The sequence below is a fragment of the Sabethes cyaneus genome, chromosome 3 (genome assembly GCF_943734655.1).
Source record: "Sabethes cyaneus chromosome 3, idSabCyanKW18_F2, whole genome shotgun sequence".
NCBI lineage: Eukaryota > Metazoa > Arthropoda > Insecta > Diptera > Culicidae > Sabethes > Sabethes cyaneus.
The window spans coordinates 19,811,671-19,955,849 of record NC_071355.1 but is presented as its reverse complement, the minus strand read 5'-3'; the positions used below and the strand labels follow the sequence as shown (position 1 = coordinate 19,955,849).

Here is a 144,179-nt window from a genome sequence, read left to right as displayed (position 1 = left end):
GTATTATGTGATATAGATTCACAAACTTTACTTTGCAGGAAAATATCATGGATCTTGTTTGTTTTATGGCGAAGTTATTCCCGATAGTCGAATTGACTATCGGGGTGACTAGTCTCCCCTATATCAAGAAATCGAATCGAATCCGTGAAAATGCCTGCAAGTCGTTGGCGAAATACGTATCTGTCAAGAATAAATATGCATAGTAGAATTAAGTTGGATTAGTTTTCTTTTTATTAATTCCAGGTTTCGTATCCTACTTAGACGCTCCAAAAACTTTAGTATCAACAAATTGCAAGAATTTACCTGAAACTGAAGTCTCGTATGAAAATGTTATGGATGGAGTAATGTAGGCCCGTTTAGACAGGAAAAAACGCAATATTTATGGAATCATAGTTTTATATTTATAAACTACCTAAGCCTAATACTAATATAATTCACTATTCACAGTTATATTGATCTTTAGAATCCTTTGCAAGAGATCCCAGCACGTGTCGCATGGAGTCGATCCGGTGTTGTGCCCTATATCTATATTGTTGATCTTAGATAACCAAGAATGCTGATGAATCTGAGCCAATGTTGCGTTTGGTAAACATCCGTCAATATACATCTTGAACCACTGAAGGTTTTCGGGTTCCACGATGGTGATCAGGCGAAACGCGAAATCCGACACGTGCATCATTTTCAGTTGAGGAGCTACCAACTGGACGGTGCCTGGTGCGCCCTCTATGCTTCTGAAAAAATTATCCGTGATCAAAATGCTCAGATTCTTCAGCTTCGGTAGGTGCAGCACACCCAACTGTACACTTGGTTCTCCATGGGGAAAGAAAAGTGCTTGTTCGATAATGAGCTCCTCGAGCTCCGGGAAGTTCAAAACTTCCTGCAGGTTTGTACTATTAATATAGTATTTTAGGTGTAATTTGGTAAGATTTCTGCAGCACTGCACCACCGAAAGAAGAGCTCTGTCATGACCGTGGTGCATGGTGAGACTGGTCAGGGCGGTGAATCTATTGAAGGCGTTGAACCAGGTATCGGAAAGGAAAGTACCTACATCGATGCTGATGTCTAAATGCCGTAGATGAGGCATGAAACGTTTGATCCAGCCGTCCGCACTGGTGAAGTATTCAATTTTGGCCGATTGGAAGCGACATCGTTGGCTGAGCCGCTTAACTGTGTCGACTAATCTCGGCCGGGGTACATCGTAGGAGGTTCGATTTGCCGAAAAGGCTATATTCACGTAAGGCCGTTTGCTGGTCCTGACTATATCGTCGTCTATGAGACGAATATTGTAGTGTTCGTCGGAAGTACATACACTGTGTTCGTCGGAAGTACATACTTTCAGAGATATGTCCCGAAGAAGCATTGGCGATTGGCGGATGGCCGCTTCCCAATTTTTGCACACCAAGGAAACATTCAACCGGTTCGGAATGTTCAGATATTGAAAAGTGTTCTCAAAAATATGTGGTGGCAGGTTGCCGAAGTTGAGTGATTGCATATTGATTTACAAAAGTCACAGATTTACGAGTTACACTGACACTGTTATTAGCAGCATTCGGTAGTGACGAACTGATGAGTAATGTGTGATTTCAGATTAAATACATACTGATTGAGGTAATGTATAACATAGGTAAAATTTATGCATATGCATACTTGCTACCTACGCACTATGGGCCAGAAATTAAAATTTCGGGACAAAAATATTTGCGGTTAAACAGCATGTCTCAGCACAATGTGGTCTTCGGCAACTTTTTGAATAAAAAATTGATGCATATTTTGAAGGGGTCGTCCAATATTTAAGCGTTACTTAAACAACAATTTAAGTAATAACTTTTTGAGTAAACTTTTTTTTACCTTTTTGGTTTCAAAATATTAAAGATAAACCAATTTGAAGTAATTTTTGTGAAGACATCAAACTTCTACCTTTTACCCATTTTCAGCAATAGACCTTTGTTTATAAACGACCCCTCAAATCACATTTCTTCTTATAACATGTTTATTTCAACAGATAGCTCAATGTGATGTTCTAGAAAATATTTTGCACATAAAAGAGGAATATTTTTGCTGAAGACTGTTTAGCTTTACATGCATCAATTAATAAGATATAACTGATTTTAGGTTAAAAACCGTCTGATGAAAAATCCGAATATCTTAGCCATCTGCAAGTATCTGCAATTAGTTTGCATACCAATTTATAGGGAATTATTAAAGCTATCTGCCCAAATGTGTATTTCAGAGAATACCTGGGAATACCATGGCTGGGAATACCTGGGAATAGTGCGGATTTTTTTTTCATACATTTTATAGCTTAATAAATATGCGTCCTAGCGTCAAACAGTCTTCACAGAAAATATGTATTTCAACATACTAAATAACTTTGTAGAACATTTGTAAGCAATAAAATGATCGTGTGCAAAGTTATTGAGTGTAATTGATTTTTAAATGCTCTTTTTTAACACATCATTATATTTCGTAACCGGTAAGAGATAGATAGTTACTTTATTCAGCAAAGTTGCTTATTTTAGTATTTTCTGCAACTTTTGGAGAAAAAAACTTTTTTTTTAATTAGTCTTATACAAATTAGGAAAAAAGTTTATGTCCTGGTCTCGAAATATTGTTCAAGGGGGGGGGGGCAAGAAAAAAATAATAACATTGAACCTTCAATAACTAAACAAACGAGAAGAAACCAGTGTTTATTTTTCCATATTAATACAAATTTAATTCAAAAATTTTGTACAGTACTTAAATTTGAGTTCAAACTGAACCAACCTTCAAATTTTTTAATTCAAGCACATATAGTAAGCATTACGGTAGAGATGAATCAGCTTGATAATAATGGAATGCTACAACATCACCTTAAAGAGCCGCACGCGTGTAACTTGACCTGCATTTGAACTTTGCTTTGAACTTGCTTGTCAATCGGTTAGTTACCTTGTATTTTAGAATAATACAAATCCGTGTCACTTACTAGTTCAGAACTCGGTAACCACGAAATAGTATCGAGATCTAATTACCTTGTAAAAATGACAAATTTAGTTCTCTACAACTTTTTTATTTGGGACCAATGTGCTGTGCTGGTAAGTCTGTCGATAAAAGAAAGGTCTAGTTCTTAAGTAGGTTTATACCCATAGCCTTGCTTTTTTTGCATGTGCTGTGCTACTGACATTTTTTGAGAAAAAAAAGCTCCTACACTATTCACGTTTGAAACCGCTTGTTTCTTGATCAAGCTCTTAGTCAAATGTTCATTTCTGCTGGTTTTCTTTGTATATTAAAGATGCAAACGCCACACTATCAGAAGCGATTGTCATTGCTGCACTTCGGATGCGGTGATGCACTTCGGATGAAGTTCACTACTGTGGTGGAAGTTGTTCTCCAAATATCAGGGGTTTTAACAGCCCTCTGTCGAAGAACCTTGATTTAACCCTCTAACGGGCGACCCCGTAAAAACGATGCGATCAAGCTAATGACTCTTTTATCATGAAAGTACACACAAAAAAACCTTAAGTTCTCATTTTCATGCAAAAATAATTATCTGGGGGAGCGCCAGGTAAGAAAAAGTCCAATTTCTCTTTTTCTTTTTTCATGTCTAACGCTCTGCCCAAATATTTTTTTAACTCAGATATATTACAAAATTAAAAAAATGCATGAAATTTACTCATAGAAAATTTTTTTAGGTCAATCATTTTGTTCTAGATGTACTTTTCCTTCAAAAGTAAAAAAGCGAATATTCGCGCATTAATTATTTTCGGAATTTTTCGGAACTTTTGTTTTTGAAAGATGATAACTTTTGAATGCATGGTCAGAATGTTATGATATTAGTATCAAAATGTCAATAAATCTGTTCTGAACGCATTTTGCGTATTGCCAATTAAAAGCAAATTTCGTGTGCGGCTCTGGAGCTCCGAAAGCGAAGGCCGTCTACAGACGGTCTTACCCGTTAGAGGGGTAATTAAAAATTGCCAGACATCGGCATAACAGGTGTCTCGAGTCTTTTTTTATGCTTCGGATGAAAGCGGTTCGGACAATGTCCTGTTATAAGCCCAGTATAAATGATTAGATCTTTCTTCGAAAGCTCCAGGATTTTGCGAATCATTGAAATGTTTGGAGAGATAAACCGTTACGACTGCCCAGCAATGAAAATATTATTCCAATTTAATTCCAGTTTCGCACATTTCCAAGATCCATACTAAAACTCCATTTTTAAAGCAGAAGAAGATAAAGCTCAGTAAAAAAGCAATATAACTTGATATGAGTTGATTTGATGTTATGGTCGGGGCCACCATTGATCCCAATGATAATGACAACATGACTATAGTCAGAAAAATTTCGAACAATTCAGTGACATCCTTTCTGCATGCATCCAATTCATGGTAAAATATTGTATTACAAGGTAAAAATGTAAGTTTTACGGCCCTAACATCCAAAATTAGGGCAAGTTCTTAGACACTACGGAATAAACCGACAAATTGGAGCCCCGAAAGCACTGAAAGGTGATATTCCGGAGTGTCTAATTTGTTGTAACCTATGACAGCAAAAAATAACCCAACTGCAATTCGAAATATCTCCGTCAAAAGCGGTATCAAATTTCACTAATATATTGTTTAGTTTGTTGATGCTTCAATCTAATTCGGTTCTTTTGAAAGAAGTTGAATTCAAATGGAATAAAATTTAAAGTAAATGAAGCCAAACGTCTGATTTCAAGCACCCCAATTTTCGGCGTCGGGATTTAAAGGTTAAGCACAATAGTCGCCTGTGACCTGTAAGGAATCAGAAAGCTTAGTTGGTGAAGGAAAGTTGATCGAGACTAACCGGATAATTACTTCAACTTTGTACATATTGGGTAATTTACAGATATAAACTCGTTGAACTGTAAAAAATCTGCTTATCACTAAAGAATGCAACATAATAATATTACACTTTATATTGTTTTCCCCTTCAAATTTCGAAAATTTTTGAAGGGGGGGAGGGCGACATAAACTTTTTTTCAAATTTGTATAAGCCTTATTTAAGAAAACAAAAGTTTGTATCACCCTAATAGGTGAATTCATGGTCACCCTAATAGTGCACGAAGATGCGCTATATTTTATTATTTTACTTCTCCGAAGACACCACCCTTGAAAAAATACACATTTTTCATCAGACGGTTTTTAACCTAAAATCAGTTATATCTTATTAATTAATGCAGAAAAAGCGAAACCGTCTCCAGCAAAAATATTGCTCTTTAATGTGCAAAATGTTGTCTAGAACATCACATTGAGCTGTCTGTTGAAATAAACATGTTATAAGAAGAAATGTGATTTGAGGGGTCGTTTATAAACAAAGGTCTATTGCTGAAAATGGCTAAAAGGTAGAAGTTTGATATCTTCAGAAAAAATACTTGAAATTGGTTTATCTTTTATATTCTGAAACCAAAACGGTGAAAAAAAAATTACTCAAAAAGTTATTACTTAAATTGTTGTTAAAGTAACACGTAAATATTAGAAGACCCCTTCAAAAGATGCATCATTTTTTTTTTTTCAAAAAGTTGCCGAAGACTACATTGAGCTGAGACACGCCGTTTAACCGCAAATATATTTGTCCCGAAATTTCAATTTCTGCCTTTCAACCTTTTAACCATATTCTTTACCTAACTACTTTTAGGTACTATTAGGTACTCAAAGCGTAGAATAAGTAGCGCTTTAAAAGGCGATCGAACTGTAGAGTCCGCATCAGTTACGAGTTCCGTTTATCTAGAGTAACATTACTAGTAATCAACATGCGATCCTGGAGCGAGCACTTCATTGCTTTTGAGAACATTCTTAAATATCTGAACAGTGAGGATCTTTTGAACGCTTCGTTAACGTGTAAAAGTTGGGAAACGGCCATCAGCCAGTCGCAAAAGCTTCTCCGTAGTTTAACTCTCAACGTTTGTCGTTTTGACGAGTACGGCAACGTGTGTCTCATAGACGATGACATTGTGAGGACCAGCAAACGGCGTTATTCGTCGATAACTTTACCATTAGAACGAATCTACAAGCCGGTTGCAGTAATCGACACAGTAGAGCAACTCAGCCGTCGGTGTCACTTCCGGACGGCCAACGTACCAGGATTCAGCTCTGCGGACAGTTGGATCAGCCGTTCCATGCCTCACCTGCGGCAGCTAAACATCAGTACCAACATGAGCACTTTTGATTGCGAATCTTGGGCTAATGCTTTCGAAAATTTCACCGAGCTGACCGGTTTTACTATGCGCAACGGTCATAGCAAAGCTCTTCGATCGGTCCAAAAGTACTGCAAGAAACTCACGAAATTGAGCCTAGACTGCTGTGCCATCGATGCAGATCTGCGGTGCGTGCTGAACTTCCCGGTACTGGAAAAGCTCTGCATCGAAGAAGCTTACTACTTCCCCTGTGGAGAGTCAATAATTCCGCAGAATGAGTCTAACCTGTTGCATCTACCTAAATTAAAGCATCTGAACATTCTCATCAACAAGCACACTTTCGAGGCCATGGGGGGCACACCATCCCTCGTTCATTTTGAACTTCATGCACCTCGACTTCAGCAGGTACAAGTGTCGAATTTTGTGTTTGAGATAATTACCATCGTGGAGCCCACTAAACTACGATTGCTATCGATGGTCTTTGGTGGATGTTTTCCAGACGACAACGCAGTGGACCAATTTTACAAACATTCCTGGGTAGCAAAGTTGGATCCAGCACATATAAATATGTGGTACAATGTAGCGTCGGTTCCGTGCGCCTGTTGCATCAATATCATCGTCAATATTTTGAAAACTTAACTGACCTTTCAATAACTAGGTAATAATTAATTAAGATTAATTAGAATAGAATTCATTAAGAATTAAGAAGTCACTAGTCAAGGTTAATTTTTCGTATATGATATAAATCATATAAATGATTAATGATATGATTAATAAATATAGAAGTATGATCACATGAATATTGGGAATTCTTTCCGTCCAAACAGGTGAACACTTCCTTGAACGAACTTTCTACTTGAATGAAGTTTATATTGCCTCGATTTTTGCTTTATTCAACAAAATTGACAGTCGTTCGGCTTACACCGTTCAGTTGTTATATCTAAAGCGAGTCGGGTAATTTGCCAATGATCGCACAGCTAAGCCTCTGAGTTTTGAGTTCTAACGATATTTGCTAAACAAATAATTACAAATAAACAGAAACATAAAAATCTGAATCAAATACAAAATATGTTCACATTACATGGCCATTTTTACGAAATAAATAAGCTTTTCGTGGAAAAATATGCGATTTTTGGCAACGCTTGAATGCCCAATCGTTGAACAGTTCTGAAACCGTATTGTCCTATAGTTGGACACTGATTGTCCAATGGTTGCTGTAGCAAGCAGGTTGATTAGATTGGCCCTTTGCTGTATCTTCGTTACAGCGAGATTTGAAATACCCTCAGATAGGAACGAGGTTTTTAAATTTGAAAGCGGAATTTTGTAACGAACTTCTGCGACCAATTCAAACGCGAACAAATCTCTCTTTTTCCCTTTGGTTTTTTGCATCTAACCATTTCATTTCCCAGAGTTTATTGAACTTTCTTCGGGCTAATTTGAAGAAGAACATGGCAAGGCCGTTTACGCTTCGTGCTTCGAAATTTGAGTTTTGCGAATAGCGAATGAGCGGCGCTAGGAAAGAGTAAACTCGGCTAACTTGTACGCAAGGGTAAGATGCATTGCGTATGCGTAGCCATAATTTCTAGTGGCACATGCTCTAATTGCTAAACTTATCGAAACTACAAGAACAAACCGATTTAATAACCCTGATTGCTACATAACACCCCGGTCTGTTTTACGAAAATTTGATTGTAGAATACAATCAAATTTCCGTAACTTCAAACCGTACAAACTAAAAACTAAACTACAACTACAAGCAAAAGTCAGATTGGCAATGATGAAAAGGGAAAACTGCTGGAAGACGTTAGAAAGAATCTAAAAGCCGCATACGAAAAGCATTCGTCATACTACAACCTGCGTTCCAATGCCAATTGTCCGACCTACTCTGTCGGGGAAAAAGTTTTGAAGAAAAATATGGAGCAATCGGACAAGGGGAAAGGGTTCTGTGCTAAGCTGGCTCCGAAGTACATACCAGCGATAGTAAGGAGGGTTGTAGGGGCGCACTGTTACGATCTTGATAATATGCAAGGTCAAAGGCTAGGAGTTTACAACTGTAAATTCCTGAAAAAGCTTTCTGGAACTTAGTCCAACGTCTTCTTCAAATAATAATTTGAATTCAACAGCTATGAAACTCTACGGAGTGCCAAGATTATAACAAACACAGTGAGGGACCAAATTTTCTAAGCTATGAGCGTTGTATGCAAGGAACCAATACATACGCGTAACCAACTAACCATAATTTCTAGTATATCATGCTTTATTTGCTAACTTAACGAAGATACAGCAAAGGGCCAATCTAATCAACCTGCTTGCTACATTGCACATACAATATATTGCACCGACCTCAAAGTTAATTTGATAGCTTACTATTAAGAATGAATACATTTTAAGATATATTCATTAAAAATAATCAGCAATTAGTTAACATGTTACTAATTATCAATATATTTCTTAAGGGATTTTATTTTCCCCTTCTAAACTTCGATGCTCTTCTCCTTCATTTCTGTTGCTTTCTGGCAAATTTTTCTCTCTTTACGGTTCCCTCGAAGCATACTTTTTCCTATTTTTCTATTTCCTGCGGCGTAATGGCTAGAACTGTTTTTTACAAGAGAAAAAAGTTATTGTAGTGAAATTATGTTTGTTTCTCTCCTCGTTACTCAAAACAAATTTGTTAGCAAGATATTGCGACATTAGCCCCTATTTAGACTACCCCGATTTACACGATTATCACAGTCGAATCTCGCTCACGATTTCGCTCAAAGAATATGAAGTGAAAAAGAAGAGGAAGAAGGAAAAAGAAGTCAAACTCATTAGAAGATCAAACTAAAAGCCACTTTAGTGTCAGATTAACAGTGCAAAATGCGGTACGTTGCATTAAATGATTATCACAGTAGTCTAAATAGTCATAAAAGGGGCAATAATAATCTGAAAAACTGCGAATGTCGTTTCCTTACAGTTGAAAAAATGAACCATTCATCTTCGTTTCATCATCGAACCTTTATTTATAAAAGAAATAAAATTGTAAAATTTATAATTTTTCAAAAGTAATGATAAAAAATTATTAGCTCTCAAAAAATATGAAAAACTGGCTCGCCATTGTTGGCGAAAATTTAGAAAACAACATATTTTCAACGTTATATAATTGTTCCAACACAATATTATTCTAGAATATTCATAGAAGTAGGTATCTTACGTTTCCTGTCAGTACCATTTAGACCGGAAGGATTTGGTGATTCAAACTTCTTAATTTTCTTCAAGTCTTTAGACTAAAATGATGATTTTTGTGAATATCCTAATTCAGGAGCAGGCACTTTTGCACCAAATCAAATACACGATAATAAAATTTCTCAGATAAGGTACAAGTACAAATAGCTTGAACAAATCTGGAGTAGCTTTAATTTGCAATAGGACTATTTTTCTCGAAATTGTTGTATTAAAACAAAAAATTAAAAGCATGTATGTATATAAAATAAAAAATTAATACCATTACATAAATTTTCATCGGAAAACTTTTGTGTACAAATGAAAACCATTGGTAAACAGTGCCATAAACATAAAAACTGTCAAATACACATGCATAATAAGAAGTAATGCGGTTTTTTCATGCTATTTCAGTTCTTGTACAAGCTTAGGACAATCGTTGCTTTATTGTCCAATGATTAAACAGTCAAATTTTAATACTTTAAAAACTATAAGTAATTTTTTATTTTGCCTGAAAATGTTGACAAATACTGCATAGATGAATATCATTAGCTGTGTACAGCATGAGATGGTAATAATATTATTTTAAACGTTAATTAGTGAGACATGTTTCTTATCTGAAATGCTAACAAAATTGAGGGTTATAGCCCATATCGTAGATGACAATGTTTAACTTGAATTTTTGTTATTCAATCTTGCCTTATGCAACGCTATTGTTACAAGAAATGATTCACAACTGATCAAACTGAGTAATTCGTGCACTTTGATAGCGTTTGAGCGTCTATGTGTTCTAGAATTAGCGTTTTATTGGACGCTGTCCAATCATTGGAATCGTTCAATGATAGGCAAAATACCCTAGGTCTCATCACGAAAATAGCAAAAGATTTTACCGATCTTCACTGCCTAAAGGCCCTATATTGTGCGCTTGTACGCCGTGCTATAGTTTGGTGCCCACATCAAACATTTGGGATATATTCGAATCGAGCACATCCAGAAACGTTTCATCAGGCTAGCTTTACGGCATTTACCATGGCGTAAACCATCCGACCTTCCTCCGTGTTCTGACTGATGTCGACTTCTGGGATTAGATACGTTACAACGACGACGAACGATTCAGCAAGCAATACTGATTGGAAAGCTTTTAAATAATGAAATCGACTCTCCTTGGCTGCTTTCCGCTTTAAATTTGCGGGCCCCGCAAAGGACACTGCGTAATGATACACTACATTACGTTGTACCTCGGTTTCATAGAACATCTTTCGGGTATAATGAACCAGTCGCGGCTTGCATTCGTGCCTTCTCGTTGGTGGAAGAATTGCATGCTTTCAATGAACCTAGCTGTAGTTTTAAAAATAAGATTTCTAGTTCTGCCATTAAGGTTTTACGTTTTACACTAGTACATTCATTAAGACATTAAATGTCAGATGATTTATATGGACAAATAAAAAAATTATCGGGGGTTTGGAATTCGTTTTTGTTTACTGTCGTTGAAGAAATTTGCGCTGAAATGATGGGTATGTCCAGGACAGTATTCAATTTAAAAAGTTTGCCATATGTCGAATACCGACGAGCACCCGTCTAGGTTTGGAGGTTTGTAGGTCGTGCTCAGGAATTATTTTTTCATTGTACTTAGACCAAGTTGACGTCCCGAAAGAATACCTTGATCGATTGTATTATTTTCCGGGTCTTTGTTGTATTCCGCACGAGATTTCTGAGCTGTAGTCGTCACTAGCGTGGCCTGACATTGACAAAAGATAGGGCACCGACCTTTCAAAAGCTTGTTGTTGCTTGAAACTTAGCAAGTAATAAACAGTGATCGCAAAAAATCGACCGATTAGGTTTAAAGCTCCGGACTACCGATTTGTAGCTAATTGATTGTGATTTTCTTAAAGTAGAAAGCTTAACGTTGCTTTGTTTCTCCGGCTGACTGCTATCTGCCGAACATATTTCCAGACATTTGGAAGGATTCGTTCATGTTCCCGGTATTCTAGAGTGTTTGCCGTCTGCCACCCCCAAATTGTTTGATATGATCATGAGTGACTAAATTCTTTTAAAACCAACACTAAAATTCTTCTGACCAGCACGGATTCATGGCAAGCCGCTCCGGCGACGAACCTACTTTACTTCACCCATAATTGCATTACCGAAATGAAACACAAGGTGCAAGTGGATGTGATACATACTGACTTTAAAACTGGGTTTGATTGCATCAATCTCCGCATAGGGCAGAAGCACCGGTTTTAGCCATACTTGTATTTAAGTGTTAATTGATGAAATATGTGGCTAATAACACAACTAGATGACACTAAATCAAATTTCTGATATTTTTCCATATAACTTATATGAAAACTAATACAAGAAAATTATTATTTTAGGAATATTTCAGAAATAAACGAGGCCTTCCTTAATTTCCCACATAACCTATTGCTCAAGGTTTTCTCTACCATGGAGACTTGGTCAAAGAGAACGAGGTTGGATGACCATATGAAAGTCATGTAAATACTAGAATAAATTAAATCTATACCTATAAAGAAGGATTTCTGTCTGTCTGTCTGTCTGTCTGTCTGTCTGTCTGTCTGTCTGTCTGTCTGTCTGTCTGTCTGTCTGTCTGTCTGTCTGTCTGTCTGTCTGTCTGTCTGTCTGTCTGTCTGTCTGTCTGTCTGTCTGTCTGTCTGTCTGTCTGTCTGTCTGTCTGTCTGTCTGTCTGTCTGTCTGTCTGTCTGTCTGTCTGTCTGTCTGTCTGTCTGTCTGTCTGTCTGTCTGTCTGTCTGTCTGTCTGTCTGTCTGTCTGTCTGTCTGTCTGTCTGTCTGTCTGTCTGTCTGTCTGTCTGTCTGTCTGTCTGTCTGTCTGTCTGTCTGTCTGTCTGTCTGTCTGTCTGTCTGTCTGTCTGTCTGTCTGTCTGTCTGTCTGTCTGTCTGTCTGTCTGTCTGTCTGTCTGTCTGTCTGTCTGTCTGTCTGTCTGTCTGTCTGTCTGTCTGTCTGTCTGTCTGTCTGTCTGTCTGTCTGTCTGTCTGTCTGTCTGTCTGTCTGTCTGTCTGTCTGTCTGTCTGTCTGTCTGTCTGTCTGTCTGTCTGTCTGTCTGTCTGTCTGTCTGTCTGTCTGTCTGTCTGTCTGTCTGTCTGTCTGTCTGTCTGTCTGTCTGTCTGTCTGTCTGTCTGTCTGTCTGTCTGTCTGTCTGTCTGTCTGTCTGTCTGTCTGTCTGTCTGTCTGTCTGTCTGTCTGTCTGTCTGTCTGTCTGTCTGTCTGTCTGTCTGTCTGTCTGTCTGTCTGTCTGTCTGTCTGTCTGTCTGTCTGTCTGTCTGTCTGTCTGTCTGTCTGTCTGTCTGTCTGTCTGTCTGTCTGTCTGTCTGTCTGTCTGTCTGTCTGTCTGTCTGTCTGTCTGTCTGTCTGTCTGTCTGTCTGTCTGTCTGTCTGTCTGTCTGTCTGTCTGTCTGTCTGTCTGTCTGTCTGTCTGTCTGTCTGTCTGTCTGTCTGTCTGTCTGTCTGTCTGTCTGTCTGTCTGTCTGTCTGTCTGTCTGTCTGTCTGTCTGTCTGTCTGTCTGTCTGTCTGTCTGTCTGTCTGTCTGTCTGTCTGTCTGTCTGTCTGTCTGTCTGTCTGTCTGTCTGTCTGTCTGTCTGTCTGTCTGTCTGTCTGTCTGTCTGTCTGTCTGTCTGTCTGTCTGTCTGTCTGTCTGTCTGTCTGTCTGTCTGTCTGTCTGTCTGTCTGTCTGTCTGTCTGTCTGTCTGTCTGTCTGTCTGTCTGTCTGTCTGTCTGTCTGTCTGTCTGTCTGTCTGTCTGTCTGTCTGTCTGTCTGTCTGTCTGTCTGTCTGTCTGTCTGTCTGTCTGTCTGTCTGTCTGTCTGTCTGTCTGTCTGTCTGTCTGTCTGTCTGTCTGTCTGTCTGTCTGTCTGTCTGTCTGTCTGTCTGTCTGTCTGTCTGTCTGTCTGTCTGTCTGTCTGTCTGTCTGTCTGTCTGTCTGTCTGTCTGTCTGTCTGTCTGTCTGTCTGTCTGTCTGTCTGTCTGTCTGTCTGTCTGTCTGTCTGTCTGTCTGTCTGTCTGTCTGTCTGTCTGTCTGTCTGTCTGTCTGTCTGTCTGTCTGTCTGTCTGTCTGTCTGTCTGTCTGTCTGTCTGTCTGTCTGTCTGTCTGTCTGTCTGTCTGTCTGTCTGTCTGTCTGTCTGTCTGTCTGTCTGTCTGTCTGTCTGTCTGTCTGTCTGTCTGTCTGTCTGTCTGTCTGTCTGTCTGTCTGTCTGTCTGTCTGTCTGTCTGTCTGTCTGTCTGTCTGTCTGTCTGTCTGTCTGTCTGTCTGTCTGTCTGTCTGTCTGTCTGTCTGTCTGTCTGTCTGTCTGTCTGTCTGTCTGTCTGTCTGTCTGTCTGTCTGTCTGTCTGTCTGTCTGTCTGTCTGTCTGTCTGTCTGTCTGTCTGTCTGTCTGTCTGTCTGTCTGTCTGTCTGTCTGTCTGTCTGTCTGTCTGTCTGTCTGTCTGTCTGTCTGTCTGTCTGTCTGTCTGTCTGTCTGTCTGTCTGTCTGTCTGTCTGTCTGTCTGTCTGTCTGTCTGTCTGTCTGTCTGTCTGTCTGTCTGTCTGTCTGTCTGTCTGTCTGTCTGTCTGTCTGTCTGTCTGTCTGTCTGTCTGTCTGTCTGTCTGTCTGTCTGTCTGTCTGTCTGTCTGTCTGTCTGTCTGTCTGTCTGTCTGTCTGTCTGTCTGTCTGTCTGTCTGTCTGTCTGTCTGTCTGTCTGTCTGTCTGTCTGTCTGTCTGTCTGTCTGTCTGTCTGTCTGTCTGTCTGTCTGTCTGTCTGTCTGTCTGTCTGTCTGTCTGTCTGTCTGTCTGTCTGTCTGTCTGTCTGTCTGTCTGTCTGTCTGTCTGTCTGTCTGTCTGTCTGTCTGTCTGTCTGTCTGTCTGTCTGTCTGTCTGTCTGTCTGTCTGTCTGTCTGTCTGTCTGTCTGTCTGTCTGTCTGTCTGTCTGTCTGTCTGTCTGTCTGTCTGTCTGTCTGTCTGTCTGTCTGTCTGTCTGTCTGTCTGTCTGTCTGTCTGTCTGTCTGTCTGTCTGTCTGTCTGTCTGTCTGTCTGTCTGTCTGTCTGTCTGTCTGTCTGTCTGTCTGTCTGTCTGTCTGTCTGTCTGTCTGTCTGTCTGTCTGTCTGTCTGTCTGTCTGTCTGTCTGTCTGTCTGTCTGTCTGTCTGTCTGTCTGTCTGTCTGTCTGTCTGTCTGTCTGTCTGTCTGTCTGTCTGTCTGTCTGTCTGTCTGTCTGTCTGTCTGTCTGTCTGTCTGTCTGTCTGTCTGTCTGTCTGTCTGTCTGTCTGTCTGTCTGTCTGTCTGTCTGTCTGTCTGTCTGTCTGTCTGTCTGTCTGTCTGTCTGTCTGTCTGTCTGTCTGTCTGTCTGTCTGTCTGTCTGTCTGTCTGTCTGTCTGTCTGTCTGTCTGTCTGTCTGTCTGTCTGTCTGTCTGTCTGTCTGTCTGTCTGTCTGTCTGTCTGTCTGTCTGTCTGTCTGTCTGTCTGTCTGTCTGTCTGTCTGTCTGTCTGTCTGTCTGTCTGTCTGTCTGTCTGTCTGTCTGTCTGTCTGTCTGTCTGTCTGTCTGTCTGTCTGTCTGTCTGTCTGTCTGTCTGTCTGTCTGTCTGTCTGTCTGTCTGTCTGTCTGTCTGTCTGTCTGTCTGTCTGTCTGTCTGTCTGTCTGTCTGTCTGTCTGTCTGTCTGTCTGTCTGTCTGTCTGTCTGTCTGTCTGTCTGTCTGTCTGTCTGTCTGTCTGTCTGTCTGTCTGTCTGTCTGTCTGTCTGTCTGTCTGTCTGTCTGTCTGTCTGTCTGTCTGTCTGTCTGTCTGTCTGTCTGTCTGTCTGTCTGTCTGTCTGTCTGTCTGTCTGTCTGTCTGTCTGTCTGTCTGTCTGTCTGTCTGTCTGTCTGTCTGTCTGTCTGTCTGTCTGTCTGTCTGTCTGTCTGTCTGTCTGTCTGTCTGTCTGTCTGTCTGTCTGTCTGTCTGTCTGTCTGTCTGTCTGTCTGTCTGTCTGTCTGTCTGTCTGTCTGTCTGTCTGTCTGTCTGTCTGTCTGTCTGTCTGTCTGTCTGTCTGTCTGTCTGTCTGTCTGTCTGTCTGTCTGTCTGTCTGTCTGTCTGTCTGTCTGTCTGTCTGTCTGTCTGTCTGTCTGTCTGTCTGTCTGTCTGTCTGTCTGTCTGTCTGTCTGTCTGTCTGTCTGTCTGTCTGTCTGTCTGTCTGTCTGTCTGTCTGTCTGTCTGTCTGTCTGTCTGTCTGTCTGTCTGTCTGTCTGTCTGTCTGTCTGTCTGTCTGTCTGTCTGTCTGTCTGTCTGTCTGTCTGTCTGTCTGTCTGTCTGTCTGTCTGTCTGTCTGTCTGTCTGTCTGTCTGTCTGTCTGTCTGTCTGTCTGTCTGTCTGTCTGTCTGTCTGTCTGTCTGTCTGTCTGTCTGTCTGTCTGTCTGTCTGTCTGTCTGTCTGTCTGTCTGTCTGTCTGTCTGTCTGTCTGTCTGTCTGTCTGTCTGTCTGTCTGTCTGTCTGTCTGTCTGTCTGTCTGTCTGTCTGTCTGTCTGTCTGTCTGTCTGTCTGTCTGTCTGTCTGTCTGTCTGTCTGTCTGTCTGTCTGTCTGTCTGTCTGTCTGTCTGTCTGTCTGTCTGTCTGTCTGTCTGTCTGTCTGTCTGTCTGTCTGTCTGTCTGTCTGTCTGTCTGTCTGTCTGTCTGTCTGTCTGTCTGTCTGTCTGTCTGTCTGTCTGTCTGTCTGTCTGTCTGTCTGTCTGTCTGTCTGTCTGTCTGTCTGTCTGTCTGTCTGTCTGTCTGTCTGTCTGTCTGTCTGTCTGTCTGTCTGTCTGTCTGTCTGTCTGTCTGTCTGTCTGTCTGTCTGTCTGTCTGTCTGTCTGTCTGTCTGTCTGTCTGTCTGTCTGTCTGTCTGTCTGTCTGTCTGTCTGTCTGTCTGTCTGTCTGTCTGTCTGTCTGTCTGTCTGTCTGTCTGTCTGTCTGTCTGTCTGTCTGTCTGTCTGTCTGTCTGTCTGTCTGTCTGTCTGTCTGTCTGTCTGTCTGTCTGTCTGTCTGTCTGTCTGTCTGTCTGTCTGTCTGTCTGTCTGTCTGTCTGTCTGTCTGTCTGTCTGTCTGTCTGTCTGTCTGTCTGTCTGTCTGTCTGTCTGTCTGTCTGTCTGTCTGTCTGTCTGTCTGTCTGTCTGTCTGTCTGTCTGTCTGTCTGTCTGTCTGTCTGTCTGTCTGTCTGTCTGTCTGTCTGTCTGTCTGTCTGTCTGTCTGTCTGTCTGTCTGTCTGTCTGTCTGTCTGTCTGTCTGTCTGTCTGTCTGTCTGTCTGTCTGTCTGTCTGTCTGTCTGTCTGTCTGTCTGTCTGTCTGTCTGTCTGTCTGTCTGTCTGTCTGTCTGTCTGTCTGTCTGTCTGTCTGTCTGTCTGTCTGTCTGTCTGTCTGTCTGTCTGTCTGTCTGTCTGTCTGTCTGTCTGTCTGTCTGTCTGTCTGTCTGTCTGTCTGTCTGTCTGTCTGTCTGTCTGTCTGTCTGTCTGTCTGTCTGTCTGTCTGTCTGTCTGTCTGTCTGTCTGTCTGTCTGTCTGTCTGTCTGTCTGTCTGTCTGTCTGTCTGTCTGTCTGTCTGTCTGTCTGTCTGTCTGTCTGTCTGTCTGTCTGTCTGTCTGTCTGTCTGTCTGTCTGTCTGTCTGTCTGTCTGTCTGTCTGTCTGTCTGTCTGTCTGTCTGTCTGTCTGTCTGTCTGTCTGTCTGTCTGTCTGTCTGTCTGTCTGTCTGTCTGTCTGTCTGTCTGTCTGTCTGTCTGTCTGTCTGTCTGTCTGTCTGTCTGTCTGTCTGTCTGTCTGTCTGTCTGTCTGTCTGTCTGTCTGTCTGTCTGTCTGTCTGTCTGTCTGTCTGTCTGTCTGTCTGTCTGTCTGTCTGTCTGTCTGTCTGTCTGTCTGTCTGTCTGTCTGTCTGTCTGTCTGTCTGTCTGTCTGTCTGTCTGTCTGTCTGTCTGTCTGTCTGTCTGTCTGTCTGTCTGTCTGTCTGTCTGTCTGTCTGTCTGTCTGTCTGTCTGTCTGTCTGTCTGTCTGTCTGTCTGTCTGTCTGTCTGTCTGTCTGTCTGTCTGTCTGTCTGTCTGTCTGTCTGTCTGTCTGTCTGTCTGTCTGTCTGTCTGTCTGTCTGTCTGTCTGTCTGTCTGTCTGTCTGTCTGTCTGTCTGTCTGTCTGTCTGTCTGTCTGTCTGTCTGTCTGTCTGTCTGTCTGTCTGTCTGTCTGTCTGTCTGTCTGTCTGTCTGTCTGTCTGTCTGTCTGTCTGTCTGTCTGTCTGTCTGTCTGTCTGTCTGTCTGTCTGTCTGTCTGTCTGTCTGTCTGTCTGTCTGTCTGTCTGTCTGTCTGTCTGTCTGTCTGTCTGTCTGTCTGTCTGTCTGTCTGTCTGTCTGTCTGTCTGTCTGTCTGTCTGTCTGTCTGTCTGTCTGTCTGTCTGTCTGTCTGTCTGTCTGTCTGTCTGTCTGTCTGTCTGTCTGTCTGTCTGTCTGTCTGTCTGTCTGTCTGTCTGTCTGTCTGTCTGTCTGTCTGTCTGTCTGTCTGTCTGTCTGTCTGTCTGTCTGTCTGTCTGTCTGTCTGTCTGTCTGTCTGTCTGTCTGTCTGTCTGTCTGTCTGTCTGTCTGTCTGTCTGTCTGTCTGTCTGTCTGTCTGTCTGTCTGTCTGTCTGTCTGTCTGTCTGTCTGTCTGTCTGTCTGTCTGTCTGTCTGTCTGTCTGTCTGTCTGTCTGTCTGTCTGTCTGTCTGTCTGTCTGTCTGTCTGTCTGTCTGTCTGTCTGTCTGTCTGTCTGTCTGTCTGTCTGTCTGTCTGTCTGTCTGTCTGTCTGTCTGTCTGTCTGTCTGTCTGTCTGTCTGTCTGTCTGTCTGTCTGTCTGTCTGTCTGTCTGTCTGTCTGTCTGTCTGTCTGTCTGTCTGTCTGTCTGTCTGTCTGTCTGTCTGTCTGTCTGTCTGTCTGTCTGTCTGTCTGTCTGTCTGTCTGTCTGTCTGTCTGTCTGTCTGTCTGTCTGTCTGTCTGTCTGTCTGTCTGTCTGTCTGTCTGTCTGTCTGTCTGTCTGTCTGTCTGTCTGTCTGTCTGTCTGTCTGTCTGTCTGTCTGTCTGTCTGTCTGTCTGTCTGTCTGTCTGTCTGTCTGTCTGTCTGTCTGTCTGTCTGTCTGTCTGTCTGTCTGTCTGTCTGTCTGTCTGTCTGTCTGTCTGTCTGTCTGTCTGTCTGTCTGTCTGTCTGTCTGTCTGTCTGTCTGTCTGTCTGTCTGTCTGTCTGTCTGTCTGTCTGTCTGTCTGTCTGTCTGTCTGTCTGTCTGTCTGTCTGTCTGTCTGTCTGTCTGTCTGTCTGTCTGTCTGTCTGTCTGTCTGTCTGTCTGTCTGTCTGTCTGTCTGTCTGTCTGTCTGTCTGTCTGTCTGTCTGTCTGTCTGTCTGTCTGTCTGTCTGTCTGTCTGTCTGTCTGTCTGTCTGTCTGTCTGTCTGTCTGTCTGTCTGTCTGTCTGTCTGTCTGTCTGTCTGTCTGTCTGTCTGTCTGTCTGTCTGTCTGTCTGTCTGTCTGTCTGTCTGTCTGTCTGTCTGTCTGTCTGTCTGTCTGTCTGTCTGTCTGTCTGTCTGTCTGTCTGTCTGTCTGTCTGTCTGTCTGTCTGTCTGTCTGTCTGTCTGTCTGTCTGTCTGTCTGTCTGTCTGTCTGTCTGTCTGTCTGTCTGTCTGTCTGTCTGTCTGTCTGTCTGTCTGTCTGTCTGTCTGTCTGTCTGTCTGTCTGTCTGTCTGTCTGTCTGTCTGTCTGTCTGTCTGTCTGTCTGTCTGTCTGTCTGTCTGTCTGTCTGTCTGTCTGTCTGTCTGTCTGTCTGTCTGTCTGTCTGTCTGTCTGTCTGTCTGTCTGTCTGTCTGTCTGTCTGTCTGTCTGTCTGTCTGTCTGTCTGTCTGTCTGTCTGTCTGTCTGTCTGTCTGTCTGTCTGTCTGTCTGTCTGTCTGTCTGTCTGTCTGTCTGTCTGTCTGTCTGTCTGTCTGTCTGTCTGTCTGTCTGTCTGTCTGTCTGTCTGTCTGTCTGTCTGTCTGTCTGTCTGTCTGTCTGTCTGTCTGTCTGTCTGTCTGTCTGTCTGTCTGTCTGTCTGTCTGTCTGTCTGTCTGTCTGTCTGTCTGTCTGTCTGTCTGTCTGTCTGTCTGTCTGTCTGTCTGTCTGTCTGTCTGTCTGTCTGTCTGTCTGTCTGTCTGTCTGTCTGTCTGTCTGTCTGTCTGTCTGTCTGTCTGTCTGTCTGTCTGTCTGTCTGTCTGTCTGTCTGTCTGTCTGTCTGTCTGTCTGTCTGTCTGTCTGTCTGTCTGTCTGTCTGTCTGTCTGTCTGTCTGTCTGTCTGTCTGTCTGTCTGTCTGTCTGTCTGTCTGTCTGTCTGTCTGTCTGTCTGTCTGTCTGTCTGTCTGTCTGTCTGTCTGTCTGTCTGTCTGTCTGTCTGTCTGTCTGTCTGTCTGTCTGTCTGTCTGTCTGTCTGTCTGTCTGTCTGTCTGTCTGTCTGTCTGTCTGTCTGTCTGTCTGTCTGTCTGTCTGTCTGTCTGTCTGTCTGTCTGTCTGTCTGTCTGTCTGTCTGTCTGTCTGTCTGTCTGTCTGTCTGTCTGTCTGTCTGTCTGTCTGTCTGTCTGTCTGTCTGTCTGTCTGTCTGTCTGTCTGTCTGTCTGTCTGTCTGTCTGTCTGTCTGTCTGTCTGTCTGTCTGTCTGTCTGTCTGTCTGTCTGTCTGTCTGTCTGTCTGTCTGTCTGTCTGTCTGTCTGTCTGTCTGTCTGTCTGTCTGTCTGTCTGTCTGTCTGTCTGTCTGTCTGTCTGTCTGTCTGTCTGTCTGTCTGTCTGTCTGTCTGTCTGTCTGTCTGTCTGTCTGTCTGTCTGTCTGTCTGTCTGTCTGTCTGTCTGTCTGTCTGTCTGTCTGTCTGTCTGTCTGTCTGTCTGTCTGTCTGTCTGTCTGTCTGTCTGTCTGTCTGTCTGTCTGTCTGTCTGTCTGTCTGTCTGTCTGTCTGTCTGTCTGTCTGTCTGTCTGTCTGTCTGTCTGTCTGTCTGTCTGTCTGTCTGTCTGTCTGTCTGTCTGTCTGTCTGTCTGTCTGTCTGTCTGTCTGTCTGTCTGTCTGTCTGTCTGTCTGTCTGTCTGTCTGTCTGTCTGTCTGTCTGTCTGTCTGTCTGTCTGTCTGTCTGTCTGTCTGTCTGTCTGTCTGTCTGTCTGTCTGTCTGTCTGTCTGTCTGTCTGTCTGTCTGTCTGTCTGTCTGTCTGTCTGTCTGTCTGTCTGTCTGTCTGTCTGTCTGTCTGTCTGTCTGTCTGTCTGTCTGTCTGTCTGTCTGTCTGTCTGTCTGTCTGTCTGTCTGTCTGTCTGTCTGTCTGTCTGTCTGTCTGTCTGTCTGTCTGTCTGTCTGTCTGTCTGTCTGTCTGTCTGTCTGTCTGTCTGTCTGTCTGTCTGTCTGTCTGTCTGTCTGTCTGTCTGTCTGTCTGTCTGTCTGTCTGTCTGTCTGTCTGTCTGTCTGTCTGTCTGTCTGTCTGTCTGTCTGTCTGTCTGTCTGTCTGTCTGTCTGTCTGTCTGTCTGTCTGTCTGTCTGTCTGTCTGTCTGTCTGTCTGTCTGTCTGTCTGTCTGTCTGTCTGTCTGTCTGTCTGTCTGTCTGTCTGTCTGTCTGTCTGTCTGTCTGTCTGTCTGTCTGTCTGTCTGTCTGTCTGTCTGTCTGTCTGTCTGTCTGTCTGTCTGTCTGTCTGTCTGTCTGTCTGTCTGTCTGTCTGTCTGTCTGTCTGTCTGTCTGTCTGTCTGTCTGTCTGTCTGTCTGTCTGTCTGTCTGTCTGTCTGTCTGTCTGTCTGTCTGTCTGTCTGTCTGTCTGTCTGTCTGTCTGTCTGTCTGTCTGTCTGTCTGTCTGTCTGTCTGTCTGTCTGTCTGTCTGTCTGTCTGTCTGTCTGTCTGTCTGTCTGTCTGTCTGTCTGTCTGTCTGTCTGTCTGTCTGTCTGTCTGTCTGTCTGTCTGTCTGTCTGTCTGTCTGTCTGTCTGTCTGTCTGTCTGTCTGTCTGTCTGTCTGTCTGTCTGTCTGTCTGTCTGTCTGTCTGTCTGTCTGTCTGTCTGTCTGTCTGTCTGTCTGTCTGTCTGTCTGTCTGTCTGTCTGTCTGTCTGTCTGTCTGTCTGTCTGTCTGTCTGTCTGTCTGTCTGTCTGTCTGTCTGTCTGTCTGTCTGTCTGTCTGTCTGTCTGTCTGTCTGTCTGTCTGTCTGTCTGTCTGTCTGTCTGTCTGTCTGTCTGTCTGTCTGTCTGTCTGTCTGTCTGTCTGTCTGTCTGTCTGTCTGTCTGTCTGTCTGTCTGTCTGTCTGTCTGTCTGTCTGTCTGTCTGTCTGTCTGTCTGTCTGTCTGTCTGTCTGTCTGTCTGTCTGTCTGTCTGTCTGTCTGTCTGTCTGTCTGTCTGTCTGTCTGTCTGTCTGTCTGTCTGTCTGTCTGTCTGTCTGTCTGTCTGTCTGTCTGTCTGTCTGTCTGTCTGTCTGTCTGTCTGTCTGTCTGTCTGTCTGTCTGTCTGTCTGTCTGTCTGTCTGTCTGTCTGTCTGTCTGTCTGTCTGTCTGTCTGTCTGTCTGTCTGTCTGTCTGTCTGTCTGTCTGTCTGTCTGTCTGTCTGTCTGTCCTGTGTTCCTTATAGAATCAAAAACTACTGAACCAATCGGCGTGAAAATTTGCATGTAGAGGTTTTTGGGGCCAGGAAAGGTTTTAGTGATGGTTAGAGACCCCTCCCCCCACTAAGAGGGGGGGCTCCCATACAAATGAAACACAAATTTCTGCATAACTCGAGAACTAATCAAGCAAATAGAACCAAATTTGGCATGTGGGTGTTTTCGGTGACAAGAATTTATTCTAGGGTAATTTGAGACCCCTCCCCTCTTTATAAGGGGAATTATAACTCCTCTCCCCTTTAAGAGGGGGAGGTTTCCATACAAATTTCCTCATAACTCGAGAACTAATCAAGCAAATGGAACCAAATTTGGCATGTGAAAGTTTTCGAGGGCAAGAAAATTTTCTATGTTGAATTAGGACCCCTCCTCACTTTAAGAGGGGGGGCTCCTGTACAAATGAAATACCAATTTCCTCATAACTCGAGAACTAATCAAGCAAATAAAACCAAATTTGGCATGTGTGTGTTTTTGGAGACAAAATTTTTTTCTATGATGAATTGGGACCCCTCCCCACTTTAAGTGGGGGGGGGGGGCTCCTATACACACGAAATACAAATTTCCTTATAACTCGAGAGCTAATCCAGCAAATGGAACCAAATTTGGCATGTAAATGTTTTTGGAGGCAAGAATTTTTTCTATGATGAATAAGAACCTCTCCCCACTTTAGGAGGGGGGGCTCCTATACAAATGAAATACAAATTTCCTCATAACTCGAGAACTAATCAAGCAAATAGAACCAAATTTGGCATGTGAAGGTTTTCGAGAGCAAGAAAATTTTCTATGGTGAATTAGGACCCCTCCCCACTTTAAGAGAAGGGGCTCCTGTACAAATGAAATACAAATTTCCTCATAACTCGAGAACTAATCAAGCGAATTGAACCAAATTTGGCATATGTGTGTTTTTGGAGACAATTTTTTTTTTCAATGATGAATTGGGACCCCTCCCCACTTTAGGAGGGGGGGTCCTATACAAACGAAATACAAATTTCCTCATAACTCGAGAACTAATCCAGCAAATGGAACCAAATTTGGCGTGTAGGTGTTTTTGGAGGCAAGAATTTTTTCTGTGATGAATTAGGACCTCTTCCCACATTAGGAGGGGGGCTCCAATACAAATGAAATACAAATTTCCCCATAACTCGAGAACTAATCAAGCAAATAGAACCAAATTCGGCATGTGGAGGTTTTTGGAGGCAAAAATATTTTGTACGGTGAATTAGGATCCTTCCACACTTCAAGAGGGGGGGCTTCTACACAAATGAAATACAAATTTCCTCATAATTCGAGAACTAATCAAGCAAATGGAACCATATTTGGCATGTGGGTGTTTTTGGAGGCAACCATTTTTCCCATTATGAATTAGGACTTCTTATCTTTTTAGGAGGGGGGGGGTCCCATTCAAACGAAATACAAATTTCCTCATAACTTTAGAACTAATCAAGCAAATGGAACCAAATTTGGCATGTGAGAGTTTTAGATGGCAGAATTTTTTTTCTGTGGTGTATTACGACCCCTTTCCCTTTTAAGAGGGTGGGCTCCCATACAAATGAAATACAAATTTCCTTATAATTTGAGTACTAATCAAGCAAATGGAACCAAATTTAGCATGTAGGAGATTTTTGAGTCTTGAATTTATTTTATGATAGTTAGAGACCTCTCACCCCTGTGGTAGGGGGATATGGACTCTCATACAAATAAAACAGAAATTTTTGCGAAACTCAAAAACTAATCCAACTCGAGAAATTCAAGACTCTTCCATAAAACATTAATCAATAACAAGACCACAAAAGCTATCTATAGTAACACTAGATCATTCAGGACGAGCCAGTCACGAGTGTTGCCGATGACCCGCCGTCGGAAGCGCCGCCCACTGGGGGGCTTGCAAAACTCGAGATAGTGACAAAGATCATCCGAGATTCATGATTTATGTACAACACAGGTTAATTTGTGGCAATACGAAGTTTGTCGGGTCAGCTAGTAATACATATAGCTTTCTCAAAAGGAAGTTCAAGTTTTGCTTTCCTATCTCGATAGGTTCTAATGTTCCTCGATTACATAAGAAAGTACTGTATCAGACTTTAAAATAATGTAAAATATAATCTATTTCTAGAACAGCATAACTTTTTTTGATTATTTTCGCTATAAGCGACGATTTCTCTAATCTCTGGGATTGAGTATCTCAAACAACAGCATCTTTAGAAAGGTTATTTTACTTTTTTGATACCTTATGATACCTAGTGATAATTACTCTTCACGATCACAATATTTAAAGAAAACTAAGCATGAAATCCAGATATCAAAAGTTTGTTACACACTTTTCAAATGTTTGAAGGTGATGCATCAGTATATTACGATATCTCAACAATCTGTCCTATGTAAAACTGAAAGTTAAATGCCAATTTTTTGCAGTTGTGGTTTATGATAAACGCTATCGTAAGTATCGTAAATCGGATTACTTTGTTCCACTGATTGCACCCGTACCAAGCAATAAAATAAAGCAGAAGTTGTTGAATCATCGGCCATGAAAATTATTCAAAAGATTTCCCATACTTGTTGGGTGGCCAAAATAGGAACACAGAGTGGCGAATAGAAGAACATTATGGCCAAAATTGGAACCCAGCAGTCGATCGTTTTTCAATCGACAAAAATTAAAACAAAAAAGCATATTTCCATCAAATAAACTCATACATTTTGTAGATTAAAACTAAAATTACCTGTTGATGATGTTAAACATATTTAGTTTATTCATCTTTTATAAAACATGATCGATATCCTTGCAAGTTTTACAAACTATGGCCAAAACTATGGCTAAAACTACTTGACAAAATATCAAGACTGAACATGTCAACAAGATTATAGTCTGAAGTATTTTTTTTAGGTTCCATAAATCCGAGTTGGTCAGTATAATTTTAGTGTTGGTTTAAAAAGAATTTAGTCACTCATGATCATATCAAACAATTTGGAGGTGGCAGACGGCAAACACTCTAGAATACCGGAAACATGAACGAATGCTTCCAAATGTCCAGAAATATGCTCGACAGATAGCAGTCGGCAGTAAAGAAACAAAGCAACTTTAAGCTTTCTACTTTAGGAAAATCACAATCAATTAGCTACAAAAAACTAGAAATTGGTAGACCTGAGTTTTAAATCTAATCGACCGATATTTTTGCGATAACTGTTTGTTGCTTAGTTTAAAAAAACAAGCTTTTGAAAGGTCGGTGCCTTATTTTTTGTCATTGTCTGGCCACGCTAGTGACGACTACGGAATACAACAAAGACCCGGAAAATAATACAATCGGTCAAGGTATTCTTTCGGGACATCAACTTGGTCTAAGTGCAATGAAAAACTAATCCCTGAGCACGACCTACAAACCTCCAAACCTAGACGGGCGCTCATCGATATTTGACATATGGCATATATGTTAGACTAGCTGACCCGACAAACTTCGTATTGCCACAAATTAACCTGTGTTGTACATAAATCATGAATCTCGGATGATCTTTGTCACAATCTCGAGTTTTGCAGCCCCCCAGTGGGCGGCGCTTCCGACGGCGGGTCACTGGCAACACTCGCGACTGTCTCGTCCTGAATGATCTAGTGTTACTATAGATAGTTTTTGTGGTCTTGTATTGACTAATGTTTTATGGAAGAGTCTCGAATTTCTCGAGTTCGATTAGTTTTTGAGTTTCGCAAAAATTTCTGTTTTATTTGTATGAGAGTCCATATCCCCCTACCACAGGGGTGAGAGGTCTCTAACTATCGTAAAATAAATTCAAGACTCCAAAATCTCCCACATGCCAAATTTGGTTCCATTTGCTTGATTAGTTCTCGAGATAAGAGGAAATTTGCATTTCATTTGTATGGAAACCCACCCTCTTAAAGGGGAGATGGGTCATAACTCACTTTCTAAAGAAGAGAGGGGTCTCAATTCACCATAGAAAAAAATCTTGCGTCAAAAACCACTTACATGTCAAATTTGGTTCCATTTGCTTGATTAGTTCTAGAGTTATGAGGAAATATGTATTTCGTTTGTATGAGAGCCCCCCCTCTTAAAAAGGTAAGGGGTCCTAATTCATCATAGAAAAAATGGTTGCCTCCAAAAACACCCACGTGCCAAATTTTGTTCCATTTGCTTGATTAGTTCTTCAGTTATGAGGAAATTTGTATTTCATGTGTATAGGATCCCCCCTCCTAAAACGGGGAGGGGTCTCAATTCATCATAGAAAAAAATTTTGTCTCCAAAAACACCCACATGCCAAATTTGGTTCCATTTGCTAAATTACTTCTCGAGTTATGAGGAAAATTGTGTTTCTTTGGTACAGGAGCCCCCCCCCCCCCTCTTAAAGTGGGGAGGGGTCCTAATTTACTATAGAAAATATTCTTGCCCTCGAAAACCTTCACATGCTAAATTTGGTTCCATTTGCTTGATTAGTTCTTGAGTTATGAGGAAATTTGTATGGAAGCCCCCCCTTTTAAAGAGGAGAGGAGTTATAATTCCCCTTATAAAGAGGGGAGGGGTCTCAATTTACCATAGAATAAATTCTTGTCACCGAAAACACCCACATGCCAAATTTTGTTCTATTTGCTTGATTAGTTGTCGAGTTATGCAGAAATTTGTGTTTCATTTGTATGGGATTTTTAGTATATACTGTCCTTACATACCTATCATTTCAGCGCAAATTTCTTCAACGACAGTAAACAAAAACGAATTCCACGGCAAACCTCCGATAATTTTGTTGAATGAATCAAAAATCGAGAATACCCAATATTTATGTAATCATACTTTATATTTATTAATCATAGTTATTTATATGATGTATATCATATACTTGTCTAGTGACTTCTTAATTCTTAATTAATTCTACTCTATCTAATCTAAATCATTTTAATTAATCTAAATTCATTATTACCTAGTTATTGAAAGGACAGTTGAGTTTTCAAAATACAGCCTATGATATTGACGCAGCTGGCGCACGGAACCGACGCTATATTGTACCACATATTTATATGTGCTGGATCTAACTTTGCTACCCAGGAATTTTTGTACAATTGGACCACTGCGTTGTCGTCTAGACATCCATCAAAGACCAACGATAGCAATTGTAGTTTAGTGGGCTCCACGATGGTAATTATTTCGAATACAAAATCCGACACTTGTACCTGCTGAAGTCGAGGTGCATGAAGTTCAAAATGAACGAGGGATGGTGTGCCCCCCAAGGCCTCGAACGTGTATTTGTTGATCAAAACGTTCAGATACTTTAATTTAGGTAGATGCAACAGTTTAGATCCATTCTGCGGAATTATTGACTCTCCATAGGGGAAGTAGTAAGCTTCTTCGATGAAGAGCTCTTCCAGTTCCGGGAAGTTCAGGACGCACCGCAGATCTGCATCGATGGCACAGCACTCTAGTCTCAATTTCGTGAGTTTCTTGCAGTACTGTTGGACCGAACGAAGAGCTTTGCTATGACCGTAGCGCATAGCAAGACCAGTCAGCTCGGTGAAATTTTCGAATGCCTTCGACCAAGAGTCGCAATCAAATGTGCTCATGTCGATACTGATGTTTAGCTGCCGCAGGTGAGGCATGGAACGGCTGATCCAACTGTCCGCAGAGCTGAATCCTGGTACGTTGGCCATCTGGAAGTGACACCGACGGCTGAATTGCTCCACTGAGTCGATTACTGCAACCGGCTTGTGGATTCGTTGTAATGATAAAGTTATCGACGAATAACGCCGTTTGCTGGTCCTCACAATATCATCGTCTATGAGACAAACGTTGCCGTGCTCGTCAAAACGACAAACGTTGAGAGTTAAACTACGGAGAAGCTTTTGCGACTGGCTGATGGCCGTTTCCCAACTTTTACACGTTAACGAAACGTTCAAAAGATCCTTACTGTTCAGATGTTCAAGAATATTCTCAAACATATGCAGCGGCATGAATCGCTCGGTCCAGGATAATGATTTCATGTTGATGATTTCTAGTAATGTTACTCTAGATAAACGGAACTCGTTACTGGTACAGACTCTGCAGTTCGATCTCCTTTTAAAGCGCTACTCATTCTACACTTTGAGTACCTAATAGTACCTAAAAGTAGTTAGGTAAAGAATAAGGTTGAATGATTGAACCAACAATGTTACTAATTTGTTACATTCGACGTATGTAGCATGTAAGTATGCATGTGCATAAATTTTACCTATGCTATAAATTACCTCTTAACTTATCTGATATCACACACACATATCACAGTTTACTTTGCTTTTCCCGTTTAAATCGTATGGAAGCATTTGCTCTAACTCTTCTATTCATACGGCCGTCCTTATTCATCAGTTCGTCCAGTGTAACTCGTAAATCTGTGACTTTTGAATCAATATGCAACTACTCAACGAGCAGTTCGGCAACTTGTCACTTCAAAGTCAAGGACTAAAAACTCGAGTTTGGTCAATTTCTAGTAACGGAGCCTTTCTCCGAAAACCCGCGCTGAGGATCACGGCTAACACGCTGAGACTCCTTGTCCTTGTGTCTTGTGGAAACTTGTGTCCAATACTAAGTTCAATTTCAAGTCTATTTTAATTCCAATTTAATGGTCAATTTTAAGTCAAATTTTAAAGGTAATTCCAAGTCTAATCTCAGGTCTGATTTAAATTCAATTTACGAACAATTTCAGTGGAAATTTTAAGTTCAATTCAGACCAACTGGTTAAATCCACATTAAAATAAAAAAAAGTTCCATTTCAACTTTAATTTCAAATCCAGTTCCAAGTTTAATTTCAAATAGAAACGTCAATTCCTCTTTTAAGTTTGATTTCATGTTTAGTTCCAAGTAAAACTTCCAGTCCAAATTACTCCAAATTTAAGTTCAATTTCAAATCCAATTTTAAGTCCAACTTCTAGTTCAATTTGAATTAAAGCTTCTAGCTCTAATTATTCAACATTCAAGTTTAACTGAATGCCTCGCGTCAAGTCCGATTTCAAGTTAAGTTTCAACTCCAATTTCCAAAATATGCACTGAAAAAAATATTTTACCATTTTTTCAAAAATTTGAAATTAAAAGTTAAAATTAAAATATTAAAAATATACCATTTCTGAAAATTTTTAATTTTTTTTTGGAAAAATAGAGGTAATGCAACCTTTTAAGTTATCCCGAGATGGAGCAACTTTCATGGACGAATTTCGTAGAACAACGACTTCCATGAAATCAATTTTCTACAACTTTGGTTAAGACATAATTTTTGTAAAATCGATAGTTTTCGAGATACAATCTTTCAAACATAATACACATGACAATAAATACGCCCTTTTTAAAAATGAGTCTTGAATCAAAATGGCGCCAAAACCTGTGGAAGGTGCATACTTCCTTCTATCAAACACGTTGGTAAAGTTTCATCTAAATCAGAAAGGTACAAATTTTGTCATTTACCTATTTCACGTGGAACTGCTCATTATTGACCACTGTTTTCTTTACTTTTCAGGTAAGTAGGGTATTGTCGTTATCGTCGGGCCATCACGATTTTACAGTTGTAGTAACTCATGATATCTATGATATAACGATTGTAAAACTCCTTAATGTGATAGCTAACTTTTCACAATATTGTGAGTTTCAATCGTGTATTCAAAACACCCGTTCTGAATTCAGTGACTAAATCTTACAAAAAAAGTTTTCCAGGCGCAATGAACTTTTCTTCAAGAAATGATTCAGGAAATACAATTATCGAGATAAATTTTGAAAATGTATGAAGTGTGTTGTGCTGCACACGAAGACTATAGAAAAATCCCCTCCAGTAAGGTGTTTGGGAAGACTAAGGTTAAATACTAGAAAAGTGCTATTTGTAAAGGTCGGGCCAATTGAGTAGTCATGGTTGGGCCACCATAATTTTGAGCGCAGAAACGCAATAATCGCTAGAGAATATCAGTCACGTAAAATGTGATGAAATAAAGCAAAATTAATACGATAAAAGCCTAGATTTTTGCTGTTTTTTTTATTGTAGTTGTACACTTCGGAAAAGGCGATTGCAGCAATATTGATTTTACAAGTTCGCCAAAATTTCGCAAAAATGCAATTAAAAATAGGGTATTTGTACTTATATGAGCCGTTGTTCACGGACTTCATTCTTTTCATGTCTCTATATAGAATTCCAATACGGATGGCTTAGATTTTCTGCGGTGGCCCAACCTGTACAACATGGCCCGACCATGACAACATTATTTGTCTTCGCGTAACGGCCTATAACTTTTTTATTTTTCAAGTAATCAGTTCAAAACTTTCCGAAAATATACCTTATTCTTAGACCTTTCCAACGATGTATTTAGATTTCTAAAATTTCTTTTGAAACGAAAGTTATGGGCGAATGTCAAAACGTGGCCCAACCACGACGACACTCCCCTACTGTTGGCTACCGAACGATTTAATTAAATTCACTTAAATTGTATGGATGCCTTCAACAATGGATGTTGATCGCGTGAAATATATACGTAAGTGAAAAAATTTAAAAAATGATTCCAACAAAGAGAACTATGTATTGATATTTAAGTACGCGTCATTGAAAAGTTGCCAAATATCACGTCATGTCTTACAATAATAATAGTTTTGATTGTTTGGGAAAAATGCAATATTATTTTTATACAATTTTTTCTCCTTTTTACTTTATATTGACTGTACAAGGGTCAAAGTCGTGATTTATGCGGCCGTGTAACACATAGGGTATGTTACTGATTCGTCGTAATTGCCTATTCCCGTCCTATCCAACACAAATTATTAAAAATATCAGCATTTTTATGACACACAATGCAAAACTCGTTATTCCCTAATATTTTAGTTTGTTGTCTATCATACGCGATCAATCAAAGTGAGCTGAGATCTATTTAAATGCTTTTCAAACATTAAAGAAGTCCTACCAACCAAATTTCGTACGTTTTTTCGTGCGACGAGGAAGAAAATGTCGACTAATCGTTTTAATTTCCGTCATTCATTAATGAAAATAACTCACGCAAGGTATTGTCCTTATTGTACAGCCAGGAAACCTTGCCTGACCTGCAGAAATTTTGCAGAATAACATTTGTCATGCCGTCCTACACAAATACATGCGCGTTAGTTTCGTAAGTTGTTGTTGTTAGCTTCGTTCAGTTGCGTAATTTCAATAATATGCTTTAATAAACGCTTTTCAGTGATTTCAAAGTTCACGGATCGGAAAGTAAGTGTGTTTTAGTCAAATCAGCCCAAGAACTTTTGGAGTATTCATTAAATCCATCCAACAAATGATGAAAATTAGAATGGTTTCACTTACTACGACGGGAATTAGAAATAAACCCTACTTTCAGATATTTTCAAACCAAATCAATGTTTTTGCCAACCAGGCTTGCCATGCTTTTATTGCTTCGTTTTTTCTCTTTCGACCATACCGCATCAGCCATTCAGAATTCAAAAAAGCGGTGTATAAAACAATCGTAGAGTTAGTTATTATCAACAATACTGCTGAGAAAGTATACTTTTATCTTTTGTATTTATGGTGCTATAGGGCTGCAATATCGTTGGTAGCAAAGAGAGCCCTATAAATGCAAACGATAAAATTATGCTACAATTGCCTTAAAAAATAATTCTTCAAATTCTGCACGGGCATGCCAAGCCTTTTGCCAATGATCATCCGTTTATTGATCGAATTGATCCGGTACTCTTCTTTAGCTGCGTTTATGTTCAAATTAATATTTTGACTAAAATAAAAGGCATAAGCAAATAAAATTACGGATTATCGAACCGTGGATAATTGAATCCTACGGAACAATGAAATTACGACGAAGGGTAAAGCAACCTCTTACGTAACTAATTACCAAAGTCCGATGCGATGTCGATTCACGCGCACTCAATTTGTTCGGACAAAACACAAACCTTAGCGATAGATAATAGGTAGCCAGCGTTATCGACAACTATCCGTTAATTTATTTTGTGGGTCGAAAGGAAACAATATTTTGTTTCATTTCATTTTCATCACCTCTGGCGTCGCTGCTGTTGGTCGTGTTGTGGAGAGATTATGTTCATTAGAGCACTCCTTCTTCCTCTGGCTTCAGCGTGTCCCACCGTCTTCGGGTGCATGTGGATGGATGGATAGATTGGGTTGGATTCGACGCTAAAATGGCGTGGGAACTTTGTTTTCCCTCCCCCTTTGTGCCTCTATCAGCGCTGCTTCCTACGGGTTTGGTTTGGCGAGTTTCGCAATCAAATGGCCCCTTAAAAGCGAGACCCTTGTTCGCACAGGAAGTCCAAGTGAGGTTGATTATTGCTTGATTGGTTCGGACATAATGATAAGTAATTTGTTGTTTATTTTGGACTTCGCTGAGTCGCTGGCATTTTCGCGCAGATTTGTGTCCCCTTGTGGCATAAGCACCGATGCTGGCGTAAGGAGTTTAACACTGGAAGCAGTCCATTTAAACTATGCAAATTTAGCTGACGCGACAGTCAATTAGGGACCATCCGGTGGTCGGTTGGGCGCTTGATTGGAATTACCAGCTCACCACCATCGGCGTCCGTTTCAATTGGTCCCAATCAAATATAGCGATTTACTTCAATTAGGCCTTCGAATATCAACAGCCAATAAACAGCGACATCAAATTCCCATTTAACAGTGGAAAAAACACATTCGAAACGCAATAAAGCAGAAATCAAGCTTCCCTTCGTATTTATTGGAAATATTGTCCATTAACGAGCTTAACGCACGAATCTATTAGCACCTCGCGGTCGTCTCCTCTCGTCCTATCGCCGAACAAACCATCAGCGAGGAGTCGATCGTCACCAAAGTGCGACCACAGAGTGCTCTTCAAATACGGAAAGACGCGTATGATCACAACCCTCGCTCAACCACCTGTCGTCGTCGTCGTCGTCGTCCGTCGACCGATTCGTCGAAACGAAATGGGTGGCAAGGTCCATCCAATAACAATAAAGTCCACTGACGGACGGGCGGTGGCACGACGCCGGATTCCACCCGGCTTTGAGGAGAAGTTTTCGATGATTCTCTCGTAATGGCCATTTTCAGCACATCCTAAACGGAATAATGTATTCATCGGCAGTCAAATCCCTATTAGAAAGAAAATATCCCACCAATAGACAGACCTTATCGTTTCGGCCGGTTGGCCGGGCTGTTCGCTCGCTCAGTCCGAACATGTCAGATACCTTTTCGGGACCCCGCACGTTCGCATTCCGGCTATCAAATTAACGTTGCATTTTACATAATTGGTTTTTATTGGAGTCGATAGTTGTGTCTTGCGGCGACGTGTGGCGCATATCTCGAAGATCGTTCGGTACCGATAGAAACGACGACGACGACGCAGCGGACGGGCCGGACGGACGGACGTCGCTTTCTCCTGGGTTCGTTTTTGCCCGGTGCGATGATGGTGGGTGTGTGGGCGTCCCGGGATGTGACCAAATCGGCCCGAAACAGAAAACAGCAGGCCCCAGGTATAGCCAGCCAGCCGGCCGGCCGGTTGATTGCGGTCGACCGGCCAGGGGATGGTGAAATTTTTTTGATTGAAATTTCATGTAGCGTGAAGGTTCGCTAAGACAACAGCGCGTGGAGTTGTTTTTTTTTCTTCTTTTCAATTTCGAACGAGCGCAGCAATCTGTAAGTGGATATGATGATCCATTACGACGACTGCTGGATCCCGATTAAAATTTTCACTGCTTCTGTTTCTACCTACTATTAGCATAGACGCAATTCAAATCGTTCGTTGGGCTAGTAGCATTTCAGCGACGAAAACATCGGATCCAGATGCAGCTGCTGTTGCTGCTGCTGTTACGGCTATCACGATGACAAGACGACATAAACTTTCAATTAATCTGATAGAGACATCTGAGCACTTCGGGGAGGCTTAGTTTTACGACTTTCTGCGCTGGTTGCGTTTCGTCGGATTTTAATGGGCTGCCCAGTGCTGGTTTCGATATCTTGAGTGCTGGAAAAACAAGGGATTGATTGAGAAAAACCCTGTTCGTATCGCACCGGATGATTGTCTGGCACCAGCAGCTATCGGATACCTGCTGTCGGTATTTATGACGTTCCTGGAAATGGTTTGTTCGAGTTTGAGTCCGAATGGTAAGCTATGAGATTGTTGGACTGACGACCCAAAATTAAAAAATATGGGCAATATGTGCGGTGAACTTTCAAGTAAAACTCTTTTGGGTTGATGCGACTTAGTCTTTGGCATATGTTTACTGTCACTAAACTAGGTAACCATAGCTATTCAATGAAAATAGGATTACAAAATAGATTTTTTTCGAGTATGATGCAAGTCAATTTTTTTATTTTTTATGGCTAGAAAGCTATCTGTTTAATACAACTGGGGCGAAGTTTTATGCATCCAAAGGGCTACAAATATTTCAAAATTATAAATAAGTACATGAGGCACAAAATTTTATCATAAACTTTTTGTATATTACAGCCTACATACGTAGGCTAGTCAAAATATAGCAAATAAAATTAAAATAAATTGTTTAATACATCAATGTAGGTTACCAAGTCGGCTTTGACCAGCAGAAGCACCAGAATGATCGTGCTTTTACTTGTTTACTCTTGCAACGAGCGAAGCGCGAAAGCGAACGATACTGAACGAGCCATACGAAACGATACTCAGCTTATAACATTCACCGTGGGTCGGAAACCATGTGACAAAATCGAAATATGGTTCTACGATGCTTGGTTCAAAAGAGAATTTAGAATAGACAATGCTCGAGTAAATCGACGAATTTCTCGTGGAGTTTCTGGGAAAAGAGAAAACAATCATTATGGCAATAGTTTACTTTAGCTCTAATCAGACCCTTAAGACCTGCAGTCAACGTTCGCACAATTATCCGTGGTGGAACGCCGCACTTCGAAACCGTCGTAATGTCCTTCGCAAGGCACGCCGCCGTTTTCTACGCAATCGCATCGTGGAAAATGGGATTACCCTTCTTTCCGTGAATATATCTTTCGTATTGAAGATGAGGTTAAGTCGGATCCTACTTCTTTCTGGCGCTTTTTCAAGAGCAGAAAAAATGTTCAGTCGATACCGCTGGAAATGTCTTGCGATGGTAATACGAGCAAGGACGCCGAAGGTTGCGTCGAACTTTTCGCCGCTTTTTTTAAATCAGTCTACAGCGTTCACTCTCCGCCTGTCTCCCCGGAGTTGTTGAATTCTCTGTCATCGCACGATATTCACATGCCACGTCCGACATTTACCGTAGTTCAGGTTACCAACTCGCTGAAGTCACTTGACCTGTCCAAAGGTCCTGAATCGGACAGATTACCTTCCGTATTTATTCGTCGATGCGCTGATGTGCTTGGACCACCAGTCTGCCGCATTTTCAACCTGTCGCTATTGGAGAATGTCTTTCTGGAAGCATGGAAGCTATCTACCGTTACGCCTATTTTAAAAGCCGCAAATACCCACGACGTTAAAAATTACCGACCGATTTCGATACTCTGTTGTCTGGCAAAAACACTCGAACTTCTGATCCACGAAAAATTGTATTCTGCTGCTAAACCCATAATAAGTGAATACCAACACGGCTTTGTGAAAAATCGCTCTACCACTACGAATCTTATGGCGTATGCCAGCGCTCTCAACTCTAGCTTAGAGAAGCGCTGTCAAGTGGACAGCATTTACGTGGATTTTGCAAAAGCATTCGATAAGGTGCCCCACGAATTAACACTGAAAAAGTTGGAAAAGCTTGGTTTTCCTCACTGGCTCATCTCATGGTTGCAATCATACCTATCGGACAGATCTGCTATCGTGAAACTAGGATCGGTCGAGTCAGGCAGTTTTTCAACTCCATCTGGTGTGCCGCAAGGTAGTCATCTTGGCCCCTTAATTTTCATTTTATTCGTAAACGATTTGAGCTACCGACTTAACTCTCAGCATCTCATGTACGCTGACGACTTGAAAATATACCGGACCATCAGCTCGCTGATCGACTGCGCAGCTTTGCAGCAAGATTTTGACAATGTAGCCAGTTGGTGCGTCTTAAATGGTATGGAAATGAACGGGACGAAGTGCAAAATAATAAGCTTTACGAAAGCGCGAACGCACCTGAACTATAACTACGAAGTAAACGGTCTCAGTCTGGATCGTGTTACGTCGTTAAACGACTTGGGAGTAACAATGAACAGCAAGCTTTGTTTTAACGAGCACATCACTGCGACAACCTCCAAAGCATTCGCCGTGCTCGGGTTTATCCGTTGTAACGCCCGTGAATTCCACGACGTGTACGCCCTGAAGACACTGTACTGCTCACTTGTGACCCAAGTAGCACACGTTGTCACAATTGAGTCGCAGCGGCTGATATGCGACAAATTTGAATGTAAAACTTCGGTTACAGTAACCTAAAATATAACAGTTGTGTAACCGAAATAGCGCAACTTATGTAACTAAATCTGGTTGCATTAACAGTTACTCAATAACCAATATGTAACATGTATAGTTACAAAATGGTTACTATTGAAGTTACACATAAACTGTAAATTGACTTTCAATTGGTGGCAAATTAGTTATCTTGTAACTTTTATTGCATAGCGAAAATGTAGCAGGTTTATTATTTCAATCTATGGCTGTCAACGCCCAGCAGTAAATTTAACTGTTGAATATAGAAGAGTGTATAAATTATTTTTTCAACACAAATTTTAATGCAGTTTCAAATTTATGGTGAAATGCATGATTCTAGCTTTGAAAAATTCACGCGCTCTTATTTAATATAGCTTTTCGTTACTTCTTTGAAAAATTGATGTTTTGTAAATCAAATATAAAAATTTAAATTTTAATTTTTTGATTTTTTAAATTTATTCTTAGCAATAATGAATTAGTGGAGCATTCACCTAGAAACCATTAAAAATCAAGTTGTTTTCGCTATCACTTTTATCACAGTAAAATTCATAGCCATTTTGCCTTTGATTCTAACTACTACACCATCGTCCTTGAAGTTTTGTATCGTTTTCGGCATATTGCATGAAATGATTTTAAGCAGCCATTGTTCATTGTTCACATTGTTGATATCGGGAAAAGGTATTTTTAGTGATTGTTGTGAAAAGAAAGTGTTAATTTAATATCAAAGAATAGTTTCAGTTTGAATAAAACAGTTACCACCAGTGTTAATCATAGAAGGTTACATTTCAGTTACATTCTAGTTGTACGTAACCTTAGCCTTCGACCTGGTTACGGTATCGGTTATACGGTAACCAATATTAAATCTGTTGTAGTCACTTATTTCTTATGTCGACATTTCTAAGTTACACTGTAACCTATTTTCATTGCCGGTTTCGTTTCGATGTAACTTGATCGTTTTGACGTTTGAGAATAATCATCATTTGTTTACTTAATACCAATGTCTGTCAATTAAGTAAATAATCGCATTTACAAGAGCATTTCACAACCCGTGTACCAATTGTTTATCTTTACCATTAGCAATATTCTTCAGGTCTAGTTTTTCCTTAATCCGTTGTGTTTACAAGGAACAGTGAACAAATTGTTGCGAAAATGTTACTAGCCGACTTTTTTTGACTTCGTAACTGCTCGTAACGGAAAATTAACTGTTTTGCGACCAGCAAGTTGATGACAGTTTGGAAAAAGGTTTCATTTGTGTCACTTGATACCAAATAGTAACTCGTAACTGAAAGGTGACTGTTTTGCGACGACCAAGTTGTTGACAGTTCGAAAAAAAGGTTTCAATTTGGTCATTTGGTAACTACCTGGTAACTTTTTGAGATTTTTGTCACTAGAAAACTAAAAAGTAACTATTTTTAATTTTATGTAACCTAACTCGTTACAAGTATCCTAAATGTAACTGCTGTGCAACCTTTTTGTATTTTTTTATTTTTATGATTAGTTACAAGTGCTACTTGGGGAGGAGCATTCGCGAATACGCTGTACAAGTCTGGACACCTTATCATGCAAGCCAGATCGCTCGTATTGAAAGGGTTCAACACTGTTTCGTTCGTTTTGCGCTTCGACGACTGCCCTGGAATGAACCACAGAGATTGCCGCCTTACGAACAGCGATGCCTACTGATAAGGCTGGAGCCTTTGCACCTGCGACGCGTATACCTGCAAAGAGTGTTTGCCTTTGATATATTGACCAACCGGATTGACTGCCCAGACCTTCTTCGACTGGCAAACTTTTTCGTTCCAGCGCGTCGCTCTCGCCAACGTTTGTTATTCCTAACTGTTAGACACAGAACAGTGTTTGGTCTAAACCATCCGCTGGAGAAGTGTTTTAGTCTGCTGAATAATTTAGATGTGTTTGATTTTCATGTTAGTAGACATCGTTTTAAAAGTAGTTTAAGACAATTAATTTAGATATATGTTTCAGTCTGTACAGTATTCACTGAAGATGCAGTAAATAAATAAATAAATAAATAAAAGCCTGAAAGTAGGAGGCAACATATGTATGTATCTGCCATCTAGACAATAAATAAATAAATTGAAATTTGGTGTAATATAAAATGCGAAGTAGTTTTCTATTTACTGCAAAAAGTTGGAACCAAACTAGAACTTAGATAACCCTAGCTTGTAAAAATTTTGCATAAAATATAAACAAAATTTTGGAACTACCATGGTAAACCCGTTGTTTCTTACGGAAGCAGACAACTGGATGCATCCAAACCCATATAACTTGAATATTTTATGCCAGATTGATACTTACGGTTTCCAACAGTTAGGTTAGTGATAAACTTTTCTCTAAGAATTTCAGATCTGGTGAAGGTCCATAAACTGTATCACTGTCCAGATACAAATGACCCAGAAATGACATTTTTTTGTCGGGGGATTTCTACTATTACGACATTAAACCCCTCCCCCTTCTTCAGAGGCATAGAGCAGGGGTGTCTCCACCGTACTCGGTCCAGGGCTACTCGTTACTAATTCGTTGAGCGTCTCGACACACGTCAGTCGGCTTCAACCTGGTCGAGTTATCTAGCACGTTGGACCCCTCTATTCCTGGTGTTGGTGAGGTTCTTGAAGAGAACAGATTTCACTGTACAGTCGTCCAGCTTCCTTGCGACGTGGAAGGCTCACTGTAGTCTGTCAACTTTCACCAGGTGTACAATACGAATCTCTCCAAGTAGTGCCTGCAACTCGTGGCTCATACACCTGCGCCACTCTCCGCTATCCGTTTGTACTCTTTGTACCTTTCGTTCAAATACGGCGAATGTGCACATGTGTCTTCTGTAAGCAACGTTACTGTTCATAGAACGTAAAGTTCATAGAAGACTACCGGTCTGATTAGCAGTTTGTACATCGTCAGTTTTTCGCGACGGCGTATGCTCCTGGATGGAAGCGTCTTGCGGGGGATTTAGGGAACGATTTAGCACCTGCAAGACTCCATTGTACAAATACGACTATAATGACTGTTACATTCAGTCTTGGTATTTTGTCGTGTAGTATGCGAATCAAAGCCAGCTTGCAAGTCAGAATGTATCAAATCTACTTGCACTTTGCGCTCCATTTCAGTAATGCAATTATAGGAGAAGTAAAGTAGGTTCCATAAATCCGAGTTGGTCAGTAGAATTTTAGTGTTGGTTTTAAAAGAATTTAGTCACTCATGATCATATCAAACAATTTTGGGGTGGCAGACGGCAAACACTCTAGAATACCGGGAACATGAACGAATGCTTCCAAATGTCTGGAAATATATTCGGCGGATAGCACTCAGCAGTGGAGAAACAAAGCAACTTTGATCTTTCTACTTTAAGAAAATCACAATCAATTAGCTACAAATCGGTAGTCCGGAGCTGTAAACCTAATCGGTCGATTTTTTGCGTTGCGATCACTGTTTATTACTTGCTAAGTTTCAAACAACAACAAGCTTTTAAAGGTCGGTGCCCTATTTTTTGTCAATGTCTGGCCACGCTAGGGATGACTACAGCACAGAAATGTCGTGCGGAATACAACAAAGACCCGGAAAATAATACAATCGATGAAGGTATTCTTGCGGGACATCAACTTGGTGTAAGTACAATGAAAAAATAATTCCTGAGCACGATTTTTATATACGTTTGTTATATACTATAACAAAGGTAAAAATTATGTTTATTATTCACGTTAAAATACAAAAACCTTAAAATAATTAAAATTCAGTTGAAATTCTCAGGTCTGTTAGACCTTTGAGTCTGCTGTTTTTACGCTCTGGCGTCGTCGGTCGCCCAGCTGAAGCGGTTTATTTATTTACATTGGACGTGATTCAGTGTGTTATTTGGACATTTTGTACTACTTGAGTTATAAAACGTACTATAGTGAAGAAGTGGAGATCTCGTCAGCTTCGCCTAGCACCGATTGTCCTCAACCGCGCATCTGCCATCAATTTGCCAACACCAAAAACCACAAATGAACTAATAGGAAGACAAATTTCGGACCATCAGCGGCTATCAACTTATCGGGGATCGCGCATTTGGAACAAATTTCCCCTGGCTTTTATGCTCTATTCCAAGGTAGGTCTACAAAGTAAATTGAACGCAGCATGACGTAGGCGTTCGCGCTAGTCGACAGAAGCTTAGAACCATAGAGTCGCACCCACTTTCCAACCCTTGAGACCAAACATCTAGTGCGCGTTATTTATAACGGAAATCCGTCTCCAAACCAGAAAAAACAACCACTTCCAAGCGCCGCGCTATCCCCGCAGACTGCACAGATATATTTTTGCAAGCTGTACTATAGGTCGAATAACCATTCGTGCCAACGTTCAGACGTCGAAACTTCTGAATTTATACATTTTTTTAATATTTTGTTCCTAACTTTCTTCAGTGGTTTCCTTTCCCTCTTCTCACCCTTAATCTGGTTAGCTTTACCTGAATTTCCGTGCTTAACCAAATGTTTTTATACATTCTAGAGTAATTCGATCAACATTAACAGAGATCTTACTTGACCCAACTGGGAACAGCACTAGAACTAATTACGTAAAATATAGGATAAAATTCAACACGGTTTTTTGCGTCCCCTTATCTTTGTATTTTAATCATTAATTAAATTAATAGCAAGATTTTCGTAGTACGGAGGGCCGTCCCCTGATGAATGAGGATGACGCTCTCATCACCTCACCGCTCTTTCAACTGACGAAGTTGAAACTGTAGTAAACAGCAAATTACTACTTTGTATCCAGTCGACCACCGCTCTGATGATGGGTAGCATCATACCCGAAACCGGTTAGCGGATAAGGTATTTATGTTTTTTGTAAGAACCATAAGTGTTGTGTCTAGTATTCGCGTTATTTAGTGTTCTTACGTTGCACATAAAATCAATATATATTGAAATTCTTAGGTCTGCTTAAGGACTCCATCTGGAGCGAATATAGACAGGAAGAGCACTGAATCTCATCAAAAAAATTAAAGACATTTTTTATAAACACGACCGCATGCTTGATGTAGGCATAAAAACATCACAAAATCACTGAGTTATTAGCACCCCAAACCTGACAATTTTCCATTAAGTTCGAACTGTTGGGTTTTTTCGAAGCGAAGCCCTATCTCCCAGTAAGTCGCAGTTCTATGTCAAAATAGAAGGCAGAGGGGTTTGTGTCAATGCACACGAACGCAGGTTTGACGTAAGATTTTGCAAAAATATATGGAAGGCATGTATATTTGTGTCAACCATCACATCTTATCCTTAGTAATTTATGTTTTGTAAATTTCTTTCTGTTGAGTATAGAAATATGTTTCAACTAAATCTTCATGGTCGCAGCCCTGAAAAGAGCCGTTTTGAATGTTTCTTATGGCGCTTAAAGGGACGGTTTTAGTTATGCAGAATTGGCACTGAGCGGCGAGAATCAGCTCTTGCTTGTGGTTCGTTGGTTTTAATTGACTGAATGATTCTGTTGAACTAAAACTTGAAAAGTCAGTATGTGCGCGACTATTCTCTACTATATAAGAGCTCTGCTTGGTTTGCAACTTAAATTAAGTTCTTGAGAAGACGCCATGTTATCGTGGCTAAAATCGCATCGTAGCTCCTCCCTGTTATCTGTGTTATAATTAATATAGGTTATCATCAAGGATGGTTCGATCGCAAAATTTGAAAAAGTTTTATTTGGGACATTTATAGAACTAGTTATTATCTACAATCACATCATGGTTATCACACCAATAAAGTGTTTTTACCGAAATTATAGAAATTTAAGTTAGGTTTCACCAAATCGCTCTCAAACGACGTACACGGACTACAATTAGTATGAATAAACGTGGGAAATTTTTCGCTGACAGTCATTGACATGGTCGCCGAACTCACTGGAAATACAAATCAGACTGGTTGATATCTAGCCAATCACTTACAAATTAAAATATATTTCTCGATCCCTGTAGTCTAGATGCCATCTAGATGGCACTACATGGCTGGGCCCATAACCTGTAGCGTACGTCCCTCTAATCGAATGTTAACCAGACCGTCATGCTCATGCTGGTCCATTGAAATTAACAAAAAATGTTTTCCATAACATTAGTGACCATTACTATAAATCAAAACAAATATCGACATGTGTATAAACGGGTTGCGTTATCAGATAAGAGAAAAATTATCAACAACTCTTCTTCCACTTGTATGAGTTGTACCTCAACCGTCGTCACGACAGTTCCAATCTTCAAGTCCGTAACTCCAAGATGCTCCTTGTACAAAGCCCGGACCGTAACAACCACAACATGCTGCTATCCGGTTTCGAAATCTACATACAATCGATCGTGAGTCATCAATAAAAATCTCAACCCAAGCCACAGCGAGCGGCGACGACGCGGTGGCGTTCGCGCTTCGTTTGCCAGGCTTAGGACTACTACTAGGACAACGATCTTCGGAGGAGGAAAAAATTATGCAGTGCAGAAAGTGCATTCTGCTTGAACGCCTGTCACTGATTTTTGTCGCCTTCCACACATGCTCTGGCTGGTTTGCATCGACCGATGCGGCGATGATGGGGAAGCGTCCTCGTATTTTGCCCGCGGTTGTGGCATAGATTGAGTCGTTCCAATCGGCTCCGACCAACAACCGACACGGTGCGGACATTAGTTATAGCACGGGATCTTGCAGGTGGCAAAATTTGCATCGAAATAGCATCGCTCCGAGAGGGTTTCTCATTGTTTTTATCGCTGAGAGCGGAAATACAATAGAAAAGTTGATTGTCTTTTTATGTCCACGCAGTGAACGTTTCCGGTTTTCTTCTTTTTCTGCCCCTCGGTAATTAGGTTTTATTCAGTTGAGAAAGTAGCGGCCCCGGTTATGGTCCCCAGGGGACCAGTAAACACCTACAGCTGTGTTTCTCGTTCGGAATCCAGAGCAGGTACGGTGGCAGCTGTGTAGGTACGGACGACGGACTGGCCGGCGTAGTTTTATGGCTCACTTTGGGTACCGGCTGCCATCGTCATCTGCGTGAAAAGCGTTCTCTGGCAGTGGCACGCGACCGTGCAGGAGCAGAGCGAATCATAATCGACATTCCCTGGCCGATATGGTTTCTTGCTATGGCCGATCTAGAATCGCGCTGCAACTATCGTGATAGCCTCCGGGTGTCCAGCCGGTGCACCGTGCTCAGTAAACTAAGTAGGCGATAGCTTCGCCCTGCAGTCACCGGCGAGCCATGGCCTTTACGAGGCGACACAATATGAGCGGCCTGCTTGCGCAGCCTCAGATGTCATTATCGTAAAGAATTCCGCATTGGACATAAAACAAATACCCTTGAATCGAGCAAAACATGGTCCGCACTGCCGAAGGAAATTATTCAAACAAAGTGCTCCTCGATAGTTATGATACCAGTATTCTGGCCTGGCCATTAGGGCAAGGGAAAACACGATAATGATGATAGTGCGAGCGTCTCTGCCGTAATCATGCTAGATGGCGCGATGATAATGATTATAATCAAAGCTTTTCACCCGGCCAGCCTACCCCGAGCCTGCGCTTCTCGTGCTGACGGACCACACTACGGCGGTTAACTACGGCGAGACTGTCAATTTGTTAGCCCAGTTTTCTTCCCAGCGGAAGCCTACTTTGATAGTATATACAACATACTTTGAGCACCGACATGCGGTCAGTTCAAATGCGACTCAGTTAAGGGGAACTTCGAGGTTAGGGACTGAAATTCCTGAGCACGTTTTCTGTTTTTGACTGGTTTCCTTGCTAGCTTGTGAGACTGTCAGGACCATACTTTCTGAACAATTACCTTGAAAAAAAACTTGCTTCATGAAACAGTTTAAACAATTTCTAATGTTTTTTAACATGCAGCTTTTTTGTCTAAATGTCAGCCACGGAAGTTCCCCTTAACGGCGACGAGAATTACTGTCGCCGCCGCCACCACACACCATCGCAACGGTAACATGCAATCAAAATCCAAAACATCAACGTCAACACGAATGCACTCACGCGGGGCCAAAGTCAACAGTCAAAATCGACCTGCCCCTGCGGAGAAAACAAAGCCTGGCGGAACCGTGGAAATAAGTCTATCAATCAAGCAGCTCCGGAGTAGTCGGTCAGTCAGCCAGTCAACCAGCGCAGCGAGCCATGTACCTACGACGTCGAAAATATGTATCCAGATCGTTTATGGTCGCAGACGATTGGCCGGCCAAGCAATGCGTCATTCCGATCCGAGCCGGGCTCTGATTATTAGCGCGACTAGACTGACCAAACAGTGCTGGAATGGATAAAAAATTAAAGAGAAATTCAAAACTCGCGGGGCTTATAATATATATTTTAAGATGCCGTTTTGCCGGTGCGTCCCACTCCTCACCATCCGACCGTCCAGGGCCTGCCTGCCTGCGCCCTAGGGTACGTGTAGACGTACCGCGGATTAGATGGTTGTCGCGCAGCATGGCACCGCACCGTGACAATCCAATTAGGCACACGTGACGCTTAGCTCTGATGCACAGCTGCCCGAGCGATGATAGATCGAGATTTGATGAATATTCAGCCCCGAAAATGTGGAACACATCTGTGAAGGCCGTTACAGCGTTTTGCGGCTAGCGCGGTTCGGCCTCCGGATAAGGTAAAAGCATTAAATGTAACCGTTTACTAAGTTATACAAAACCACAACAAAAGTAAAGCCAAGAGGAAAGTAGCGTATAAAGTGAGGAAAGAATTAATAAAAATGAAAAAAAAACCGCTGGAATTGTAAGTAATAGTAGCTAATTACTTCTTGTGAATAAAAGTCAAAAATATCACCAAAATAATATAAGTAGTGAGATCGCCAAAGTACACAAAATGGCATTTATGGCGTCAAAACTACATTGTTAAGTTTAAAACTGGTTTAGGTTACAAACAATCGTAACTTTTTAGGATACAATAAGATACAAACAACTGATGCATATTGTAAAACTGTTGATAAAACAGATTTATTGTGATAGCTTATATTACCACAATGAAACTAGTTGGCTGCGCCATCTCTTATAAATTTACCAAAATCTAATCAAAATTGATCTTGTAAAGATTGCTTGTCCAAGCTCAATAAATCTTTTAATTTTACAGGGCTCTTGAAATGGTAACACCCTCCCAATCAGATTTATCGCTGCAAGTATGAAGAATATTAGAGTTTTTATCAACCGGTTTTCCTGCCACATGAAGCAACTAAAATGATTTTGCTAGAAATTGAGATTCAGTAACTGAGTACATTTATTTTGTTAAAAGTTTTCGAAAATAGCAAAATTTCGATGGCCATATCAATATGCACGATAAAATTTAATGCGCATATGCTGCAAACCAACGGAGACTGCTAAAATTTAGTAATTACTAGTTGAGCTCGAATCTTACGATTCGGGAAATATAAATGTCTGTTCAGAATTCAGAAAACTGCGGATACATTCCATTGGCCGGTGTTTGCGAAGATGTTTAATCTTTGTATTAGTTCTTTGAGTTCTTGTTTTGCATAATATAGCTTTATAAAATTCAAGTACATAAAAGAGTCATAGCCGGAAACTGGAACAAATAGTTTTTATGGTTGTATTGGATTTTATTTAACTGGATAAAAACATTACTTCCACTGTGCTGATTCTATAGCCGGGCAATATGGCTCCTTTGTGTGAGTGGCTCTGAACCGTCTATTGTCTGCCGGAAACCGATTCATATGATCGGTGTTAAGTCAAATAGAACCGAGTGACAAAATTCTGACTTCGAGCAAAACGCATTCGAAGTTTGCTGCATTCGAAATCATCTTCTAACTCTGGCTGTTCGCAACATTTACGTAGTCCGATTAGAGTAAAATGTTGCTTAGAAAATTTCTTGATCGTTTGCTATCATCAACTCATTTTTTTAAATTTTGCGACTGGGTCCGGTCTGATTTAACACCGACCATGATATCGCGACAAGCAATCGAGTCAAGCAGTTGGGTCGAGCAGCCTAGTCGAACAGTTAAATCAAGCTGTTTAGTCAAGCAGTCTGATAGAGCTGTTGAATCGAGCAGTCGAGTCGAGCAGTAGAAACGAGTGGTCGAGTCGAGCAGTTTAATCGAGCAGTTGAGTCAAGTAGTCTAGTCGACAAGTTGAATGGAGTAGTCTACTCTAGCACTATAGTCGAGCAGTCGAATCGAATGGTTTAGTAAACCAATCGAGTCAAGCGGTTAAGTCGAACAGTTGAGTCGAGCAGTTCATTCGAGCAGTTGAATCAAGCAGTTAAGTCGAGCTGTCGAATCAAACAGAAGTCAATCAGTTGAGTCGAGCAGTCTAGTCGAGCAGTTGAGTCGAACACTCGAATCGAACAGTTTAGTCAATCAGTCTAGTTGGGCAGTCGGGTCAAGTGGTTCAGTCGAGCAGTTTAGTCGAACAGTTGAGTCGAGTAGTACAGTCGAGTAGTCAAGTCGAGCAGTTTAATCGAGCAGTTGAGTCAAGTAGTCCAGTCGAGAAGTTGAATGGAGTAGTCTACTCTAGCACTATAGTCGAGCAGTCGAATCGAATGGTTTAGTCAACCAATCGGGTCAAGCGGTTAAGTCGAACAGTTGAGTCGAGCAGTTCATTCGAGCAGTCGAATCGAGTAGTTAAGTCGAGTAGTTCACTTGAGCAGTTAAATCGAGCTGTTCAGTCAAGCAGTCAAGTCGATCTGTCCAATCAAGCAGTTTAGTCGAGCAGTTCAGTTAAGCAGTCCAGTTGAACAATCAAATCGAGCAGTCTAATCGACCAGTCCAGTCTAGCAGACTAGTCTACCAGTTGAGCAATTGAGTAGTCCAGCAGTCGACCAGTGCCGTGACTGAGAATACAACCAGGCTTCATTCTCGGTTTTTTGCTCAGTAGATGCTCATTTGACTGCAGCGCCTCAACTAAATGGAATTCGAAAAAGTAGTGTAAAGGGCAATTGTAGAGCTAATTATTATCTACATTAATGTTGAAGAAAGTATAGCTCCATCTTTTGTATTTACGGCGCTATCCGATTGCTACCCCGTTGGTAGCCAAATGAGCGCTCTTTTTGCTACCAACGGGGTTGCAGCCCCATATCGCCGTAAATACAAAAGATGGAACTATACTTTCTTCAACAATAATATAGATAATAATTAGCTCTATAATTGTCTTTTACATTACTTTTTCGAATTCTGTTTCGTTGAGGGGCTGCAGTCGAATGAGCATCTACTGAGCTAAAAACTGAAAATGAAGCCTGAATACAACCCATTGCTTCGAAAGCATGACGTCCTGTCAGGGACCTGTTTTTAGTTACCGACAAGCCTCTTATGACGTCCTGTCAGAGAACTGGTTTTCGGTACAAACATAAGCCTCTTATATAAATAAGATTATATAAATAGATTCTATGGGATATTTTATTATGGATGCTCTAAATCAAATAGATCAGCGCGATCTGACAGTAAAATTAACTTTTCTACTCACGGATGTATTTTCAAGTTAACAAAGCTTGCGGACTGATTTAGCTTTTAACCAGAGCAAGCTGTATACTTTATAGCTTTGTAACGAAATGCAGAGCATGGAGTCGGACTCGTATTACATGAAAAACAAATGAAGCGTGTCATTAGGTGGAAGCCCATCAATGACCGCCTATGTGTGTTGAGTGTGAAGGGCAAATTCTTCAACTACAGCCTGATAAATGTGTACGCACCGACGAATGATAAACCCGATGACGTAAAAGAGGAGTTCCCTGATCTTCTCGAAAGGACATATGGAGAGTGTCCAGGACATGACATAAAGATAGTCATCGGGTATACAAATGCACAGGTCGGACGCGAAGAGTTCTTTCGTCCCGTTGTTGGTAGAGAAAGCCTGCATCCTACCACAAACGACAATGGCCTGCGGCTAATCAACTTCACTGCAGCCAGAGGAATGGCTATCTGTAGTACCTATTTTGCACGACGCCAGTACACCTGGAAACACCCCAATGGAGAACCCTGCTTTTTTCTGGCGTGCGATCATTCCGAAGACCAAATATCGACTCGGACCACTATCTCGTAGGAAGCTAGATCCGCGCCCGGTTGTCCAACGTATTCAAATCGACACCAACGAAGAAGATACTAGGAAGATCCAGGATTACCCAGTATATCGATGTACTGCCAAATGGTGAACAAGATGGAGCTGTCAGCAGAAACACGGTTACGACTGAGCCAACTTTGAACGAGGTTAAAAAAGTAGCCAGAGAACTGAAAAACAACAAAGCAACTGGAAAGGACTGCGGAACTTCTGAAAGTCGGGAGTAAACGACTGTATTGTACAATTCGTCTGGTTATACTAAAGGTATGGACTGAGAAGGAACTGCCTACGGACTGGCTGGAAGGTCTGTTCTATGTACAAAAAGGGCAATTGATCCAAATGCAGTAATTATCGAGACATATCTCTATTCAATTCAGCATAAGAATTCTCCCCCGCATTCTGTTTCATAGGCTAAGGTCCGTACGGTTTTCGAGAGGGACGCTCTACGACGCGACGCACCAAATGTTCATCTTGCGACAAATCCTCGGTAAATTCCTGGGAAGATAACGTGCAGACTCACCATTTGTTTATACACTTCAAGGCGGCGTACGATTCAGTTGACCCAAAATAAGCTGTGGCGGATATGCTTGAACATGGTTTTCCAATTAGGTTTAGGGGAACAAAATCAAGCATCAGAATAGCGGACTCGCTTGTGACGATAGATGGTTTGAAGTAAGGTGACGGGCTATCGAATTTGTTGTTCAATACTGCATTGGAAAATGCTATTCGAAGGGTATGGTACCATCATTAGGAAATCTCACATGCTTCTAGGGTTTGCGGACGACATCGATATCATCGGTGTTAACCGTATGTGTGTTACCTTTGGTAAAGAAGCGAAAAGTGCTCCGCAGTACAGTTCAAAGCAAGAAAAACTATTTGAATTTTTAAATATTCCAACTAATGTACCAACTACTACCCTCCATGACCGTAATATGTACAATCCAAAGAACAGAACAAAAGACTAAATGATATTACCCCTTGAAAAAGACACCAACAAAGTGTCGAAACGTCGGGAAAACATCAAACTTCAGTCTTGATAAATTTCTCCGAAGACTGCCCTGCCGAATACTAACAGTTTTTATTTTTATTTGATTCATAAATCGATTGATGAAAAACATGCATTGCCGAATCTTTGAACGTTGACTTGCGAGTGATAATAGTAACTAAACGTGTCTGTAAAAAGAACCGACTGTAAGGGTGTTTGAAATTACCCAGTACATAGATTACTTGCAACACTTCTTTGATTTTGTGTTTCCTATGAATATAAAATAGACGAAACAATGATATAATCATTGGCGGAACTAGCGCTCATTTCTAGGGGGGGCTATAGCCCCCGGAATTTATTTCAACCGTTTTATTTCATCGGCATATTAAAATTTAATGCACATTAATGCCTGGAATCTTATAACAGTCATGCAAATAAACTTTACTCTGAAGTTTTTCGTATCTATAGTTGTCTAACTATTGGTTTTTCAAAAATTAAAAAACTTAGTCAATTTTTCTAGGGGGGGCTAAATATTTTCTAGGGAGGGCTTAGCCCCCCCTAGCCCCCCCCTAGTTCCGCCAATGGATATAATAGATTAAAATTAACTAACCAACAGTTTAACGTCCGTTATTTAAAACGCCATTGATTACAAATAGTTATGTAAACAAACAATCGTATTAGAGCTGTCAAAAACGCAATGCGCAGACGTGTTGCAAGTATTCCCGGATGACGGTACGCCGAATAGCTGCAGTGACTTGTACAAGCGACGAACTTGTTACACAGCAAAATTTTTCTTCCCTAGACCTAATTCAAAGTTAAGTGTAAACAAAATCCACAAAGCCAAAAGACAAACATTTAAAATTAAACTGCGTAATGCTTCCAGCTGTTGCTCCCAGCCGAGTCCCCCATGTCCAGATCCGAATCAACGGTACCTTGCATGTAGCAGGCCTACAATTCAACACATTTTCTTCAGTCACCGTGCGGGCTTTTTACCCGCAATAGCGCAAAAAACACACTCCCAGGTCAACTGTGGGGTTAATTCAATTTCAATCAAAAGACATAAATCGGCCCCCCTCTCGGGGGCCCACATTTGCTGTAGAGCTGCCTCCAAACGACGAACCAATCGTGCCAGCAAAGTCAAATGTTTACTAAGGCTGCTGAAGAAGTTTCTCCGGCAGGGGGGAGGTCAAGGCCTACCGTGTGGTTTGTGGAGTTTTTTTTTACTTCTCTCTCTAATTTTTTGAGATCGGCCAGACAAACGTCACTCTCGCAGTGACGTGGAGGATTGATTTCAGCGCTCCACCCGTGGAATTGAGTAGTTGAGATAATTAATCATTTGTCTGATGGAATACCTACCCCGGCTGCCACGGATCCGAACCGAGAAGCGGACCGACCCTGACAGGTAAGGGTGGTGGTCTGAGGTGTTCGTGTGAGGGACTAGCCCAGTCTGGGCTAGCTGCGCTAGCTCGTTGATGGAGAGGAGTTAGCCTTCAAGAAAACTGGCGCGGTATTCGCGAATGCGAAAACACAATAACAATAGTAATCAAGCCTAATTATACCCAACGAAGCAAGGTTTCACTTTTCGACCGAGATCTGTGAGTGGACCAGAGCTCCAGAGCTGATGACACTAGTTGCTGTCAATGAATGGTAGGCTTGATTTATGAAACCCATGAAAAGGTGGAGGTTTTTGGTCCAAAACTATATGTTTCCAGTATTTCGTCTACATGGTAACGGTCATTAATCAAATAGCTCGCTGCGCGAGCGAAACCATACAATCAATGCCGGATCTCGTTGGGAAGTTGGTGTAATTTTGATTTGGATGTTGGACGTAGGTGGGCTTTTTTCATTCCAAAAATTGCGATATAAATCGAAATTCATTCCATCATAGAGATCCCGCTGTAGAGATTGAATTGAATTAGAAAATCCTTACATATTTTGATTGAGGTGTGAGCAACCTAGTTTAACAATCGCCAACAAGGGGGCGGCACCTCCACTGCTCGACGTCCGTTTCTCGTTTGCTTCAATTCACTCAATTAGATAACTGAGCTGTTATAAAAGCCGAAACAAAACGCAACACCTGCTCGCAACAAACCGAACTACTCACGCTAAGTCGGTGCTTGCTGAAGTAAGAACTAAGGTGAAAAGTGCACATAAACATAAACTAATCGATAACAAATGTTAACAGAAGGCAGTCACCTGCAACGAAACTCGCTATGGTGGGCTGAGCAAACAATCACTGGTCGAACGCAACTAGGCAGCCAGCACAGCGCCGTGTTTGTGTGTATGTTTGTATAGGTGGATGGCAAGCCTACTATACTGCAGCGTAAACAAAACATAGGTACCAGCCACAACAAATAACCTTCCTGCAGTGAGGTACAAGTGATAATTTATTGCATGCAAAGTAGCTTTTCTCACGCTGTTTGCAGCTCTAACTGTGAGTTGGTCAACAAAGTTGCATTCAACTCGTACTGCCCGTTACTCCCTGCTCCGTTTCACTATCCACTCTCTAGTAATCCCTATACGACAGGATCCGGTAGCAGCACACTTTGGACGGTGCCGATACGCCGATAGAGTACGCATCACGTAGCACTCCATTTGCCGTTAAACTATCATAAAACGTACGAACGTTAAGGCAACAGTTTATGCTAATAACAACAATAACGCAGCAGCAAGCAGGCATGTGTGTAGACATTAGCGACCGACAACAATGGCCAGCTTGATCGGGGCAGCGCAGCGCCAGCTACGATAAGCTACGCATGAACGAATCATACCAAACGGGTTGGGAATAAATTTCAGGAGAAAAACGTGAAGGAGTACATCCACATTAAATGTACGAGAAATTGGCGTTGGACGTCGTATTACCTATTATTTTATCCGTATATTAGAATTATATTAGTTCGCTTATTAATATTAATAACTACATTTTCGGTGCATTTTTTTGCTTCACATATTATCCACGTTTTCACACAAGGCTTCAGTTTTGAATGCAGTTTACTAGCATAACGATACACAAACGATCGAACGTAAGATATGGTTGCGCACTACAGTATTGTTCCGATTATATCAGCTCCTGATTTAATCTACCCCAGATTATATGAACTTTTTTTCGGTTATATCAGCCCAACAAACAAAATTTTTGGCACCTTAGATGACTTATTGATTCTACCGGCGAGCCACAGGGCCTTGAAAAGAGTAGTGGGTTCGAATCCGGTTGTAATGCTCCGAATACAGCTTGGTTCGATCCATAGATCCCCCGGCTTGACCAAAAAGTAGCGGTACACAACTTTTTGAGCGTCACTTTAATGACCCTCCCTTACCTAATTATCCGTTTTTTCGCCTTCACGCCTTGTTCCCGTTCTGTTTGGAACACTATCAACATCTTTGTTTCATTACTTTCTTCTACCGCCCCTTCAGTCGACTGTTAAAAACAACCGTTATAAAAATTTAATGTGCCTGACCTTATCCAAGGTCAAGACAAAACTCGAGGTTGGCCCATGCTGGATAGGCCAGCCTCCTGTCTCAACCCTTGCAGCATCTCAAAGGGACTCGAGTGTCCCCAAGATGCACACGAAACACGTCACTCGATCCAATGTAACTCTGATCAGTCACGCCAGTTTGTCCGAAAAACTGTGTTCGTGCATTATCTGCCATAGCTGGTCTCGATCGACTGTATCGTGTGCTGCTTTGAAGTCAATAAAGATGTGTTATGTGAGCATACTGTGCTCTCGATATTTTTGCAAGATCTGTTGGTCCACAGTAGCGCGAGCCCGCTTGATAATTCCCTAAGAAATCTAATGTTATGTATCACATACGGCTATGGTTACAAGCACTGCCGTTAGGCGGTCCTTACCAGCGGCTTTGTTGGTCGTCAGCAACCCGATTTCTCTTGACTTCTTAGAGATCAGGTGCTGGGACATTATTATCTTCCACAGGCACTTTTAGGCTAACTTCCGAACCGCCTCCTTCTTCCTTCTGTAACTTCACCACTGAGATGTTCTACGAAGAAGTGGTACCACCAGGCAACCAAATTCCCTCCCCTCTCCATACACATGTCAGGTTTCGGTGTATCCCTCACGAGTTTTGTTCACCTGCTCGTAAAACTTGCTCTATTTATATAAGAGGCTTATGTCTGTACCGAAAACCAGGACTCTGACAGGACGTCATAAGAGGCTTATCGGTAACTAGAAACTGGTCCTTGACAGGACGTCATGCTTTCGTAGCAATGGGTTGTATTCTCAGTCACCTCACTGGTCGACTGCTGGACTGCTCGATTGCTCAACTGATTGACTAGACTGCTCGACTGGACTAGTCGATTAGACTGCTCGATTTGATTGCTCGATTGGACTGCTTAACTGAACTGCTCGACTCAACTGTTCGATTAGACTGCTCGACTCAATTGTTTTATTGGACAGATCGACTTGAGTGCTTGACTGAACAGCTCGATTTAACTGCTCGAGTAGACTACTCGACTTAACTACTCAATTCGACTGCTTGACACATTTGCTTGACTTACTACTCGACTCGACTGCTCGACTTAACTGCACGATTAAACTGCTCGACTGGACTACTCGACTGAACTGCTCGACTCAACTGTACGACTTAACTGCTCGACTGAACCGCTTGACCCGATTGACTAGCCTGCTCAACTCAACTGCTCGACTAGACTACCCCTTCCAACTGCGCGACTAGACTACTCGATTCAACTGCTCGACTGGACTACTCGACTTAACTGCTCGATTAAACTGCTCGACTCGACTGCTCGATTTAACTGCTCGGCCGAACTTCTTGACTGAACAGCTTGATTTAACTGCAAGACTAGGCTGCTCGACCCAACCACTTGACTCGACTACTTGATTCGATTGCTCGACTCGCCTGCTCAACTCGATTGCTTGTCGCGATAGCACATGGTCGGCGTTAAATCAGACCGGACCAAGTCGCAAAATTTAGAAAAAATGAGTTAATGATAGCAAACGATCAAGAATTTTCTAGGCAACATTTTACTCTAATCAGACTACATAGATGGTCCAATACGACCATAAAAACTATTTGTTTCAGTTTCCGGCTATGACTATTTTGTGTACAACATCTTAGAGCTATATTATGCAATATAAGAACTCAAAGAACTAATACAAAGATTAAACATCTTCGCAAACACTGGCCAATAGAATGTATCCGCAGTTTTCGGAATTCTGAACAGACATTTATATTTGCCGGATCGTAAGATTCGGGCTCAACTAATGTAGAATATATGCACTTCATTCTGAAATATATTCTAGATTGATGTCTCATTCATTTCTTATTTCCTAAAAAAGCTTTATATCATCGGCACATATTGGCACAATAAAAAGTTTAAGTCCCAAATGAGAACTTTGAAGGACACTAGAAGTAACTTGTACTGGATTCGAACTCTTTTCGTTTAATTTAATTATTTGTTGGCGATTAGTTGAATATGATTCAAGTCACTTCAGAAGCCCTGGCTCAAATCCAATTTTTTGCAATGTTATGCAAGCAGTGCTGCTTACTTGTGTCCGTATTAAATGCTTCTACGTGGTTTCCATTTTCCATTGTATTCATTGTGTAGTCTATGCATTCCAGTAAATTTCAAACCAGATTTAAAGATGAGCTATTCCAATCTTTTATGAAGGTTCCGAACTACAGTGAAAAGTTAAAATGCCGAAACAAAGTGCTAGTAAAACATTTCGTTTTCATACCAAATGTACGGAATTAGACAAAAAAAAAGATACGGCGGTTCTACTCAAAAGTTCAAATTAACGCTCAAAGTAGTGCAAACCATCAGCAAAAAAAGATATGACATGACATTTGGCAATTTTCCAATAGCAGGCACATAAAAATCAATAGATTTCATTGTTGGAGTCGATACCTTAAAGATTTTACAATCGATTGAAGCGAAAAAAATAAGAACCGATTAAGAAATCCTCACATTTTTAGACTTTTTTTTTCTAATAACACCCAATCTGCTCGTTAGAGATGGCTCTATTCTACGTCAAAATAAATCCGAGCACCACTTCCAAATTTGCAGTTTGATCATCCTCTCTGGTCTGCTTTTATCTGTACTGGCTAGTTCAAACATCGGCAATAAAACCATAAAACAGTGTTGTTCCCTTTGACCGCAACAGTTTAGTAGCAACTATTGAACCATCATCTTGCGCAGTTTCATCTAAAAGTGACTGCCCCTGCTCTTGTTGCACAGTAGTGCAACGATAACCCTCTAACAGGCGACATCGTAAATGTAACGATGCGATCAAGCTAATAACTGCCTTCGTTTGCCATGAAGGTACATTCGAAAGAAGCACAGAGGTTATGATTATTATAGAGAAATAATTATGCGGACGAGCGCCAGATAAGAAACAAAATAAATCTTTCTTTCATTATTCATGCCAGATGCGCTACCGCGCCCAGATATTTTGTTCAAACTATATATATTACAAAATTTAAATAAAGCATGTAGACCTCTCACAGAAATTTTCTAAAGTCGATCATTTTGTTCTAGAATCTTTTGGTCGCAATTTCCCTGATACTTGAGCGCTAGGTTACTACGGAACAACTTTAGAACCAAAACGTCGGGAAATCTGTTCTGAACATATTTGCCTTATTTCATGATTGAAAACAAATTTCTTATGTGGCTGTGAGGCTTCAAAAGCAAAGGCCAACTACAGACGCCATTACAGGGTTAAATGGTCAGTTTTGAAAGCACAAAACAGTCGGACTTACAGCTCCGTCCCGTAGACACCTTTAGACGTGTCGTCTCCAAGCTTAAACCTGGCCATTGACCCGCTTTGTCTTGTCGTACCATGCATATTATATTATTGATGTCTTTACGGTTTAAATTGCGGACATGTTCTTAAATGCACATACGAGGCGTGGTTTTTATTCAATTCGTTTCTTTGATTTGACTCATGAACGGTAGTTTAACGGAATCGAAATTATTAGTATGAAAATTAGCATTGTTTAGTTACTAGGTTGGAAGGCGTGACCGGTACTAATGATTTACTAGGGTTAGTAGGTTTGTATAAAATAGGTATATAATTATGTTCAATTTCATGCCATAAGCCAATGCCATTGAAAAATTCATTTGCACGTGCAATTTCAAGTTCAATTGAGTAAAATTTGCGGATTAATTTTAGGTCCACTTTCAAGTTTAATTAAATTTCAATTTCCAGCCCAAATTCATCTAATTTCGTGTACGATTTGAAGTCTAATTTCAAGTTCAATTTGAGATCAATTTTATTTTTTTAGCCGCCTCGTTGGCTATGAGGTGCGATGTTGGTCTAACAAGCCAGTCGTCGTATGTCTGTCGATAAAGAAGAATCAAGTATTAGAAAGACGCCAAAGGCTTTGCTTTTTTCACGTCTAATTTAACGTCAATTTAAAGTTTAATTTAAGTGCTATTTTTAGTTCCTGTACTTTTCAAGTCCTATTTAATGACTAATTGCAAGTCCAATCTTCTATTTATATAAGAGGCTTGTCTGTACCGAAAACTAGGTCTCTGACAGGACGTTATAAGAGGCTTATCGGTAACTAAAAACAGGTCCTTGACAGGACGTCATGCTTTCGTAGCAATGGGTTGTATTTACAGTCTCCTCACTGATCGACTGCTGGACTGCTCGATTGCTCAACTGGTTGACTAGACTTCTTGACTGGACTGCTCGATTAGACTGCTTGATTTGATTGCTCGACAGAACAGCTTAACTGAACTGTTCGATTCAACTGCTCGACTCAGCTGCTTGATTGCACAGATTGACTTGACTGCTCTGCTTAACAGCTCGATTTAACTACTCGAGTGGACTACTCGACTTAACTAATCGATTCAACAGCTTGACACATTTGCATGATTTACTACTCGACCCGACTGCTCGACTTAACTGCATGATTGAACTGCTCGACTGGACTGTTCGATTCGGCTGCTTGACTGGACAACTTGATTCATCTGTTCGACTCAACTGCTTGACTTAACTGTTCATTTCGACGCTCGACTCAACTGCTCGATTGAACTTTTCGACTGGACTACTCGACTCAACTGCTCGACTGGACTACTCGACTGACCTGCTCGATTAAACTGTTCGAATGGACTGCTCGACTTAACTGCCGGTTGAACTGCTCGACAGCTTGATTCATCTGCTCGATTAGACTGCTCGACTCAACTACTTGGCTTAACTGTTCGATTCGACGCTCGACTCAACTACTCGATTCAACTGTTTGGTTCCACTGCTCAACTGGACTACTCGACTTGACTCGACTACTCTACTCAACTGCTCGACTCGACTACTCGACTCAACTGCTCCATTAAACTGTTCGACTGGACTACTCGACTCAACTGCTCGACTGGACTACTCGACACAACTGCTCGATTAAACTGTTCGACTGGACTGCTTGATTCAACTGCATTACTTGAACGCTCGATTCAACTGCTCAACTCGATTGCTTGTCGCGATATCATATGGTCGGTATTAAATCAGACCGGACCAAGTCGCAAAATTTCACAAAACGACTTAGGCCATTGCAAACAATTTTTAAAGTTTTGGTCCCCTCGCCCTGCAAAATTGGCTTTAAAAATCGAGGCAAAAAAATTTGTTAAATTTGAGCAAAATTTTTCGTGTAAATCAATTATCTATGGTTAATAAAATAGCCTAAAGAACTCGAAAAAAGAGTGTACACAGTGTTTACACTTCTAACACGAAACAAAAGTGGAAGTAAAAATAATGTTATTTCAGAAAATCGGCAAAAAAAACTTTCGATTTTGACTATATTTTGGAAAGTTTTTGGCCGGAAAATAATAAGGCCATTTCAAATTATTGTTAAAGTTTTTGTCACCCCCTTGGAAATTGGCTTGAATAATCGGGGGACAAAATAATAAATTGTAGGTTATGGGGTATATTTTTTATAAAATCAATTGTCCGTGGGCTCTAGAGTCTGAAAAACTCGAAAAATGAGTGTACGAGTTGAGTTAACGCTCCTAACGCGAAACAGAAATGGAAATTTGAACAATGGAATTTCCGAAAATCGTCCAAAACGATTTTCTTTCGTTTTTGTCTTTTTTTCGCAGATTTTTGCATGGAAAAAAATAACGTAGGGGAGTGCCGTCGAGGTTGGGCCCCGTTTTGGAATTCGCTCATAACTTTCGTTTCAAAAAGAATTTTGGAAATCTAAATACATTGTTGCAAAGGTCTAAGAATAAGGTATATTTCCGAAAAGTTTTGAACTGGTTGCTTAAAAATAAAGTAGCAGGCATTTACGTGAAGACAGAAAATGTTGTCATAGTCGGGCCATGTTGTACAGGTTGGGCCACCGCAGAAAATCTAAGCCATACGTATTGAAATTCTATATAGAGGCATGAAAAGAATGAATTCCGTGAACAACGGCTCATGTAGGTACAAATACCCTATTTTTAATTGCATTTTTTGCGAAATTTTGGCGAAATCTTGTAAAATCAATATTGCTACAATCACCTTTTCCGAAATTTACAACTACAATGAAAAAACAACAAAAATCTAGGTTTTTATCGTATTTTCGGATCGTAAGATTCGGGCTCAACTAGTTTTAAATATAATCACAAGTTTAATTCCAAGTCTAATTTCAGTTCCCATTTCAATCCAGTTCCAGTCCGCTGTAACCAAATAACTAGATTGCTATTTCGAGCTCAAGCTTCAATATTTCAAGTGCAGTTTTCAAGAAAAATATGAAATTCAATTTTCAGTAAAAAAAACAGTTTAATTTCAAATGATACTTAGTATCTAATTTCAGGTCTAGGCTTTAGCTCCGACTTCAAGATCAAATTCATGTGGGATTTCAAATCATGTCAATTTGAAGTTTTATTTCAATTCGAATTTTAAGTCCGAATTCAAGACCAATTCTAAATTCAAATCAAATTTCAATGATGGCAGATTTCAATTATAAGTATGGCCAATCTTGGGTCCTATTTCATAGCAATTTAAAGTGTAAATTCAAGCTCAAATTTGAGTCCAGTTTAAATGCAAACTTGGAGAACAAGCACAAGTCCGAGTCCGAGTTCAAATTTATATACAAATTCTAATCTAATGTCAAGTCTAATTTGTTGTCGGATGCGCAACGTTAGGCATTCGGACTTTAGCCATACAGACATTAGGCATAGATGGACGGCAGGCTTAATGGACGTTAGCTATAATTTACAAAACTTTGCTTTCCTATGAATACGCACTTGAAATTATCATCGCTTTATCACAATTACAATACAATGAGAAGCGGCGCCGTCCATTTTGCTGTTTGGCGAAACGTCGTTTGCCGTAAAAAAGTTGGCATAATTATAAGAGACTATTCGACAAATACATTTAGCATAACTCCGTAGAAATATTTTATGACTTTTCAAAGATGAATCAGGGCAAGACGCACAGTAGTCCAAAAGGGCGAAAAGTGGAACTTTTTCCTAGTGTCTTTTGCTTTAATTTTATCATTTATGGTCTTCAGCACTTTTGTTCGTATCTTAATCTAAAACTGTCAAAAGTTAGTCATCGCTTACTATAATGAAAATAAAAAATAACTTTTTTGTGTTAGGAAATATAGACATAGTTTCTTCGACAAAGTTGTAAATATTGTAAAAACAAGCAACTTTGCTGAAGAAATAAAATTTTTATGTTTATCGATGGCTGAACTACAGGGTATATTCTTTAAAACTAGTTAAAAAATGGTTTTGCATATTTAGCTTTTGTTAGATGCATTTTACAAGAATGCAATGTTCTAGGCAATTATCGAAGCTCTCAAAATACACGTTTTTGCAGAAGACCGCAAATCTCTTGGGCCTTTACTTGCTGAGTTATCACATATTCAAGCTTTAAATTTCCATATCTTCACGAGTCCATGGGGTAAAATGGGACAAACGGATTTATGAAATAAGCGCTTCATCTTAAAGCTTAAGTCGAGTATTATAAACTTGTACGGGTTCCGCTTGGCCTATTAGCTTAGCTTATTTAAGCTTTATTTTTCCTTAACTTCACGAGCCAAAAGCGATAACTTTGTAAGAAAAGGACTTAGAGATTTGCAATCTTCTGCAGAAACGTGTATTTTGAGTCCTTCAACTTCCTGTAAAATGCAACCAACATTTAGCAAAGTTATTTGCCTTTATATTTTCCATAGCTTTGCCGAAGAAACCATGTGCCTATCTACTAACACAAAAAATTGACGTGTATCGAGCCTTTAGCGAACGCGAAAAACACATAAAACGTATGCTTGCCCTACTCTCATTTGGGTTGTTGGGGCCAAGCGGAACCCATACAAGTTTATAGTACTCGACTTAAGCTTTAAGATGAAGCGCTGATTTCATAAATCCGCTTGCCCCATTTTACCCCATGGGCTCGTGAAGCTATGGAAATTTAAAGCTTGAATATGCGATAACTTAGCAAGTAAAGGTCCAAGAGATTTGCAGTCTTCTGCAAAAACGTGTATTTTGAAAACTTCGATAATTGTATCGTATAATTGTAACTGTAGAACATTGTATTCTTGTAAAATGCAACTAACAAAAGCTAAGTATGAAAAACCATTTTCTAAAGAAGTTTTAAAGAATATACCCTGTAGTTCAGCACTCTATAAAGATAGAAATTTTATTTCTTCAGCAAAGTTGCTTATTTTTACAATATTTACAACTTTGTTGAAGAAACTATGTTTATATTTCCTAACACAAAAAAGTAAATTTTTTATTTTCATTATAGTAAGCGATGACTTACTTTAGTCAGACTGAAATTTTTGGAGCGTCTTAGTAGAATACGAAACCCAAAATTAAGAAAGAAGAAAACTTATCCAATTTAATTCTACTATGTATATTTTATTCACGACAGATACGTATTTCGCTTACGACTTGCAGGCTTCCTCCGTGCCTGTTTCCGAGCAGAAACTTTTGTCAGTTTTAGATTAAGGGGGATATTGATACGAACAAAAGTGCTGAAGACCATAAATGATAAAATGAAAGCAAAAGACACTAGGAAAAAAGTTCCGCTTTTTGCCCTTTTAGACCACTGTGAGACATAAGTATTATGCAATAGTACTTACATAAGATTTCGATACAGGATCTCTGTGTTTTGGGACCATGTTCCCAAGTACATGGATACAGCATACGAGATGTTGTTTTAACAAACTTATCTTGAACGATACAACATTCCTTACTCCCCTGTATAATAACAACTGTACTGTTGCTTATGAACGAATTCATCCCTAACATGCATAACGATGGATTCGGTGTCGAATTTAAAGCTTGTCAAATATGCTTACATTCCGAACATCAACTTGCTCTTGAGCCTAAAATGGAAAAGACGAAATCACAGTAAACACAGGCGATTACTAATAACATATATGAAGGACATTGAAACTTTTCATTAATTTCATTATCTAGTAATCAAAAAACAAACATACAATTTTCATCTGTTAAATTCTGCTCCAACACTTTCCAAAATGTAACATCATCGCTCCATTTACTCACCAACACTTTCAATTCTTTATTTTTTTTCTCATTTACAGCAATGTCTTTCACCGGTTAGTTGAGCAGCAGCACCCCACCACACGTCCACCACCACCAGCACTAGCACCAGGTCGACCATCTTGAGCTTGCCACGAAAAATGCATCACTGCCCTTCGGCTGCCGAAATTGATCCTGCCACCACCTTCACCACCACCACCAGTAACAGCACCATCACCACCATCGCACCCGCTCGGTGCACCGTTCAACCAGTCGATAAGCCCATCATCGAATCGAACCGGCCCACGGGAACTCCTCGGTGGTGCAATTTAAAAACGTTTAAATTTTCGCCAATCTCAATCCGTTACTGCGCGCATTAGTCCGGGACATGGAACGACGACGCAATTGGACCATCACCGTCGTTGGTTAGGTTATATTTTTAACTTCTCGCGAAGGATTCTGTTTCTTGTTTGTTTGCTTCTTCGTTCCCTTTTTTTTGTCGGGTGTTCTCTCGTGGCAACCAAAGTGCAATCGAACATATTTATGTTGAAAATCATCTCGAATGGCATAATGACTTCATCGGGTATGGACATAAGTGAATCGTTTCGGCCTGAAGATCTGGGAAAAACGGATTTTTTCGATTTTGTGACGACCGGTTCGGCGGCGGCGGAGATGACCGTGAATGGCGGAGGGTCCGGTAGTACGGGTGGCAGCACATCCAGCAGTGCGAATGGAGTATCGGCGACGAGAGACCGGCCACCTTCTGCGGTTCGGCCGGGAACCGGAGATGCGGGTGGCACGAGTAGCAATCGGAACGGCCCGGAAACCATTAACGGCGGAGCGACGAGTCAAAGCGGCGAGCAGACGGCGGCTAGCGGGAGCAGCGGGACTGGCTCCAGTGGCAACGTGGGCAACAATGGCAACGGCAATAATCAACCATTGCAAGGATTCGACCAGGTAAGTGCTGATTGCTACCATTTCAACTGAAAGTCATGTTCCACCCTCCTTTCTGCCTGCATCCTCCAACAGCCGTATCATCATCATCCAACGATGACGAGAGCTCTCCAATTGCGGGCTCTCTGCTTTCAGTCTATTCATTCCGTGGCTACGGAGCTCACCTTGATCAGTGCCTACCGCTGCTGCACTGCACTGCCACTCGAGCTCCTCCGAAAAGTGGCCGCTAATTGTAAAATTGCTGTTTCAATCGATTTTAATTGGGTCAATAATACTCCAAATTAATTCCAATGCAGCGTCGACGTCGACGTCGAGACATTGAACTAGAGGCGGGTGCCGTTGTTCGATTGTTTTGTACTCTTTCTTTCCAATGTCAACTTCAAAATATGCTCAATCTTGCGCTGCTGACACTGACACTCGAGCCAGTGAGTAGCATTTATACTCTGACACACACGCGCGTGCACGTAGCGCCGGCTGTCGGTAAAATTTTGCACAATGACATGCGTGCTCTGCGATGAGTACACTATTGACACGCCTACTCATCTTGAAAACAACAAATCTCAGCAAATGTTTCTTCAAAGGCGAGTAACAGATAGCTGGATCATTCATTGCTTATGTTCAATGCAACAAGAAACTTAAGCTTTAGTCACATGTTCTTTAATAAAAGTCAAATGCCTTCAAAGTATTCAAAGTTAGTCCAACATTTTCTTTAAAAAACTAAAATCGAAAGTTGGGAAATATAAGCAAGTAAAAAAGTAAAAAGCTTACAACTTGCAACATACATACACATTCCCTCTCCTCCATAAAGGGAGTTACGTAATACGTGAATGGTCTCTCTGGGCTGATTTGCTCGCCTGTATTGACTCTGACCGACTGACTGACGAATAATTGATGTTGTGACAACTTCGGCAGTCACTGCAGCAAACACTAATGAGAAGTGCCATGAGATAAGAAAAAATAAAAAATAAAATTAGAAAAAGAAATCCTGCTCGGTGAAGGGAAAAACTATCGCGAAAAATGTCGTACTTAAATCAAACCCCGACTGAAACGCCATCAATTACGGAAAACTTAACGCAAATTTGTTATTGAAAATTATTTTTAACTATCGTTTGCAGCCATCAAAACGTGTTCGTGTTCAGTTCACTGTATCATGAGGGAATAATTTCCGATGGTGCAGAGGGCAAACATTTATATGAGGTACATAGACGATAATTATGCTACCTGGCCAGATGAGAACCCTAAACTACTGGGGTCGATGTAAGGAATTATAGGCAATTTCAATTTTTCCTAGCGCGCTAATTTGTTCCTCAGTTATTCCTCGTCTCGGTGCTGGTCCATCTATCCATCCACGCTGGAGAATAAATTTGGAGTCGTACTTCGTGATTAGGGCGCAACTGGTTTTGTATGAAGAAAAAGAAACACACTTCGATCGATCGTCGGTATCCGATGCCGAATAGAAAAGCACAATCTTACAAACAAAGTATAGCAAATCATAAAGGAAACCCTTCATCTGACCGTCTCTGTCTGTTGAGCCTACTTTACGAGGTCGAGCTTTTATTCGCTAGAAGTCAGCAATTGAAGCATTTGTTTACTCAGGAGCATTTATGCCTTCATCACGGACTGCCCGGGAATTCTCGTTTAGTTTGTTTGGTTGTTTCAACTTTGTTGAAAGTAGAACAGCAGCTCTATCAATATGAAACGATACGTTTTGAAAGCGTACCTTAAGGTGTACATGTAAAAAAAACAAAGAACAGTTTTTGCAATAAAAAATCTATAATTTTATTTTTTCTTGCAAATTGCCTTTAAAACATTGGCTAGATTCTTGTAAACAAGCATACTTTTTCCCAAAGCATCATGGTTTTCTAGGAGAAAAGTAATGAGCCCCATTGTTTAAGAAATAGGTAAAACTCAAAACAAATTGGGAACAGTTACAAGCAAAGAGCATGTCTGCAGTATGTCGACTGAATATGCTGGAAAGTACGCAGTTTTATTTAGATGAAGTTACGATTTTGAATTCAGCCTATCATAACAGATACGGCCGATGGAGCGTTGAACGAGCAAAGTTATTCATAATAAAATCCTCCATAATTCTTCTGAAAAAAAAACAAAATATAAAATCATAACTCTTGCAAGAAAATAGTCCGTTTTATGATTTTTGGTGAAAGTAGAAACCACCAGCAGCTAGCTAAGATAAGGTGAAGGTCGTCAGCGGCGAGCTGCGATAGTTAAAACACGTACAATCAAAAGCATTTTGGTGTTGCAGTTTCAAAAGCATACATACTTGGTCCCGAGATCTATTCCCCTAAAATTATGATGCTATTTGTCCGATGGTGCTGGTATATTGTCTCTCAGTTTTCCTCAGTTTTCTCGTTTTCCAGCGGGTAACGTACTGTCGGAAACCAGAATAGGGAAAAGGTGCAACAAGAGGGAGGCAACAAATAAAAAGGACAAAACGAAGGAAAAGCCCAAGCGTTGTCGGGACAAATATAAGGGCAATGCCCTGATTGTCGAAGCTATGGACAAAACTGCACACATGCGCAAATTTTTTTCGAGAAGTGAGGGGAGAGTGATATGAAACAGGCGCACACCCCAATTATCATCAGGACGCGTAGAACACATAGTGGTATGCAGACTGCATCGATACGATGCAAACAATTTGTTGGAGGTGGACAAAATAAGAGTTGGCTGGTCAGTGTGCTCCCTGAGAACCACTCCTCGAGTTACGAAGCAAATGAAGAGATGCTTCAAATGTATGTGCTTCGGTCATTGGGCGAGAGACTGGAAAGGGCCTGACAGAACTGATCTGCGTATAAAATGCGACGAAAAGGGGCACATTGCAAGAGACTGCACGAAGCAACCAAGGTGCCTGCTCTGCAGAAAAAAGGATGGTACCAACCATATGACTTCTACTTCTTCTACCAACCGAGAGCCGGAGTGACTCTTGCTCAGGAATTTCACTCCACTGCACTCGGTCCTGGGCCAATTCGTTGCGCGTCTCGATACACGGAAGTCGAGTAAGTAGTGCCTGCAATACGCGGTTCTTACGTCTGCGCCACTCTCCGCTATCCGTTTGTACTCCGTTAAAATTATCCCGCAACACCTTTCGTTCAAATACGGCAACTGCATGTATGTCTTCCGTAAGCAAAGTTACTGCTTCAAGCCCGTAGAGCACTACAGGTCTGATTAGCGTTTTGTACATCGTCAGCTTTGTGCGGCGGTGTATGTTCCTTGATCGAAGCACCTTGCAGAAGGAAAAGTAGGCTCGACTTCCAGCTTGAATGCGTCGTTGAATCTCCTTTGTCGTATTGTTTTCGGCGGTGACCAGAGATCCCAATTATACGAACTAATCTTATATCAAGATCATCAGAGGCTTTCTGTCGGGCAGAGCGTTCCGGCTATCTCTGAATAGTGTCTGTTCGCAAACGTTTAAGAAGGTGTGCCTCAAGGAATTATCCTGGGGCCCATTTTGAATAACATGTATACATCTGACATACCTCCCCTCCCGGAGGGTGGGATATTGTCTCAGTTTGCGAACGACATAGCAATCATGTAAGAACGTCGTGTCATACGTGTCCCCACATGCAAGCTTCAGTGAGGTCTGGATACTCTGACAGAATATTTTACGAGCTGGAAAATCGTGATCAATGCGACTAAGGGAATCAATGAACGTAAGGGTCCGGTTCTGCGACTCCATCATACAGTGATCCCATGAAGTCGACTATCTCGGACAGCTAGACAGACAGCTGATCTTTAGGTCTTATTTTAATAAAATTATCAACAAATGTAGCATGCTAATCCGGTCCTTGTACCCGATGATATGCAGAACATCCAAACTGAGTCTGAAGAATCGGCTGGCTGTCTACAAATAAATCATGTACCCAGCGATAGAGTACGCGGTCCCGGTCTGGTCGGGCTGTGCTAGGACACACAAGCTGAAGCTACACCATAAATACCTAAAGATGGTCCTGAACCTGCCCCCCTGAACGAGAACTAGCGAAGTGGATGAGCTCGCTGCGCTGGATACTATGCAAACTAAGTTTGATCCATACATGCTAAAATACGAAGAGAGGTGTTCCCACTCAGTACATAAAATAATACCAGTTTTGAATTCATTAGGTTAAGACTTTAAGTTTTAAGTTAGACAAGTAGGTAGTATATACAGTGGTTTACAAATTTTATCTACCCAACCGAACATTTTTGGTAGATATATTTGGAAAGTAGACAAATTTGGGTAAAAATAAATTGCTCCAAAATAATTTAAATGAAAGAAAAATATTGTTAATGCTGACCATTTTCTTCAGTTGTGTATCATTTTAGCGTAATTTTGCGCTTAGGACTAATTTTATTCATATCAACCATTAGCCATAATGCATGTCAACTCAGCAATATTATGAAAAGACATATCGAAATTCAAAATTGCTCCGATTTTATTCAAATTTTATGTACTTATTCCTTTGCAGTAAATTTGAGATCCGTATTTTTATTTGGTACTTATGGTTCTCTTTTCTGAGTCAGTGTGGTCCCAAAACCATTTTTTACACCTTTTTTTTTCTTTAAAAATTCATAACTGTTGATCCATTGAACCCATTTCAATGACGTTAATACCAAATGGAAAGTATTTTAATGAGCTTTTCAGAACAAAATATTTGCCTAGAGCGCAAACTTTTTTCATTATCGCAAAAACATTGAAAACATTAACTTTTTATGTTTCCATGCACCAAAGAAATTCTAAGTTTTCATAAAGTATCGAGAATACAATGGAGACGCATGGTTTTTGTTTTGTAAAATAAAACGCCATGCGAGTTCGTTGCATTTTTGCATCTTTATTCCTTAATTTTCAGGTTCTGTGTGTGATTCAAGGCTCCTACAAAAATGTTTTTGCAATCATAAAAAACTTTGAACGTCAGTGTATTGTTTTTTTCTGAAAAGCTCATTAAAATTCCTTTTATTTGGTAATAAAATTATTAAAATCGGTTCAATGGTTCAAAAGATAAGAATTTTTAAGGAAACAAAGGTGACAATCATAGTTCCTAGCGGAAACGGGGTGTGCCCGTTGGCGTTACGGTATAGAAAAATATCACAAAGGATCATTATAAAATGTTAAAAATATGCGTAACAAAATAAATGGAAGTTACATTGCGTATTTGACTTCAGCATTATTTTACCCAGTCTGTGTATAATTACATACCACAGATGCCATATAGTAAACTATAAAATACAGAGAAATATTCCCTATTATGCATAAATAAATTCATGAAATCTTCCAAATTTTCATGCCGAAATGTCAATTTAAAAAAAGGTAGATAAAACCGGGTCTAAATGGTAGACAAAATCGGGGGTACCTAAATTCGGGTGTAGATTAAACCAGGTGTAGATATAATCGGAATACCACTGTATTATTATTAATTCGAACAAACAAAAATGTTTCAATATTGAAAAATACAGTAATGTTCCGATTTTGTCAGCTCCCGATTTTGTCTACCCCCGATTTCATCAACTTTTTATCCCGATTTTGTCAGCCAATAAATTTTGTTTAACTTTTGTGCTTTTAAACATGATTTATAATACTTTTCAGCCTACTTGAAAGTATTCTGATTCTCTGAGGCGAGTTTTTAAATAAAATGATGCCTTCTTGCGAGTAATTTGGGGTCAAAATTAGAGTATTTTTATAGTACAGGTTCTATATTTCCTAAACAAGCAAAGATAGAGGTATACTATATTCAGCAATATTGTGTATTTTTACTATTTGTACAACTTTGTGAAACATGAAAAAGTCATACAACAACAAAAAAAATAACTAAAATAGAAAAACTGATTTTAACAATTTTTCATTTATGAGAAATAGGATTTTTCTATCTTTGCTGAAGAGATAGAAGGTTACTGTCTTCAGCAAAATTTTTTGTAATAATATGCTATAAAACTTTGCAGAACGCATCAATGTGTTATATTGCAACTGAAGAAAAATAAATTGTTTATTGCACTTTTAGGGGGATTAATCAAAATTTGAATTCCACTGGACGATAGAACTTTTAATTTTAAAAAACTCTTCCAAAGGTTCGATAAACCTAAAACCAAGGGTTCCTGACCAAATCTAATGCGCACCAAAAAGGTTCTGGATCAGTGTGCTGTGCCCGGTTCATTTAGCCTCCGGTTGACCAATTGACGTTTAAAATTTAATTTTAATTGTAAAAATCTTCGATATTGCAAGGTCTTAAGTCTTGAATTTTGAAAAAAAAATCGAAAATTTTTTTCTCGATTTTGTCAGTTTCCTCATTTTGTCAGTCCAAAATTAAAAACGCTGTGATCACCTACCTACACCATACGTGAACGTCGATAGGGTACAAATCTCCAACGAGGAATATGTAGCAGCGGCAAAAGGAAACTAAAGGAAAAGAAAGCACCAGACCACGACGGGATTATTAATCTAGCTCTAAAAGGCCACCATTCAATCATTACCAGACGTAATCAGAACGGTGCTACAGAAATGTATGGACAAAGGTCACTTTCCCGGACATGCGGAAGACACAGAGGCTAGTTTTACTACCGAAGCCGAGAAACCCCCCTGAAGATCCGGCATCGTGCAGACCAATCTGTCTGCCAGATACACTCGGGAAATTTTTAGATACGATTATCCTCAATAGACCGACGAAATTTACGGAGACCGCACACGGTCTGTCTAAGATCCAACTTGATTTTCGTAAAGGCGGGTCAACGGTCGACACCATCCGTATGTTGTAGTGGAAAAGGGGGGTTCGATATTGCACTGTGATAACGATCGATGTCAAAAATCCTGGGAGGCCATCATTACTGTAAAGAACGAGAGTCTTTGGCTACCTGTGCAAGACCTTGAAGAGTTACTTCTAGAACACAGTGCTAGTCTGAGATTGCAAAGGGGCAGAGATCGGTAATGATCACGGGGGAAATTCCTCGATTCCATTATAGGGTCGACGCTCTGGAACAGAATGTATGTTTGTTTGGACGCATTAAAAAAACAAAAATTATGTGGGTAAAGAGCGCTGTATTTGATTAATAAACTGGCCCAAAGAAAAAGCCATGAAAAATTGCGCATTCTTTACGTTATACTAAATTATCGCGTATTTGAGGTTTGGACCCGCTGTGCACCGTTTGATTCTTACCTGTAAAGTTTTCTTAAATAATATTATCAAATTATCATTAACAAGAAATGAGTCGTCATTGATTTTGTGAGCAAAACAGTTTTTTTCAAAAGCAGTTTTTAGGTTGACGTTTTGCTCATGTAAAATTATTCTCTGTGTTCAGATTGGTAAGACGAATGCGGTGAATACATGTTTAAAAATAGTGCTTTCCGTTTACAACCAAAAACTATTTCCGAAATTCAAAAAGTCAATGACTGCTCATATCTCCTTAAATAGCTTTTAATTGATAATACCATCTCTTACCTAAATTAACAGATATATTCAGAGCGTTAAGCCGCCCTCTCGTTTGATACTAAAGCTATACTTTTCAGACTAGCCTAGTAGCGCATAAATCGGTTTGGCCATCTCCGAGAAATGTTTGACTAAGTGACCCATTGAAAAATTACATTTTCAAGCAAACTTTTGAGCTGCTTGATTGTTTTTAATAAAATTCTTTCAAAACTTTTGCGGCAGCAAGAGCTTTCATCTTCTATATATATAAAAATGAAATGCTGTTCGTGTGTCCGGTATAGACTCGCAAACCGCTCGACGGATTTTGATGAAACTTGACATACATATTGCGTTTGATGTGAGGAATGTTGTTAGCATGGTTTGAGACCCCTCCTCCCTCTAGAAGGGGGGGCTCCCATACAAATGCAACACAAATTTCTTCATAACTCGGGAACTAATCAAGCAAATGGAACCAAATTTGGCATGTGAAGGTTTTCGGAGGCAGATATTTTTTCTATGGTAGATTAAGACCTCTCCTTCCTTTAGGAGGGGGGGCTTCCATACAAATAAAACAAAAATTTCCTCATAACTTGACTATTAATCAAGCAAATTGAACCAAATTTGGCATGCGGGGGTTTCAAGAGACAGGATTTTTTCTTTGGTTGTTTGAAACCCCTCTTCTTCTAGAATGGGGGGCTCCCATACAAATGAAACACAATTATAACTTGGGAACTAATCAAGCAAATGGAACCAAATTTGGCATGTAGGGGTTTCAAGAGACAGGATTTTATTCTATTGTTGTTTGAGACCCTCTCCCGCTAGAAGGGGGGGCTCCCATACAAATGAAACACAAATTTCTCTATGACTCGGAAACTAATCAAGCAAATGGAACCAAATTTGACATGTGAAGGTTTTTGGAGGTGGAATTTTTTTTCTATGGTAGATTGAGAAACCTCCTTCTTCTAAGAGGGGGGGGGGGCTCCCATACAAATAAAACACAAATTTCCCCATAACTCGACTATTAATCAAGCAAATGAATTTGGGCGTTACTGGAGGCAAAAATTTTTGAGATTCCTGCACTGCACTGATATTTTATTACGATTTTGCCAACATTACCATTTTAAGGGTCGGTAATAAAACCCAAATCGTTACGTTGGACTTGCTGCTCGAGTCACAAATGCTGATGCGTTGGATAAGAAATTTGCGGCATGATTTAGGAATATCTTGGGTTGTCAAAAAGAAAGCTCTTGGTTGCAAGATTACAATTAATCAAATCTTTAGGATTATGCATGTACCCCCTTTTTAGAACGGCGTAGCAACGCGCGCCGGGTCTTCTAGTGTGATACTAAAATTGTTGAAATCGGTTTCACGGTTTCGGAGGAAATCAGGTTACGTAATTTTCACATTTAATGAATGGAACGTCGGTCCGCAAAAAAGTTCAATAGTGATCTAATGCTTGCTTCATTTAGAATTGGAACAAACTTTTGCTCATATTGTGACGCTCTTGGTGGACGGATTTGGACGTTGTTGGCACCCACGTGTCGGACATTTTATTATCTTCACCTATGTATTTTTGACATTCCGCAAAACGACTGTATTCTGTAAACAAACAACATGAAAACCAAAAAAAGGGAAAAAATTGTGCACAATTATTAGGAAAATCTATTGTGGTCTACATCTAGGCTTGCAAAACAGCTGAAATTGCCCAGAAATACCGGTTGACGCGTTATCAAACGGTATAAGGAAAGATTAACGTCGATTCGGAAGCCTCAAGCTAATCATCGGAGTGGAACTGTCGACCGGAATCCTAATTTGTCGGACCGTGATTTGGCCAGAAAATTCGGTGCTGCTCATAGTACCGTGAGGAGAATTCGACTCCGGGAAGGAATCAAGTCGTATCGAGCTAGCAAACAGCCAAGTCGAACCATAAAACAGAATAGTGTGGCCAAAATCCGTGCTCGAATGCTATACGACCGGGTGCTAACCATGCTCGACGGGTGTCTTCTGATGGACGATGAAACCTATGTCAAGGCTGACTTCGGGCAAATGCCTGGTCAAAAATTTTACTTAGCAACGGCTCAGGGGGATGTTCCAAGCAAGTTTAAATTTGTTTTTGCCGACAAATTTGCACGAAAACATATGATTTGGCAGGGCATTTGCACCTGTAGCAGAGAAACGAAAGTTTTCGTTACAAATAAGACACAAATAAGATTATCACCTAGGTGACTCGCTTTGTCACCTGGGTAACACGGTTTGTCACTTAGGTGACAAGGGTTTGTTACCTAGGTGACAACAGTCAATTCGACTCGCCGTGGCGATTGCGTATTGAGTCACGTGACTCGCCGAATAAGGGTGAACGACGTCGGAACTGTACCAAAAGGAGTGCCTCCAAAAACGAATTTTGCCGTTCATTCGATCCCACTACCATCCCGTGATGTTTTGGTCAGATTTGGTAAGCTGTCATTACAGCAAAGTCGTTTAAGAATGGTATGCGGAGAAATGGGTTCAGTTTGTTCCGAAAGACCTTAACCCACCCAAATGCCCCCAGTTCCGCCCTATTGATTGAGAAATACTGGGCAATCATGAAGAGGAGGCTCAAGGCAAAGGGAAACGTTGTCAAAGACATCAATCAGATGAAGATCTGGTAGAATAAAAATAAGCCAAAATGATGGACGAAGTGCGAAGTGTACGCCGCCTAATGAGCCATATTACCGAATAATTTTATCCGTATTTTTTCTTAAAAGTATGAAGAAAATACTACATTCGTAGAAAAGATCTTGAATTCAATAATAAATAACTGAAATACACGCAATCGTTTTTGTTCCAATACTATCTGAAGCAAGCTTTACAATCTACATAATAGTGGACGAATCGATTCTTCCATCCCCGAGAAAGATACGACAGGGACACATACATCACATACATACACACCCAGAGACGTTGCTCAGTTTGTCGATCCTTATCGCTTGGAATATGTGACTCGGTCCTCAGGGCCTCCGAACAACTTCGTATTTTTCGACCAATCTCTAATTTTCGACCAATCTCTAGTTTTCGACCAACCCCTAAACCTTTATTGAAGTATAACAAAGGTAAAACAGAAGTTCGAATTCCGAAAACGGAATGTAGCATCAAGGCTTTGCTTTGTTTTTCTGAACAACCCGTGACCCGTGAGTGACCGTGATCAGAAGAAGTCATATCCAAAGAATACGGCAGATGCAGTAAAATTTGTACTTTGAGCGACTTCCAAAAACTTTTTCACGTCTTTTGAGACAGCATGGGGCCGAGCATTATTTCTCACAAAGCATAACGCCAATGAATCAATTGATGCTAGTTTGGGCCGAACGCCCGTAATGGGATCGTCAGTTTTTATCATCAACAAAGTACCTAGCATAACGTTCGAACCATGAATATTCGGCTTTGATGCTGCTCTTGAGGTCGATAGCATTTATTGACCGGGCATATCGTATAGTATTCTTTTCTGCTTGGGGTTGTCATAGAATATTTATTTCTCATCTTCAGTCACAATCTGACACAAAAAAGTGCCTTCCTTTGTTGGCTTTGTAGCATCTGCTTCTGCAAGTGGATGATCTCCTTTCAACGCCTTTCAGTTTCATACGTTCATACGGCATTCCATTGCCTTGCTTTAGAGCCCCATTCCCATGGATGTCAATCGAACATAAACCGCTTTTTTACGTCACTCCCAATGATTCAGTAAACTCTTCTTGCGTTTGCCTGCGATATGGCAAATGGCGCTTAGTTAGCGCGAAGTTCGATATTTTCATAGAAAAGTAAACAAGATTTTTCCATGAAACAAAAAGCATTACAAAGCGGTGCAGGCGGAGGTTATCGACTGTTACCTAATCTCCTTGGAATCAACCCTGTTCTTTGAAACATTCATAACAGAGCCAGAGCCATCTTTTAAAAATGGGCCTAATGCCGATCAAATGTATAGCTCTGTACACGACGAGAGGTCCTTCGAATTCGGTAATGAACAACATTCGTATCTACATACGAAAATAGCACGGCAAAACACCACTTTACGGTAAGCCAGCAGAACGCCAGAGTCCGCTGCAAAGCACGAAAATCCAGCATAGTGATAAAAGTCTGGGATAATTAGAGAAACTATAACAAGAGAACGGACGAAGTAACCCAGGGTTATCTGTCGTCATTAAACCAGATCTGCTCCTCGATCAATATATTGTTGTTGTGCGTGACTCCGTTCGATGGTGTGCTCCAAAAAGATTCTAACAATAATTTTTTTCGAGTTCAACATTTGCGCGATTTTATGAACTGTACGCCTATAAATATGATTGCCTTGGCTGGGTCATTTCATGAGGCAGCACGGATCAATTTCGCACGGATGATACGATAAGATCACAGTCTATCTAATGTTTATATAGTCGCGCCAGGAGGGGCACGTACCAGAAGAACCGAACGGGCGGAACCAAACGAGCAATGTAAACAAACTTTAGTACGATATGAAGCGGAAGAAAAATGATGTAATTGGCGTAAAAGAGAATTTTAGTTTTTACTGCCGATTAGCAGCCAACATTACGCAAGGCTTGTTTTTACTTTGCATACCATTATTTCAACAAAATGATTCTATCATTGGGTATTTTTACTACTTCTAAGTACGTTGTTCTAATTGCTGTATTCAACAAATCAACCTATTGAGTTTTATGAAGTCACGCTAAATTGCTAAATTGCTCGTCGAAATAATTGTGAGCACCTTTGTATTATCCAGAACTAAGAGCTATATCTCTAGTAATCAGCACGGATTTATGCCCGGCCGATCTGTTTGCACGAATATTCTGGATTTTACGTGTACATGCATTGCACACGCGGAACAGCAGGCTCAAGTTTATGCAATCTATACCGATTTAAAAGCGATGTTCGATCGGATAGACCATCTAGAGGCATATTGTTGAAGAAAATTTCGAAGCATCACAGAACTTTACTGTATGGCTGAATTCATACTTGCGCGATAGAGTTCTGCTTGTAAAACTCAACAAATGCTGTTCTACTAAGGTTTACCAATCATTCCGGTGTCCCACAAGGCAGTAACATGGGTCCTCTGTTATTCACACTGTTTTTCAACGACGTCACATTATTGTTGGTTGTTCGCCTGAAACTTATATTTTGAACTAAACTGGATATTCCGAAATTGAAAGTCAAGCCTTATAAAGTCCCACGATCGTAAGCTCCTTGTAGGGGCTCTGGTCATGTCACGTCTTTGGGCAAGCGTTTCCATATTAAGCAAACGACAACGTTCCACGTAAGAAGGAAGTTCTACTGGGTTTCAGAGCATATCGTAGAAACCTAGACTGTACCACCTCAATTCTTTCAACCCAAATATCTGCATAGGGGCTCCAAATTATCGCTGACGTTTCTAAAACCGATTGTACAAGACAGTAAAACAGTGCTCTCAGACAGTATGGATCAGTAAACTCCTTTCCGATTCTTGTGATAAAGCCAAGATTTCTGTTCGATTTTTGTGACAATTAGTGAGTAATGATCTCCATAGGGCATGCGAGAGTCCAACAGTATCCCAAGATCCTTAAAAGTAGATACTCTTGAGAGCATCTTCAATTCTTCTCAATCAATCAATAAGCACATTGTATAATTATTGAATCTACTTATAAAAATTTAAAATATAGATTCTGCAGAAAACGTATTTCCCTGATTTTTTGTTAAATTACGGTCTCTTTGATCTAAACTTCATAGACGTATTAAAAGTATGACGTTGGGTCCTAATGAGTTAAACCATTAAACACATTCTTGATTGTCGGTAATATCGCGATATACGTTTACTGTTTGCCAGTGATCAATCTATAATTTCTACAATAAAATTTATGCCTAGTGACGCTAGCAACTTCAGATATATCAGCTTCTATCCTCTCGGTGGTAGTAAGAAAGAACAGTCATACAAAAATAATATCGTCGCATAGGAGTGTATGGTGCGTATACGGGAATGATAGAATAGGGAGAATAAAACAAAACTAGGTACAGTGGACTCTCGGAAAAGTTAATCGATTGGGGAATGAGTCGGTTAACTTTTCCGAACTATTAACTTTTCCGAGTAGTCCTAAAAATCATTGAAAATAATAAATACAAAGGCGAAAAATGCATGCCGGGATATAGGATACACATTTTTAAGTATTTGGAAGTTGTAATGTAAAGAAATATGTAGCAAGATCTTTATGAAATAATATTTAGTTCCTTTCAGCAAGTTTAAAATAATCGGTTACACTAGTTTACTTTTGTTTTTTCTGCGACTACGTTTTGATAATGTTCGCGCTTATTTTTAGTTCCTTGCTGTTCCTTCTTTTGCACATAAAATTCATCTGAGTTTGCGCTTTTCCAATAAAAATTTCCAATGCTTTTGCAAATCAATTGCAAATGCTTTTCCAATAAAAATTTCAAATGCTTTTCTAATAAAAATTCATGTGAGTTTGCGCTTTTCCAGTATGTTATCAATAATCCTGAAGTAACTATGTGCTTGTATTGAACTATTGTTGCGACTGTCCGGTACAAAAGTTTGATTTAATCCCAGTTATGATGCGACTCTGTATGAAACTGTAGAAAGCCGACAATAAACTGAGGCGACAGAAAAATGAGAAATAAAGATAGAAGGTAAACTCACGTGTGTGCACGAACGCTTGGACAACCAATAAATTCAAACTCTCAGAAAAGTTAAGGCAAAAATTAACTTTTTAGAGCGCTGCATGAGAGCTGATATTCGCTTAACTTTTCTGAACAATTAACTTTTCAGAGAGTTAACTTTTCCGAGAGTCTACTGTATTAGACTACCTAATCTGCCACTGAAACTGAGTAAAGCATCCGACTACCAACCAAAAGAGCGTGGGTGCGAGCCTCACCTGCCATTGTGTTGTACACAATATATTTTTAGTCTATTTCGAAATTTTCTGGTCATTCTTCGCATTAGACACTTCCTCCCTTTCCAAAAAAGACGCCTTATCTGCCATTCGTCAACTGAAATTTTCCATAGTGGCTGGACCTAAGGAATGCCCGATTACGAAGAACCGGTTTCTTAGTTGGAGTGGTTACAAAAATCGTCATTTTTGCCAATATTTCTTTCTTTGAAAATTCATTACTTTTGAACCATTGAACAGATTTTATTAATACCAAATGAAAGATATTTCAATCAATGTTGCGTATCGAGTGAGAAACAAACGATGCCCACCCGTACGCGAGTCAGTATGAGAACCATAGCATCTCCAACGCTTAAGGCCCAGACACAATGCATACGGATTTTACTACGTTGCGGAAATTTGACAGAAAACCCAGAAAACAAAACTGTCAAATTGCCGCAACGTAGTAAAATCCGTATGCATTGTGTTTGGGGCTTTACTCCACTGACGCATGCGTACAATTACTGTTGCTGTGTGATCTGCTGCCGATACACATTCGACATTCTTGCTCTTTCGTCATTGTTTTTCCGTCTTTCATCTTTCAGTTTTCGTTGTTTAGTTTGTTCATCTTTAATTTCTCGTCTTTTCTAATATGTGTACTGGGTTGTCTTTTGGTCTCGTCTTCTCGCCGTTCTTTTGTCGGCTTTTTAGCGTCTGTTAGTCGTTTTTTGTTCTTTTTAACATCTGCCTTTCCGGCATCTTTACATAATCTGTTTGTCACTTGTTAGGGATTTGCCTCTTATTTTTTATCGTTTTTTGTGATGCTTTAGTTGCCTTTGATGGCGGTTTTTAATTCCATTTGTAGTCTTTTTCATCATTTTTTGTTACAGTTTTACTGTTTTTTTTATCGTCACATCGCCTTTTTCGCATTTATTCATAATCTTTTCGTCGTGTTTTATAGTATTTTTGCTATTTTTGTCGTTTGTTCGGCATTTTCTTGGCCTCTTTTTGTAATATTGTTGGTGTCTTTCGCCTTTTCACCTAGTTTTTTTTCCTGTGCGGACTCATCACTGCGACCAGTATAGTTGATCTAGTGTGATATCGCCCGGGTGTTTGCTGTATGACCTGCACTGCATTTCTTTTTGCTATAATCGCTATTGAATGAGCGATATGCTTATCAAATTTTATGCGTGCTTGTGTGTATTGTGGGGTTTACCCTTCCTTCAAAGCTTGATCTACTTTACCCACTTATTCCTCACTGCCAGTACTATCCCATATTATAGCCGCCCGAGGATTCGTTCGTACCTCTGACCAATACACTGAACCATAGGAAGGACTTATGCACTATCAAGAGTGGGTAAATTTAGAATTCAGCATGAAGGAAAAGTAAGTGAGGTGGAAGGGCCTGAGAATAATCCCATGCTAAAATCACTTGACATCGAATGGCTTGATTCTACTAAGATTCGAACCCACGACCAAACTTGTCAAAGCAGACTCGGTAACCTTGCGGTTACGGAACCCCCTTGTTTCACCTAGTTACTTGTAATTACTTTTTCGTCATCTTTCTTTGGTCGTCTACTCGTCATGTTATTGTTGTCTTCTCCACGCTCTTTCGTTGTCTTTTTTCATTCCTTTGGTGCATTTTTTTTGTAGTTCCGATCCTGATCTTTTTGCCATCTATTCACCGTTTTTCCATCGTTTGTCGTCGTTTTTTGACTTGTTTTCGTCATTTTTTGTCGCTTTTCTGGTGGTATTTTGTTATTTTTTGTTGTTGCGGTTTTGGCGTCTTTTTGCTACCATTTTGTTTTGTTTTCTTCGTTTTTTTGTCATCTTTTCATCCTCTTTTATCATCGTTTCACCGTTTTTGTAGCCTTTGTCACTTTTTGCTATTTTTTCACTGTCCTTTTTGTTGTAAGGACGTCAAAAATGTTGTAATTTGTTTCCTTTTCACCGTTTGCTTCTAGCGGTTTGTCGTATATTCATTTTCTTTTCATCGTTGTTTTTTGTATGTTTTCTTAAGTTTTTAATGCTCTTTGTCGTGTGTTTGTTGTTGCTGTTTTGGGGTGTTTTCGACTTTTTTATCTTATTTCCGTATTGTGTCTTTCCGTATTTTTGTTGTCTTTTTATCACCATTTCACCACCTTATTCGTCTTCTGTTCATCGCCATTTTTTACCGGGTTTTCTGAAAGCTCAAATGTTCAACAGTTTTTAGTTATCTTGTCTTTTTTATCGACTGGATTCGATTGTAACTATTAATATTTGGCAGGACAGTCTTCAGAGAAATTCATCAAGTCTGAGGTTTGATGTTTTCCCAACGTTTCGACACTTTATTGGTGACTTTTTCAAGAGGTAATATCGTTTAGCCAACAAAGAACAAACGACTAAATAATATTACCCCTTTGAAAAGACACCAACATAGTGTCGAAACGTCGGGATAACATCAAACCACAGTTTTGATAAATTTCTCTGAAGACTGCCCTGCCAAATATTAATAGTTTTTAGTTATCGTGTGAAAAGAGTATTAATGCAAATAAGAAAAAGATTTCAACTACTTGGTTATAAAGAACACCGTTATTTGTTTCACAGTAGTAAAAGGTTTTGAAGTTCTACCGCACTACAGAAATCATATTAGGAACTGTCAAAGTATGTGATGTAAAATTTGCCGTACTCCACTTCCGGACTTAAATCGAAGAGGTGCAACTAACGATGAAACGAAACAATAACATAAATCTTCTTCAGCGAATCCTGAATCCTGAACGTTCTACTCTTGCCGAAATGTATTTTTTGTATTGATTTTTTCCATGTCAATGTCAATGTTTCCTGACACTTAAAGATTTGCGTTGAGGTTGGGAAATCGTGTGGAACATAACATTTCTGTGCACTAATTAGCAGCTATTTCCACTAACACCAGTACTCGCATGGCTTCACAAACCACTGCAACTCCCAACAATCTTCGGTTGATTTAACGATGATAAATATCGTGAGTTCATTGGCGTGCACAAGTTGACAAGCATGAGGTAGAAGTAAGCAAACCAGGGGTTCCAGGTTGCTTCCCTGTGGTACTCCGGAATTTCTAGTAAAGCTGTGGGAGCGAAACGAACCAAACTTGATATGTAGTTTTCGATTCACCAGATAGGATTTCAACTGTCCAACGAAGTATGAACCAAGCAGCCAAGCGATTGATTTTAGCCAACAGTAACCAAGGATGGAAAAGTCATTCACTCAAGTGAGCATCGCTGATTTACGATCATAAGTTGTCGAAGGCAAAAAGGTTACTACCGCTAACGCTCAGCAGTGATCCAGAACCAGGGCCTTGAATTATCACCGAATTTCAAACAAAACAGAAAATCTTTTTTCTCAGCATACATTGTTTTTTATGCCTCTGAGTTTCGAATGTTCAACTGCACAGTGATTTTCATCATAGTATACAAGTTCAATATATCGCGAAAATAGAACAGAAGAAAGTGATTTTCAAATCAAGAAGGTGATATTCACTTCAGGAAAAAAACAATTTTAAATGCAGTTAATGAAAAGAAAAATCTTATGTCCAACAGCTGAACGCAATAGATGCTAAACCACAACATAATTTTTTTTATTGATTTTCACTGCTCAAACGTGAATATCAGTTTGTTACAATATCACGGGGCGCTGATATTCTATATTCTCGAGCATGAAGTTCATGCTTGGCGCATTTAGTTATTATGTACGTTTGATCAAAGCAAGCAGATTTTCAATGCAAGGTAGACTGATAATCCAAAATTTTGAACGTTATGCTGATGAATATTAACAGCACTGTCCAGAACTGTACTGGTTCGCTCTCGCTGTTAGCTGTGCACGAACTAGTCTCGAAAGAGAAATGATTCAAAAGGAATATGAAAAAATAGTGATTGGATCAGAACCGACACAATAACAAGACGAACGTAAGCGATGGGAATCGGTTTGAACTTGGTTCACTAACGCTCATTGATCGTTCAGTTTTAACTCAATGGTATTCACACTTCTGCTATTAAAATATATTGTAATTATTTTCCATATATTTCAAATATCCAAACACTTTGTAACTTATTTTGAAGTTACATAACCTATTGGAGCAAAATTAAAGCTGATTCAAATGATGATTGCAATCGTTTTCGGTTCATGGACGATTGAGAAGATGAAAAGCAAAATAAAATCGGATCAGATTCGCTCAGTGGCTAACGTTTGGTTCGCTTCGTTAAGCCCTGTATAGAGTTCCGAGCGAAGTGAAAATCCTATACAAAACGTTCAACTTTTTTACTAGCGCAAAAGCTGCATTTCACTTCACTCGGAACTGTAAACAAACATGATCCACCGAAATTAAAGATTGTGGATGACATCTTTTTCACTCGGGTACTTTTCTTTCGCGCGCGCCTACGCTCGTGAACAAGGCTGCAGCTAGCGAAAACTTGACGTTTCAAGCCAATGAGTGTGTAGAGGCGTGGAAAACGAAAATATTTATTAATATTGGCAAAAAAAACTTCATGACTCCAAAAACATACCGCAACGAGTAATGCGGATTTTTTTGTAGAATTGGACGTCACGTATAACCGTTATTACTGGTTTTTCGGTTCCAAAAACGTATTGATAATGTTTTGCACTACACTTCATTACTGCAGCACCATTGCCCCACTTGTAAATACCGCATTGGCTTTAAATTTATTTTCACTTCGCTCGAACTGTAAACCCTTCAATTCACTTCGCATGAACTGTAAACCGAAAGCTCATGAAATTATGAAGAGATCCACAGTCTTTATTTCCCGCGAGCGAAAAGACACGCTTTTTCACTTGCTTTGATTTTCACTTCGCTTGGAACTGTATACTATGCTTTAGGGTTAAAGAGTGAAATAAACAGAGAAAGCATGATCGCAATCATTTCAGCTCATATTCAATTTGGTTCGTTTGCAGCAAATGATGCAAACTGCTATGAGAGCACGCTTGGTCTCTCTGAGTGAGCATATAAAAGGTGATGATTGTGTGAGTTGAATCGATGATTGAGTATTGCTGATTGCAAGGAAAATTGTACCATCCAAAGTGCGATATGACTCATAAAAATGCTATTTTATTTTAAATCGTTTCGGTATCTTCGGCGCACTTTTTCGTTACATTCCAAGCAATAAGTGCGCCGAAGAGACCGAAACGATTTAAGCTAAAATAGCAATTTTAAGAGCGATTTCGCACTTATTGATTGGACAATTTTTCTTGCAATTAGCAATATCGATGACAACATTTTGATGCGATTTTTGACCATAGCAGTATGTGCACACAGAGCTATCCACCGTATACCAGACACGTCAAAGTCGTCCTTATCGACTGTACATCAGGCAGCTAGATAATGTCTTCTTCCGAGAGGCGTATTCTGCTCGTAACGGAATCTCCGGAATATGCTCGACCATCGGAGATGCCTCTACTGATGGCACTAGGTGATGAGCCCTCGGAGTTTACAACATGATTAGTTTGATTGGGAATGTCAACAAGCGGTGGAGAGAATAAATTGCTTGAAAAACTTATCTGAGCATTGCCACTAGGGCGAATTTGGCCAAATACCAACGAGCAAGGAACCAGTTGACCGAAATTCCGAGAAGTAAAAAGCGCCAAATGAAGAACACAGATCATGAAGAATTGAAACAGTTATCTCAAGCTAACGACTCGCGCAGGTTTTACGAGAAGGTGAAACAAACTAAGCGTCTAAGCGGGTCACTGATTGTTTTACCTTATTACAAGCGTTGGGTTGGCTAAGTGGGGGATATCAGCATACCAATCTTCTTGCTATCTTTAGTTCTTCAAGCTGTTACCATTGGAAGACACTATTGCTGAGTTAAACTTTTGATTTTTCGCTTTAAAAGGTGGAGCGGCGGAACTAATTTTGAACAGGCCGAACCCATTTTCACCCGCAAGATGCTTTTTTAAGCAATCCTGAAATCTGATTTTTTTTACGTCCTCTTAAAAAATCCCTCGAACTTTTCCCCCTATTCAGTAAGTTCGCGTTCCTATCCGCGACCTACTAATCGGCATCTGATGCGTAATCGCCATAGCGTATCGGCATAGATGCGTAAAATGCCATCTGTCTAAATTGTTTATCGGGACATACACTCACCGCACCGTTCGGCAAACGGTATTCGTCGTCTCTTTTATTCTCTAGTGTTCTTATGGGAAACTGAGCGTTTGACGTCTCACTCGCTGTTCATAAGGATGGTGGGAGAACAAAAGAGGTAAACATAGCAGTACGCACGGTCCGCCTCAGAACAGTGTTGTCAAAGCAAATAACATTGAAACACATCGTTGCTTCATTAAATCACTGAAAAAATATTCGAAAATTATTGAAAAAGCTGTCTTTACTGTTGTTTTTAATAAAGAAAAATTAATTATGAACATACACTTCTCTTGAAAGTATTGAACCACGTTTTCACCATTGGAGGTTTCAGTTAATTTCAAACCTATAATTCTTATTTCCAGAACCGAAACAGTGTCTTGGCAACACGATAGTTTATCAGTTTTGCTGCAGCTGCTGCTACTGGTGAACAGGTTCCGTCAATTCAGAATTTGTTTTCAGTTTTGTTATAAAATAATAAAACTTTCGGCTAGTGACAAAGCCTTAGATAATAGAAAAAAAGAGAGTGAATAATATGGTATGTGACAATTGAGTGCTTGACTTTTAGAGTGGTTGTAATCAGTGCTGAAAAATGTGATGGATTCGTTAGTAGCGAGGTGGCGATTGCCTTCAGCAGCTGAAAAATGTACGTTTTTGGACAATAATTTTTAATTCATCATATTTCTTGTCGGAAACCCAATAAATTGTGTTTGTGTGAATCAAATGTATGGTTAAATGATTTGTGAAGATGATCCTATCAAAAGATTTTGAAAATATGAATAAAAAAGTGCATTTTCGGCTCATTTATGTTCAACTGATTAAAATAGGTGACACTGATTAACTCGTTCCTTACCCTATAGGGACGAGGGAGGGAATCTAATTTCGAACGAGTGCGAGGTGATCGAAAGTTGCAAGCAGTTCTTCGATGGACATCTCAGTGGTGAAGTAGCAGCATGAGGCCGAACGGAAGTTAACCTAGAGGCGCCTATGGATGATAGTAATATTTCAGCACCTGATCTCCAAACAGTCAAACGAGAAATCGGGTTGCTGAAGACGAACAAAGACGCTGGTAAGGATCGCCTACCGGCAGACCTCGATAAACATAGCCGAGAAATGCTGGCTACGGCTCTACACTCGTTTTTTTTTTAAATTTGGGAGGAGAAGCTACCGGAGAAATAGACGGAAGGAATGGTTCGTCCTGTCAACAAAAAGCGTGATCGGCTCGACTACTGCATCTATCGCGGCATTACGCTGGTAAACACCGCCTAAAAAATGCTCTCCTAGGTCTTGTTAGTCAACTATCTCCGATAGGGTTTCTTAGGGATTCACCGCTTCATGGGAGCTCACGCAACTACGTACCAGATTTTTACCATCCGACAGAACTTGCAGAAATGTGGAAAGTACCACGTGCATACGCTTCGCATCTTTATCGATTTCAAAGCAGCATATGATACAGTCAATCGAAACCAGCTATGACAGATAATGCACGCACACAATTTTCCGGACAAACTGAAGCGACTGATCAAAGCTACATTGGATCGAGTGATGCGCTTCGTGCGCATGTCGAGGATACTCTCGAGTCCCTTCGAGACGCGGCGAAGGTTGAGACAAGGTTGCGGCTTATCCTGCATGCTGTTCAACATTGCTCTTGAGGGAGTGATCCGACGAGCGGACATCGGAACGAGAGGCACTTTGCCCTTTGCCAAACGCTACGATCAAGAATCATACGCCGCCGTACGAAGCTGACAATGTACAAAACCCTTATTGGACTGGTAGTTGTTTATGGACTTGAAGCCGTGACGCTGCTCACGGAGCATATACGCGTCCTTACCGTGTTTGAGCGGAAGGTACTCCGGGCGATACTTGGTGGAGTACAAACTGAAAGCGGAAAGTGGCGAAAACGGTTGGTTCGACCAAGTTGAAAGTGATTTGCAACTTCTGAAACGACTGGGAAATTGGTACAAGAATTAGAATTTTTCTCGTGGACTTGCTGTATCACCTTTGCTTCGTCTCCAGTTTTGTTTTGTTAATGTTCTAATACTGGTTCAAGCCAGAAAAAAACAAGAACATTCTTGCAAATTAATGCAATTTGGGCCGCTAAAATTTCCGATTTTAATTGCTTGCGTAGAAATTAATTGCCTATCGTAAAACAAGTCTATTAAAAGTCACCCGAGCAATGAAAATTTTGAAGTGTACCCTTGCTTAATCCGCCGGAGGCGTACTTCCACAAATCAACCGTTAATGCTATGGCTGTGGCGTGGGCTTCCTGCGGTCGTTCTCTGCCACATACCACCCGTTGACAGCTGGTATCAAAAGCTGCGTAAAACAGTCACATGATTTAATTATAACGCCATGTGTAGGGTCCAAGGCGACCCCGTATGCTCTAATCTGACAACATAAACGACAACGCAAATGGCTACATGCGTAAGTACGTCAGCCGATTCGATCGGCAGCGGAGATAGCCGCGAAGCGGCGCTCGTCGATAATGATGATAGCAATAATAACGGTAATTAGCTCGTATAAAATCGATGGAAACGAGAGTAGCTTGCAGATGTAATTCAATTACGCGCGGATTATTGATAGCAAAAGGAGTACGCAATCTTCACCGATCGACTGACCGACCGACCGACTCAACCGACCGATCGGGACGGAGCAGTCAATTAGGATTATTCTCGTTTGTGTACGAAAGTCGGTCCCTAAGATCTGCTCGAGTGAACATAACAGCGATTAAACAGCGACATTTACGTATCAATTGGAATCGCGGTAGCTTTGCTACCGCTAATAGATCAGCTTCATAAAAAAATAACATAAAAATATTTCCATCATTCCGTGATAGCAAGTTCTCGATCCACTTGCTGCTGTCGACGGTTTGTTGTTTGAGCAACAGGTTTCTTCGATCACCTTGAATTCGCTAATTTATGTAGGTGCCTCAAAAATAAAGGAACTGAGTACTTATTACTAATGTAGTCGTTTTGTAACACCGTGACTATGGCGGCGTTCCACTAATGAGCTTGTAATATGCTCATCAGAAGAATGAACCGACCGGAGGTCGGACGATTTACGAGTGCACACAAACGTTCGTTAGAATAATAATCATCCGAAAGAGTCCCCCAACTGAGTCCAGACTGTTGTTGTTATTGTAAGGTTTTATTGGTTCGCGATGAACTCGCGACTGAGAAGCTGCCGAAGCCGGCACCGACTACTGCCAGCCAGCCACCACAAGTGGCGGTGGTAGTGGATCCTTGCTGCACCCTTCCTCGGCTGGCAGGTAGTGGTTGTCGCTCGTTGTCGTGTGATCATTTCCTCCGACCGGATGGGGTAATAAATTAAATTTTCTCATACTGCATGCATGCATGATTTACGTGCTGCTAGACTTTGCACACGATCTCCCCCCGGCCCGCACCCACCCCACCCTCCGCACCGTGGCTCTCCGATCGATCGGATTCTGTTTGTTTGGCGGAAAATCGTGATCACGGTGTTTCGATGTTATTTACGGTGAACGAAGAACGAACGAACGGTTCTTGGCCACCGTCGTCGGAACGACGGTCTACGGTGGAACGTGGAATGTGTGAGAATAATGTACGGCAGCGTGATTGGTGTGGCATTACAAAATATTGGGTGCACAATTTCTGGACCACTTTTGCGGTCTCCGGATTAAGACCCGGACCCGTCAGCAGACCGGAAAACGCGCTTAATTGATTGTCATACGTCACGCAACACAACAGCCACGGGGCTAGTGAAATTGATTGTGTTTTTATGAAAAACAGACACAAATTTGTTTGCTGTATATAGCCTGCGGCTTCTCCTGTCCTGTGGTTAATCAGGTCGGCAGTTTGGCAGTTGTTTGATTGTGGTGACGTCGTGCGATCGCAGTAGATTAATTTTTGTTTCATTTTGCTGTGCGCTATCGTTTTGTGTTTGTAAAGTGGTTTGTTTACGAGGAACTGAAAATTTCAACGTTCGGTATGGAGCACTTCCAGGTGAAATGAGTTCAACTTGGTTCAACTTGAATCTATTCGATTTAAATTAAACTTTTAGCGTGTCTTCAGTAGAGGAAATTTCATATTCTATTCATATTCAACGGCAGACTTTCGACTTGCGACACGAGAATTTTTAAGTTAAATATTCTAGAGGATATGGACACGTGCCCCAGTCTCAGTCAGACTTGAAATCAGACTTTAAATTGGACTTGATATTAGATTAGAATTGGGGCTTAAATTTGTATTTGAGCTTCAACTTGAACTTGAAACTAAGTTTCAAATTAGACTTAGAATCAGGGAATCAAAAATCAGCAACGCACAAGAGACAAAGATATTGTCCCTACTTCAAAATGTTGCGACAATGTATTGTGAAAGTTTGTCACTATTGCATTGAAGTTAGGACAAAGACAAGTTTTCGCAGCTGTTTATCGTGGAAACAGATGTTTCATGACAACTATGTTGTTGCCTACGAAAAAGGCACGTATTGTACGCAAAAAAAGCAATCCTAATACAAAAAAGACCGGGAAAATAATGCAATCGATCAAGATATTGATCGCGGTGGTACCCCATAATAACCCTCTAACGAGCATCTTTCGGGACATCAACTTGGTCTAAGTACAATGAAAAAATAATCACTGAGCAGTGAGCACGACCTACAAACCCCCAAACCTAGACGGGCGCTCATCAATATTTGGAATATTGCATATATGTTACGTAACTCAAACTTTTTAAATGGAATACTGTCCTGGACATACCCCTTTCATTTCAGCGTAAATTTCTTCAACGACAGTAAACAAAAACGAATTCCACGGCAAACCCCCGATAATTGTGTTGAATAAATCAAAAATCGAGACAATATAAACTTAATTCAAGTAGGAAGTTCATTCAAGGAAGTGTTCACCTGTTTGGACGGAAAGAATACCCAATATTTATGGAATGAACCTTTTATATTTATTAATCATAGTTATTTACATGATGTATATCATATACTTGTCTAGTGACTTCTTAATTCTTAATTAATTCTATTCTAATTAATCCTAATTAATTATTACCTAGTTATTGAAAGCACAGTTGAGTTTTCAAAATATAGCCTATGATATTGGCGCAACTGGCGCATGGAACCGACCATGTATTGTACCACACATTTGTATGTGCTAGATCTAACTTTGCTAACCATGAATGTTTGTGAAAATGGACCACTGCGTTGCCGTCTGGAAAACATCCACCAAAGACCATCGATAGCCATCGTAGTTTAATGGGCTGCACGATGGTAATTATTTCAAATACAAAATCCGACACTTATACCTGCTGAAGTTGAGGTGCATGAAGTTCAAAATGCACGAGGGCTGGTGTGCCTCCCAAGCCTTCGAAAGTGTGTTTGTTGATCAGAACGTTTAGATGCTTCAATTTAGGTAGAGACAACAGGTTAGACTCATTCTGCGGAATTATTGACTCTCCATAGGGGAAGTAGTAAGCTTCTTCACAGCAATCTAGCCGGTCGACCTTTTTGTAGATGGAACAGACTACACCTTCCGGCCACTCCTCCAGTAGTTTCTCCTCCTCTCAAATCGTATGAAGTATGCAATAAAGTGCCGTTGCGTTTGAGTTTGCTTAAGGATCCGCACTTCCGGGGCATGGATGTTTAAGTGTAAGGCAGCTGGTAGCTCAACATACCAACCGAACTGTTCTTCGTTTATCGTTAGTACTAGGAACTTGAGGCTAGGCAAGTCTTACTCGCTGCGACCATTGGATGCTGACGAACCGGCATTCGTGTATAGAAACGCTCCGTCGGTTATTAGCTCTTCAAGCCCAGGAAAATGAGCATCTTCTGCAGCTCCGTACCGAGAAAACGTTAGCCGTAACCTTTTGAGGTTTTTGCAATAAGCCTGCGCAGAAAGCAGTGCTTTATTATGTCCATGGTACAAACTGAGACTGAGAAATGTTCAAATGCGTTGGACCAGGCGTCGCAGTCGAATGTATCCATGTCGGTTTTGAGCTCTAGATGACGCAGATGGGGAAACTCTTCGTCCCAATAGGTCCTGAACCTGAAGGTTTAAACCGATGTGCAATGTGATGTCCTGAAGGTAAACAATTTTCTTAAAGCAAAAAACCACCCCTTTTCTTCAACCGCCTTTAACATTTAAGATTGAAATTAGTTCAGATTGATGTCCTGAAGGTGAAACGTCATCGAAAAGTGAGCGGTCATCCTTTCCTTTTGCCAGATTGTATCCATATTGGTACTGCAAGAAATTGTTCGAAACTGTTGTCTTGCATTTGCGCATGTGACGTGACGCAGAATTCTCGAAGCGAGGAAAATCAGCGACTTTCTTATCCGAGAATAGTTTTGAACGTTTCATTTGCTGATTTGCATCAGTTAGCTGTTGGCAATTCTTTACATAGTTTCCATAGTCAAGCATTACTTTTAGATTATTTTCTTTTGAAAATGATGGATAAGACAAGGCAAGAGGGACCCGTAGTGATGCTATTGTTTATTTGACCGTCAACTCAGTATAAAGCAGTAAGGTACAAAACATTTTGCAAACACCTTCAACTTATTTATTAGCTTTCAATCACGAGAAAGAATAAAAATTTGTAAAAAATTATCGACTAGCAAAAATTTGGACTTCGACTAGCGAAAATTGGGATACATGCTACTATCGTCACAAAGAGACTTACGTAGTCCTGCTTCACCTATGTGCGGTCGTGTCTTGTACACAACCTCTCTGATTTTTGTTTTCGGCCATGCACCAAAAAAAAATAAAAAACTCAAGCGCTCAATGAGGGAAAAAATTATGCTAAAACGTTCATAAAAGTACTCAGCTCTAGCTGAACGATCGTCATCGCTATGCCAAACGAACTCTCCATGAAACAATTTCCGTAGGAAACAATCGATTCTGTGGGGCTACACCTTATCTGGTCCGATGCTCTCAAGGGTATCTACTTTTAAGGATCTTAGGATACTGTTGGACTGCATATGTCATACCACCTGACTTAGTCGCATTTCATCTCGCATCGCAGCAAGACTTGCAACTAGTATTCTAACCGGGACATCACTTTCATCGACCTCAGGGGACTTAGCTCAAGCAAACGTTTCACTTCATCTGCAAGATGAGCTCTACGATGCTCGTTTGTACTCTAGTAGGAAGATACTCCTAGATAGCGAGACGAGCGGAGTCGTTCGCGCGCAATTGCTGTCGACAATTGAGCCTTTATTTGCGCTGCCAACAATACCGACATTGTGGTCGAAAATTATAAAATCACTCTAAGCAGCAGAGTCAGTTGAAAGTCAGTAGGCATTCAGATGCCTTATAGTCAGTAGGCATGTAGATGCCAAATCGTGCGCGTCGCTTTATATTAAATTGTACATAATTGTATATGATCACTGTGTTTTTAAATATGTGAGATTAAAGTGTACCAAAGTTAATTCGTGTTATCCGTGGAAAAAAGAACTTCTCCCGATCCTATGCAGTTACTCCTCGGTTGTCATTAAATCATATTTTTATTTGAGCAGATAGATTCAATAATTATACAATGTGCTTATTGATTGATTGAGAAGAATTGAAGGGTAAATTCCGTCATCTGAAAGGTTTTCACTTTTGGGGCACGAATGTTTAGGTGTAAGTGGGCTGGTAGCTCAACATACCAACCGAACTGTTCTTTGCTTATCGTTAGTGCTAGGAACTTCAGCTTAGGCTCGCTGCGACCATTGGATGCTGATGAACCGGCATTCGTGTATAGAAACGCTCCGTCGATTATTAGTTCTTGAAGCCCTGGAAAATTGAGCATCTTCTGCAGCTCCGTACCGAGTAAACAATCCGTTAGCCGTAACTTTTTGAGGTTTTTGCAATAAACCTGCGCAGAAAGCAGAGCTTTATATGCCCATGTGGTCCAAACTGAGGCTGGTCAGTTGAGAGAAATGTTCAAATACATTGGACCAGGCGTCGCAGTCGAATGATGTATCTATGTCGGTTTTGAGCTCTAAATGACGTAGATGTGGCATACAACGGCCGATCCACATATTGGAAAATATTCACGTAGATATGAAGCGGCAGATTGCCGAAGTGCTCGCTCTAGAATGTTTGCACTTTGCACGATGAAAAAGAACTTTAGCACTACTCTGACTAGTTTACACGACTGAAATAATGAAATAAAGAAGATTCTGTCAGACGGCTTCGCCTTTAAACCGCTTTTCGACTGGAAAAATTATTTACCTTTAGAGAGGTAAATGGTCTATAGGTCGCACTTTGTAAGCTTCTGGTTTAATAATTCATTTGGCAAAATATTTAGTCTGCATACGTAGCTATCGAAATCTGTTCGATTAGGTAGTTTGATATAGGCAAACTGAATCATCTCATGAAGGAAAGAATACTGTTACGTGCGATGTGTGATATGATTGAACCGATTAATCGCAAAACTTTTTGACGTACGACTACGTCTTACGGCAAGTTTTGAGATAGGGTGTAATTCCAAAAAATCGAAAAATGCGAGCGTCACGAAAAATGAAAGGTTTTGAGCGCTAATAGCTCAGCGGTTTTCCGATCGATTTTCAACATTCTTACACCAATCGATCAGAAAATCTTCTAAGAATTGACCCAAATGAAGAAAAGAATGGATTCTTGATGTCGAACTATTGAAAAATTGAAAATAATGAACCTATGTTTTACCAGAATTCTCGCTTCGTAATTGGTTGGAAGATTCTTTACGATGATCTAAACCTATACCAATTTGATATCTGTGCTTGGGAAGTAAACCAAAACAAGTGACAGTTTCCTCATTTCAACAAGATTTCTTAGCACCGCGGTTCAACCTAGACCATTCTGATGTCCTCGCTTGGGAAGTACACTAGAGAGCGTAACAAAGCCCCCTCGCGTCAACAGTTTTCTTATGAACGCTATTAAACCTAGTTCAATTTGATGTCTGTGTTAGGGAAGTGTGCCAGAAAAAATGACACAAGTTCGTTGTCCCAACAGATCGCAAATTCTTTACTGCGAGACGATTAAATCTCGGCGAACTTGATATTTGTGTTGGAAAAATGTGCTACAGCTGTACTGTTCGTTTATAATACGACTCTGTATGAATACGCATGCTTGCCGTTTCATTAGAAGTGTAGTGAAAAGATGTGCTGTTGATAAAATAGGATTGAATTGGTAAAATCCCTTCAACGTGGGAAACCATGGATAATAAAAGCAATCTTTAATTTCAATAAGGTAGCAGGAAAGCAATAGTTTGTGTTCTTGATTTTGTTAAATTGTTTTCAAATGCACAATCTTTTGAGAATTGAACGTATGCAATGTTACTACTTTGATAAATGTTACATACAACGCATTATGTTGCATATAGTATGTATACACGAAGAATCGAATGATTACAAGCATGAATACATGCCAATATCACTACAAAGAGACTTACGTAGTACTACGTCACCTATATATGCGGTTGTGTCTTGTACACAACCCCTCTGATTTTTTATTTTCGGTCATGTCCTCCCAGTTGGCTTCGAGGTACGAGGTATGAAGCTGCCCTAATAAGCCAATCGTCGTATGTTCGAATCTCGACTGGGAGAGGTTGTTGAAGCCAATAGGATCGTAGCAACTGGCCCTGCAATTGTCCTGTACTGTAACAGCTGGCTGCGAAGTCTGTCGTATAAAAACAGAAGGTCAAGTTTCGATCACGGAATGTAGCACCTAGGCTTTGCTTTTGCTTTGCATGCACCAAAAAAATCAAAAAACTCATGCGCTGTATGAGTGAAAGAATTATGCTAAAACGTTCATAAATAACATTTTGATTAGCTCGCGAGTTTTGTTCTCTAAGTAATAAGTACTCAGCTCAAGCTGAACGATCGCCATCGCTATGCCGAACCGACTCTCCATGAAACAATCTTCGCAGGAAACAATCGATTCTGTGGGACTACATCTACCTTATCTGGTGAGATGATCTCAAGAGTATCTGCTTTTAAGGATGCTCTACGAGCCTTCTCTGCCAATCCTGCGGATTCGAACTCTACCAGTGCAGTGCACTAACTTTTCGCAGACTGCGAACCTTCGGTAAAGGAATAATGAAGCCTTTCGAAATCTGGTCTGCAAATCCTAATCAGGTAATAAACTTTATAAGAAGTGCAATGCCGGAATGGGAGAAGAGGTATGAATAGTGTCAATAATGTTTTGTCGGCAATAAATACCTAGACAATTCAAAATAAATGGTCGCACACAGTGATGCCAGATCTACGGATTTATCCTTAGTTCTACGGATTTAGCAATTTTCTACGGATCAAGTGCTCAAATATTCGGATTTTTATAAAATTTACGGAAAAGATTGAAAGTTTCATTTAGTGACAAAAAGCACGAGTACGATACATGCAGTGAATAATATCCCGAAAAGCATAACTTTATTTTTTCCGAGAGAGAAGTGAACAGAATAGTTTACTTTAATGAGAAGTATGCTGTCAATAATAACTAGCATTTTTCACTTTGACGGCAGATAATAATTTCATCATTATATCCGTTAATTGTATGAAATTTTTCACTTTTCTGCTTTCGCTTTCTGATCGTAGTGATATTTACGTTAATACGATTTCTGTGCTATAGAACTTCAAAATCAAGCGAATAAGGTTCTTTATAATCAAGTAGAAGTAATCCTTGTTCTATATGTATTAATGTTTAATATGATCTTTTTATGCGATAAATAATATCAATGGAACAGTGATGAAAAGATGGCAAAAATACGATAAAAAGACTGCCAAAACTGCGACAAAAAACACGACAACAAATGGTAAAGAAACATTAAAAAACTGTCAAACGGGCGATAAAATATGCAAAAAAGACTACGAAAAGATGGCGAATATACGTCGTCAAAAAGAAAACGAAAGACAAACGAAAAGAAAAAGGCCACATTTTTGTTGCCTTGACTAAAAGATGACACTAACACGAACAATGAAAAAACAATAAAAATACAACAAAGTTATCAGGCGGATAATTCTCGGTTTATTTGTGAAATTGCCGACTTTTTCTCGGCTTTATCCCGACTGTTAGTGATTCCCGACTTTTTCGACCCTGATTCTACCGTCAAGAAGACTATCTTCTCGGTCGGTGTGATAGAAACAGGTAATCTGTTGCCAGACGTCGATACGGCAAGTCGTGTCATTTTTTTGTCCTCTTTTTATGGCTTTTTTACAGTCTTTTCATCGTATTTTCGTCATTTTCGTAGTCTATTTTGTAATCTTTTTGTTCCAGTTTTAACATCTTTCGACGTCATTTTTTGATTTTGTTTCTTTTTGTCATCCTTGTATGGTTTTGCCTTTCTACTGTATGAAAATATAGTATAAAGCAGTGGTGCCCATGCATACGCGTAGTGCGGGCCAAGTCAGATCACCCTATGAGTGCCGCGGGCCGCAATGAGCTCTCGCCATACCTGCGCATAACCAAATGTAAAATGGGTGGCAACAAAACCCGATTTCTAGGAATCACCATAAGATTTAGGCCGGAAAGCATTCATATCCACAACATGCACGAGGTATTACGACTGAATTTAGTGACCCTTGTATCTTCAAACAATTTATTCATAAGTCCGCCATCTTTCAAATCAGTCCGCGGGCCGCACGAATCATCTCGAAGGGTCGCATGCGGCCCGCGGCCCGCGGTTTGGCCATCACTGGTATAAAGGTATCGGAATCACTCAAAAAAACGAAAATGAAAGAAAGCCTTCCGGGACGAATGTCATATAACATTCCACTCAGTTTCGATAACTGAGCGTTTTCTGTGTGTGTGTGTATTTTTTTTTTTTTTTTTTATGTGAGGAAACGCTCTATGCCAGGCACACTGATGATGTATGTGGCACAGTGTGGGACTCTAACCCACTAAAAACCTCACGGGCGTCTGACCTTAACCCCCCCGGAACTACCGTTAAGTATTACTTCGGGGGGAGGCTGTGTTTGTAAACTGCTCCGTACACCTACCGAGACGTGAACCGATCCGGAGATGGCGACTTTCATAACGTCCACTCCTTCACAGCCACCCTCTCAGGGTTCTGCCATTCTTGATGCTACTCCTGCTCCTTCACCGTCCACTTTCCTTGCACCTGTCGAGACGTGTACCGATCCAGAGATGGCGACCATCATGACTTCCATCTCCTCACGGCCACCCTCGCAGGGTTTCTTATTGGGCTCAGCACTACTCAGTTGAGTTCGCCACTGCACTTCCACTTCGCCTGTCGAGACGCGAACCGATCCACCCTCGTAATGTTTCTGTCCAAGCTTGGTTTGCTCCGTCCCGCTCGTTACTCCACCGATGCGTCTGTCGAGACAATGCTAATCGGGATGCATAATTCGCTGATCGTTTCTTCACTGTCGTTGCAGTTGCAACCTACTCTGTACGCTCTGCCTGTGCACTGCTCCGTACACCTGTCGAGACGTGCACCGATGCTGGGACGGCGACCAACTTAACGTCCATCCCTTCACGGCCACCCTCGCAGGATTTCTTTCCGTGAGTGTTGTTATTTTGTCAACTTTCACTCTGCTATCGTCGACTCGAGTAGTCCCCGGCGGTGAAGCTACCCTACTCCGACGAGAAGTTCCCCGGCGGTGAAACATTCCCCGAGACCGATTACATGAGACCTTTTTTTAAGGACTCGACTGTTGATCCTCGCGCCATTTTCGCTGCAGCGCCGACATGATTTGTGTGATGGTTCGGCTGATTATATTCCACGTGTGAATGTCGCGACACATTTTTTGGACTACATTATCTGGGCTGGAATCCTCACCGCTGGTGGCAAACATTTCGCTTCGCATTGCCCCGAATCGTGGGCAGACAAACACTACGTGCTCCGGTGTTTCTTCTACTTCAGCGCACTCCGGACAGAGAGGTGACTCTGCGTGACCGAATCTATGTAGGTACTTTCTGAAGCAACCGTGGCCTGACAAGAATTGAGTCAGGTGGAAGTCGACTTCCCCGTGTTTCCTGTTCATCCACGTGGACACATTCGGGATCAGCCGATGAGTCCATCTTCCATTGATTGCATTGTCCCATTCCACTTGCCACTTACGCAATGTATCTACCCGTGTTCGTTTTCGAGCTCCGCCGAGGCCTCTATTTCTGTAGCATTCTAGATCCTCCTCCAATACCAATCCAATGGGAATCATGCCGGCAATGACGCAGACCGCTTCCAGTGATATGGTGCGGTAGGCGCTCGCTACTCTCATGCTCATCAGTCTGTACGTACTATTCAAACGCGATAGATTTCTTTTCGTTCTTAATGCCGAGATCCATGCAGGGCTGCCATACCTAAGTATTGACGTGGTAACACTAGCCAGGAGCCTCCTCTTACTACTATTTATCGCCGAATTGTTCGGCAAGATTCTGGTTAGCGCTGTGATCGCTTTTGCTGCCTTCTGACAGGCATAATCTACGTGGCTATTGAAATTTAGTCGGTCGTCGATGATCACGCCCAGCTGCTTCACGTCCCGCTTAGAGTCGATGATGCATTCTCCAACTATGATCTTTGCCTGCTGCACTGCCTTTCGGTTGCTAATCACTACCACCTCTGTTTTATGATGAGCTAATGCCAGCCTATTCTCTCCCATCCAATCTTCCACCATATGTATGGATTCCATGGCGAGTACCTCCACCTCTTCTCTTGATTCGCCAGTTACTACCAACGCCACATCATCAGCGAAGCCGACAATCTCCACACCCCTGGGGAGGTTCAGCTTCAATACTCCATCGTACATCGCGTTCCATAACGTCGGGCCAAGGATGGAGCCCTGGGGAACGCCTGCCGTGATTGTAATCCTTCTCTCCCCTCTGTCTGTCTCGTATATCAGTGTACGATTATGAAAGTAACTTTTCAAAATCCTGCAGAGATACACAGGAACCGTCATGCTAACCAGCGAACGGGCGATTGCTTCCCAGCTGGCGCTATTAAAAGCATTCCTCACGTCTAAAGTGACCACCGCACAATAGCGATTTCCTCTTCTTTGTTGTTTCTGGGCCTTTTCCGCGGCATCCACTACCATTCGTATGGCATCTATTGTGGACCGGCCTTTCCGGAAGCCGAACTGCTTGTTTGACAGGCCGTTCTCACTCTCCGTGTACTTGGTGAGTCTATTCAGGATTACTCTCTCTAGCAGCTTGCCAACCGTATCCAGTAGACATATAGGCCTATACGCTGAGGGATCGCCGGGGGGTTTACCCGGCTTCGGCAGCAACACCAGCTTCTGGCGCTTCCAGGTCTCAGGAAAGCTACCTTCGTCAACGCATTTCTGCAGTGTGGTCCTAAACATGTCTGGATTCTCCATGATTGCTACTTTCAAAGCCAGGTTCGGAATTCCGTCTGGACCTGGGGCTTTCTTTCCCTTCATGGCCTTCGCCAGCTCGATTAACTCCTCGTTGGTGATTCGAGCTTCCTCTACGTGCTCCGTCTCCTCGCCATACGGGGGGCTTGGCCAGAGTGTTATTTCATGTTGCGGAAACAACCCGTCGATAATGGCTTTCATCTTCTCCGGACACCTTTCGGGTGGTACAAAAGGACCTTTAATTTTTGACATGGCAACTCTGTAAGCATCTCCCCAAGGATTCGCGTTGGCGCTACGACAAAGTTCCTCAAAGCAAGATTTCTTGCTGAGCTTAATTGCTTTGTTAAGTGCGGTTCTTGCTATCCTGTGCACTAGTATTCTTTCTTCTCTATCGGCCTCGTTGCGAGCCCGCTGACTTCTCCTTCTGGCACGAAGGCAATTTGCCCGTAGTTCGGCGATCGTCGTGTTCCACCAGTAGACTGGGCGGCGACCGTTCTTCGGTCTCTTTATCCTCGGCATAGTGGCATCGCACGCTCGTGTTAATACTGCCGTCAGCACTTTCGTACTTAGGTTCGAAGGAATGCTTTGAAACCTGAGCGCTTCAACAAATACACCCTTGTTGAAGCACGCCGTTTTCCACCTCCGCTCGCTTATCTGTCCCCCATATGATTCCATCTGCGTCCCGTTTCCAATGCGGTACCGAATCGCTTGGTGGTCACTGTGGGTATATTCCTCGCACACTCTCCAGTTCGTAATCCTTGCCGCACCAGGGCTGCAGAAGGTGACATCAATGATGGACTCCCGGTCTTCCCTACGGTATGTGCTAGTAGTGCCTTCGTTTGCTATAACTACATTTAGCTTTGCTAGGGCCTCTAGCAGACTGCGACCCCTTGGATTGGTGAGGCGGCTTCCCCACTCAGCTACCCAGGCGTTAAAGTCACCGGCGATAACAACTGGTCTCCGATCGACCAGCGCCTCCGTCAGCTGATCCAGCATCTGGTTAAACCGCTCTATTGTCCATCGTGGAGGCGCGTAGCAGCTGCAGATAAAAACACCGTTAATTCTAACGATCACGAAGCCTTCTTCTGCAGAATAGACTACTTCTTGTAGAGGATATCTTCCCACCGTCCAAATTGCCGCCGTTTTCGCCTTGTCCGCTGCCCAATTCCCATCACCAGATGGGATTCGATATGGCTCCGAGATAATAGCTATGTCACTCAGTGCTTCCACCATGGACTGCAAGAGCAGTTGTTGTGCTGTATCGCAGTGATTCAGGTTTATTTGCGTCACCTGCACTATGATCTAGCAGCCGCCGCCTGTTTAGAGGCCGGACATCTCGGGCCTCCTGTCACGTGTTTATTGCCATCTTCATTTGGACAGATCAGGCATTTCGGTGACATCCTACAGTCATGAGCTTTATGACCATCTTCACCGCACCTTCTGCATAATTTGCTCCTATCAGGTCCTTTGCAATTTCTTGCAATGTGGCCGAACTCTAGGCACCTAAAGCATACTTCCGGCTGCTTTGAGATACTCAACGGACATACCGACCAGCCCACTTTGATTTTCCCAGTCTTCAGTGCCTTGTTGGCTGCTTCAATAGGAAGTTTTATCGTAGCTACTTGCGTTCCATAAGGTCCCTTTCTCATGCGGATGGTCATTCGGACATTCCCCAACTCGCATTGCTCCTTCAAGGCTAGTCTGGTTTCTTCCTCCGAAGTAACCTCGTCCAAATCCTTGCACTGGAGAGTCGCTTCCGGGCACAGAGCTCTCACTGCCACCGCGTCACCCATAGCTCTCTCAGTTAGCTCTTTGTAAGAGGAGCTACTAACTTGCGGGTCCTTTTTCAGCTCGAGGATCATCTCGCCATTACGGGTGCGTCTAATTTTTTGCACATTTGCACCTAGCTCCTTGAGTTCCGGCTTTGTCCGCATGGCACGCAGAACCTCTTCGTACGAGTCACCGTTTGCTTTCACTATTAGCGCTTCGCCTTTATTCCTTCCCTTAATGAACTTGCGTTGACCGGATCTACTTCTGTTTGTTTTTTCGTTTTCTTTGTTCCCGACGACTTGCCACGGAGCTTGGCTGTCTTCATCGGTGACCTCTTCGGTAGTCAGCTGTCTGCTAGTGCCTGGCGTCTCCTTAGGTTTCTTGGAGCCTCCTGGTCTTGCATCTCCTGGCGAAGGTCTTGGCCTCTTCGGCGTGGAGAGAGACCCGGATTCTGTCCCCTGGGGATTTCCTTTCGCCTTTCCTTTCACTACCGCCCGGTTCGGTATCGGTGGTGCTTCATTGGCGTTTGCCAACGCTTTTTCAGCCGTTTCCAGTTTCGTTCGCAGGCTCTGCTGTTCCTTATCGACAGCGTGAATAGCGGACTTTAATCTTATCGCCAGCTGCTTGATCTCCTTGTTCACGTAGTGTTTGTCCTTAACAAAGCCGTAGAGTTCTTCGGCAGCTTTCTTGGCCTCCTCTAGCTTCGATCTGCCATACGGTAGTCCTTGTTGCACGACCTGCAGATTGCTTTTATTGCAGTGCTTTGGCCAGTACATGCTGTTCTCCTTGGGGATTCTCGCTCCTTTGGGCGTTTGCCATAGCAACCTCGGTTCGAGTTGGCGAACGCTGTAATTTCGCACTTCGGGCGAACGGGTCTTCCTCTCCTTTTTCTCCTACTTGTTGTGGTGTTTGTGGATCTGTCTCCATGCTTTTGGGTCCCAACTCTAGGCCGCTATCTCCGCTCGTACTTGTGTAGTCGCCTTTACGATCCCATGGTGATCTATGCAAGCAGGGAGGCCATGGCTAGGGACACTCCCCCCTATCCTTCATGGGGATAGGGACGTCAGCATCCTATCAGCGTTAGTCAGGGATATATCATCTGAGCCTACACCACCGCACTTGGACGTGAGTGACGAGCTTTGAACGTACCTAAAGGCCAGCCACGGTTTTAGTGGGACGGATGGCCGCTGTACCATTAGCCTACTCGCCGTTTCGGGAAGGTGTCACCCTTCCTTACCTAAGGTAGTAGAATAGCACAGCCGTCAGCCCTATAGCGTCTAATCCGATCGTTTTCCTGCCTTTCCAGTATACCATAATTAGGATCTTCCTGGAACCGATCCTAATGTGCCCTCGGCACTCCTGACCTGGCTTTTAGGTTTAAAGTCCTGAGCTCTAACAGGACACTACGACGTCTGCAGCTAGTTTATGGGACTTGAGCTATGCTTGCGTGTTTACACCACTGCACTACGCCACCCGTAGGCACTATGTGCCCCCCTCTCCCTGTTAGCACACAACCGAGGATGCAACCAAAGACTGGTATTCGGTCGACCCTAGGCCCGGTTGCGTCCCAGCCGGCCCCGCGTGGAGGTAGGGATGAGAGTTCCCGCTCCCATTGAATGGCTATATAGGGTCGTACAAAACCAAACTGGCTTTGATCGGCACCATAACCGCTGGGTTAGGGCGTTCACCGGCCGTGTGTGTGTGTGTATGTGTGTGTGTGTGTGTGTGTGTGTGTGTGTGTGTGTGTGTGTGTGTGTGTGTGTGTGTGTGTGTGTGTGTGTGTGTGTGTGTGTGTGTGTGTGTGTGTGTGTGTGTGTGTGTGTGTGTGTGTGTGTGTGTGTGTGTGTGTGTGTGTGTGTGTGTGTGTGTGTGTGTGTGTGTGTGTGTGTGTGTGTGTGTGTGTGTGTGTGTGTGTGTGTGTGTGTGTGTGTGTGTGTGTGTGTGTGTGTGTGTGTGTGTGTGTGTGTGTGTGTGTGTGTGTGTGTGTGTGTGTGTGTGTGTGTGTGTGTGTGTGTGTGTGTGTGTGTGTGTGTGTGTCTTAACTTCGAAATTTCATGACGAATGGGCTTGTGGTTTGAAAGTTACATAAAGAAATGTGGAAAAAATGTCTTTAAGGGGACATAAATGACTAAAAATTTTGAAAAAAGCATTTTTTTTATTTCAGATTTTGATTCTGCAGTCTTTGCCGCTTATTTTGATACCGAATTTGTAATGATCCGACCACGGGAAGTGGCTGAAAAACGATCATACACATAAGCATTCCAGGGGCTCTGTAGCCGCAAGGTTATCGAGTCTGCTTTGACAAGCGAATGGTTGTGGGTTCGAATCTTAGTAGAATCAGGCCATTTGATGTCAAAGTGACTTTAGCATGGGTTTATTCTCTGGCCCCTCATCACCCTTCCTTCATGCTGAGTTCTACATTATCCCGAAGACGCTTCTTATGGTAAGTATACTGGTATGAGGACCTAATGAGGTAATGGTTTTGAACCTCAGGAGGACTCACCAGTTCTAACTATAACGAGGCGAAACAGGTTTGGTATAGTAGGACATGCATCGAAGCATGGGTAAAACCCTCAACACATAAGCACGCATAAAAAAATATAAGCTTATCGTTTACTCAATAACGATAAAGTACAGAAATGCAGTGCAGAATACAGCATACACCCGGGCAACATTACAATAGATCAATAATGTTGTGGTCAAAGTGATAAGCCCATACAAAAAAAACATTCTAGTGCAGCGTGAAACAACCTCGGCGGAATAAAACACCGCTCCTGGAAAACCACGATTTTCAAACTTTATGTTCCTTTTTCTCAGAAAGTACACAACGTATTGGAACAAACTTTTTTTTGTTTTGTTGGTAGTAGCTTGGCAAAGGCTTTTATAACTTTTCAGTTTCGTAAACAAAACACAGCTTAAGAAAAACGAAAAAGAAGAAAAATAGATACCTGAAAAAAAATTGGTCTTCTTTTTCTTTTTTCTCTGGCTGTGTTTCGTTTATAAACCTCAAAAGTTATAAAAGTCTTTGCCAAGCTACTACCAACAAAATAGCTAGTTCGCTAGTAGTCATATGTCATGTATCATGTTTTAATAAATAATTAAATATGGGTCCACTCATACCAGCGAAAATAACGAGCGCCGGAAATCACATCGATCATATTTCCCAGCCTCAAGCATGTTTATCGCGCCGCTTTTGTTTCTTTGATCTCATCGCTTCCTAAAACATCTAACGAGCAATATCGTATAAACGATACGATCAAGCTAATGACTTTTTTTTATTAAAGTTTATTCAAAGGAAGCTCAAGTTTTTATTTTCATGCAAAAATAATTAACGCCAACTAAGGAAAAGTCCAATTTCTCTTTTTCGTTTTTAATATCTAATGCCCTACTCAGGCATTTTTTCAAATTCAAATATTATCTTTTTTGAATAAGGATTTTGAAAAATAAGGAACGGATATTTAAAAATATAGTCAAGTTAATTATAGATGTTCCTGAGAAATTAAAAAATAATTATTGCCGTCGTAGAAAGGCTGTGTCACACCGCTAGGTGGATTAATTCGAGTTTTTTGTCGGAGTTTCGCCATTTTTGCTGTTTTTATCAGTTTATTTTGCATGTTTTGTAGCCTGCTTGATGCTTTTGTCGTTTTTCGTTTTTAAACGTTGTTTTGGCGTCTTATCGATGACATTTCATCGTTTTTTATGTTATTTCTGTCGTATTTTGTAGTCTTTTTGTTAACACCTTTTATTTTTATCACCTTTTCGTCACCTTTTCATTGCATTTTCGTTGTCTTTACGCCGTGTTTTTTTTCGTATTTACGTTATCTATCCATCGCCTTTTGTTCTGGTGTTTTTTTGCAGGCATTGATTGTTAATAAACAAGTAAATATTTGTTGTCGTTTACAAAAGTAAATATTTAGCAAAGCCCCAAAGAAGATCTGCCTATCCAAGTCATTATTTATAATTTTCTCATGTATTCCAATAAATTACCTTTCTGAAATATCTAAAAATTCGTTAATCCGTCAAGTTTTCGCTGAGATAAAGCATTCTAGATTTGTTGATCTGTGGTGAACGCACCAAAGTGAGCCTGGGCAAAATGGCTAATTACAGACCAAGGGTTAGGCATCTTAGTAGAGTTCCTAAAGGTTGTTGTGGAATTAATTTTTATTCCGTCGTAAATTTTAAACTAATACCATATTTATAAAAAAAAAGTCTTCTGAAAGGTCGATTAAATGTTTTTCTATCAAATGTCATAAGTATGATATGACATCAATCGGATTTTCTGTTAAAAAATATTAAAAATTTAAAAATTAGTCTTGTCTTGAGTCGTAAAAGTCAACTAACTAGTGAGGAAAGAATGTTTTCCTTCACTGAAGACATGTAGAAAAGTTTCATTCCAATCGAAGAAAGCAATGCCAGATTTTCTATTTCTTTGGTAGATTTCACCTGAAAATACTCAATGATGGCATCTAAAGTCGGATTCGCTGCCGCGAGTTCGTTTCCTGTTTCTAGACTGAAGAATCTCCCCGATAGCATCTGGGGGTAAATCTCAGTCGAAGGCTTTCGCTTTTTCGCTGCAACATTAATTGATTGAAGGATGGATAGTAAAACGGGTTTTGTGTCATCTCGTGTGCACCATTGCATTCATTGCAATGTGCACTGTGTGCTGCAATAATGGTTCGGTTCGGTGCGTTGCAGTTGATTTACGCGGAAGATGGCAGGGTTGTAAATCATCGTCATTCATGCAGAGCTCTTTTGGATTCGGATCTCCGCCACCGCCAGCCAGCCAGCCAGCCAGCCGGTCGGCCAGTCCGCATAGCTCCGGTGAGATAATAAACTTTCATTAGACTGCCAGGTTGGTTGCTAGGCAAACCCCGGCTGGCGGATGCTCCTGGTTTGCAGTTAGCTCCTCACGTAGCATTAAATATAATCTTCATTTATAATCTATAATCGTTCGCAACGACTGCATGCTCCCTCAGCTGGCCTACAGCCTTAAATCCAGAGTTCCAGTTACCATTTCATCCTCGCTAACGACACTTGTAGTGCCCCGTACGTAAGTATTAGCAAACATATTTCTGCCGAGCCTGCCGTTTTATTTCTCTTTCATTAGGAAAATATATTGCCCCCTTGCTGCAGTATCGGCATTCGTTGGCTCAAGTGCTGGCTTGAAGCACTTTTAGCGAGACCAGTTTGAACTCTTTCTATATCTTATCGACAGCGCGGCGGAGTCCATCTAGGCGAAGGCATCACCACGATCGGCACACCATCACCGTCGAGTCGACGGCTCGTTCGGCCGGGGTCGCCTCGGTTCGGTCGGCGGCGGCGGCGGCCATGGCTGATGGCTGATGGCTGGATGGGAAATTTATTGCCCCCAACTCCGACAGCGGTCCACGCAAAGCTGCATCCACTTCTAATCATAACGATCATAACATACATATTTATTCTCCATCTGCGCCGGGAGGGCAACACTGGAAGCGCTGGAGTGAATTGGACCCGTCCGGGATCCCCGCTCGGTGGATCAGAACGGTGATTATTTGTTTAAGATAAAGCGGAATTAGGTGTCCGTCGTTGGCAGTTAGAGCCCTGCACGGCGTCCGTTTTGTGATGTTCGGGAAAGATTATAACTAGGTACTTGCTTCGGGATACCATTTACCGAATGGGTTGAACTTATCCTATTCCGTTAATGATCGGTCTGCACTGTTGACTGGGCCAAGTGTGAGCTGAAGTTAATTCCATTATTAGTAGGGCTATCTAGATATGCACTGGGAAAATTCAGGTTCTGCACAGCTCTCATATGTTGTGTGTGTTTTTTTTTTTGTACAGTGTTTCATGGTAATCTGAGTCATTCGGCTCTCAACTGAACAAATTTATCGGTTAACGGACACTAAAAGGTGCAAATTTCTATTGACACATTCCGCCGTGACGTTACAACGTTTTGACATTTCTTTGACCAGTATTTGTGTTCCAGCTGGGAAAATCGCTAAGAAACCCCCAAATATTATTATATATTTGGAAAGAGCATAAAATTTCCTATTAAAAACGAACAAATTAATAGCATTTGCCTTACCTAGATTGTTTTGGAAAGCAAATATGTAGCGTGACGTTACAATGCGCCAGAAATTCTTCTTTTGGTTCTTCTGTTAAAAAATTCTGCTCTCTTTCAAATTTTATCTAAAGAGTTTCTTCTATGATTTGATAAGAGATGAACATTGAACAACTTGCCATGTTCAGAATTCCGATAATTAGTGAAGTTAATTTTTAAACAGATTTTACTTTTCGTGACGTTACAACGCTCTGCTTTACACAGAGAAGGTCGTAGCTCCGTTGTAACGTCACGAAAAATCTGTTCAGTTAATATTCGTTAATTATCGCTGTTGCTGCCTTCTGTACATAAGGGATAATCCAAAAACGTGTTGTTGGTTTGTCTTTTCACTATTTTGCACGTAATTGTGGGGTTGTTCATAAATTACGTCGCGCAGTGGGAGGGATTCTAAGAAAGTGAGACATAAGTAATAGCATCGAAACCTTAAAACATAGCATAATAGTTACTTCAGAAAAGTTTCTTCATTTAAAAAGCACTTTCTAGTGGTGAAAAAATATTCGGACATTAGGGTGTCCTCAAGCAGATACAAAAAATATTTTCTCTATTTTAAGTCACAAATGGTTGCTGTCTACAGAAAATTTATAGCAAAACTAATTTTAAGAAACTTTGTTGAATGCTTAAGATTTATATTTCTTACATGAAAAAAGTTATAGAACCAAACTCTTAGGGACACCCTTAAAAATATTTATTTCGATCCAGCTCTTTAATAACACTTCGTATGGCTTACATTTGCACAAAAATTGCACATTTTTGACGAAAATAGTAGAGCACTATCTTTTTCCCTTTAGAAACTTTCACTGGCTTTTTTATTTTTATATGTACACCCAAAACTTACGGGGAATATTTTATTGCTTTTGAACAATAATCTATTGCTCTTTGCGTCTTATGACCGTACATTAGACGAAAAGAGTAACAACCTAAAAGTAACAAGCAAAATGACAGCTACATCTATGTGTTTGTTGCTGGAGTGAACCGCACATTCACAAACTGCTGTACATGTGTTAGTTTCGGATTAATTCTTGTAGCTGTATTGGTATGATATTCGAGTTCATTTTACTATTCTTCACTCTCTGTTAGCGGCGCTGCTATATGTGTATATTAGCGCCAGGAACAAGCAGTTGTGATTTTAATACCCAATTCCCAGTTTCCAAACCACTGTTCATTAATCCATTCCCAACACGGTCCTGCTAGGCAGCCATGTTTTTGCAGTCAACATCTAACCATTTGCGTAAATGAAACAGCATGACATCGCTGGCAGATGGGTAGTATTTTCAAATCTTAGCCAGATTTTTGCAAATAATACCCACGCCGGCAGTAGATGTTAGCTACTGTCAAACAAATTGAGTAGGGATAGGGTTGTCAGTCCCTTGATTCCCAACCTGCGTCAGTATTTTCCGTTTGTTTCTTGTTAGGGTATATTAACCAGCGTTGGACCGTTTTATGCTTGAGTTGATTTCCTTTAGGAACCATGCCTCACACTGACTGATCAGGCCAAACATATTTCTCATAAATATAAGGGTAAACGGGGTAACAACGCCCGCCGGGATAAAACCGCCCACCATTTTACAGGGCCTTGCTCAAATTGGTGTTAAATGTTGATGACAGTCATGTTACTGAATGCGTACGCAATATTTTACAATACCTTTTACAGCAATATCGTATAAACTATCGGAGAAATAAATAAGAACAGATTTTTCGTTATAATCGTTTCGTTTTTTATAACTTTGTTCCCGCAGAACTTAGGGTTCATTTTATTCAAAACGTTGAAACTTTTAGTAAATCCAGCCCATATCGCATCTCTGATCCTGTCTTCATCGGACAGTACCTAAATTAGATAACTGTTCATGCAGTTTTGTTGAAATAAATAGTGAAATGTATAAGTCGGTCATTTGGGGGTAAAACCGCCCACAACGAACGGCGCAAGATCGTCGTGCAAAATGCAAGTGCGATAAGGAGATTTTTAAAATAATTGCATAGTTTCGATCAAAGAATCTCAGATTTACATAAAACAATGTAAAGTGCTTAACTTGTAGCTGGTAGACTGTTTGAAAAAATTTAATTTGCCAATTTTCCCTGGACATTTTCTTGTTTTCTCGGATATAGCTTTTTTCAATAATTCCTCCCTCTTGGAACAATTATCATGGAATAAACATTTTTTGTATGAATACAGGCCGGACTCGATTATCCGGGGATTCGATTATCCGAGTTTTTAGACTCGATTATCCGGGTGAAAAAAAAATATTTTTTTTTTTCAATGATTTATTTTAAACCTTAATGTTATAGTTTTCATGCTACATAATGATTCCAACTTGACAAGTATTGATTCACCTCCCTAAAGCTACAAAATTCCTTTCTTATATCCCTTTTATCGGCGAACAAAACAAAAATAAATCCTGCGATGATGGAATCAATTTTTTTACTTAAAAATCATCATCATCGTAATCATCAGAAAAAAAATTGCAAAAAAGAATTTTTTGATTTTAGGGGAGATTGATCAATGATAAAAAAAAAACATTTATAATAGCTAAATATTGAAAAACATAACACACCAAAAATAATATTGTACCAAAAAACATCAGTGGAAAAAATCGTAAGAAAGGAATTTTCTGACCTTTGGGAAGATAGATCAATAATAAATAAAACATTTCTGATACCTAAAAGTTAAAAAACTTGACATACCAAAAAAAAATTTGTACCAAAAATGATGATTCGATTATCCGGGTGATTCGATTATCCGGGCTGAAAATAAAAATGATCACCCGGATAATCGAGTCCTGGCTGTATATAGCAAATTTTCTTAGCAATGCAAAAATAATATGTACCGTTCTGATTCAAACTTCGAACACTTAAGCCATGCTGAAACTTTCTTCAAAGTAAAATGTTTGAAAACATCTTTATTCTACCCTCATAAATGGTTCAATAGCATGACAATTTATTTATTTTCATGGGAAAATTTCAAAAATTAGGATAAAATGTTATTTTATATTGAAAAACACTAAAAAACGGCTGTTCGGTTTTGATTCAAACTTCGAACACTTTCATGGTCGACATTCAAAGCTCGAATATTTCAGTCTCAGACATCGAATACTTGTAATATTTTGAAAAGTATTAATGTTTTTAGTGTCATTCAACTTAAATAAGTGAAATTGAATCCTTTTTCTAAACACAGTCCTTTTAAATCCACCTAACAGTGTGATTTATATTTTTCACACAATAATTAGTTTCAATCCATATTTCTGAAGTCAATTGCTAATATTCTCAAACTCCATGAACCACATCTAAAGGAAGTTTACTTTTTACAGCTTTATCAATGCAGACAATTAACTTTCCCGAAGGAAAACCTGGAAAAACTGGATATTATTCGTGGGTGTTCGAAGTTTGAATCACACCTCAAAACGTGATTCAAACTTCAAACACTTTTTATTTATCTAATATCTTTGAAATAATGCATGAAATATTGTATTTTAACTATGCTTTAGTACATATATATATTGCACTTACCTAATAATCGCGCAGTGGGACGGTAAATGTTTTAAAATTGGTAAAATAATGCAAACGAAAAAACAGTTACTTTTGCACGAAACGCTAAGAGTATGCGAACGAAGTTAAAATCTGTGTTCTCACTTTTTTCCAGCGCCTGCTGATTTCTTACAAGGAGTCCTACAGTTCAATGTCATACCTCACCGGATAGAGGACATTCTAACGAACACGGTGGTGCAGAATAAACATAATATTTTATCATATTAGCGATACTAACGAGCATTTTATTCTGAAGTGTTCGAAGTTTGAGACTGTTCTAAGTTTGAATCAGAACGGTATCTGGTTTATCAATCAGAACAATTTTAAATGTCAAAAAATTACCCACCGGATCAATTGCAGGAACTTTAATACCCATATTGTTATATTTTATCTTAGATCCTCTCTAGTCCTTAAAGATTGGCTCCAGGATGCTTAACCTGATCCACCTTGTTGTCTAAGGAAACTACACGGTATCAATTTCAAGACTGTTGGTACCTATATTACTGATATTCTTCTAATACAAGTGGTTGCCGGACACTCTTTCGAAGTTGCGGATCTCGGGGATCCATGTATTGTTTGATGGCAAACTGATTAAATGTGTTTAAGTTAGATAAATTCACGATTCCAATGCCACCAGTTTCGTTCAAATCGGTTGAATATTGTTAAAGTTATACGCTGTGGCGTATTTACATGTAGGTAATAGATCAATTGTTCATTTAAAGCAGATAAATTAGAAATTGAGCCACAACTTTTTTTTACACAGGTGGTTTTGCTTAAGTGGGCGGTCTTGCCTCGCTTACCCTTATTAGGGGTATTCACGTAGCGTTTGATATGTTGCGTAAACGGTGTATTCCATGTATATACTGCCGCTATTCGCATTACAGTTCTGGTTTCTATGGAGATGGAAATGATTTGCGACTTCTGAGACGACTAGGAAATTGGCTACGAGTGGCCCAAGACCGAGTTGAATGGAGACGAGCGCTTGAAACAGCACGAGCCACCCCGGCTCTATGCTGCTGAAGAAGAAGAAGAAGGAACTGATATGCGATTAGCGTCAGTATAAATACGCAATACACCGTATACGATACGTACCAAGCGCTACGTGAAATCTCTTATTAAGTTGTTCGCAATGCTGTTATGGACCTTCGAGGTTTACAAATGGATAACGAGGCTTTGTAAAAATAAGTGTATTTACATAGAAAAGGTTTACATACAGTGGCATGTTTTGTTCTGTGAATCGTTTAATCATTTAGTGGATACTCGTTCCTTTGCTTATCGAATTCATAAAATCTTATATATAAAAATGGATTTCTGTCTGTCTGTCTGTCTGTCGGGATGTTCCTTATAGAATCAAAAACTACTGAACCAATCGGCGTGAAAATTGGCATGTAGAGGTTTTTGGGGCCAGGAAAGGTTTTAATGATGGTTAGAGACCCCTCCCCACACTAAGAGGGGGGGCTCCCATACAAATGAAACACAAATTTCTGCATAATTCGAGAACTAATCAAGCAAATGGAACCATATTCGGCATGTGATTGTTTTTGGAGGCAACCACTTTTTCTATGATGAATTAGGACCCCTTACCTTTTTAGCAGGGGGGCTCCTATACAAACGAAATACAAATTTCCTCATTACTCTAGAATTAATCAAGCAAATGGAACCAAATTTAGCATGTGGGTGTTTTTGTAGACAAGAATATTTTCTATGGTGAATTACGAACCCTCCCCCTTTGGAGAGGGGGGCTCCCATACAAATGAAATACAATTTTCCTTATAACTTGAGAACTAATCAAGCAAATGGAACCAAATTTGACATGTGAGAGATTTTGGAGTCTTGAATTTATTTTATGATAGTTAGAAACCCCTCACCCCTGCGTAGGGGGATATGGACTCTCAAACAAATAAAACAGAAATTTTTGCGAAACTCAAAAACTAATCAAACTCGAGAAATTCGAGAGTCTTCCATAAAACATTAGTCAATAACAAGACCACAAAAACTATCTATAGTAACACTAGATCATTCAGGACGAGACGGCCGCGAGTTTTGCCGCCCACTTGGAGAGGCAAATCCCCGCAGATATCACTACTGTCTAGGTTTATTTGTTTTCCTAGGTCTACCTGGGTTTCCTGGAACTAGCGATAGCGAGTAAGGAGAGGATCGCGAAATGGTACTTTCCACGAAAAAGTTTTCCGAGAAATGGTACATTCCGCTTAAGGTTTTTCGCAAAATATTCGGCGAAATGTTGTACAATCATGGCGAATATTACTATCCGCTTTCTGGCTATGCAATGAGGGGACAGGGGAGTTGTTTTCTACTTTACTGTGAGGAAAAATTGCAAATTTGTATATTAAACTACCCATTCCTGGTAACTAATAAGCATTGACTTAAGCAGCAAATCAGCGTATCTGGCATTTTATAGGGTAAATAACTAGTTTTAAGCAGTCTAAGCGGGTCACTGATTGTTTTACCTTATTACAAGCGATGGGTTGACTAAGTGGGGGATATCAGCATACCAATCTTCTTGCTATCTTTAGTTCTTCAAGCTGTTAAAAGTTGGAGCGGTGGAACTAATTTTGAACACACCGAACCCATGTTCACCCGCAAGGTGCTATTTTAAGCAATCCTGAAATCTGTCCCGTTAAAAAATCCCTCGAACTTTTCCCCCTATTCAGTAAGTTCGCGTTCCTATCCGCGACCTACTAATCGGCATCTGATGCGTAATCGGCATAGCGTATCGGCATAGATGCGTAAAATGCCATCTGTCTAAATTGTTTATCGGGGCATACACTCACCGCACCGTTCGGCAAACGGTATTCGTCGTCTCTTTTATTCTCTGGTGTTCTTATGGGAAACTGCGAGTTTGACGTCTCACTCGCTGTTCATAAGGATTGTGGGAGAACAAAAGAGGCAAACATAGAAGTGCACATGATCTAACTTTAGAACAGTGTTGTCAAAGCAAATAACATTGAAACATATCGTTGCTTCATTAAATCACTGAGAAAATCTTCGAAAATTATTGAAAAAGCTGTCTTTTGTGTTATTTTTAATAAAGAAAAATTAATTATGAACATACATTTCTCTTGAAAGTATTGAACCACGTTTTCACCATAGGAGGTTTCAGTTAATTTCAAACTTAAAATTCTTATTTCCAGAACCGAAACAGTGTCTTGGCAACACGATAGTTCATCAGTTGTGCTGCAGCTGCTGCTAGTGGTGAACAGGTTCCGTCAATTCAGAATTTGTTTTCAGTTTTGTTAGAAAATAATAAAACTTTTGGCTAGTGACAAAGCCTTAGATAATAGAAAAATAGAGACTGAATAATATGGTATGTGTGCAATTGAGTGTTTGACTTTCAGAGTGGTTGTAATCAGTGCTGAAAATTTGATGAATTCGTTAGTAGCGAAGTGGCGATTGCTGAAGAGCAGCTGAAAAATGTACGTTTTTGGACAACAATTTTTAATTCATCATATTTCTTGTCGGAAACCCAGTAAATTGTGTTTGTGTGAATCAAATGTACGGTTAAGTGATTTGTGAAGATGATCCTATCAAAAGATTTTGAAAATATGAATAAAAAAGTGCATTTTCGGATCATTTATGTTCAACTGATTAAAATAGGTAACACTGCTTAACTCGTTCCTTACTCTACTGCACGTTGTTGTATGTTAGCTTTTTGACGGCATAGGTGTGGTAAATTGGCATCCAAAATTGTATTCAAATTCTTCGTGTCGGTAATTAGCTGTAAATAAGCATTGTCAGCACTATAAGAAGGTTATCAGTAAAGTAGCTGTATATTTTGCCAAAATAGCATTTATGTAGCATTTAAGGCGATTTAAATGCTTATTGGCCTGCATTTGAATAGCATTAGTCATGCTTATTGGTTACCTGGGATGCTTTCAAAGTTACGTAACTGCCAAAATGAATCATCTAAAGTTGAACTCCTCAGAAACTTGCAAAACTCGAGATTGTGACAAAGATCATCCGAGATTCATGATTTATGTACAACACAGGTTATTTTTGTGGCAATACGAAGTTTGTCGGACCAGCTAGTATTTTATAAAAATAAAGTGTCCCGTTTTGAGTGGCATCTTTACAAAAATATTTTTAAGCTGGAAGTAATATTGTAAACAACGGTTCAGAATATGGAAAGGGCAACCATAACAGGCAAACGAACCCTATAGATGAAGCAGAAATTGTCCTTACCAGAGCTGCTAGTTTTATTTTGCTATTAGAAATTTGCATGTGGCTGAATATTAGTTATACAGTTTTTGTTTTTTACGCTGCGTTAGTTCCAACTTGACCACTGAATTAACAAATATTTTCGGGTTGTCCGTGTATTGCTTACAGCGGGGTTGAAACTGTGAAAAAACCCAGAGCGAACCTGGGCTAAAAAGTTTAACCGAGAGCGAAACTAAGTTCAACCTGAGTGAGAAAACAATCGTTTTGACAGCCGTTCGATTTGAACTAGGGTGAACCTAGGTTGGTTCTAAGCAAAAACAAAAACACTATTAGTTTTTCCCCAACGGATAGTTAAAAATACGCTCTAACATTTTTTTTGCCTTGGCAGAAGCTAATGCTGCTAACAATTCTTCGTTTTTCATTGAAACTTTGTACAAATTTAGCTGTAAAAATGTATGCAATTGGAAAATCAGTGCCTTCAAAATGTTTGATAATTAATTGATTTTAGTCTGGCAGTTTTGGCCACCATGTTTCTCTTTTTCGTATCGGCACGAGTCGTCAGACTAAACCAATACAACTACGCTTTTCCGGTTACAAACCAGCGGGCTGGTAGAAGGCAAAGCTTTTGCGCTTAGCATCAAACATATCGTAAGCGTTTTTGAATTGAACTCTCTGTCGTTCCTGATCTAATGTTCCTGTTAGTTCAAGTATCAAATAGATGTTTGGTTACTTTTATTGCAGAAATCGGCGTCAAATCAATCGGATAATTGTTTAGCCATATTCGTATACGGCTTGCGGTTGCGATACATGGGCTGGGCTGCTGTTGTTTTCTAAGGACGCACAACGCACATTCACAGTCAACGTTTTTGTATTGAGTGCTATTCAACAGGCACGCTACGAATGTAAATGAAAGTGTAGGCGTAAATAACAGAAAGTTCGACTGTATAATGTATACAATATGCATTGGTATATGTTATTATTCAACCGGCGACGAACGCTATGAAGTATTCCACCACGCACACATATAAAGATTTTTTGACATTAGCTGAGGCCCTCGCTGAGGCTGTTTGCAGTAGGAATAATATCAAAAACATCAAATATCAAACTCCCGGATCCTCTCCTCCACTCTTCGCTCCCCTCTCACTCCTACATAACCGATCCTCAGCTAATGTCATTCTGGTTAGTGACGAAACAGCAAATTACTTCATTACCCTGTAAGTAACAATGTTGTTACTAAAACTAGAGTGACTATATACAGAGTGGCGCCAAGTCATCCCAAATGTATGCAATGCGGTTTATCCTAGGTTTTTCTTTCTCTTTCCTGCATACGCGTTGGATAGGTTGTCTGCTCGATTGGAATGACACTGACAGATAATTATCATTCCAATTTTGACATTGTCGCCACTCTGTATATAGTCACTCTAACTAAAACAAGAATTTTCCGTTATTCCTTTTAAAGTAATAGTTTCCAGTTTTGGGTGTACTCTTTAAGGGGGTGTATCTCGGAGGAGTTCTGGCAGCCCGGTTCAGAATTGTTGTTTTTATTTTATCGCTCCGTTGCTTTCGAAATTTTCAGTGTTAAAACTCAGTATTTATTTCTGCAGTTTGCGCGAGTGTGTTGTTTAGTGCTGTTGGCTTCCTAATCCCGCTGATTTACAAAGGATAAGCACGGATAAGTACATTTTCAAACTTAAAGTAGTTTCCGATGACATGTCACAGAAACCCCATAAAAAATAATTCGAGATGCCAATTGTTTTCGATGTTTATTGACGAATATGGGTTTCGTTTGACATGTAGGTGGCGCTACGGTACAGATGATGCTGTTATGCATCAAAATTAAAATAGGCGAATTCGAGCAAAACTAAGAGCAACCGTTCGCTACCTGGTTGTGATTATTGGAACTACAAAAAAAGTGCAATTCCCAAAATGCTTACTGGCACCTATATGGAACTCGACTTTAAATGTAATATTTTATTGAATTACCAACAGTGGGAATGGTGAAAATGGATAATAAAGGTAAGAAAAAGCATTACCTTTTATTTGATATATATTGTTTCTGCTTCGGGAGATTATTAGAGCTTCGCAAGTGTATTTATGGTTACGAACTGTTAGGTTATCTGTTTGGTTCTTGGCGCAGATGATGCTAATCAAGAAAATAAATCCGTTAGCATTTGAAAACACATTGGAAAACGCTGAAGACTGAAAATAATTGGTGATTCTCTATCCAGGATATGTAAACTTTACAGCTGACTCTATGTACTTTTGTTTCATGCGGTACAAAATCAAACATTAACATTTTTCTGCCATAAAGTTAATTAATTCGAATATTTTCACTTGCCTTAACGTAAATAAACAAATTTCTTCCAATATTTCGCTATCTAAAATCCTGACAATTGAAAGGGTTAATCAAAAACTGCATTTTATTTCAGCTTTTTTCAAAAATGTATGGAGTTTGACAGCGATTTTACTTTTCATCACTTTTTTTATGCAGCGCCTCTAAGCGGGCGATAGCTTGTCAAAAACGCCTATAGTGAAGCAGAGTTTTGAAATGTGTAGCTGAGCAACTGAAATGTTCTCTTCGGCTGTATTTTGATTAAAATTATAAAAGCGGATAATTTGAATGAATGAAATTTCGTGTTTAATGCAATATCTCCAAAATAGAACTTAAACGGTATATGTATGGAAGAGAACTATTTCAAATCAGCTTCGCATGCTGCTTGTTTCAAATTATAACTATGATTTTGTCAAATTAAATACGCGCCAGAATAATGAAAATTATTCTGGAAGTGTGGATATGTAAAAGTATCCATGCGGGGCTTATTGTTTATGAAGGCGACTTCGGAATGTGCGTGTATATCCAGGCATTCTAGAAATGGGTCGTTGGATGAACAATAGAGCTATCACCTTCTATCGCCAGGACTAAAATTATTTGCATTTAGGAAGACAAACTTTCTAACTAAAAGATGCAAGTAATTTTTTTACATAAAAGCGCTGCCGGTCAGCGGGTGATGGATTGTATCACACACACACACACTCTTTAAGGGGGTGTATCTCGGAGGAGAGCAGCTATGAGCAGCTAATCTCACTTGTTTTTTGTGAGTTAATTTATGCTGTATTCCACCATGTACAACTTAGGGTAGAACACTGTGGAAAATCTAAAAAAAAAAAAAATAAACAAGGGATAGCTCCTAGAGGGAAAAAGATAGTGTTCTACTATTTTCGACGAAAATGTGCAATTTAATTCGATTACCAATTTCTTAGAATATCTAAAAGGCGTACGAAGAACTAGATCGAAAAAAAAATTTTCAAGGGTGTCCCTAAGAGTTTGGCTCTATAACTTTTTTCATGTAAGAAATATAAATCTTCAGCATTCAATGAAATTTCTTGAAATTAGTTTCTCTACAAGTTTTCTGTAGACAGCAATCATTTCTGACTTGAAATAGAGAAAATAATTTTTGTATCTGCTTAGGGGGTGTCCCTAATGTCCGAATATTTTTTCACCACTAGAAAGTGCTTTTTAAATGAAGAAACTTTTCTGAAGCAACTATTATGCTATGCTTTAAGTTTTCGATGCTATTACTTATTACTTTAGGTTCTACTTAAGTTATCTTCATTCGTTAGGCACCGTTTTAAAGGTATTTTCGAGTACAAAGAGAATACGGATTATTAGATTGTTCGAATTTGTACTTTTCTACGAAAGCGAAAAAGTACACCTTTTTCGTGACGTTACAACGCAAAAGAATGGCCCTATTTCATCCATTTGAAATACAAAATAACTGCAAAATTACATCCAAACTATTTTTGGAATGATTTCAGCATATATTCCTTTGTAAGTTGGTCGAAAACAAATGATATGATGAAATGTTTTAGCGCACTGTAGCAGCATTTTTAAAAATATCACGAAAAATCATTTATTTCTTGTAAATTTAATTTATTTTCGATAGTCGTTTTATATAACTTCCGAAAATGCTAGAATATCAGTCATGGCAGTTTGGAAAGGTTCAAACATTGTCCAATCATGAAAAAATATTCAACAATGCTAAAAGCAACTTTTATAAAATGTCTGGTTCGTATACCGGCCCGCGGAATGCGTCTATTATATTCTCTATATCAATCAAGGCTCAAACTTCTAATGGATTGATACAAATATTACATGTAAATCTATTTTTTGACGTAGGACTACGTCTTTGTTTACTATACTGGGACTGGGTAGCACTTTGTAAAAACGAGAAATAGAAGTGTAACGTTTGAATGAAATATTTCAAACGCTAATAGCTACTATACTACTGAACGAAACATAACAGTTAATATGTCGTTGGATAGATAAAATGTCCAGCAATTTTATAGTAACATACTAATAATAATTTTTTATACGCTAAATAGTGAAAATGTGTGTAAAGATTCAAGGTCGAATTTTTCCATACATTTCCCTTGTTATCGCCTAGCTTCACAGGCACGGACGACAATTAGATACACCAAAGGATTTGGATCCAAATGATAACCTTGAGACCACTTTGTAAGCCACACCCCTTTTCCAATCCAATCGGCAACATCGATGGCTATTGACGGCAACACCGGTCCCAAAGACAAGCAAAATCAGAGGGCAATGGCCAACGTGAATCCCACACGATGCACTTAACATTACATTTTGCATTATCCCCATCGCAGACATGCGAAATTGTTCGATAGCTTGCTCAATCAGTGTCGGACAATCATTTAAGCAGCAGCAGCCGATATGGTTTCCCCCACCACCTACACTAGCTTACAAGCAGCAGCGGCAGTGCCAGTGACTATAAAATGGTACTCTTGGTTCGCCGTCTGCACATTCATCGCACAATCGCACTGACGGACGGTCAGCATTTACCATCGACAGCTATTGGTGGCGAAAGCAACGGCGTTTGGCGGCAAACACCAGCGATCGGAGCCAACAACGATAGCAATCGGGAGGTAACGATAGCATTTTTGGCGGCTATTGGAGGCAAATCCAAGAACCTTTGCGGCATCTAATGTCATTTTCGATGACAATTCGAGGCACCCAATAGCATTTTGGCGGTTATTTTCGCAAACCAACAGCAAATGGAAGCAAATCGACTGACGGGCAGCAGCAAATTCAGCAGTAGGCCGTTGTGGTCTTAAACAGTTCTTATAAGAACTAGAGTAATTGAAGAATCAAAAGAATTTTCTTCACTTTTCTAAATGGTTAACGTTTCAACGTTCCATGGAAAATGCTTGCTCATTCAGCGTCGGATAATCATTCGAGCAGCAGCAGCAATTGATCTGGTTTCCCCCACCACCTCACTAGCTTACAAGCAGCAGCGGCAGTGCCAGTGACTATAAAATGGTACTCTTGGTTCGCCGTCTGCTCATTCATCGCACAATCGCACTGACGGACGGTCAGCATTTACCATCGACAGCTATTGGTGGCGAAACCAACGGCATTTAGCGGCAAGACCGGTTATTGGTGGCAACACCGATTGTTGACTGCACTGAAGAGGTTGATGTTACTTGTAACCAATGGCCCTTTTAAGGGCCGCAAACTAATTAAATGAAGCATAATCAGAATTTATCTCAAATGTGCAAAATGGTTTTGATTATTATTTGTAACCAACGGCCAGAAACTATTTGAAGGAAGTTGGTTCAAATATCAAACTACGCATAACATATTTATTACAATGATCTGTGGGCTGGCCATTCATTGCTATTTCAACCTTTGTGAAATACAGTAGTGATTTGTTAAAGAATTCGCTATGTCTAAATGGTTGCAGGCGTTATATTTACGTAACCACCGTAAACGTATTCGTGAACAAGTGGCTGGTGTAGTAATTGAACCAAGGATATCCTTAACAGGAGCAGAGCGTACTAGATTATCACGCAAACGAAAGCGTGAGAGTGCTTCTAGTTCGGCAGGTGAAGTTGCAAGTTTGTCGCACGAAGAGGCATCGCCCGCAGATATCAATCCATCGCATACCGTTATAATTCCGTCACATGAAATGACAGGTAAGCATATTTATAGAAAATTATCGCATGCTATTTGAGCTGTTTAGAAAGAAGTTCATAATAAATTTCGTAGCGAAATTACAAAAATACACTACAACTCAGTGCATTGATGGCAACAAATGTTTGTTTATTCGTGAATCTAAAATTGAATCTAAAATTTCAATTTAAATTAGTTGTGAAAATCTGGTGAATACTTAAATTACATAGTGGATCGTGAAACAATGTTCAAACTATCTCTGCTCTATTTACTCTATTTACTGCTAAATTGCTAGGGAATAGTAGGGAAGTGAACTGCTTGTATCCTCATGACTCAAGAAATGCACCGATTTTATTGTCCAGTCCCAGATACACCTGGCTGAGCTTCTATCAAGCAGTTATTAATAATTGTGTAAGACAGATTATCTAGTTTGACATATTATTTAATGAGTATTATATGACACAGTCCTACGTCACCCTTTCGTACAACCCTTAGGGCTGTATACCTTGTAGTTTTTTAATTACCTAAGTAGAGTCAACCCGTTTATGCAGGGTTATCATAGGTAAAATTAAATGATATAGGTAAATAAAAGCGTTCATCCAAACGCTTTAAAAAGCGGCTCCTACCGCAGAGCTTCAGTTATTCCGATTGTAAGTTTGGTTTGAACTAATCGTCGTTGAACTAAATCCCGTCAATCAACAATGCTATCTTTGTGGAGCGAACAGTTTAGCAACTTACCGTTGCACATTTTCGAAAATATTTTCCAACATCTCAGCGTTCGGGATCGGTTGAGAGCTACCGTGGTCTGCAAAAACTGGAATGCAGCCATATCCGGTTCCCAAATGCTTCTCGCTGATATTCCGGTGCGACCGTACTCCTTCGACGAGGGCACTATCTCACTAATGGACGAGCAAATAGTAAACAATAGTACACGATCTTATCGCAGCATACAATTATCAAACCTCAACGAGCTGAACATGGTGCCTGGAGCATGTTCTTATGTAAGCGCAACGATCAAACGGTTTGACGATCGTTGTCATTTTCAGTCGGCAAAGATAGATGAGTTTGACATATTTGGTACCTGGATCGGGCGCTACCTGCCGCATCTGCAGTACTTGGATGTCGACATTGACGACAACGAAATCGATTGTGAACCCTGGTCCTGTGCGTTCAAATTTTTCCCGAACATCACCACGCTTATTATGCGATATGGCCACGACGCAGCTCTCCTATCGGCACAGCGACACTGCAGAAAACTTACTAACCTAACACTTGAAAGATATACGTTCAGTGAACACTTGGAACGTATACTTAACTTCCCGGAACTGGAGGTACTAAACATTGATCAGATCTACTGTATTCCAAATGCTGTATTCACCCTACCAAGAGGCAGAGGCACGGTACACCTGCCAAAATTAAGGCATTTCACCGCACATATCACCAACGTCGTGGAATCACTAATACAGCCGCCGCACAGTTTTCAACTGGAACTACTCGCTCCTCATCTTGAAACGGTAGAAATGTCCTACCTTGCGGTGCAATTTATCACCATCGCAGAGCCAAATCGGATCCGATCGTTGGCGTTGGATTTCGGTGGATGTTTGACGAAGAAGTTGGCCCCACCGCAGCATATCCCCACATCTTCCTGGCTCAGTAGGTTAGAACGGGTCTCGATAATGTTCCGTCGTTCACCGGCCGCTTACATCCCGCCGCTGCTAGCGTTTGTGGGACGAAACTGTCCACGGCTTAAGCGGTTAACAGTGGATCGACATGTCAAAGCACCACTACTGGTACACTTGAACAAGCGCGGAGTTCAAACGGTACTGCGCACACCAAAACAGCTACGGTTGTCTCGAGAAATTGAGAAGGGAGCACAGTGGATATTGAAACGATACCTTTCGTTGGCACAGGATAATTAAATAAAGTTAATAGTACATAGCAAATAGTATAGATTAAATTTCCTTAATTGAGAACTTGATTACAATAAAAAATAAACTTAATAACTGTAATGAACTTTTTTATCTGCATGCGCTTATTGCTTATTCCGACAGTAAAGACCTTCATAATACAATTAGTTTACATTCAAATTGACAGTACAGTTGACAAATTTACATTCTTATTACATGTCTTTCAGAATTCAGCTAAACAGGTGCCAGTAGTAAAAACTGGTGTCACGTTTTCTAATTTACTAAAATGAAATGAACAAATTTGGTGTTATCGCTCTTATTCGCGCTTGTTTTATAGGTCGAGGGAAGTCCTCTATGCTCGGACACTCGGACTCGGACATGTATTTTCTCTTTAATATGGAGAAAAATAATATTACAAGCCAAAAAATACAAAGCAACAAAATTTGTGCAGTAAGGTTAAATTTGAAATTAGAAAGCTCACATCGAAAGCTGTCCGCTATGCTCGGACATGATAAATTGACCAATTAAAACTTGCATCAATGGAAGAAAAGGATCCTATAGCAATTTAAAACTTCAGCAGACATCTTGTGTGTCCAGTCCTTGCAGGTTTGCTGTATAAAAGTTGAATAAAGTTTTATTCACATGAAATGCTTTTAAGGACAGCAGGTAATGCGAAATGCATGCAAAAATGTACGTGGCAACTCCATTTACAAGGCACGTTGGTAGGTTGACATTAAACTGTTAGCACAGACAACCCAGTAAACCCAGTAAACGAAATCATATCCGCACGAAAAAGTTATATTTCACACCACATAAGAACATATAAGTACCAAAGTGGAGGCAATATACGTGCAAAAATTTTAATAATTCTATCTTGTATTTGTATTTGTATTTGGCTTTTGTAGGCTTTTTACCCTTAAGCAATAATTGATTTACAGTTATAAATTAAACATTGCATTGACTTAAATAATTATAAATATATAAAATCTAAGCACTATATAATTGACCTCTGTGGTACAGACTAAGTCTTCGTCTAGCATTCTATACAACAATTTTTGGAACACGCAACCTAATAATCCTCAATATACGATTAATATATAACTAAATGTTACAGTCATCTATACTGCTTTACAATTCATAGCCATAAGTTGTATATGACGACACGCACGACCGCAAAACAACTTATTGTACATTTCGCCTTGACATACTCTAATCATTATGCAATTCCAATGTAAAATTGACACGCATACGACTTAATGTGCACTTTCTATTACGATCTTGTGTTATCTGGGAAACAGACATAACACTCGTTTTCCATTCTTCGTACCGATTACACCGTCATTTCAAATTTGGGCTTAGTTGGGAATGTCTCCGTTTTGGTCAAAGCGGCGCTTTTTGACGAAAGAAGGGGAATTCCCTATAAAAAATACTTGCTAGTTTGAGGGATGCTCCTCTTGCTATTTGATATTTGGGAATATCGATCATAGATGGTGCTAGTGTTCAGGCTAAATGTGAGGTACGATAATTTTTGTTGATTTTTCTTCCAAGAGTTATGTCTGTTTATCTGTGATGAAACCTTGCAATTTACTATTGTTACATGCTTACCGATTATTTCTATAAAGCTTTGTTTTTGAGAAATCCTAGTGTCCGGCCATAGAGGACTTCCCTCCAATGCTTTACTACACAGTACTATCAGGTGATAGTGGAAAACTGTCCTAGATTACCTACCTCTGGCAGCGACCAAAGGCGAACGTTATCCCGAATGGTTCGACTCGGATTTAATTAAAACGATGCGCCAGAAAAAAATCAATGCACAAAATAAGATCCTAATCCAAATTTTAAGAGGGAATACAATAGTTTACATAACAGATTTAAAGCAAGATACCGTGCGCTTCGTCTTCAGCATCTTAACAATGTGCAAGTGAATTTGAAAAGTAATCCCAAAACGTTTTGGAGCTACATACTTAAAAAAAGCACCGAGTTCGGCAAAATTTTGCCGAAATCTCAACAGCCGAGCGTTCGACAATATTTTTTATGTTACCAAACGTTACTAAAGATCCGTAAACGTCGATTTGCACCATCGATATTTTTGCCGAACGTTCGGTTGTTGAAATTTCGGCAAAATTTTGCCGAATTCAGTACATTTTTTTAAGTGTGTACGTTCATCAGAAAAGAAAAAACAAGGGAACGCCTGTTAATATTACTTATCAAGGGAGAAACTCCAACGACAGTCAGCAAGTGACCGATCTTTTCGCTGCTTATTTTAAAAATGCTTACCGAAACGAGAACGACCAGTTCGAACATCTATCAGTTCTTCCAAACATACATACGTGTGGACCCAACTAAAGGAAAGTAATAGGAAAACAAATAAACAACCCACTACCACAGGGGTGAGCGGTTTCATTTGCATGGGAGCCCGCCTCCTAAACAGGGGAGGGGTCCTAATTCATTAAAAAAATCTTGCCTTCAAAAACTCCCACATGCCAAATTTGATTCCATTTGCTTGATTAGTTCTCAAGTTAATTTTCATTTCACTTGTATGGGAGCCCCCCCTCTTAGTTTAGTTTAGTTTATTTATTTATAACACGTAACATAAGACAAAATGTCTTTTTTCCGTTACATTGATCTTACCAAAAGAACTAGCTACACTGAATTTAAACTACGTACTCAATAAAACAATTTTTAACAATTCAAGAGATCTTTACATTTCTTCTTAAAACCTATATGCGATTCTTCTAGGATCACATCATTTGGCAAGGAATTCCAATGAAGTCCTCTGAAAAAAACGTTTTTCCATACTTTGATGTTCTAAATCGTGGTAACGTATATTTTCTAGAGCGTGTACTCCTAAGCGGTTGCAATTTTGTATATAAGTATTCAGGTTGTTTACACTTTATTAGGCCCCAAAAACTTCTGCATGCAAATTTTCACGCCGATCGGTTCAGTAGTTTCCGAGTCTATAAGGAACATACCGACAGACAGACAGACAGAAATTCATTTTTATATAGATTCCAAAATTATTTGAATCCCTCGTCTATGATCGTCTTTGTCTATGGTTGGAATCAAAGATTAAAGATCACCAACACGGTTTCTTAAAGAAGAGGTCAATTGCAGAATTTGTGTCAAGAACTAAGATCTACACGCTTAAAAAATTTGACCTACTTTCACAAAAAGTATAACAGCTCAAGACATGCGTATTTTTATACACTACTAGCTGACCCGACAAACTTCGTATTGCCAGAAATTAAACTGTGTTGTACATAAATCGTGAAGCTCGGATGACCTTTATCACAATCTCGAGATTTGCAAGTTTCTGAGGAGTTCATGGGTGTTTTAATATACAAATTTTCCTCACAGTAAAGTAGAAAACAACTCCGCCCATTGCTTAACCTGATAAAATAAAGCGGATAGCATTTAAATATTCGTCATCATTACAAATCATTTCGCCAAATACCGTTTTGCGGAACACCAATTCTCTGTTGACCATAACGTGGAATATAGAGTTTTGCAGAATACCATTTCGTGAAAAACGTTACGCGGGATGTACCATTTCACGGAAAATCTTTTCGTAGAAAGTAGCATTTCGCAGGGGTGATTCAACTGAAGGAAAGTAATAGAGGTCAGCAGAGCTAGGAAAATAAATAAACCTAGATAGAGGTGATCTCTACGGGGGGCTGTCCCCCCCTCCCTGGCAGTGGGCGGTGCTTTCGACGGCAGTTCGCCGTCTCGCAGTCTCGCTCTGAATCATCTAATGTTACTATTGATAGTTTCTGGTGGTCTTGTTATTGACTAATGTTTTATGAAAGAGTCAAATATTTCTCGAGTTCAACTAGTTTTTGAGTTACGCAAGAATTTCTATTTTATTTATATGAGAGTCCTTATTACCTACCACAAAGGTGAGGGGTCTCAAACCACCATAAAAAATTGTTGCCCCCAAAACCTCCCACATGTCTAATTTGGTTCCATTTGCTTGATTAGTTCTGGAGTTATGAAGAAATTTATATTTCATTTGTATGGGAGCCCCCCCCCCCTCCTGAAAAGGTCCTAATTCATCATAGAAAAAATTTTTGCCTCCAAAAACCTTCACATGCCAAATTTTGTTCCATTTGCTTGATTAGTTCTCGAATTATGCAGAAATTTGTGTTACATTTGTATGGGAGCCCCATACAAATGTAATGTGCCCCATGGGGGGGTCTCTAACCATCGTAAGAACCTTTCCTGGCCCCAAAAACCTTTACATGCAAATTTTCACGCCGATTGGTTCAGTAGTTTTCGACCAATGTAGTGTCAGACGAATCATTACGTATACTCCGGGGCTCTTCATCAAGAACCGCGGCAGTAGCCTCTCTGATTGGGGGTTGTCTAGCTGCCTATGGCTCAGCAGAAGAGGACGGGTTTGAAGTGTCAGCTATACGATTGACAGTTTTGGGCGGTACTAGTTGATGGTCAGAGTCAACAGCCGTACCCCGTAGGAAGAACGTGGTCAACCTGGTTGACTGTTCGTTGTTCAGGTGATCTTCGGATGGTTTTTTGTGATTTTTTTGCGTGGGAAAATGGGCTTCGAATTACCAGGCCTCGGCGATTGTATAACATTTCGCCGAATACCATTTCGCGGAAAACCAATTCGCGGATGACCATAACGCGGAATACACTGTTTCGCGGAAAACCATTTCGCGGAAAACATTTTCGCGGAAAGTACCATTTCGCAGAAAACATTTTTGCGGAAAGTACTGTTTCGCGGAAAAAATTTTCGCCGAAAGTACTATTTGGCAGAGAACCACCGCTCATTCAGTTTGGAAGCCGCAAAACGCGGCTTCGCCGCTTTGTATTCAATGAAAGTTAAATTGATGCGAGGACTAGGGAAAACTAACTAGAGGTCAGTAGACCTAGGAAAACGAATAGACCTAAACAGATGTGATCTCTGCAGGGGGGCTGCCCCCCCGCAGTGGCCGGCGCTTCCGACGGCGGGTCACCGGCGAACACTCGCCGTTGCCTGCGGCCGGCTCGCCCTGAATCATCTAGGAAACGTTTGCTACTAACATGGTTTTCCGCGAAACAATATTTTCCGCCAAATGGTTTTCCGCGAAATGTTTCTTTCCGCCAAACGGTTTTCCGCGGAATAGTCCTTTCCGCGAAAGGGTTTTCGGCGTTTTGGTACATTCCGCGAAATAGTACTTTCCGCGAAAATGTTTTCCGCGAAATGGTATTCCGCGAAACGGTACTCCGCGATATGGTCTTCGGCGAAATGTTATACAACCGGCCTCGGCATCGTTCGTGTCGGGATGTAGGCTATGGATTCCAGTAACCTGTGTATACATTTCTTCCCTACCGACTTGGGCATTCATAATTCCGATGACGGGCCTAGGGTCCCGTGGCGAACAGCTGTCGTGCGTTGCCTCCAGCCGCGGGTAGAACGCTACTACCGCATCGTCAGGTTTACCTTCGTTCGGGTCTACGTTGATGATGCTGTAACTGAACTGTTATGAGTCACTAGTTTGAGAAACAACGAGCCGTCAAGAGCCGCCCCTGACTTTGGAACCGACGCTCGCTCATGGCTGGCAGGCGCAGGGCTACTCCTCAAGCTGACACTCAGCAACGGGGTTGGTTACTCGATCTAAGGCTGAGGCTGAGACAAAGGCTGAAAGACCCCCTTTGAGGTCAATCGACATCGACGGTATACATTATTCAGCCGTTCAGCAATCACCGTTCCGTCCTTCGTTTAGTTTCAATAACTAATGTTCTAGGGACGCTAGTCTAGAAGACCAGTTATTGACTAATCTTAGCTTAGGTGAAAAAGCTGCAACATCAAAAGAGACCATTACATCCGTCCGTTGTTAATTAATGTTCAGGTATTTTATGTTGTCCTTTTTACCTGTCTCTCATCGGGTTCATAGTTTGCAACCGATTTGCGTTGTTTAACGGTCCGGTTGACTCGTTTGTCTGTTTGATCGAAGTCTGCTATGTTGGCTTTTGTTGTCTTATTAGCAATAGGAGTAGCACTGACCAAGTTGCACAAAATTATTATTTTTTTATGGTGACGGAACAAAGCTCCAGCGTTACGTCTGTTACTCTGTGCGTTTACTATTTTATCTTCGAAGATGAGCGCAACCTGCTTGGCACGATGATCACCCCCCCCCCCCTTCCTTCCTTAGTTAACACGCGCCTTACAAGCTGGCTCCCCAACTCATCGCTCGCAACAATTTTATTACCGGTCTAATAAAAAAATATATTGTTATTTAATACGCATCTTAAAATGCTAACTTTTTCCGACTGGTCGACTCTAGCTGATCGTGTGGCTGGTGCTCGCTTGCAGAGGCAACATGCAACAATTTGTTCGGATCTATCCATGCATTGGTTTCATTTGCTGCGTGAGTTTTTTTACCACGTCAATTCGCGCGTCTTCCAACACGGATTGAAAGCGAAATCGCCGCAGTCGATCGCGCAGTATACCTTGTGGTTAAAAGCAACTTTCTTTGCTTGATAAATTGCTTATTTACACTCTGTAATCAGTGACACTGTACTGATTGTGAACTATTTTTCTGTTTCTAGTTCTGGGGACCTGACAAGGATGTCAATCGGTTGGACCAGACGATGTTCGACGACATCAATCGGTACTGCTGGATTCAACAGCAAAGCAGCGGATCAGGACAGCCGAGCACAGCCGGCTCGGTTAGTAATGCGGTGACTGACACCGACGGGCAGGTCAGTAACGTTTAGGTCAAATTTTTGGGCCTCCCTACTAATGCGTTCTCTGTTTTAGATCTACACACTGACAGTATTAAACGGAGCTCCAGAACCGTGGGTTCTGAGAAAAGACCCGAGCGCAGCCGAACCACCTCCTCCTGCGGCGAATCTTGATCTGGACACGATACTCGGAGGCTTCCCGGGTTACGTCAAGACGGAATGTTTCTCATACGATGACAGTGGCTTCGGCACGGATCATCACGGTAAGGAAGATCCGCAACACCAGCAGCAGCAGCAGCATCTCCTAAACCAGCAACAACAGCAGCACCTTCACCAGCAAGTACAACAAATTCCCGTAACATCTACCAACATTGTGCTGTCGAACAGCTTGATGGATCCGAACAGTGTGATAGCTTACCAGAACAATAACAACGACTGGCAGATGTCAGATCACAACGTGATAGAGCACGAAACGCCGGAATCATTGCTGCGGAGTGCACTCCAAGGAAAGGGATACACTAAGGGAACTCCCGTGCAGCTTCAGAACGGTATAACCGTGATACCTGCCGGGCAGATCAAGGAGGAAGAACTACGGCGGGTCCTATACACCGGAGAGGCAGATTCCCTAGCATACGCTGACTCCACCCTTGCGAATCCACTCTTCGATGAGACCGCACTGCACTCTCCTAGCTCAAACAACCCGCAGCATCCAGCCCACACGGCTACGGTTGGCGATCTCGGTTCCGGTGTCGTCGTCGACGACATGTTTCTCACCCTCGATTCGGCCTTCACCGAAGACTACGAGAAACTGAAGCGAATCGCCACCGAAGTACAGCAGTTCTGCACCGATAATAACAACTACACCGAAATCATCGTGGAATCCGCTGCCATCAACCAACATCAGAACCCTAGCCTTATCAGTAGCAATAATGGAAACAGTAATCTAGTGATATCGAGTGCCAACCAGCACGCAATATCGACGACCACTTCGTCCGACGTGGTTACAACGACATCCACGCCAAAAGTCAAAGCCCCGCGAACATCCAAGAAGTACAAGCGATCTCTCACCAGTGGTGCCAGCACTACTTCAACCAACAGCAGCAGTAGCATAGCCAACAATAACAACAACAGTAGCATGAGTAACCTCAACACCACGCCTGCCTCGATTCTCAGCACGACGAATCACGGTAGCAGCAATCCAAGTCCGACGCATTGCAACGGCCAACGAAAGGAACGCTCGTTGCACTACTGTTCGATCTGCTCGAAGGGTTTTAAGGACAAGTACTCCGTCAATGTGCACATCCGGACCCACACGGGTGAGAAACCGTTCGCCTGTTCCCTCTGCGGCAAAAGCTTCCGCCAAAAGGCCCATCTAGCCAAACACTACCAGACGCATATGGCGCAGAAAAACCCCTCCGGTAGTGTCAAAGCGAGCAAGCAAAACCGCGCAGCAGCGGAACAGGCCGCGGCAGCAGCCACAGCGGCTGCCTCCAACACTGCCATCCACCTGCAGCAACCGTCCGGCCAGCTGACACCCACCGGTCCCCCGCCACTGATCGGTCAGTCTCAATCGCCTAGTGCCGCGTCGATCCTACTCAACACTGCCGCCATCGTTGCCAGCCGGTAATACTCCAAACTCAACCTCACTGCTACCCTTTTAGGTAAAGAAATTCACTCGCCACCAGAGTATTTGTTTCAAATTCTACTTCAATTTCTTATCCGAAGTCGTTTCTCCACATGTACAGAATGAAAAGCGTTTTTTTCTGTACCAAAAAAAAAACAATCACTTCGCCAGCAGAAAAATAATCGACCGTAAAAACAAATCTGAATCCCACAAATCTGAACAACAAAAATTGACGTTCCTATTTTATTGTATTTAACCAGCCGCGTCGCGCAGAACCTAACTGTACTTAGTTGCTAGAAAACAAAACGTTGTGTGATAAGATAAACAGTGACAATCGAAGTGATCAAAGCAGTGTGAAAACAAACAAACAAAAAAAAAACTTGTGCGGAAAACCTGTGCCCTCTTATTTCTAACCGGCAGTGTTCTACCGGATGCTGCCTGTTCTGCCGGAGGCAGAAAGTAAATTTAATCACATAATCGATAAGGTCCATTTCCCTCGGCCGTCGGGGCGTCGCATGCTCCGCCCCCCAGAGAAACCACGAAAAACAAACAAGTTGAAATTTCTACTGTGATGTTTTTTTTCTCCTTCTGTGTTTTTTGGCAAACAATCCTAGTAGAAATAAAAAAGTATAGTGAAAACCTTCGTCGTCATACTCGATCGATCGACGTTCACAAAAACGAACACTTTAACGTTAAGGTTGAACGTTTTAAGCGAACAGCTTCTGTCCATTCTTGCCATTTTTTATAAGAATACGTGAAACCTAGTGCAGCAAACCTAGTGCTTTATATACTCAAACATACACACACACACACAGCAACACTCATGCACATACAAGCGAAAAAGCAAACAAACAAACAAAAAACAATCAATTACAATACTGCTCTACTGTTCAATACTAGATAGATTTACGCAACCGTAGCGAGTAAGTGTATAGAGAAAGAAAAGGAACACAAAAGTTTGTAAATAAATTAACTTCATACTCAAAGTCGAAAGCAGAAAAGTGTGCTTTTTTGTTTTCGAACATTAAACTTTCACGTTACAAAACCAACAAAACAAACGAAAACGCAAACACAAAGCGAATGTAACGCGACAACGAAAGAGCAACAGCACAAACCAGAAAGCTGAAAAAAACGAGAATTTATTATTGTTTTGTTTGTGTTTTTTTAGTTTTTGATTTGATTGACCAAAACAAAACGCGTGGTTACCGAATATTTTTCAATCCAGTTTCAATTTTTTTTCGTTTTGTTCCTTTTGAGATTATACACCCACACACACCCTCCCTGAGATTGAGATTATTGGTTGGTCGTTTCGTTTCGTTTCGTTTTTTTCTGTTCTATTTAGTTTTTGTCGTTTAATTTTTGTCTAGTTTATTCGAAGAGCCGTCACGAAGCAATAGCGAGTAGCGAAACGGGCGCGCACGCCCGCGTGTGCGTGCGATTACCGGGACCAACCGCCGCGTGAATACTAATTAAAACTGATGAGATTGTTAATTTTTGCTAACGAAGAAAAAACAACAAGAAACAGAAACAACGCAGCTTGTTGGTTGTCGAAGCGAAAAAAAACGCGAAATGTTAGAAGAGAAATTGTTTATCTAGAATATTTTGTTTGTTAGAGTGTCTCACGCAAGGCAAGAGAAGAATAAAAGAAGAGATATTAAAACAAAGCAGAGAGCAGAGATACGTATTTCATCTGTTATAGTTGAAAGTTATTTAAATCCGGTTACACTGTAAGTGATATTGTTTAGACAAATATATAGTTATATTTTTATTACAGAAAGAAAGGTATATTTTTAAATCCAATCTGTACGTGTTTTTTGTAACGCTATCTGTTAAATTGTTTAGAGATATTTTTACTTTTCTTGATCTACACACACACCATTATCGCGGCGAGCAGCCGCCGCAATTGTAAAGGTTTTTTTCATCCGTAAATTACGCATAGTTAAATATTTGTAGTAAGCATATCGTCCTGTAAAACCGTTCTCTACATTCCTAGTTTAATAATGCCAATTGTCGCAACCTACAACAACAAGAACGAAAAACCATCAATAAAACCGTTTGATCATCGGACAATTCAATTCGACGAAATGTTTCGATGGTGTAGGTGAATATCACTGTCAGGATGTAATTTGTTTTATTTCATTAGTTTTACATAAAAAAACAAAAAAAATAACTTTAGGAAACCAAAAGCGAATATCATTTTTCCCGACTCAACCTATTAAGTGTTAGCCGTGGGCGTCCCGGCTCAGCTTCTTCAATCGTTTGCCTTGGTATTCTACAGCGTTAACTCTATTTTCAACAGTCCCAACAATCACAAAAACGAACACACAACATGAGTGCATGCCCCATGCTTACTTCAAAACGCCACCTCCAAACCTGCAGATCAGTTGCAGTCGTCGAAGGACGCGATATACAAACAAATCGAAACAATTGTTTGGCTTCTTTCTTGTAGGGCACACCTTTCGGTACAACAAGATTTGAGCACATTTTAAACACAGAGCGGAAGAAGAAACAAGCTTTCACACTGACGGGAAAATGATTGACTACTTGACTACTAGTGTTTAACTGCCTGTCGACTTCCACTCTATTCAAGGCACAAAACTAAATTCTATTTTTCTTATTTAGCAACTTTATCCTAATAAACACAACGGAGGTTCAATTTGGCTGGATCGCCAATGTGATATTCGGTGTTTCAGTTTGAATCAAACTTCGTTTACGCGGAAAGCTACCAGTGCGAATCTGGTAGCAGATGTAAAAGTGGCTAGAAGCCAAAGAATGGTGTGGCGGTCTAATAAAGGAATAGGAAGGAAAGGTTCACATCAATATTCCAAACGACAAGAAGAAAGCGTTCTTTGTGCAGCTGGAAGCAACGTACGACACCTGCTCGCCCCGGGACCTCAAAATCGTCATCGGGAATATGAACGCCCAGGTTGGCAGGCAAACAATGTATAGACCCGGTGATCGGGTAGCCTGCACACCGACACGAACGATAACGGCCAGCGATGCATCATCAACTTCACAAGCTTCTACCAACAAAAAAAAAGTTTGTTCCGATACGTTGAGTAGTTTCTGAGAAGAAGGAACTTAAAGTTTGAAAATCATGGTTTTACAGGAACAGCGTTTTATTCCGACGAGGTTGTTCCACATCGCACTGGAATGTTTATGTGCTCGATCATTTTTCGGCCACTTCCCGTGGTCGGATCATTACAAAATTAGTATCCAAATAGCCGGAAAAGACTGCAGATCAAAATCTGAAATGAAAAATTTGTGACTTTTTAAAAAAATTTAGTCGTTTCTGTCCCCTTAAGCGATCGCATCTATTGGTTGGCGCCAATAGCCAATGTGTCGAATGAGCAATCGTTATCTGATCATAAACATCTAATGTTTAATTACGATTCTGGGGATCTTTTAATCGAGCAATTCAGAGACCCAAGGAAAACCAATTGGGATACCTACTTTTCCAAACTTTTGAACGATGATTTTATACTGATGGATAATACAGCTTCCATCGAGCAACTTGAAACAGTCTCGTCAACATTTACCGCTAATATCATGACAGCTTTTGAGGAAAGCTGCCCACAGAAGCGGAAAACTTCAAGCAAAGGCGCGTCATGGTAGAATCGAAAGTTTGAAAAGCTTAGAAAATTTTCTAGGAAACTTTTCAACGAAGCCAAGGCTACTTCTAATTGGACTAATTATAGAGAATGTCTAACAGAGTCCAATCGAGAAATCCGTAAATCTAAAAGAAGGGATTGGAGAAATACATGCGAGCAAGTTGACAGCTTGCCTGCTGTAGCAAGACTTCCCAAAGCCCTTTTAAAAGATCACACTAATGGACTTGGAAGCCTAAAAAATAAACATGACCAGTTTACAACCGATTCTCAGGAATTGCTTAGTATCATGATAGACACACACTTTCCAGGCTCAATTCAAACGTCTTCTGATGACGCACAGGGCTTCAACGTAGCTAAGTCTAGTTCAATTAGGGACGAAGATGGAGTTCAAGAATTAGCCAGTGCTATTTTCACGGAGTCGAGAGTTGAGTGGGCAGTGGATTCTATAAGTCCCTTCAAGTCTCCAGGATTAGATGGAATTTATCCAGTGCTATTACAAAAGATTTTTAGGGCAAGTTTGATACTAGGATACATTCCTAAGAAATGGCGAGAAGTCCGGGTTATCTTCATTCCTAAAGCGGGAAAACATCATTCCTAAAGCGGGACAGGACAAATCCCAAAGCATACAGACCAATCAGTCTCACATCTGTGATTTTAAAAACGTTTGAAAAAATCATGGATCTTCATATCAAATTATCATATTCGAAAAGAAGACCTTTGAACAAATTCCAGTTTGCCTACCAAGCAGGAAAATCAACTGAAACAGCACTTGATACGTTGATTTCAAAAATAGAAAAGTCTTTTGACAATAAAGAAATCTCACTTGCAGCTTTTCTTGATATTGAGGAAGCATTTGACAATGCCTTCCATAATCCAATGAATAAAGCCATGAAGAAACGGAATTTTGACAGGTGTATTTCCAACTGGATACATGCTATGCTAACCAACCGCACAATAGCTACAAAACTGGGAGGATCTACTTTAACGACAAAACCAACTAGAGATTGCCCGCAAGGGGGAGTCCTATCTCCTATGCTGTGGTCCCTAGTAGTCGATGATCTTCTAAATAAATTGGCTGAAAAAGGCTATGAAGTCATAGGATTCGCTGACGATATAACAATTTTAGTAAGGGGAAAGTATGAACATACTATTTCCAATAGAATGCTATCTGCCCTGAACTACACACTTAAATGGTGTGACTTGGAAGGACTAAGTATTAACCCTTCTAAAATAGTCATAATAGCACTTACAAGAAGAAGGAAATACAGTATTGCAGCTCTGCAGCTGAGGGGAGTCCAATTGCAGCTATTCAAACGTACAAAATACTTGGGTGTTATACTTGACAATAAGCTAAATTGGAACGATAATCTAGAGTATGCAATCTCAAAAACAAACAATGCTCTTTGGGCTTGCAGCAATACATTTGGCAAAAGGTGGGGACTTAAACCGAGGATGATTCACTGGATCTATTCGGCAATTGTGAGACCCAGACTAACATATGCTTCGCTATTGTGGTGGCCTAAAACTACACAAATAACAGCTCAAAAAATGCTTGGAAAGCTACAACGTATGGCGTGCTCTTCAATAACTGGCGCAATGACCAGCACACCTTCCAAAGCTCTAGATGCTCTTTTATGTCTTCTACCGTTGCACCAATTCGTACAACTTGAAGCAGAAAAAGGTGCTCTTAGGCTTAGGCGTGTTAAACATTTTCAAGATCTCAATGGACACCTACGAATCCTCCGAGATTTTCAACAGAACACCCTGGTAATCATGAACGAAGACTGGATGGAAATTAGGACAAACTTCGATATACTCTTCAACGTAATCGAAACCGATCTCAGATTATGGGAAGAAAGTGGTCCTAAGACTCGTCCGGGATCACTTCTGTTTTACACCGATGGTTCTAAAATTGGGAAATCTACAGGAGCTGGGGTTACTGGACCAGGAATCGACATATCAATTCCAATGAGACAGTTGCCATGTCTTCCAAGCAGAAATACATGCCATATCAACTTGTACAAACATTTGCGTGACTAGGAAATACAGACATGCCAATATCTGTATTTTCTCCGATAGTCAAGTAGCTCTAAATGCCTTAAAAGCATACACATGCCAGTCAAAGCTGGTTTGGGAGTGCATCCTCTCCCTAAGACAATTGGCTTTAACTAACAATGTTAATTTATACTGGGTACCTGGTAATGCCGGTATAGAAAAAAAATGAAAAGGCCGATCTCTTAGCGAGAATTGGTTCCTCAACTGAATTCGTTGGGCCTGAGCCATTCTGCGGGGTGTCTACATCCTGCGTAAAAGCTGAGCTCAAAGTCTGGGAATCATCAACGATTGATGCCAACTGGAGAGCTGTTCCAACATTACGACAATCAAAGCGTTTCATTACGCCATGCAAAAGCATCACACGCAGCTTAATCAGTTTGGATAAAGTAGATCTGAGTACGCTGACCGGTCTTTTAACCGGACACTGTCCGAGCAGATATCACATTAAAAATATAGGTAAGCTGACAGATGATATATGCCGATTCTGTAATTTTGAGATCGAAACCTCAGAACATATACTGTGTCAATGCAGCGCTCTAATTCAACGAAGACTGCGTATTCTCGGAGAGGGCGTTCTAACGCCTAGCGAGATATGGTCTGCTAAAACAAAAAAGGTACTGAAATTCATTAAGGAAGTCATACCTTCTTGGGGGGAAATGCAAATTCATAGGGCGACCAACACTCTGACTCATAGTGATGGAACGAACTGATTATGCAAACAGCAACTCGGAGTATACCACAATAGATCTAACTAATAGTCGCAGTAGTTCAGGCTCCCATAAAAAAAATCGCCAATAGCCAATAGATTTGTGAGAAGTTACCAGCCCGGCTTCAGGCCGGAGAGTCGGTCTACAACGGGCCAAATCTTCACCCTACGGCAGATCCTCCAGAAGCGCTGCGAATTCCGAGTCCCCACGCATCACCTGTTTATCGATTTCAAAGCAGCATACGATAGTGTAAACCAGTGATGGCCAAACTGCGGCCCACGGACTGATTTGAAAGATGGTGGACTTAGGAGAAATTTTTTTGATGACATAGGAGTCCCTCAGTTTAATCGTTATGCCTCGTGCATGTTGTGAATCTGAATACTTTCCGGTTCGAATCTTATGGTGATTCCTAGAAAATGGTTTTTTTTTTGTTATCTATTTTACATTTTGTTATGCACAGGAGTTGCCAGAGATTATTGCGGCTCGCGGCATTCATGAGCGATCTGATTTGGCCCGCACCATGCCTATGCCTGGTGTAAACCGACAAGAGCTATGGAAAATGTTGGACGAAAATGGCTATTCGGGTAAGCTTACTAGACTTATCATGTCTGCGAAGGATGCGATCCAGTGCTGTGTGAGAATATAGGGTCCCATTATCGGATAATCGGGCCCATTCGAATCTAGCAGGGGACTTCGACAAGGAGATGGTCTGGCCTGCCTGATTTTCAACATTACGCTTCAAGATGTTATAAGACGAGACACAGTCGAACACAGTCAATTTATCTACTTTGCTGATGACTAAAACGCGATGCAGAAAAGTTTGGGTTGACGATAAATACGTCTAGAACGAAGGATATGCTGGTGGGCGGGATCGAGCGCGACAGGGCCCGTTTGAGCAATACCGTGGTAATCGACGGGGATGAGTTTGAGGTGGTCCACGAGTATACCTTGGCTCACTGACAACAGAGGATAACAATACCAGCCGAGACATTAAAAGGCATATTATCAGCGGGAGTCGGGCCCACTACGGATTCCAAAAATACTTGCGGTCGAACAATCTGAGATCCCGTGCAAAGTCACTGTACAAACGGACCTACTGTACAAAGAGGACCTACGAGCACTCGGAGTTTTCGAACGGCGGGTGCTAAGATCCATTTTTGGCGGAGTGCAAGAGAACGGTGAATGCAGGCAAAGAATGAACCAAGAGCTCGCGCGTGTCTACGGCGAACCAGGTATTCAGAAAGTGGTTAAAGCTGGAAGGATATGTTAGTCAGGACATGTTACTAGAATGCCGGACTATATTGTGCAAAAATGGCTTTCGCATCGAATCCGGTAGGAATAAGACGAAACGGGGTACAACGAGCGAGCTGGCAAGACCAGGTGGAGCGAGTTCTGGTGAGCACTGGGTGCCCGCGGAACTGGAGATCAGTTGCCATGGACCGAAACAGATGGAGAAATTATACTGCGCAGGCCTCGTCATAAAACTTTAGGCCAACTGAGTAAGTAGAAAGTAGTTCCTTTCAGTGAGTTTAAAATAGTCTGTTGTACTAGTTTACTTCTGTTTTTTCGTAATCTAATCATAATGTTCGCACTTATTTTTGTTCCTTGTTGTTCCTTGCTAAAGTAACTGCGTGTCCGTATCAGACTATAGTTGCAACCGTCCGGTACAAGAGTTTAATTCAATCCATGCTATGTTGCGAAACGAATGAAACTGAGGAAAGGCGACAATAAACCGAAAAGATAAAATATTAACATACAAGCAAAACACACGTGTGTGAACACACAATACATTCTTATGTTCAAAAAAGTTAAGGCAAAAATTAACTTTTTAGAGTGTTGCATGAGAGCTAATGTTCGCTTAACTTTTCCGAAGAATCAACTTTTCTTAGAGTTAACTTTGCGGGAGTCCACTGTATTGATTTTGAAAAAATATTGTAAAAGAAAGTAAGATTTTATCTTTCGTATTCACGGCGCTATGGACCTGCTACCCCGTTGGCAGCAAAAAGAACGAAGAAGCGCTTAAAACTCTGGCATATTTGAAATCACGTAAACGGAAAATGAATAGACATAAGCCCCAAACACAATGCATACGGATTTTACTACGTTGCGGCAATTTGGCAGTTTTTCCATGGGTTTTCTGTCAAATTTCCGCAACGTAGTAAAATCCGTATGCATTGTGTCTGGGCCTATAGAATGGGGTGACGTAGGACCGCGTTCAACCAAAAAAACTAAAATCTGATAAAGTTGATTTAGGTACTATTATACCTAGAAAAAGAAAACTGCATTTACGGAGTGACCTTCTTGCATTGCATCTAGCAAAATGGAACATTCATCACAAATTCGATAAAAATTATAAGGAATACAGTGCTGTCTGCTGTGTCTCTCTAGTGACGCAAAAACAGCGGGAAGACCTGCTCAGCAGATTCGGCAAGCAGTCCTATAAGCAACTTTTGCTTCGGATCCCTGGACAAACCTCAAACACGTGATCGCGAGGTTTCAAAGTGGCCAGTATAGTAAATTTGCAATTTTCATGAAATGCTTAAAGATGCTTTCAAACACGTGGTCAGAATATTTCAGACCGCTGAAATACGGTTTTCTTATCTAATATTTATTGGGCGTTTCAGATTATATTAAATAACTTAAACTTTTTTGAGGAGTAGAAATGAAACTTTAAACAAATACCCTCATTTCACCAATAGGGACTGCTCATGCGCCGGAATATTTCAGACCGGCGAAAGAACGATTATTTTCTCTCCACCCATATCAACATAACCTTAAATATTTGAAATATAATATAGATTAGTAATCGAGCTATTCATAGAAAAAAATTTGTGCTTGGGTTGCATATCTTGTTCCGGATCACCCCATAGATCAATGAATCTAAAATAATTAAAATTTGGAGAAAAAAGTGCTTACCGATTTTTGATGCCTCCGACCAAAGAAAAGACATCCAATTTCACTTTAATTAACGCCCATTTTGCAGAACCTGGACTATACCGTCCGATGCCTCCGGTAGAAATCTGCTTGCCAATAAAACCACCTACCTCATGTATTTGAGGCTGTCTAAACTTACCGCTTTAATCCGAAAGCGTAATATAGGCTGAAAAATCGACACGACACATTAAATGAATAACGACGGGCACAAAAAAAACACTACAATTTTTAACGTTAAATCGAAAAAGCTAAAACTCTTTCACTCTTTCACTTTTTCACTTCCACTGGTACTGACTGGTAGTCTTAGCTTGCTTAGGTTGCTTTGATCTTCCAGAAATTTCCATCAGGAATAATCTATGTCTATACACTAAATATATGTAAGACGCTTGATGGGTGAAATATACCCGTAACTGACCAACAACGTGTCGTAGCGTGAAATCAAATTCGATGTATCCCTTATAAATATTTACCTAATATGATTCGGAAACTGGAACTCGTAAGGTTTTTCGGTAAAACAAATCATTGGGAGACTTCAGTCTAATCAAACAATGTACTTATGCGCAATCGTATTTGTACAGTCCTTACCTTAAGCATACTTCTCACTCACCCTTCCTTAGATGCCCCGTTTCACGGGCTTCGGAGCAAACTGCACCTTCACCGGTTTGCACAGTTCGAGCTCACTGTTCGGTTTCACCGACAGGCAAATACCGATGTCCACCGGGCACGCTTCGGTCCAAACGCCATGCGAAAGCAGAACGGTCGTCCGTAGTCTCCAGTGCGACTGGCTTTCTCCCTCCTCGGTCATAATCTTCTTGAGATCACGCTTTCGCGGTACGATTATGTGTACATTCTGATCGGGATATTTGACTTTCAACCGGAGACCTTCCCGTTGCGCTTCCGGGAGATTTTCCAATTCGGCGACCAGTGGAACGGCCGCAATCAGCCCGGCCGTTACCTTGACCGTGTTGTCCGAGTTGTGGTAGTTCTCCGATGGTTCGATAATGCGGGCTTTGCACATTTTAATCTGAAACGATAGATGAAAAATTTAGAAAAAAAGAGTTATTTCTAGACTGGGTAATACTTACATCGGTGTTAATTTTAGGAATAACTACCGGAGCGGCTGCTTGCACGACGGGTAATATTTCTCGAAACACTCGTCCTGGTTTGGGATCGCCTATCGAGGCCAGCTTCGTGAGGATGGCGGATGTAAATGAATCGGCAGCGAGGGTGGTATTTTCCTGCAGAAAATTGCTGGCATCTGCAGCAATTTGCAACAGTAACTGGCAAGGTGCCAGAGCACTTTGGGTGCGATCCTTCACCACTAATACCAAATTTAGAGCACTCGCTCGAAGACACATCTGCTTGACCAGCAGATGATCTTCGATTGTCAGACAGCAGAAGAGATTTTGCAGCTCAAGACACTTTCGGATCAGCTGATTAAGGCAATCTTTCAACGGAGCAACCGTTGGTTTGCCCGATATGGCTACTTGCAGTTGTTCCATTAGCAGTTGAGTACCCAAAAAGGTAGCCGTAAAATTAGCTGTTCCCGAAAAAGAGGGATCAATTTCAGCTAGCCGATCTAGATTTTCCTGAGCCGCTACGAGAAGAGCTTTGCGAGCCTGTGGGGCAGAATATGCCAGCTGGATGTTATTTAGAAGAGTTTCTAAAAATTGACGAGATCCTGTGGATCCCGTGAGGGGTAATTCTGCTGCCAGACCACCCAGATTCAAGTGTGGAACAAAATTGGGCATCGTGTCCCGAAGGTAGGCGTAATGTTTCACGATAGTTTCCGGGAACAGTCCCAGCATGGGAGGCAAATATTGAGCTGCGTTGAAAAGCATAATCAAAATATAAATGTAGGATGGATCTTCCACGTCACGTTCGGCACTATCGAAGAAAGGATGATCTTGAAGTAACTGCGGTGTTAGGATCATGCAAATTTCCGGATGTTTCTGGCCGACTCGTTGCATACAACCGAAGGTTGAATACCTATCTTCCGGATACTTCAATAGCACATCTAACACTTTCTGTACGACAAGCGAAAGACAAGCTTTGGTAGACACTTTGCAGGCACCAAGCATTAGATGAAGTCCTTCGCGAACTTCCACTGAATAGTCCTCCAACGAACTTAACATCGTCTCCAGCTGATCTTCCCTGAGGATTATATGCTTCGATATGGCTGTCAAGCTATAAATAGCCCTTAAACGCACTTCCTCAATCTCATCATTGAACATATCCACAAGAAAATCCAGCGATGTAACAGCAAACGGAGGATTTTTTAATGCCAATTGGCACATCGAATTAACGGACGCTGTCCGAACTTCCAGAAACTCGTCCTCTAGTCCTTGAACCAATGCCCCACAAGCGCCGGAAGCCATCAGCGAAACAGACTCGGCATTAACCAATTCTTTCGGTGCATCATCGGCCCACTTCTTTCCACTGGACCACTCGCCACTGGTGAAATGATCCGCATTTCGCTCGTGTAAACTCTTCTTCCTACGCATGTTGCTCATCAACTTCTTATCCAAAGTCTGATGCAAAAACTCGTCGCTCACCATCGTCATTCCACCCAGCAGTTCAGCAGCCTGTGTCCGAATATGCATCGACAAGTCACAGATCGCGTTACAAACTTTCCCGAAAGCATCATCAATCAAACGTATCTCCTGCTCCGATTCGGGAACTTTTATGGACTGCTCCGGATGACGAATCCCCAACTCATAGACCAACTGCAGTGCCTCTTTTCGAACACACTCATAATCATCCAGCAATCCTCGACAAGCCCTCTCATAAAGCGAACCAGGCAGCTGAACCCCACGCTCACCGAGCGTCAGCATCGAACGAAACGCCTGCGCCCGCACCCTAGCATCAGCCGAATCCGTATACATCCCAATCAGTTCCAGACTCTCCTTCTCGGCATCGGACACCAGCACAAACTCCCCCAGCAGTAGAATCGCATGCCGTTGCACATTGTGATTGGGCGAAAACAGCTTACTTTTAGCAAAGAACACAATCTTATTAATGTACGCCACCGAACTCAACGAGCAGGCTCGTCCAATCCGCTCCAGCGCGTACAGTCCCTGCGAAAGTACTTTCGCCGAAATTTCCGTCTTCAGCAATCCAATCACTTCGTCAATCAACGGTGGACACTCGATGCCCGTTTCGCTGGCCAAATCACCGAACAGCGAGAGAATCTTAACCCGGACGGCCGATTCCGATTCTCGTCGAAAGTGTTCCACCAGCTTTCGTACCGCCTCCGGAAATTCGCTCTCATCGAACTGCATCGAGTCGCTGATCTTGATCAGTACCTGCAGGGCATCGTTGCTGTTCCCTCCGGTATCTTCCAGCAGATTAACGTAGGCCAGTATCGACACCGACGTGCCACTGGATTTCCGTGCCGTCAGTCGTATTCGTTTGTAGATTCGTGCTGTCGGAATAGCAACGGAGCCCAATTGTGGTGCAACCGGTGGCGGCTCCTGAAACAAAAAAAAAACTTGCTGATAAACTAATTTGCTGGGGAAGTAACAAGGGATGAAAAATACCTGAATAGTCATCGTCGGCTCCGCCAGTGTTTTCTTTACAGCTAAAGACATTTTAAACTTTTATGAAAGCGAGTTTGTTAAAGAAATAATCTGGTTAAACAATAATCCTATAAGCATCGCTCCGCAACTTGTAAATAAACAATGATTTTGAGTTTGACAGTTGCGTGATAGAACCGGACGACTGGAAGCCAAGCTGGAAGCACTGGAAATAGTACCAGAGATGCCAGAATGTCTAAAGATTTTACAAGCACTCGAAAACCAAAAATAACTGCCCGAAATCTGGGGTGACATTGCGCATCTCGTTTCGAGTGATTTTCGTTCGAGACGCCCATTCAGGGGCTTGCGATCAGGGTTGCCACATGCACAGATTATTCTGTGTTTAACAGATATTCGAAAGAAATCGCCTGTACAGAATCTGTATGCATAGAATACAGATTTTCGCCAAATTACACAGATTAAACAGATTTTTGAGCTTTTACATGAGAGTGAAAGAGACGGAAATAGTCAGATAAAAGGACTCTATCTCTTTCACTCTCATTGTTTGGCATTGGACAGATTTTTGCACAGATATCTTTCCTCGCCGTACAGATTGTCAGATTTTTCCAAGAAAAAACACAGAATTATATGTGGCATCCCTGCTTGCGATGGGTGCCATCTTTTGTTGCCAACATCCTCAGCACATCTCGACAAGGTTGGCAGCAAATTTACCTGTCAGACGGGCGCTATTTCCTGCATTTCCTGCAAATAGCGCCCTTCGTTAAGTCGACTGTCAAACACCGTTCGTTAAGATAAGGATAGCACCCCGCTGCGCCCATTTGTTTAACGTGGTCGAAACGAGCGAAAATCACTCGAAACGAGATGCGCAATGTCACCCCTGAATTCGGAGAGGCAACAAAGGCAAGGAATATGTTTGCTGTTTCGTCGTTTCGCCGATGTCAAAAATTATCGTGTTGATTACTTTATTGCCGTTCTGGAAATATCTTCTAAAATATTGGTTGGTCCCGTATCCAGCTTTCCACGAGCGATAATGGCGGATATTGGGCACAATCTTTTGACATTCATTGCAGGAGCGTCGAGTTCGCCCTGACGGAGTTACTATGGAAACATCCATGATTGTTTGTTGTTCGATTGTAAAAATGCAAACATTGTTTCATTTTGCAGATCATGCGACATCCATTTAGTACGTCACGCAAATTTTGACCAAAATTAACCCCCATTCCTCCACTTATCACATTTTGTCACACATTCGTGACCCCTCTGAGAAAGTACGTCACGTCACGGCAACCCCCCTTCACAACAACAAAAAATTGAATATTCATTCCAACCTTTTTATTTAAAAACTATCAAATGAATTTCAGAAAATAAAAAAGGAAAATTTTCGAGCTTATAATACATCGGTTCACAGATTTTGAAGATGATCTCCAATTGCTGCGATCGAATACGCTTCAGAAGTCGCTGATGTGTCGTTGATTAATGTTTTGCGCATATCCACGTCCATTACAGTGCTTTACATCCATCCACTCAAATTCGTCTGATCTAGTTGAAGGAATCAGGACTTCCTGCTGATGTCTTGCAGCAACACGCCTTGGAAGAACTTTTCTGACAGATTTTGTCATTTTGTGTATTCATTGAATTGTGCAATCATTCAACACTACCTTAGATGCGAAATTTAATCCACAAGTGGCATAAACTATATCCTTCAGAAAGCTTTTGAGTGAAGGGCAGTATAAATTATACTGAAAAGTCTTAAAAGCAGCCCTGGAACTTCGGTATGAGTTTATGTTCATCGATTGAGTTCAGCACGAATATCAAGGGAAAGCCCATTGCCATGGGTCTCTGGTAGCACCCCGTAGCCCCTCAGGAGTTTGTGCGACTGCTATTTGCGGTTGCAAAAATCTTTTAGGCAGGACGGTACTCAAGCAGCTCTTCAGCAGTGTACTGCATATTCTGTAAAGCCTTAATGGAGAGTTCATATTGTGCTTTGCATCTGTACCTGGATTAATCCAGATTATTTTCTCTAATCCCAATGTAAATGACAGAAGAAAACAGCAACATTTCAGTTGCCACTCCTTCTCTTTCTCACTCACAGCATTCGCATTGTCGCACTTTTTGTGCCGGTCGCACTTTTAGACTGCGGTGTCCAGTAAGGTGCAAAATGCGGGATACTGCATAGAAGAATAAATGAGTCCTGTTCACACATAAACGTTAAAAAAAACCTGATTTAATCCACCTATTGGTGAAAGGAACCTTTGTTATACGGTCTTACTTGCTATCGACACGTCTTCG

At 40.9% G+C, this 144,179-nt stretch overlaps 2 protein-coding genes across 2 annotated transcripts; one reads left to right on the top strand and one right to left on the bottom strand.

The window, feature by feature from the left end:
* The first annotated feature begins 62,254 nt into the window (after positions 1-62,254).
* Positions 62,255-129,050, top strand: LOC128739347 (zinc finger protein sens). The gene is made up of 3 exons (XM_053834828.1): positions 62,255-62,668; positions 127,289-127,441; positions 127,500-129,050. The coding sequence occupies exons 1-3, from the start codon at positions 62,255-62,257 to the stop codon at positions 129,048-129,050; spliced, it is 2,118 nt and encodes a 705-aa protein (XP_053690803.1).
* Positions 129,051-138,918: 9,868 nt separating this feature from the next.
* On the bottom strand, positions 138,919-142,002 carry LOC128742382 (integrator complex subunit 4). The gene is made up of 3 exons (XM_053838725.1): positions 141,894-142,002; positions 139,440-141,827; positions 138,919-139,378 (listed from the first exon to the last, which is right to left on the bottom strand). The coding sequence occupies exons 1-3, from the start codon at positions 141,942-141,944 to the stop codon at positions 138,968-138,970; spliced, it is 2,850 nt and encodes a 949-aa protein (XP_053694700.1). The 5' UTR covers positions 141,945-142,002; the 3' UTR covers positions 138,919-138,967.
* Between the last annotated feature and the right edge of the window lie 2,177 nt (positions 142,003-144,179).

Bases quoted from the DNA above. Each gene is read 5' to 3' on its own strand.
- LOC128739347 (XM_053834828.1), top strand. From the start codon at position 62,255: ATGTTGAAAATCATCTCGAATGGCATAATGACTTCATCGGGTATGGAC. The intron at 62,669-127,288 runs GTAAGTGCTGAT...TTCTGTTTCTAG, and splicing joins CATTGCAAGGATTCGACCAG to TTCTGGGGACCTGACAAGGA. The intron at 127,442-127,499 runs GTCAGTAACGTT...TCTCTGTTTTAG, and splicing joins TGACTGACACCGACGGGCAG to ATCTACACACTGACAGTATT.
- LOC128742382 (XM_053838725.1), bottom strand. From the start codon at position 141,944: ATGTCTTTAGCTGTAAAGAAAACACTGGCGGAGCCGACGATGACTATT. The intron at 141,828-141,893 runs GTATTTTTCATC...TTTTTGTTTCAG, and splicing joins AGCCGACGATGACTATTCAG to GAGCCGCCACCGGTTGCACC. The intron at 139,379-139,439 runs GTAAGTATTACC...CTATCGTTTCAG, and splicing joins TTCCTAAAATTAACACCGAT to ATTAAAATGTGCAAAGCCCG.